At 35.5% G+C, this 128,839-nt stretch overlaps 3 protein-coding genes across 3 annotated transcripts; 2 read left to right on the top strand and 1 right to left on the bottom strand.

The window, feature by feature from the left end:
* Window positions 1-18,277: 18,277 nt before the first annotated feature.
* On the top strand, window positions 18,278-42,040 carry LOC145670429 (uncharacterized). Its single transcript, XM_081739098.1, has 4 exons — window positions 18,278-18,418; window positions 30,904-31,064; window positions 34,538-34,765; window positions 41,482-42,040. Exons 2-4 carry the CDS (start codon window positions 30,909-30,911, stop codon window positions 41,611-41,613), a joined length of 516 nt encoding a protein of 171 aa, XP_081595224.1. The 5' UTR covers window positions 18,278-18,418; window positions 30,904-30,908; the 3' UTR covers window positions 41,614-42,040.
* Window positions 41,641-106,052, top strand: LOC145670430 (heterochromatin-stabilizing protein CFDP1-like). The gene is made up of 3 exons (XM_081739099.1): window positions 41,641-41,780; window positions 96,407-96,712; window positions 101,700-106,052. The coding sequence occupies exons 2-3, from the start codon at window positions 96,519-96,521 to the stop codon at window positions 101,791-101,793; spliced, it is 288 nt and encodes a 95-aa protein (XP_081595225.1). The 5' UTR covers window positions 41,641-41,780; window positions 96,407-96,518; the 3' UTR covers window positions 101,794-106,052.
* On the bottom strand, window positions 49,730-88,995 carry LOC145670428 (uncharacterized). Its single transcript, XM_081739097.1, has 4 exons — window positions 88,818-88,995; window positions 85,973-86,172; window positions 77,656-77,808; window positions 49,730-52,996 (listed from the first exon to the last, which is right to left on the bottom strand). Exons 1-4 carry the CDS (start codon window positions 88,881-88,883, stop codon window positions 51,586-51,588), a joined length of 1,830 nt encoding a protein of 609 aa, XP_081595223.1. The 5' UTR covers window positions 88,884-88,995; the 3' UTR covers window positions 49,730-51,585.
* Window positions 106,053-128,839: the final 22,787 nt, after the last annotated feature.

Raw genomic sequence — 128,839 nt, 5'->3', positions numbered from 1 at the left:
ATTTTAAATCAGATTTTACGAGCAATATATTCAACGTCTTGCAGCATATATAAGTCAACTCTTGTAATATTCCTGAATTGCATATGAGCTTCTTAGCGTGCTGTTGTAGTTGCAACGTTAGTATCAACCGTCGGGAAATGTGTAGCAATCATTGTATACAAGAATTAATATATATTTCGTTCTCTGTCGTGAATTCCTATTGAGAATATGTAAAATTCTACCGTTGTGGTTTTCCTTAAGACTCGCCATTGGACAGGTGGGTCACAAAGTTCCCTTTGGAACCTGTACTCTTGTGCGCAAATGGTATTTGAATAACAATAACAGGTGAACATAAAATTTCAATGATCAGTTAGATTTAACATTATGTGTAATATGTTACACTACTTTCCGTTAATATTTGTGCTTTGAATTAGAATGAGAACACCATCCTACCTTTATACCGTTCTTGTCTTCAGTGCTGGTGGGAGTTACAGGTTAATGTACTATATTGTTGTTAAAAAGAAATGAAAACCGACTATTTGAATAGGCTTGCAATTTACGATTTCAGTCTCGTTTGAGGACGATATACACTTCGTTCCTATTTTATTTAAATTACCGAAACTGGTTACCGTTTTACCCCCGTGATGCGATATGGCAATGGGAAACAACGCCCAGAAAACCAACTGTAAATATCTACTCATTTGCCTTGTTCATTTACTAGTAATATCTAATTCCTTAACTAGTAAATGTACAAGATAACAAATGAAAAACATTATTTTTTATGTTGTTAGGAAAGTACGTAAACACAATTCACGAAAAACAATTAAAAATAATTCGGGTTAATAAGGGTTAATACGTAATGTAGTTTGAGGTCATTTTTTTAATCCCCTAAATTTTAGAGTCGATAGAAGGTTGGAAAACATCGTGCTAAATGGATAGTTTAGAGTTTAGCGTCCTTTCCAGCACCGAGGCTATATTAAACATGGGACTACAATTTAACGTGGAAGCTGATACACATGAACTCCACTGGAAATTGGAGAAATACATGTTACTTGTCAATTATTTGAGAAGAATGTTCAAACTTGCATTGTACTACTTGTATTTTAACTTTAAACTTTCTTAAAATCTAACTGATCATTGAAATTAATAAATGTTAACCAGAAGGAACACACTTTTGAGCTTAACAGTGTTCTAGATTTTTCGCTTTGTAAATTGATTAGTGTCTACCGTTTTGGTGTTGTTGATATCTTGCAGTGGAGCCAAATGAAGTGTGACTACTATGAAACATTATAATTTAATTCATGGGGCAAGTTTGTCTTGTACTCATCTACGCAGCCACGTGATGACAGCACTCTTTCGGAGTTTTCTTTTCTTTAACAACCCACGATTATGCTCTGGGGCAACAGGAGACTGATAATAAGATGGACGATCTCCATGCCGTAAACGTCGCCAACACCTAGTGACTCACTGGCGGGTAAATGTCGATCGTCGCTATAGCAACGCGTCGAAGGACTGCCACTAGTGTGCCACTGGCGGCAGGGCTTCGTTGAATCGAAGGAGATATCTAGAGTCGGAGTATTGAAGTTACCACCGCGTAGCAGCGAGGACTTAATTTTGGTCCATCGCTTCTTCGATTCGTCGCGGAGAATGGCGAAGGGACCAAGACGAACTATCGTCACTCATGTGCATGCGGTTATTGTTATATATTATTTTCCTGACGAATTGTTCCTAAAGTGAGCTACGGGAGTCAAGAATAACCCCTGCCTCTACACCATGCAGTAAAAAATCTTGAGTGTGTATAATTGTATGAATTTAGATGACAACTGTAGCCGATATGAGAGAACCATGAAATAAAGCAAATAGACGCGCGTCATTTTGTTATAAAATTACATGGCGAACGGATTTTATCTAATCTCAAACGGTTATCGTCGAATATATACGGTTACAGGAGCACTGTGATTAGCTAAATTAGAAATACCTCAACGATTTATGTCTCTACAAGCGACGTTTCCTCCATCACCTCCCTGGCCAAGTCGGAAGAGCACGCGCCTAGTCATTCAAAGGTTGGTGGTTCGCGCCTACCCTGGGGCACGTATTTTTTAAAGTGTTTTTTAAAAGACTCCCCTTAATGTAACAAATTACGCATATAGGCGATTTAACATATTTTTGGGGAGTAATTTTGTTGTTCATTGGCGTTTCCTCGCGTCTCTGCCACTGGTGGTATAATTTTCTAAACGGAAGTGGAGCTACAGCGGATCGTCGCTGCGGGGCCGCCAATTTTTGGCGAGATATCTCTAGTTGCCCATCGGTGGTCTTCCGACGCCTACGGCATGGAGATAATAGGAGGAAGCAAGTGTGTCCTGAGAAAACTCACTCATTCGGTGTGTCCACTACAAAACCTACTTGGCGGGAGGTGGAAATGAACCAGGGAGCTTGTGTGCCAGAGGTGAACACTCTACCACTGAACCTACGCGACATAATCGTTGGATGTGTTCTTAGATTAAAAGCAGATTGGTGGTAGGAATCGACCTTCTTAGTTTATTTTATTTTTTTTAATTATGCAATTTAACAGGCTTGATTTGGCCACACAGCGTACTAATACTTTAAAATATAGTGAAATGTATTTGTTAGTGACCTCAATATTTCAAGAGAATGTTTTACATCATTTAACTTAAACATTTATTACGAGTTACGTCCAATGCACAGCTACTTCCCCATCTTGCTACTAGATTTGTGCATATCGTGATCAGTAGCGGTTCTTGTCGGGGGCTTTCCGCCAGTTTTTTGAATGATAATGATTTCAGCTATAATTTATATATTTTTGAAAGTTTATAGTAAAGTCATGGCATACCTATTATAGTCTGGGCTCTGCCTGCACACCCAACCCGTTTTTATCTTCTAGATCCGTCAATGATTGTGATGAGTTCGGTTTTCGGTTACAGTAACTGTTCACCTTTCAAAAAAAGTTTCTGAACAACACCGCAGATGCAATATTTTGTAATTGCTGCTTGCAAGAAAAATCATAAGATATTTATGATATTTAGGATGCATTCTTTCTGCTATAAAAGCAAATTTAAAAATTATATACGAAATATGCTTTTCATATTTGTCAATTAATGTACATAACTACGTGTATACTGATACAAATTTAGATAAGAACTTGTCAGATTACATTTCCAGAAGGAATTTCTATATATTTTTTATTACAAACTATTACCCTTTCGCTCCTTTAGTTGCATTTGGGGAACAGCTTTTTCTGTTGATATATCTCGCGGAACTTAGATATTATCAAAGTGAACTCTTTAAAAGAAAGAAAAATCTGTTAACATAAAAAAAAGCTGGAAAGGAATGTCCAGTCCAGAGACAGTACAAGAAAAAAATAAACATATCTGATCTTTCTGCACTACATCTAACACTGAGATGCAAAGCAGACAAAAACAATCCGCCAGTTACTATGATAACCCATGATGTCACGTACGAAGACCGATGACAACGCCATCAACTCACGACGATACATGATCCCGTCCATTAAGAGTGTTGACTGGTTCTTTCGCTGTGCAAACGATTCAAACTGATTTCAATAGTGCATATAGGAAGTTGCTCGTCTGTATGTATTCTAGTCTGTGGACCTACCTATCAGTAGAATTATCGTTTCAGATTTCCATTAGTATTTACTGTTCACAATAGATGGCAGCATATTCGGCTCAGCAACATGTGGTAAAATGTATAAGTATACTTAAAGTGTACTAAACCATTTTTAAGTAATTTGTTTCAAGTAACACAATTTGTTAGAATGTATGCTTATAATACATATTCGTAAATGTATCTAAATGTGGTAGGAAGTATCACCAAAAACACAATTTAATAACTGAAACTAGCCAAGAAGTTAGTGTCGCTGCGCACGCCAGCCTTTACCGTTAGAATATTTCAGATATATAGCGAATACCTCTTCCAATATCATTATCATGGCAGATACTAATATCCATAGTCGGAGTACTCGAGAAAAAGATGAATTTCAGCAGTATATAACTGACCACTTTCAGCTCTATATTCATGTTCTTCCTAAAGCCCGTTATAGACGAACAAATATTCCATCATAGATTGCATCAAATATTTCATCAAAGTGGAATTTGAACATGTATGATACCAAGTTGTATACAACTTTTGCGTTGGTTACAACATTTGATACAACTGCTCTAAATTAGAACTTGTTCTATTTCTATCCAACATTGTATCAAAGAAAACAAACGAAAATCGCTATGCGGTGGCACTAAAATCGAGTATGTGGACACGGAAAGCAGTTGACATTCGTTTGATGCATACTAGCAGTAATCTGTTTTGTATAACTATAAAACTAAAGAATATTAGGGCTAAGTACCACAGGCGACTTCCCAAAATTAGCGTAGATTGAGAATATTCCATGATTTTTTTTTTAAAAAAAAGTAAATATTTTCTTGCACTTTTCTTGATTTAAATGATTTCTTAAGACGTTCTGGCATGTTATTAATTTGGCGCATGCTCAGATTATTGCGCACAGATTAACAATATGCCTGTATATGATGTGTCTGGAATGATCATGTGCTATCTTATTATAAGTAGTTATTTCTTCACGAAATTAATTTGTAATGCCTTAAAAATTGTTTCTCAGGGTAGGAGTTGCATTCATGAGTGCAGATTCACTTTACTAGGACTTCCTTTACGGGTCTTCACTTCAGCGAAGGTAAACTATCGTTAATTTATAGTTTTTCTGTAATATCTTCAAAACTAATAAAAATGTTCGAAAAGCAGAAACGTAGTGAACTAGACAATACAATTCTGCATGTGATACTTTTACTACAATTCGCCCATCTGCTTTTCGTATGCCGCTATTTACAGAACAAGCAAAATCTGTTAAATCCATCTACAGTTGCAAATCGAACGCAGATAGATGAGTTGTGATAACGGTATAACACGTAAAATCGTATTGTTTAATTCACTACGTTTCTGTTTAACTTTTTTAAAAAAAATAAGTAAATAAATAAATAAAGTAAAATGAATTGAATGAATTAATTGTTGTAATTGACTATTTGTGTTTTTGTACGATGTTCCCTTTCCTTGAGATTACATGCTATGTTGAATGTATCACTGACTAGTGACACCGAACCTACTGGGCCCGTATGGGCTCGTCATCAACAGTCACTGATACACTCACCAAGCCAATCATCTACGGAAAATAGAACTCAAATCTGGCCCGAAATATAAAGCTTCCAAACTCTCTTCCATCTTGACTCACAGTCCGATATCCAGGCCTGCAGTTCATCATCCACATCCCATCCGGAAATAGGTTGTGAACCACGACTACAGACACAGGACATCGACCTACGAGTGGAGCTGGCAATGAGCACAATGAAGATCTTAATGTTGTCTGTGAAAGCCCTATCTGAATCTTTTTTTTTTTAAAAAAAATCTTGAAACAGAATTTTGTAACTTAAAAAAAAAAGTCCAAACTGAGATTTTGATAGAAACTGATAAAATGAGAAATTTTCTACAGATTCGGTTGTTTTCAACTCGGTCACACTAAGGAAAGTCTCTTCCCTGAATTTCACAGCTATTTCATTTTCCCAGTAAACTTATTCTGTACGTACTGCTCTTTGCTTTGATCGTGCTTCGCATGCATACCAAAAACATCAACTCCATATTTCTATCACTTCTTAAAATTACAAGATAATTAGATTTTGTATTCGAAAAGAAAGATGTTTTCACGGCTAGTAAGTTTTATTCTTTAAAATATTCATGAATGTAGTGTTGGACAAAATATTCGATAACAGGAAAATCTTTACATTAAACTGACATACCCATCTAAGAAATATGATCGATTTCTATACCTTTCAGAGCCAAAACATTCTTTACTTTTGCACATATTCCCAAAATATTCATATTCTTTAATATTCATTTAATATTCTTGCCTTCCAGAACATTTACTTTGAATCGACACGCAAAAACAAATGAAAGGACACAATATAAATACAATACACTACTGAAAATAATACTTCACTGCCTACTGTTGTGGTTAGCTACTTTCACTTTTGTTTATATATTCTTTGGTGCTTAAACTTCTCTGTGCATAGAGATTGTGGCCGGCATAGAGGATTTACGCTCTTCGCGACCTCTCTTACAGCTCGGACCCACTAAACAATCTAGCACAGGTAAACATTCACTTACATATCGACATACTTAAACCTAAATCCCTATTCTAACTATACTAACTTAACCTAAACAAGCATATATATATATATATAAAAAAAATCACACATATATTTCATAAAGCACCATCCTTATTTTGTATTTATATTTTGTTTTGTTTCGCTACCACATTCATACCGAAGACGCAGTGGTTACTTGCATTAGTGTCGCTCTGAATATATTGAGTTTCTTAAAAAAAAAAGAAGAAAAGGTATTTACTAGTAATTATAAAAAACTGAAATTTCTAAACTTGATGGGTATCAGATTTAAAATATTACGAAGGTTTAGCCTATTGCCGAAAGTTTTCAGTTACCGGTACGCAAAATTCATGTACCCTTGCACTTAACTGTAGCCGTGAATCTGACACTTACTTACAAAAAATCAACGTTTAGAATCATTTTGTTTCAAAACCAAAGAAAACATGCCAAAATAAATAAACTTAATTTCGAGCAGTGTTACCGAAAATGAATACTTTCAAGATTTTCGGAGAATCTAAAAAATCTTTTCTTCACTGGGGGAAAATGTGTGTGTGGTACACACATTTTCTTGAGGTTACGACAATCGCTCTGTACTGAGATTCTAGCTTTCTTTTTCCCCCCCATCGAATGAAATCACGATGTCACATTGCCCGAATCTGTATGTGTGCGGCGTTGAGGGAAACTTTACGCACTTAACACTTCATGTTATGGATTTCACACGTACACCAGAAAATATAATCACACATATCTGTTTTCCCGAGACAAGGAAATTTTAAAGATGCCAAATACCTGGAGTGAGTTTCACTTTCACTGGTTCTTACTTACTTGAATCTGCTTCTTAAACAGCGAATGAACTGATATATTAAAAAAAAATTTCCTGACGAATTTCTCCACTTGAGTTTCCTGGGAGACTCTTAAATTGTGGTCCCAAAACAATTTCGGATACTAACTACCTTAGCACCGATCGGGAAAAAGCCATCGAGCATCACTTAACTTCTTCTTCCTCGATGCCTGCACAACGACTCAATGTTTATTCTCCGTCACCGTCTCCTCTGGCTTCTCCTATGTTCTCTGGCTGACCGAGAACGTAAAATTTGCCAAGGAGCTCATTCCGTAACACTAGACACCTTCCATGCTAGTATCCCTTATGCAAGACGAAATCACTTCACAGTTAGAATCTTACTGGTTTAATAATTTTGTTGAAAACACCAAACACAGCACGTTTATCTCTGCTGACAACTTCTAATACTCGCCAAAACGAAGAATTTATCACAGTTTAACGTAACCACAAATTATTCCACAATTTCTGCAGACGCTGAACACTGCACGTTTGTCTCCTGAAATGGCTGACGCCGTAAGACAAAGAATTACATGAAGATGATCCCTAATTGGAAGATAATCGTGACGTAACTATCGGATGATAGGCTTCTGTGTGAAGATCAAAGAAAACCGAAATCTCAGCCGCAGCTGTGATTGTGGATTATCCAATCAAATAATTTACTTCGAAACAAAGAGATGCACCAAGAAGAAATTATGGCTGACTTTCTTAATTTGGAATTTTGAAGAAGATTTTTCGAAATAAAATTTTTAGCTTTCTTGTGAAGATTCCCTATGCCGAAATATGAATAGAAATAAACTGAAAATCATTGAAAAAGCTGGAATATACACTTATTTGTCTAAAATAATGATATATTCTTGGATAAACACGTAAAATGTACAAAATATAATTATTAATCATGTAATCTTCATATAATATCCATTGAAACGATTTATTTTACTAAAATTACACAAAATCTTCGACCTACGGTTTTCCTACTATAAAATAAAAAGTTTCTCTTACATTCTAAATAAAATTTAAAATTTCCCTTCCAATATACAAGGTGCTCAAAAGCACCGGGCCATGTTACGTTATGCTGAGCATAAGGTAACATCCTCCGGGAGCTTCGGAGAAAAAAAAATCTGAACTTATGAGTTCTTCTTAAGTTGTTTTTTTTTCTGTTACTACAAAATTACTGGAGACTATACAAGACAAAACATCCTTTTTTTCCTCAATTCTAATTACAACTATACATTCTAATCAATCCTAACCTAACCTTAACCTATAAACTAAGTTTTCTCTTTTTTCTTTCATCCTTCTAATAATTCCTTTCTTTTCTCTTCGGAACAACGAAACAATTTCAGATTGTCAAAACTCTGAACTCCTATGTTTTCTCCCTTCAGAGTTTGCAATCTCGCTGAATTTCGAGTTAGAGATACCACTTTGTAAGGTCCGACGTAGGTATGCATAAACTTAGCGAATACCTTTTTTGGTATCGACGACACATGGTGAGTTTTCAGCATCACCAAAGAACCTTCTGTGACGATGTCTTGCGGTTTCCGCAGCTTTCTTTCTTTCTTCGGTTCTGCTGCCGGAATAGAAACTACAAATTTCTTGTCTTCCTTTACTTGCACCGTCTCTTTGGGCCAAATGAAGTTTTCTTTGAAGCTCTTGGATGCTGAATACGATAAGAAACGCTCCGCTGGAGTACATCCGAGAGCATCACACCAAGAGTGATTGCACAAATCTTGGGCTGCTTTTAGAAAATTACTCCATTTGGACTGATTCTCACTACAATTGAGAATCCTTCCAGATGGCATGTAGTTTTCTACAATCCCCGAATTTCGGAAGCTGCCAAAACATTGAATTTTGAATTTGGAGGGTTGGTATCAAAATTGAACGAGGTTGTTACCAAATTGGAATTTTGACTACTCGCTAACCGATCTTGTTCTTTCTGGGGAGTTGAGGAATCCACATCGCAGTCCACACTCTCCCCTAATGAGGGCTGCGGTATGCATTTCCCAAACTATTCCCGTTCGTTTCCGGTGGCTGAGCCATCGTAGGTACGAATGTCGTATATTGCGGAGGCCATCCAGTGGACATCGCCATGTTCACTCCTGGGGAAGAAGTGGACGTGGGAGCCGCCACTCCCCCTCCAGGAAGTAAATTCGGCGCGTATCCCGGATAGGCTTGCGATCCTGCTGAGGTCATCGCGTTTGGCGCGCATGTCTGAGATGTACCCCGCGGATACCCGTAACTCATCGCTGCTGGATAGTAGCGTTGGTTGTACCCATACGGAGCATTCCGATTTCCATTACCATCTCTTACCCAATTCGGTCTTCCTTGATTGGGCCAAGGTCTTCGAGACTGAAAGTTCCTTCTTCGACCCCTGCTTCCGGAAAATCGGTCATCTCCTTTGCCATTGGAATTTCCTTCCTTCCTCTTGCCTTCGTCTTCCTCCGTCTGAGACGAAGTATCTTTGGTGGTTTGTTTTCCTGACTTTTCGGTCTTTTTGACGACTTTCGCCTGACGCACCTGAAAGCGTCTAAACTTCTTGTCCGTGACCGGTTCACTAGGCTCTGGATGTCCCTCTATCTCGGCTATTTTGACCATAAGGTGTTGAATGTTTTTCGGCTCAACAGCCCTCAACAACTTGGCATCACCAGCTGGTAAACAATCCAAGGCTATCTCAATAAGTTCGGTTTCATCCGGGTGTTGTGCCACCGCATAATATTCCGCTACAATTTTCCATGCAAAGTCCGTCAATCGGTTGTACTTCGCTCGGTCATACTTCATTCCCTGAATGAACTTCTTTTGCAACCTTTCCATCCTGGCCGAAAAATAGTGTTCCCGGAACAGACGCACAAAATCCGCATAACTATTGATGTCTTGACACACAGTCTGAAACCACGTCTTGGCCCCAGCTGTTAAGCAACAAGGTACCAAGGTTAGACGTTCGTGTTCTGATGCCGAAATTACCTTAAAAGTTTGTTCCAAATTTTCTAAAAATGATCTCGCCAAACCGTATTCACCAGAAAATGTAGGTAAATGATTTAATTCAGAAAGTCTTAAATTTAGAGTTCGCTTACCAAAGCCTTCCTCGCTTTTACTGGGGTTCACGGGAGAATTGTGGCCAACGACGGGGCTCTTTGCACCCGAGTGATTTTGACCGAAAATAGAATAGTGTTGGTAATTTTGTCCAGAAGTTAAGTTGTCTGGCATTGATACCACCGCGTGACCACACATTCCCTCCTGAACTCCAGCGCACGAAGGAGTCATGTCTGCTGCATTACTAGAGGACACCACATGGTTCAACCAACAACTAGTATTGGAAGATCCTGACACCTGAGGTGGAACTAACAATGGATTCGACCTCCTGGACAACGCCTGACAACCTATTGTCTCAACACAGGATGTATGTGACTTGTTTAAGTTCAACGTACATGAAGATAATTCAAAGGGAAGGACATTTGTGCCGTGAATGTTGGTCGGCTGACAGACAGAGACAGTCACCGTGGGAATAGTACGAGTCTCCCCAACTGAAGAGACTGGTACATCCACTTGGAAGTCTGACTCGGTCCCGTCAGACTCGATTCCATCACCGACAACAAAGTCTCGCGCTCGTTTACGTCCACACCGTTTATCTTTTATTTGGTTTTGTTTCTCTTCCAACGTCTGAATCCTGGTTTCAAGTGCCTGACACGACCTTTGGGTACTTAGTTCGAGATGTGAGAACTCTTTAGTCAAGTCATCACATCGTCGATTCTGCGCCTCAACCGATAACCGGAGACCTTCCTCAACGGCATCTACCCGCGCGTCTATTTTAGTCTGATAGTTCCCAACAGAGGTATATAAATCGCGAACTTCCGACCTAACAGCCTCTACGTCTTCGTTTACACGAGCCACTTTCTCATTAATCGTTTGCAACAATTCACATTTGACATTGTCCAATTTCTGATTCACTGCCTGAAAGTTACTATTAATATCCTGGAATTTACGGTCAACCTGATTACTCATCGCCTGAAATTTATTGTCCACCTTTTCAAATTTTTCGTTTAACGTCAAAGTTAAAGTTTGACTAAATCGTTCCATCATGGCCGCAAAGTCCGTTAATTGCACACTTGAACCGGAAGCTACGTTTCCTCGACTTCCTTCCTCCTTGTCAGAATCGTTCGGGCTACCCCGCGTTACACGTTCATCTTCCTCACTCTCGGTTTCCGATGATTTCGGAAGTGGCAACACTGTCACCTGTTTCGCCAGGCAAGGCTTACATAGCCACGGCTCACTGCTCTTGTCTAATTCCTGTACTTGTTCCTCTGACAAACCATAACATTGGGCATGTACCCATCTAAAGCAACTGTCACAATAAACACTGAACCCTGCAATTTCATCACTACAGCATATATATTCGCTCGGATGACGAGATTCGTTACTCGATCTGCTACCCACAGACATTTTCACTTTCATTAAGTTTGTTTCCCACAACATCACGCACATACAGATACAGAAGTGACCATGATTCATTCAATGCAGCGATTGTCATAATGATCCCCATTACAAATACTCTGCTGTGATTGTTTGTTTTCCTTAGCGCTCGCGTAGGATTGAAACAACAGAAATCCTGGATAATGGGTCGCCATTTTTAACTTAAAAAAAATAAGTAAATAAATAAATAAAGTAAAATGAATTGAATGAATTAATTGTTGTAATTGACTATTTGTGTTTTTGTACGATGTTCCCTTTCCTTGAGATTACATGCTATGTTGAATGTATCACTGACTAGTGACACCGAACCTACTGGGCCCGTATGGGCTCGTCATCAACAGTCACTGATACACTCACCAAGCCAATCATCTACGGAAAATAGAACTCAAATCTGGCCCGAAATATAAAGCTTCCAAACTCTCTTCCATCTTGACTCACAGTCCGATATCCAGGCCTGCAGTTCATCATCCACATCCCATCCGGAAATAGGTTGTGAACCACGACTACAGACACAGGACATCAACCTACGAGTGGAGCTGGCAATGAGCACAATGAAGATCTTAATGTTGTCTGTGAAAGCCCTATCTGAATCTTTTTTTTTTTTTTTAAATCTTGAAACAGAATTTTGTAACTTAAAAAAAAAAGTCCAAACTGAGATTTTGATAGAAACTGATAAAATGAGAAATTTTCTACAGATTCGGTTGTTTTCAACTCGGTCACACTAAGGAAAGTCTCTTCCCTGAATTTCACAGCTATTTCATTTTCCCAGTAAACTTATTCTGTACGTACTGCTCTTTGCTTTGATCGTGCTTCGCATGCATACCAAAAACATCAACTCCATATTTCTATCACTTCTTAAAATTACAAGATAATTAGATTTTGTATTCGAAAAGAAAGATGTTTTCACGGCTAGTAAGTTTTATTCTTTAAAATATTCATGAATGTAGTGTTGGACAAAATATTCGATAACAGGAAAATCTTTACATTAAACTGACATACCCATCTAAGAAATATGATCGATTTCTATACCTTTCAGAGCCAAAACATTCTTTACTTTTGCACATATTCCCAAAATATTCATATTCTTTAATATTCATTTAATATTCTTGCCTTCCAGAACATTTACTTTGAATCGACACGCAAAAACAAATGAAAGGACACAATATAAATACAATACACTACTGAAAATAATACTTCACTGCCTACTGTTGTGGTTAGCTACTTTCACTTTTGTTTATATATTCTTTGGTGCTTAAACTTCTCTGTGCATAGAGATTGTGGCCGGCATAGAGGATTTACGCTCTTCGCGACCTCTCTTACAGCTCGGACCCACTAAACAATCTAGCACAGGTAAACATTCACTTACATATCGACATACTTAAACCTAAATCCCTATTCTAACTATACTAACTTAACCTAAACAAGCATATATATATATAAAAAAATCACACATATATTTCATAAAGCACCATCCTTATTTTGTATTTATATTTTGTTTTGTTTCGCTACCACATTCATACCGAAGACGCAGTGGTTACTTGCATTAGTGTCGCTCTGAATATATTGAGTTTCTTAAAAAAAGAAGAAAAGGTATTTACTAGTAATTATAAAAAAACTAAAATTTCTAAACTTGATGGGTATCAGATTTAAAATATTACGAAGGTTTAGCCTATTGCCGAAAGTTTTCAGTTACCGGTACGCAAAATTCATGTACCCTTGCACTTAACTGTAGCCGTGAATCTGACACTTACTTACAAAAAATCAACGTTTAGAATCATTTTGTTTCAAAACCAAAGAAAACATGCCAAAATAAATAAACTTAATTTCGAGCAGTGTTACCGAAAATGAATACTTTCAAGATTTTTGGGGAATCTAAAACATCTTTTCTTCACTGGGGGAAAATGTGTGTGTGGTACACACATTTTCTTGAGGTTACGACAATCGCTCTGTACTGAGATTCTAGCTTTCTTTTTCCCCCCATCGAATGAAATCACGATGTCACATTGCCCGAATCTGTATGTGTGCGGCGTTGAGGGAAACTTTACGCACTTAACACTTCATGTTATGGATTTCACACGTACACCAGAAAATATAATCACACATATCTGTTTTCTCGAGACAAGGAAATTTTAAAGATGCCAAATACCTGGAGTGAGTTTCACTTTCACTGGTTCTTACTTACTTGAATCTGCTTCTTAAACAGCGAATGAACTGATATATTAAAAAAAAATTTCCTGACGAATTTCTCCACTTGAGTTTCCTGGGAGACTCTTAAATTGTGGTCCCAAAACAATTTCGGATACTAACTACCTTAGCACCGATCGGGAAAAAGCCATCGAGCATCACTTAACTTCTTCTTCCTCGATGCCTGCACAACGACTCAATGTTTATTCTCCGTCACCGTCTCCTCTGGCTTCTCCTATGTTCTCTGGCTGACCGAGAACGTAAAATTTGCCAAGGAGCTCATTCCGTAACACTAGACACCTTCCATGCTAGTATCCCTTATGCAAGACGAAATCACTTCACAGTTAGAATCTTACTGGTTTAATAATTTTGTTGAAAACACCAAACACAGCACGTTTATCTCTGCTGACAACTTCTAATACTCGCCAAAACGAAGAATTTATCGCAGTTTAACGTAACCACAAATTATTCCACAATTTCTGCAGACGCTAAACACTGCACGTCTGTCTCCTGAAATGGCTGACGCCGTAAGACAAAGAATTACATGAAGATGATCCCTAATTGGAAGATAATCGTGACGTAACTATCGGATGATAGGCTTCTGTGTGAAGATCAAAGAAAACCGAAATCTCAGCCGCAGCTGTGATTGTGGATTATCCAATCAAATAATTTACTTCGAAACAAAGAGATGCACCAAGAAGAAATTATGGCTGACTTTCTTAATTTGGAATTTTGAAGAAGATTTTTCGAAATAAAATTTTTAGCTTTCTTGTGAAGATTCCCTATGCCGAAATATGAATAGAAATAAACTGAAAATCATTGAAAAAGCTGGAATTTACACTTATTTGTCTAAAATAATGATATATTCTTGGATAAACACGTAAAATGTACAAAATATAATTATTAATCATGTAATCTTCATATAATATCCATTGAAACGATTTATTTTACTAAAATTACACAAAATCTTCGACCTACGGTTTTCCTACTATAAAATAAAAAGTTTCTCTTACATTCTAAATAAAATTTAAAATTTCCCTTCCAATATACAAGGTGCTCAAAAGCACCGGGCCATGTTACGTTATGCTGAGCATAAGGTAACATCTGCTTTTCGGATATTTTTATTTCTTTTGAGGATATTACAGAAAAACTCTAAAATTAGCGGTAGTTTAATTACGCAGTAGTGTAGACCTTTAAGGTATAAATACGCATCGAACGAATATCATTTAAAAAGAGACTGCAGGAAAAGCAATTTACGATAGGTAGCCACTAAAGGCGAGGATGATATTTAACCGATTCAGGGCAGGAGCACAGGATGGGACCCACAAGTTAGCACAGGGTTTTGTTCGCAAGAGGCAGAGGCATCAATGACTGAAGGAGAGAGCCAGAATGAGGATAGTGCGAAAAACACTTGGTGTTGCATAAAATTAAAATAGGTTAGAGTGCGTATTATTTTCGCATTTCTAAATATAAATTAGTAGTTTTCTACACTGAAAAATTCCTCCGGAATTTAATATCCTACAGAACTCTCTTTAATATGTACTCTCTCATTTTAACTGTAAAACCTACCATTTGGTAACTCTTTAGTAATGGGGGGCCAACACTAACGAAGACAGAAAACAACGTGCCCTGCGAGACTCTAACCCGCCTTCACTCGCTAACGCTCGCTCCGCAAAACTGTGTGAATTAAATGGTATTAATCGAATGTCAATAGAAAATCGCAAAAAAGTCAATTAAAAACCTGACCCACCCCCCCAAAGCTAAACAATAGCCTAACATTTTTATGACGGACTATTTATTCTTAATCAGTGCCCCAAAGTTACAAAAGTCACTCGAAAATTAACTGAATTAGACGAAATTTAAGCATCGGACCAATACATAGAATATAGATTGTATTTATTGAACAAGAAAGGAACCATGAAAATAATATTTATTTGGGAATAGCAATAAAGGAGGGAAATGAGTCAGAAGTAACTGTGAATAGTCATTCCATTCATTTCTACAAACTTATTCATTATAGTTACACCAGCAGGTACCACCATAAAACTCACATATACGTTAATGTAACCTAACAAATGAATCAAGAAATATAAACAATTGAGCAATGATATTCACCTTTATATTTGATCGTTTATAATGGGTGCGAAAATTTTACCCAATTTATTTGACCAAATTACCGTCAAAGAAAAGTTTGATACAATATTTGATGGAAAAGTTTGACGATGTATAATCGGGTTAAGAACACCAGGCCTGTAAGCCAAACCACTCGAGATTTGTCATTACATCTCTGAATCTCATCAATAAATGCCAGCTCGAGGTGCTCGACTCTATTGGTAGTGATCATCATCCAGTGAAATTAACATTAACACATGAACTTCCAATTCGTCCTGTATTTGCGAGTCGCTCTGTCTTGAGATACGATAAGGCTCATTGGCCTGAATTCCGACAAGAAATTGAGTATACTCTTCATAGTGTAACACCACCTACCAATGACACTGACCTCGCTTCTTGTCTCAATACCATCACTACTACAATACAACAGTTCTCAGCATCACATTCCAATAGATCAAGTACATCCTTATAAGTCGAAATTGCCTCCAACCTACCTTGCATTTGTACAGCGGGGGACACTTCTAAATGGTACACCTTAGCCGTAAATCTCCATATGGCTGTACCATTTAGAAGTGTCCCCCGCTGTACAGAAAGCGCGACATCTTCGCGACTATTATCGAACGGGAAACCGTGAATCTTTCCAGCACCACTGTCAATGGCAACGAACATAAGTATCTGGATGCATATACACGTAGGAATTGGATTAAAACATGCAACAACTTATCTGAGGAAGCACATCCTTCTCAATATTGGAAGCGTTTCAATCAACTTGCTGGAAAGAACACCAAAACTACCTACCCTCTCATTGATTATGGCATACCTCTCTTTTCGGATCAAAATAAAGCGAACGCCTTTGCTACTCAGTTACAGACAGTATTTACTCCATCTGCCGCTCCCACACGTTCAATATATCTAGCATATCTGCTTTGCAACCTCCCACAGAGCATGTTTCTTTGTTTGTCAGTGATTGACTGTCGGTCACTGACATATGTAGTTCATGCTCCATTGTTCCATTCTGAGAAATTCAGTTACATAAAAGAAACATTTGCTTCCGAAAAAAATATACATATATTGTAGTTACTCACCCGAAATGTAACGCGAAAAACGTAACACAAACTAGGTACGTTACTTAAAAATTTGTAACGCGTTACCGTTAGTTACTTTGAAAAAAATGTAACGCGTTACTAGGTAACGTTACTTAAAAGTAACACGTTACAAGTAACGCGTTACTTGCGTTACGTTACTTCCCAAGACTGACTAAATTCAGCCCTTTTTGTCATTAATCGGCTCCTTGGTACCACGCTGGCATTTTCAGCCCCTTTTGTAAAACTGTTGGTACAATTCTATCCAATTCAGCACCATTTAACAAATATTTGTCAGATTTTCGAAAGTGTCAGTAAGACTTTTCCTACATCTCACGTTACTCACACTGTGTATTGGATTCTTAAAACATGCAGTTGAACACTCATTCTGTGGCGTTACACCACATAACGCTACGAAATGTGTGTGGAAATTTCGTTATTCGAACTATAACCGAAAACAAATGACTCTAGATGAGCGCATCCGCGCAGGACTATCTCAGGAGAGTAATGCTCCCGGAAGTAGAAACGAGAAACACAGTTCTGATTGGTTGGCGTTATCCACTTCTTGCGACGTTGCATTAAAATAGCAGAAATCAAACGCTTAATGCTGTCGGTCTTCGTGGTTGAGTGGGCTAGCGCTTTATGCTAGTAACAAAAGTCTCTTTTGGCGTGAGTTCAAACCCGGCCCGAGGAAAGTTTTTTTTTTTTTGCATTTTTTTCATTTTTATAACACTTATTAAATTAAAATAATACTCAAAAAAGTGATTTATTTACTTTTGTGCAGATAAGTAGTAGCAGTAGGGACGGGTTACAAGCCCCGCAAGCCCCTTGTACTCCATGATAAAGGGCTCGTTTTGTTCCCCTTGTACTCCATGATAAAGGGCTCGTTTTGTTCCCCTTGTACTCCATGATATAAATTTTGTGACCAACTTAAAACAACTGGCTAGAATAGCGCGTAAAACAGCTGGCTAGAGTAGCGCGCGGAAAAACGTACTTCCGGGAGTATTACTCTCCCGAGCGGGTCGTATCCGCGCCGCGCATGAAGGAGACGAGAAAGAAACAGTGTGGTAGAAAATTTTAGCTTGAAATCTTAAAGAGAGAAGCACATTCTTTCATATATGGCCATAAAATCGTTTCAGTTTGAAATGGAGGCGCGTTTGGACTTCTTACAATACATACTGAAGATGATAAATGTTTTCCCTTTTAATTTGCGGCCTCTGTTATACTTTCTACGTGCGAGAAAAGTTTCATCTACTTCCACGGTTGTTCGAGATTCTCCTATTTGTACGTTTTTAAAAAGAACACTTTCTTGATTTGGACTCTTGGAGGAGGGATAGAGAGTGTTCCACAACTTTACCTCTTTTAGTTTCGTGTTATAGAGCCATGTATTACACTGGTATAAAATAATGAATACTGCCCTTTTTCTTTGAATTTGGTACTATTTTTCAGCCCACCCAGAGCTAGGACTGTGGCAACACTGGCTAGAACTAAAGTATTAGTTGGCAACGCTGCAGGACTGTATATTTGGCGCGAATAATTATATGAAAATATTGAAAAAGGTAAGCAGTGAAAAGTAAACGAAATTAAGAGTAATTTATTAATAATCAGGAATATAAAGATCTCTTAAGAAGCGAAGTTATGTACACATATGCTTACAGATTACTAACATGTGAGGTGCTGTACGACAACTATAAATACACTGTCACTTAGTCTGGATTGAAGGTATCAAGGCCATAAAATATAAAATATACAATCCAAAGGGAAACATTTGATATTACTTCGGTATTGCCGAACCACGCGAAAATCGAAAAAAAAAAATCACCAAAAATATAGTTGTGACTCTTTCTCACTTGGTAATGATTATTATTCGAAATACAGTGTGGACGTATGGCATGAAAACTAGTGCATAAAACACGAACCAACTTCTGCTGAATACCCACTAAAAGGCACGAGTGCTATCTAACCGAGTAAGGGCAGGAGCGCAGCAGGGGGCCCAGAGTTGTAGCAAGGGGTTGCGTACGTAGCGAATAGGCGCGTTAGCGGTGGTGGGTATACGCATAAACGAGGATAGTGGAAAATGCATGGCTTATGTATTGCACAGCTTTGGAGGAGATACTAAATGACATCCAAAAAGTACCAAATTAGGTTAGGATCGATTATGTTTGGTTAGATACTTCTTTTCTATACTTTTAATTCGTTTCAACAGTTGCGATCTGGGTGGATTGATTTAAAAATGAAATCTTTAAGTTTTACGTCCCACAGACTGTGATGATGAGAGATGAGTGAAAATGGTGGAATGAAGAAAGTGGGAGGAAACGGGAGAACCCCGAGAAAACCCACGAGCACGGTGTTTGTCCACCACAAAGTTCACTTGGCGGGGATGGTGGATTGATTTAAATCACGATTTTAATCAAAATTTAAATCACTTGATATTTTAAAATAAAAATTTTTCATTTAAATCAAATTCCGAAATAAATTAATTTAAAGTGAAAATAAGTATAATATAGTTTCTGTTCTGTTTCGATTATGGAAGATAATCATAAGGGAATGAGGCTCAAATGAATGTAGAGTACAGTATGAAAACGAGTATCATGCAGAGGGTGATTAGGAAAAATCCCGTTTGGAACGGGTAAAGGTTGAATCCTGCTTTCTTCTCTTCGTAACATAGGGTTTTTAAATCGTTAACTATTCCAACGGGGAAATCACCATGGACATGTAAGACAAAAATTCTTTATGTCCACGTCTATTTGTGTGTTTCCAGATAATAGGGGCGTATTTAGAGGTGTTGATCCCCTCTCTGAGATAAGAAAAAATATTTTAAAACTTTAGGCGAAATTTATGTACTAAATACATAGAAGTTCCTCGGAATCGTAATACGGCAAATTTCGGATGCGTTAAAATATCGAATAATACTTTTGATAAAGTGGATACTTTCAAATATCTAGGCTATCAAATATCTAGGATCAATATTAACAGACGAAAACGATATTCACGAAGAAATTAAATGTCGAATAAAAGCAGGGAATTCATGTTATTATTCAGTTCAAAATCTCTTGTTGTTGCGAATTCTGTCGAGGAATTTGAAGCTTAGAATAATAAAAGATAATCATGCCTGTTTTTCTGTATGGTTGCGAAACATGGTCGCTTACTATGAATGACTGAAGTATTTGAGAACAAGATCCAAGACGAATATTCGGATCCAAGAGGAATGGGAAATCGCGGAAACTTCATAACGAGGAACTACGTAATTTATACCGTTTACCAAACATTGTTAGGGTCATCAAGTCTAGTAGACTCTGGTGGGCAGGTCATGTAGCCAGGATGGAAGAAAGTAGGAACTATTTCAAAGTCTTAACTGGAAGACCAGTCGGAAAACGACTATTAGGAAGACCTAGGCGCAGGTATGAGTACAATTAAGATGGATTTTGCAGAAAAATGTATACAAAGTAGAAACTGGATCCAGTTGGCTAAGGATAGAAGTCAGTGGATAGCTTTTGTGAATGCGGCATTGAACCTCCAGGTTCCTTAGGCCAGTGAGTTAATTTTAGGCGAAACTTATGTACTTTATATGTATTTCGTGCCACTAGCTAGTTCCAATTTTTTTTTTAAGAAAATTTGCCCCTGCCAAATATCAGTAACTCTGTGAAAAGAAAAGTGTCATGTTGATAAACGTTGCTATACTTTTTTTTAATGTTTAAGAAACATTGTTTGGGATTGAAATAGGTTAACAATTGGGATTAATTCAAAATTAAGCCCCAATACTTTCACTTCAATGGAGACTTGTATTATACGAGGAGAAAGATTTGATTTAAATCAAAAAAATCGATTTAAATAAAAAAACATCAACAAAAAAATATATATATATATATTTAAATTATTTTTTCTACCCTGGTTGCGATAATCTCTTGTCCTGTTTAGTGTCCATGCCTTTCACACAATTTCAACAACTGACACTGCTTATTTTTATGTAACTCGATAAAACTCAAACACGATATATCACAATCTTGTCATTTACGCACCATTTCCACACTGCCTTTCCCATAAATGATAACAAGTGTATCTCTCCGCCAAATAGTCCCTTCCGCCTCCATATATAGTAGCGCTTACAATCAAAATCAACTAACAAGTATTTTAACTTCAACTATTCCCCTACACCTGACTTTCACTCATTCTTTCTCACAAACCAAAATAAATTCTCTAAGTCATGTGGTAAATTTTCTAAAATTAGTCTGGCGATACATCAGTTAACTCGAACATTTCACAAGAAAGGTTTCTTTTTTCATAAGGCACACGCTGAAGGTAAAGACAAGTGTAGATCGCAGGGTTGGCTGGTTTAAACTAGATATATATATATTTTTTTTAATGGTTTAAACCAAAGAAACGAAAAATATTCGTAAAAGTGAAAGTGTTCGTAAAATCTTGATGAACACATTTGTGGGTTATCACGTTTCACTCTCGTATATTATTCCTATTATATCAAGACCTAAATTCCCCATTCATTACTCACAGATCATATTACAGAAGCAACATTTGTTTTTTATAAGTTTATGAATGTTTCATTTGTGATTTTTTTATAGTTTGCTATTATTATTATGCAATTGCAATCAAAGAAAAATTCTAAATATTGTTTCGTTATAATAATGTTTTCTATTGATAAATACATCGAAATGCCGTACTTTGTTTTAGGGACGGGGGTCATACAAACTCTAGAGAGGCATTTATTGAAGTCAGAAGTGTCTTTGATATCTATTTATGTATAAATGGGTCAGAGCCAAAGTGGACTCTCGTGATTCGTATCTTTATTTACTTTTCCTACTAATATGCAAATGAAGTCGTCGTATTTCTTTAACTCGGACTAATAAAAGTCGTAGTGAACTAACTTGGATTAAATTAGTTCTTCTGAACTGTGCAGACTTTGAAATTGTCTATATTAATTCTGTGTAATGGTTTCACTTGTGTAACTGTTTATCTTTTTGTCCTTCTGAAATGACTGTTAACAATTATATTAACAAGTATGAAAAGAACAGTACAACGTATTTTTATCAGGAGTCCTGCGTGAGTGAGTCGGCAGACGTATCGCATTTGTGGCCAATTAATCCCGGTTTCGAGTCCAAATGGATGGCAATTTCTCTCGGATGTAAGTTGAGGAGCGGTTTGGATTCCGCTTTAAGCTTATGTGACCCCTTCCAGTATAACCTGGTTGTTGTTGTATAATAACACCAAGGCGAAACAAAATTTCTGTCCATAGAGCTAATTATTTATTAAAAAAAAAAAAAAAAAAAAAAAAAAAAAAAACTGGTTTAAACAAACAAAAAAGATTTAAACAATAAAAACGGTTTTTGCCAACCCTGGTAGATCGTTAGTTGAACAACTGCACACTGAAAGCTTGGCCAATTGTAACTGATAATTGAAATAGTAGCACAGAGAACTCTGTGATAATACCCATAGCTTAATACTCTCCATTTGTTCCGGATAACAGTGAGTTTGTTATGAAAGCAATCCATTTTGGTAGCATCCTAGTAATAGTGAAGTCGCTAATAGCTCCCAGATTAAGAGTATATGACGGTACATTGATGTGGAAATAGTATCTTACTACCTTCTATATTAGCGCCTACCCACGAACTGGGTATGGGTTTAACACGAACATATGTTAAACAAATGATATATGATTAGTAGATGTGCTTGCATGAGGGATCGGGATGCTGTATTTCAAAAGTGAAAATACGGGACATTATGCATCCATCTTTTAAATGCGCAAAATGAAACGAGGAAGCTCCCATTCACTTCCTTGAACTGGTGTACTAAATATAGAAGCCTAAAGCAAAGTTTAAAGAAAAAAATGCCTGTTATGTCAGTTTATGTTTAAGAAGCCCCATCACGATGAAATTAAAATACCGCTATCTTTACAGTAATTATGTGATATCTTCAAATAAAAGATAATCGAAAGGTAGAACAAGAGCTCGCTAGACAACATTCTTTTGCATGAGGTACCGTTATCACGAGTCACGTAGTAGCTTTTCGTTTGCAGCCATGTAGAAACGCGAAAATAAATGCCGATTTCCTAAATGGCTGGAAATCGAAAGCAGATAAGTGAGTAGTCATAACGGTATCTCATTTAAAATAATATTGTCTAGCGACTTCTAGTTCCACTTTTCAATTATCTTTTATCTATTTGAAGATATCACAAAATTAGGAGCATTTTAATTTCGCAGTGATTAGACCTCTTAAACCCTTTGAACTGCTTCATCCATACACTGAAGAGAATTTGTAAAATATTGAGAAAGTAGTCTTCTTTTGTTCGCCGTAAAGAAGAACTCTTTATCGTCGTAAACTGGGACATTTGTGTGTCCCAGAATTTGTTTCCGGGACACAGATGCCTATTCAAGAAATTCTGGGACGTATAGCAACCCTAAAGAGGGGGATATGCTTGATGAGCCGGAGAGAGATGTGGCAGAGGAGTAGCATAGTATTAGGCGCAGTGGGGACCGCTATTCACAATCACTATGGGTAAAACATAAACCCTAAAAAATAGTCTTTTGCATTGTCTAATTCTCACTTTTACGAAATATATTTGCTTGAAAGGATTTGTTTCCTGACCCAGGGAAAGTGGGAGGGGGAGGTCGGAGATTGGAGGCAGGTATTACAGTATTAAATGTTAAGAACGCTATTTACGGGTACTAACCTAGGTACACGGACCCAACTACAGCTTTGTTTTCTTCTTGCGATAGCATTGTAATACTTGCAGGTATAATAATTAATATGGTTTCTCTATTGATGCACTCACATGTTTGGCATCTACATAAGCAAGTTCCTAAATATTGCCATTTCTTTGTGAATTAATATACTCTATCATTCTGCTCTCAGATTTTTGTAATTCCTGAGTTTCCTTTAAGCTTCCAAGCTTTCGACTCTCCTCTGGGGTCTTGGTCACTGAGATTAAAAACAGGAAGAAAAAGAATGGAAGAAACATCAGTGAATAAAAATGGGACGCTTTGTTTTCTTCTTGCGATAGCATTGTAATACTTGCAGGTATAATAATTAATATGGTTTCTCTATTGATGCACTCACATGTTTGGCATCTACATAAGCAAGTTCCTAAATATTGCCATTTCTTTGTGAATTAATATACTCTATCATTCTGCTCTCAGATTTTTGTAATTCCTGAGTTTCCTTTAAGCTTCCAAGCTTTCGACTCTCCTCTGGGGTCTTGGTCACTGAGATTAAAAACAGGAAGAAAAAGAATGGAAGAAACATCAGTGAATAAAAATGGGACGGTCTTATCAAGGGTAGGGAAGAACTATGTTGTACGGAAACACGTTGTCAAGTACGTCAGCGATCAACGGACGAAGATGATGGAAACTAAAATAACTGAAGAGCAAAAGGGTAAGGTTGAAAATATTAATTTACGATTAAAGTCGGAAGTTAACCCAAAAATTTGCCAGGTTGGAAGGTTGCTACTTTATCACGAGTAACAACTAAGTTTGTACAAAAAAGTTCAAAAGAAATTGACAAGAGGAGCAAGTAGGGAAAACAAATTTTAATAAACCGTTTGAATCGTGTATGTTGAAAGGATATTTTAGTTTGCATCATCTTCATCCGTTGATCGCTGACGTACTTGACAACATGTTTCCATATAACACAGCTTTTCCCTTGGTTAGTCCGTTTCATTTTTATTCCTTGATATTTCTGTTCTTTTTCTTCCTGCTTTTAACCTGCATGACCAAGACTCCAGGGGAGAGTTGAAAGCTTGGAAGCTTAAAAGGAAATTCAGGAATTACAGAAATCTGTAAGTAGATGGTAGTTAGAATTCCTGAGCGTGGTGGCTGCATAGTCTAATATATTCTAGCTTTAAAAAGGTGAACTCGTATTTTTCTTAATCTGCACCAAAGATTCTGTCGAAATGTAAAATTGGTCGTAATATTTGGTAAGTTGATAACGATTTTGTGTGCTTTCCTGTGATAAGCTGTTCATTTATACTGAAGAATGTCAGCCTATTTACAAGGGGAGACCAGAAGGTTTCTACTCTCACCATGAGCGAGATTATCTAGGAATCTGCAATTTGGTTCACGGACGCAACCTTCTCTACGTATCCACCTTATGTTGCCCTATATTTCTCGCATCGATGATTCAATCTGGTAATATCACCTGCATAAAAGTCCGAGGAGTTGGAGGCACATTAGTGATTCCTTTTCTTCCACATAATACTGTCCCTCAAAAGTTTCACTATATTTCGGGAGAGGGAGTAATCAGATGGATAGATCGATTCAATATGATTGAAGGAGCAAAGATTCGTAGCTACATTGGTGGAAAAAAAAAAAAAAAAAAAAATGAGGGTTACTACCGTTTGGTGTCTTGTTTCCTAGCAGCAACGCCTTTTGAGGGCAAATTTTGTCTCTTGATAGCATCCCTTGACGTTGGAGTAAGCCATTTTTTCTTTCTTTCTTTTTAGCTGCGGTGGCTCAGTAGTAGAACGTTCACCTCTGGTGCATGGTGTCCCTGGTTCGATCCCATTTCGTACCGAGTGAACTTTGTGGTGGACAATCACCGTGTGTGAGGATTTTCTCAGGGTTATCCTGTTTCCTCCCACTTTCTCCATTCCACCATTTCATTCATTTCTCATTATTACCACCTCCTTCAACGTAGTCGGCATATGCGTGGGACGTAAAAGTCAAAGATTTCATTTCATTTTTCCTTTTAAAAAAAGTTTAATATCTCACGTTTGTGATCCAAGGCAAAGGGGGATAGTGATAATAAGTAAGAAAGTGAAATGAAATTGAAGAACCATGAGAAAGCTCATACACATTGAATTTAGTCACCACAAACCCCACTTGGCGCGAGCTAGGATTTAACTAGAGACCCCACGCACCAGAAGTGAACGCTTTACACTGAGTCGCTATAACACCAAAATACGTTCCTATGATTGTAGACATTTTATTAGCAATGTAGATACACCTATATAGACTCAAAACACAGATAACTTGACCTTATTGAATGTTACACACTAATCTTTTCTCGATCTTTGGTTTGAGGATCAAATAAATACATCCAGCATTCATTCGTAGTCACTGATCTGTTTACAAATGCATCCTTGCCTTTGTGATATAGGTCCAAAATGCTTTGTGTACATTGCAAATGTTGGTGTTTTTGAAATTATGTGAACAGTCGTCAGTATGGAAGGAACCTGCCATGCTGCTACTATGTTCATATCAGGGTTGGCTGGTTTAAACCAGCTGGTTTTTTTCAAAAAAACCAACTGGTTTAAACCAAAAAACAAAAAATGTTCGTAAAAGTGTAAGTGTTTGTAAAATCTTGATGAACACACATTTGTGGGTTATCACGTTTCACTCCCGTATATTATTCGTATTATATTCAGACCTAAATTCCCCATTCATTACTCAAAAAGATTATACTACAAAAGCAACTTTTTTAAAAATAAGTTTATAAACGTTTATTTTGTGATTTTTTTTGTAGTTATTATTGTTATGTAATTGCAATCGAAGAAAAATTCTAAATATTGTTTCGTTTCAATGTTTACTATTGATAAAATACATCGAAAATGCCGTACTTTTTGTGTGTGTGTGGGGGGGGGGGGGTCATACAGACCTCACGAGAGGCATTTAGTGAAATAAGTATCTTTGGTATCTATTTATGTAAAATGAGTCTGAGCCAAAGTGGACTCAAATAATTCGTATCTTTATTCACTTTTCTTATTGATATGCAGATTAAGTCGGTGTATTTCTTTAATTTGGACCAGTAAAAGTCGTTATTAACTAACTTGAACTAAATTAGTTCTTCTGTACTCCGTAGTACTTTGAAATTGTTCATGTGTAATTCTGTGTAATGGTTTCAGTTGTGCAACTGTTTATCTTTTTGTCCTTCTGAAATGACTCTTGACAGAGATCAGTACAACGTTTTTTTTATCAGGATTCCTTCGTGAGTGAGTCGGCAGACGTATCGCATTTGTGGCCAATTAGTCCTGGTTCCGAGTTCAAATGGAGGACAATTTCTCTCGGATGTAACTCGAGAAGCGGTTTTTATTCTGCTTTAAGCTTATGTGACCCCTTCCAGCATAACTCGGTTGTCGTATAATAACATCAAGGCGAAACAAACTTATTTCTGTCCATATATGATATGAATATATAGAGCAAATTATTTAAACCATAAAAACCTGGTTTAAACAAAAAAAAAAACCTGGTTTAAACAAAAAAAAACGTGGTTTAAACCAAAAAAAAACCTGGTTTAAACCAAAAAACCGGTTTATTTGGTTTTTTTTAATAAAAACCATGGTTTTTGCCAACCCTGGTTCATATGCAGGATGACATGTAATCTTATGTGAATGGACCTCCTATTGTGTACCTCTTTAGATTATTAAAATTAATAGTTACACGTCTCTCTCATCTCCAGGCACTATTTGCTCAACTTTTGCTAGCACGCTTGGGTTTAGAACCGCTGAGGGACGACTTTCTCTTGGGTCATTGCGTATAGTTGTGGGACTACATTTGAATTCCCTTTTCCAGCGTTTCGCTCTGACATAAGTTTGGCATTCCTCACCGTACACGGCTGCCATCTCTTCATATATCGATTGTGCCGAGTTTACTTGAAGGTCTTGTTGGTATTCGATCTTGTCCAACATCCTGCCGCCGGCTAGTTTTTTTTTTCTCCCTATAACTGCTTGTGAGATCTCAACCCATCATTGTGCAAATTTTAAAGTTACTAGCTTATCTCTATCATGGTGAAGGTAAGGGCTTGCTTCCCCTCTTCTCGTTTAATACTCCCGTTAAGGTTTCCTTATGAATAATCATTTGCAATATTTCAAAGCCTAATCGGACTTGTTTTTCTAGCAGCTGACTGCGACGAATTTTATACTTTTTTATTTGTACATTTTATATTTGTTGAAAATCCTTACAATACATATACAGTATATATATTTCCTGTCAAACCTTCGAGAGAAAATCCTTATAAACTTAGGATAAAATTAACCTAAAGAAGTGTATTGAATATATTTACAAATTTGATGTTCCCAGCTGTCTAACTTCTTTCTCTCCCGTCTTTTTCCACTTATGTGGGGTCGACGTTTGTGATGAGTCTTTTCCATATAGCTCTGTCCGGGATTCTTTCTCTGTTAGACCTTTCTTCGCTGAAGTCAGTCTCAACCACGTCCATTCCCCTACCAATCCTCCTATCCTTTTCCATTCCATCATTCTTCGGATCACATAGTCCTTTGTTCTCATTAGATGGCTCTACCACGATGGTCGGAGCCAGAATTTTGTGATGGGGGATGCACCAATGACTACCAGTACATTTGATTTTTTGTTTTTTTCATTCCATTAAGCATCTGTGGTGTGAATGAGGAATTGCTCTGGAAATGCTCAGTGTCTGGTCTCGAGAATCGGACCCATGACTTTCCGAATGCAAAGCCAACGCTTTACCAATTGAACTACGGCCGCTTTGTATCAGTATAATGTTCAGTACATCGTTACCTTGCTGCTTTAAATCAGGAATTTCTTTAATCATGGATACTTGTGTCGTACAGAATCATTATGAAAGGGTGTTGATATTTTCACTGCTAGCTTCTCATTTTAGATGCACTTCCCCTCAATCCGGCCCTGTGTACCACTGCAGTCTTTTTTCTTGGATCTTAGATGTCTCTACAACCTTGACTGTTCCCTTTACTCCCTCATTCCTCACTGTCTTCTTGTTATTCCACACATCCAGCGTAACTTTCTCATTTCGGCAAGATTCGATTTTTTTTTTTCTGTTTCTTTGTTGGCCATACTTCTGCTCCGTATATTATTCCTGGCCTAATCACTGCTCTTATAAATCATCTCTTTATTCTTTACTGTAATTGTACGGTCGCACAGAACGCCAAATACTTTCTTCCATTTCCCATCCTCCTTGCATTCTATTTGTTATTTCCACGTTCAAATCACCATTTTTGGTAACAGATGAGCCTAAATGTTTAAAATTTTTCACTTTATTCAGTTGTTTTTCTTGTAGCCTTACTTCTTCATTTTCTTCTCAGTCGAAATCTAGATATTCTGTGTTCATTCTGCAAATTTTTAGTCCTCTAAACACAAATTACTATTTTCAGGTGAAAACACTATCCTTATTGTAGTATGGCCGTTTTATTAATGTTTTATAGTAATACCTATTTTAGACAGTAATTGCAGTAAGTAATCTTATAAATTTTTAAAAAGTATTAGTACCAATGTATTTTTTATAATTAGTATTAATTATAAGTTTTATCACATATAGATACAATGAGAAGAAGAAACTTAACTATACTGCTGCTTGGTAATTTGTTGGGTAACCGTACACTTCTGAAGTTTATCCCAAATAGATTTAGATTTAAGCTGTCTCTAATATTCCAGTGAGTATCGCGTATTGGAACATAGTTTCTAAAGGCTTTTTTTTAAAATTTTTTTTTTATTTTGTGTATATAGTAGTTGATTTCTTAATAAACAATATCAACAAAATGTTTAAAAGAGATAAATCAAGCTAGGAATTTTAGGTGCAAATTTCAAATTTAAACGCATATGAATAGTACCAAAAATAATATATATATAAATGAAGTGACTATGTTTGTGACTTTATACGTCTTGAACCACCCGACCGATCTCCATCAAATTTTCAATATATATGAGGTTCGGGCCTTAGATGTTTTTTATCATTTCACTTTGACGGTGCAACTTAGGGGAAGGGGAGATTTAAAAATGATCGAAAATGGATGATATTAGTGTCGAATCTATAGTTTTCGCGGTCGCTCAAACGAACAGTGTCACTTCCGATGCCGTTACATCCAAATTGAGCCATTTATGTCCAAAATGGAACGTATTCTCCCCGTGCGAAGAACGAGTATTCTGTTACATCGTATATGAGAACTGAAAATTGACTATAATATATTTAAAAATCTACCTAAAATAAGTCCCAGAACACACCGTTTTGTTTGTTTGTTTGTTTGTTTGTTGAGACTGCATCTCTGTTGACTTAAGCAAAGCTCCTGGCCATAAGGTTAGCATACGCGCGCCGGCTTCGATTGTCAGTCGAAGTTCATGTGGTTTGGGTTGCACGTTAAGTTGTAGATCCATATAATATAATCTTGATGCTAAACAGCATGCTAAAGTGCAAGTCAATCAACTCATCATGTCACTAAGTAAATACGTATTAGTATGTAAGAAACCACTCAACAATACCGATTGGCGATAACTATGATCTGTCAGTTTGATATTGCTACCTCCCTTTACTTTCCATTCAATGGCTTTTGCCTAACCGGACTGCACTGAAGCGAAGGTAGTGTGATCCCGCACACACTCAGTGTTCCTTGTTTAATTATTATAAGAATAAAATGCGAAAAAACAACTCATGCTGTAGAAAGATGAGAGAAGGTGTAGGCATTGATAAAAAGGTGCACAGTTAAGAGTGTTTTCTTTGGAAGAGAAGCTAATTTAGGCGTTTTAATAGCAAAAAGAAAAGAAAAATACAACACGTAAAATTTCTAGCTCTAGATGTAAGTGGAAGGTATCATATTACTATTATTAGGGCTTGAAAAATCCACTCGCCAGTGACGAGTACTTTTTTACATTTGGCGAGTAAATTATGATCAGTCAAAAACGTGAATTCAAGCAGATGTCACTTTTTTTTTTTTTATTTGTCAAAGACATGCCAATAAACAAAACAAAAAAATATATATTGACATGTTTACTGTGTCGCAAAGTTACTTTTGTTTACTTGTATAAACACTGTTACAGTAAAATGGTCTGGCTAGTAGATTTTTTGTCTGGCAAGTACTTGCAAGATTTTTCAAGCCCTGACTAATATGATTATCTGATTATGGTACTGTAACTAATTAATGGGTGATTTTCGTTCTGTGAATTTAATATAACCTATTAAGCTGAAAGCTGTCTTAAACGGAAATAAAATTGTGTACGATTTGGGTGAGCACAGGTTTCACTGTAAGTGAGTACTCATAAACAAGGACTCTACTTTTTTCTGTGTAAGATGATGATATAGATTTTCAAAAAATAATATAGATTTTACTTTATAGAGACCATGCCACGAAATATTGAAATTAAAGCCAAAGTACGAGATGTTTCAACGTTGTTACAGAAGGCGGAGAATCTAAGCCAATCCAGTGGACAAATCATTCCGCAAGAGGACACCTTTTTCCTTGTTCCCAATGGAAGATTAAAACTGAGAGAGTATCAGGTAATTTAAGAATTGTATTGAATCATGCTTTAATAACAATTATTGTCATATCACAGAGTGACTCAAAAGTGCTTATACATACCTTGTGCTTCTTTCAGTCATTATCTGAGTCTTAAGGCAAGTATGCACGCGTTATTTGACGGATGTTCTTAGAGAATTCTACAGCTGCTGACCTTTTAATCGCTTTCAAAGAGACACTTGCACGTTTGAAGTTAAAAAGATTATTCAAATTTTAGTGGATGGCCCCAGTGTAAACTTCATATCCTTCTGCATGGCTTCAAGTCAGATATCAAGACGTTGCCAAATGACTCTATATATGAAACTGTAGGTAACGTACTTTACAGGGAACATTTAAGCCTGCAATTGAGGTAACGATCTGGAGAATCGTTGAATTTCTAAGAGCTCTTTATAACTTATTTAAGGATGTTCTTCCAGCACGCCATGCCGAGTACACTCCTGTAGATCACATACAATTTTCCGGTGAAGTTTTGCTCTGTGTTGGCTCGAAAATAGTAGTTGCTCATTGACATGATTTATCCGAATAAGATGAAATGCTTAATCCTAAACTTAACAATTTTTAATGTGCTTGCTTCAGGAGTAGAACCCTTCCTTACTAAATTTCAGACGGACACTTCTCAGTCCATTTCTTTACAATACTTTATCAGATGTGATAAAAAAAAGTGATGATTTGGTGCAAAAGTTTGTGAAACCAGAAGCTTTTATTTATTCGAGTTCATGTATACGAATGTGTACGTAGAATAAAGAAAATCATCTTCCTGTGAAAGACGTTGAAAAATGAAGAAAATAATCTTTCTGTGAAAAAAGGTTGAAAAATGAAGAAAATCTTCCGTGAAAAACGTTGATATAGTTTTGTACACACACACTGCTTTTAGGAAATGCCAACCAATAACGAATTTGGACAATCTGGATTTTCGCCAAAATTGCAGGAAGTGTCTATAGAAATTTGTTCTTAAACTTCGAAGTCATCATCTTTAAATTAAAAATTGACTAAAGCTTTTTCTTGTTTGGATCTTATTATTTCTGCAGGATCTAAGTGTTGGAGTGCTTCGCATGAAGTCCCTTTTAGCTAAACTAATTGAAAATAATTGGTTAGATGGGAATAGGGCAGATAGACTTGTGTTTCAGTTTAAAAGTTTTGTTCGAATCCAAAGTGTAAAATAATTATGAGTTAGTATTCTAGAACTGGTCAGTATTTGGATGACTTTTGGCTAAGGAGTATGGATACTTCAGAGTAAAATTATTTAAGAGATGTAGTTAAAATGGTCTCGATTTTCTCCCATAAAAATTCAAATCTAGAAAGAGAACTGTCAATCAATACACAATGTGTAGCAGATAATTAAAAGAAGAAAAATGGCACTCAGACTTGTGTAAAATTCAGTAGTTTCTCCTGTTAACCTTGAGAAACTCTCTACAAGGAAGTCCATGATTCATTATGCACGAAGCAGTAGCGTAAACAGGAATTTATTTCGGGGAGGTGGGGTCCAAACTCAATATGAGGGTATTTTATATTAAAATTCCTAAAATAGGCTAGCTAAATATACACAAAAGTCGAAATTTCGGAAGGGGGGAGGGTCCGGACCCCCAGGACCTACCCCCTGCGTACGTCCCTGGCACGAAGTGCTCGTGGTCGTTTTGCAGAAGCAGCAAATCAACGATGAAGAGAAAGGAAAACAAAGGGGGGAGTGGGGAGAGAACCTGAAGACAGAAAAATAACGATCATTCTGAACGAGCTTGAAGCTCAGGAAACTAAAATAATGCACAATATTGAGGGTAAATAAAGCTTTGAGAAGTGAAATGAATTATATTATAGTATAGTATCTATGTTAGTATACCGCAGCCAATTTTATGTATATACATCCATTCTTTTTTCAATGAGTGTCTCACTGACTTTTTCCTTTCATATCGGACGAAACTTTTATCATGTGACAAGTTACAGATTCAAGTCAAGGGACGATGTTCAATTTCTTACTGTGTGCAGAAATTTTTTTATTAAGTAAGTGTTCTGTAATTTTAAAATAAAATAGTGTATTATATTATTTATTTTTCTAGTTGATTCAGGAAAAATACATTACTTATGTACTATCAGTGTCATGTTTTCTTGGTCCTGTTTGTCCATTAACTTGGGAAAATGTATGGTTAATTACATATCAGGGAAAATTTCAAAAAAAGTTCTGGAAAACTGGGAAAAATCAGGGAGTTCTTTCTGGTAATTTTTGTCGCCACCCTGTTCTCCATTTCATTCATTATCATCGCAGTCTTTCTTAGCCTCTGTGCATAATCTTAGGCCGCTAAACTAAGAATTTCACTTCATTCCTATTGAAAGATCATGTAACAAGTGACCGCTACTATTAAAGTCGTGTTGGGGAAGATATGTTGAGAAAGGAGGTGAAACATGTGAGCGTGAACAAAAGGGCCCTGAAGCAAAAGATTCTGAAATGGTGTTGGGTTCCTGTATATGAGGTACTGGGTTCAATTTCCGGTGGTTTGGATACCACTAATCGCAGGCGTACAGGGCTCCTCATCATGAGTTTCCTAGACAACTGTCGGGGTGCACCTACCCCATATTTGTTCATATTGGTTAACGATAGAATGAAAGAACAAAAGAGAGGGAGGATAAATTAAAAATATTTTGCTTTGTTTTACGATTTCTTTATTCAACATCCACCTTCGTTTGCTCTCTTGTAGTACATTCTGCTATTAAAAAGTCTCTACAGCACCCGATACTTGAGTCCTAGGTTCGATCTAGAGTTGGTCATCTTTATTGGTTTTCGTACAGGCGTTGTCTTATGTGCATACAAAGTTTATTATACATCCCAACTTACCGTTGAGGTTGTTTAGGTTCTTCAATACCTTGTTTAACACATTGGCTGCAATGTGCATCACCGAAGATTCACAGTGGCCTTATTTCGCAGAGCCATGTTCATTAGATGTAATTCACACGCTTTGTGTTGTATGAATCATCGGTGATGCACAAGAACGTAGGTCTAAATGATGAAGTATACTTTTACGGCCTCAGAAAGATGTTCGGTATCGTTAGTTTCCGGCTTCTGAAAATTTCTTTTTCCACAAAGTTTTTGATAATTTTGATATGTATTTTCCTCCAATAAAAAAGTCCTGACGGTTTATTTTAACCGATTTCGTTGTGGCAGTCAACGTGTTAACTTCCAAACATTGACATACCTTTTTTTCTCTTATGTTGGGTAGGGAGGGGTAAATTTAATCGTGCAGTAAAGAAAATAGCATTACTTTGAATAAAGGAGCAGATGTACTAAGCCTCACCCAGGTTCGCCTCGTTCCTTCTATTCAAATGATCAATTTTGTTTTGAGCCAGCTTACAATTATCATATCGTCTTAAATTTAGAAGAAGACAGGATATTGTGAAAGATTTACATAAAAGGAAAAAGGAAAACAACAGGTTTTATAATAAGAGTTTTTTTTTTTTTTAATTACAGGATGGAAATGGAGAGTTGATATTTTACGACCGCCCAGATGCCGAGGGACCAAAGACTAGTCATTATAAAAAATGCCAAACAGAACAGTCCAAGGATTTGAAAGCTGTCCTATCAGAAGCTTTAGGAGTGAAAGGTGTGGTCAAGAAGACCAGGAAATTGTACATGGTTGGTCAAACAAGAGTTCATGTTGATGACGTTGAGGGATTAGGAAATTTTATGGAATTGGAGGTAAGTGATTTTGAATAAAATTCAACAAAATTTGTACGAAGTTCTGCCCTCACCATGTGCAGCAGGTACAAAACGTATCCAAAACTGATTTTCCCCCACGCACGAAATTCTGCCAGTCATGTCTGGAGAAGTTTGCTATTTTTTTTTTTTTTTTTTTTTTTTTTTTTTTTTTTTTTTTTTTTTAATCTTGTAGATGTGTTTACAGATGAAGGCAGTTGACCTCAGTGGCGGCTCGTGACCCAACTAGATTTTCATATACACTCATTCTTGACTGTTTGGATTTGTAAAAGTTAAAAATCGATTGGCAGGGCTACCATATTGCGATACATTTTGGAAGACTATCACCATTTGAAAAGCAGAAGTGTAGTTTTTGTCCGGTAGTAGAGTATCATAATTAGCATCTTTTGTTCCTTTCGTATAGCATCTCGGTACAAGTCCAACATGCAATGCAATCATTTAGAGCATCATTTTTAGGTGTCCTTTTGAACTGAATAGCCTCCTTTTGTCAGTTGGTGTTTTGAGACTGAATCTAGTTCGGAGGTAAAATCTATAAGATCTCGAAAACCATCAGGATTAGAAGGGGTTTCGTTTCATTGTAGTCTCGAAGTCCTAACGCAACGACTTGTGAATGTAAGGAAGAGCAAATGTACTTACATTCACAGCAGATGCTCAAAATGACGTCCCCTGATTTCGGTACATACATGGCATCGCCGTAATAAGTTTTATTTAATTCTCTCGAAGATGTATAATTTCGTGCTAATGACATTACAGGCAGCGAGCATTAGTGCATGGAGGGTTTCTTCGCTCTGTACAGGTGTGTCGTAGACCAGAGATTTTACATAACCCCACAAGATGAAATCAATTGGGTTCAGATCAGGGGATTGTGCCGGACAATAAATAGGATCTCCCGTTCCGAAATCACTTATGCGGGAAGGAATAGTCAAGGCAGTGACGAGCAGCTACTCCAAAGTGTGCTGGGGCCCCGTCATGCTGAACCCACATACGTTGACGAACATCAAGAGGTACATCTCCTAATAATTCAGGGAGTGTTTCTTGCAAGAACAATGCGTACACTGGTGTATTTAAGCGAGGCGGTAAGATATATGGTCCTATAAGCTTGTTACGGACGATGCCTGCCCAGATATTTACCCCTAATCTCTGTTGATGTCCATGCACAATGGTACCATGGGGATTTTCGTCGGCCTACACATGACTATTCCGGCTATTGAATACACCCTCTCTCGTAAAACAGGCTACATCTGTGAAGAGTATCGCGGCATGATACTGCGGGTCGTGCAAACAGCGCTGCACTAACCATTCACTAAACAGCACACGGGGTGCGAAGTCTGTAGATTGCAGGTTTTGAACTTTCTGTGGATGATAGGGGTGTAGTTGTTGCTCACGGAGCACTCTCGAAACAGTACTGTGATGAATCCCCAGAGCATATCCTAATGCTGCAGTGGTTCTCGAAGGTTGTTCTGTCACATGAGCAAGAACCTCTTCTTCAAGGTCTGGAGTTCTGGTTGTTCATCTCCTTCCGCGGTCGTGATGTAATGGGCGCAAGTGTCCCGTTTCCCGTAAATGCCCAAAATAGCCTCGGAAACATGGAGTACTTTGGAGTACTTTGTGTTAACTGCACGACTGTTTCCATTAGCTAGTCCATACACAAAATCCATAACTGCAAGTTCTTCAAACGTGAACTCCATTTTACTCACGCACTAATCCCGCTACCGACCAAGAGCACAGACAGCGCACAGGTACAGATACTGAGAGATTACATACAGAATAGAAACACGCCTTCTTCACTTTAGTGAACGAAACACTTCGCCTGCCAAACGATGACGTCCATGACCTCCGATTATTTGTAACGTGAATTTTAGTTGATCTCAAAGAAAGAAAGAAAAAAAATGTAAATATATTTAAAGAGAAATCTTGTAGTATGTTTGTGACAGTAACTGCTCGCCTTGGTTATTTGCTTCGCGTTTTTAACGCTCGGGTGAGCGGTATGTTGGCCTTGACTAACTCTTCATTGATTGGCCTGCTATCTTCTGGCTGAGTTGTAGACCTCGTGTAGCGAGCATTTGCAAGCCAGTTGGATTGACAGATAAGACCTGGGAAGGCACGTATTTTTTGCTTCCCTTTAGAAATTGTTAAAAATGAGTTAAATTGAGAGAAAGTAAAAGTGGTTGAAGACAAGGATAGGAATATTCATTTTAATAGGAGGCTAAATATTTAGGCCAACGCTTACAAAATTTTAAATCTATTCTTTTTCTCCTATTAATAGTGAAATTCTTTTTTGTGCTTCAATAACTTGTTCGGATATGAATGTTTTGCGAACTCCATGCAGTAACTCACTCTGACTACGTTTGGTTCAGATTTAAAAGAGTAAAAGTTATTAGTAAAATTAATAAATTTATAGTAACATAGTTGCCTTTTGCTTATTTGTTAGATTTATTTTACATAGTTATTTCGGCTTACTACCAAAATAATCAATACGTGCAATTACTGCAAATTTGATATTTCTTTTTCTGTTCAACACTCAGAAATTTTGCTCCTAAATAGTAAGTTATTATGTTAACGTTTTCTATATTCTTTTTATTTGTGTGTTATTTGGTTTTATATCAAAAATTTAATTACATATATAGTTATAGTTGAATTGGCAGTTTAGAAAAAAAAGGAGAGAAAATAAAGGTTGCTCACATGTATTCATGGAGTTTTAATTTAACTGAACCGAGGTCCATGCACGCGGGTAAATTACGCTGCATATTGTAATACAGCGGGCGGGCGTACAGCTACAGAGACTCTTGTTGTTTCCTCTGTTGGTGTGCAGCAAACAAAGTAGGTAATGTACGATATTCAAGCAAGGACAGGTGTCGAGTGACGCGTTCAACAAGACGAAACGTGTTTTGTCGTGGGTTAGTAAATAGAGCTTTCAAGGAAAGATTTATGCAAGATTGTGTGTGGAGTATTGTACTTGCCACAGCGTCGCAAGAGAGGAATAAAACGCAACTTGATTCTATTGAAAGACAGGTCTGCTGATATTTACAATAATTAGTGAAATACAGAACTAGGAGACATCCGGAGACACCATACAACGCTGTCGTTGAACACGAAACCTTACATGATTTGGGATCGACTCCAGGATTCCTGGATTCAGATCTGAGTGCTTTACCACGCAACCACGATGCATCAAGGATGATATTAAAAGGCAGTGTTTTACATATCAACAATGTTCGAGCTGTGGGGTATAGAAGCTCTCTTATGGCTAGTGGTCACCAAGTCTAGTAGACCACTTATGATGATGATCAGAACTCACCTCCATTTGCACTATCGGTAGCTAGTGCAACCTATTTCGATACTAGCGCGCAACCATGTCTTTTCCAAACAAACGTCGGATATTTGCCTCCGGCACGAAGAGTATGTCCATATCCTGTAAACATACTCTTACGCCGCCACTGTTCCGCATCGATTTGTACCTGAATCGAATCTCCACGTCCAATAATGCACTATATCATTTGACCTGACCTTTCTCCGACAATTCGTTCTCTCGTTCTCGCTCGTTTGTATTCGTCAACCGCAGTTTGGGCGATCTATAGCTCAGGATTGCTACGTTTCCGAAATAGGGATCCGTCTCTCGAATAGCTTTCTCTCCTTTTCCATCATCCCGGTAAGTTTTATCCAATGTTTCCGATCTCAACCAGTGCTGTTATATGGGCCCCCTCTTACGCCGCCACTGTTCCTTATTGATTTGTACATGAATCTCCAGGTCAAATAATGCATTATTTCCTTTGATCCGACCTTTCTCCGACAATTCGTTCTCCAATTATATTTACTTTTGTTTTATTATTGTACATTTTCGGCGGGCTATAGCTCAGAACTGACGCACTTTCAGATAACAACTTCTTATCTTAAATTACTTCTTTTGTCATTCTACATCATCCCTTGAAGTTTGACCCATCATTAAAGGTACACTCTGTATATATATATATATATATATATATATATATATATATATATATATATATATATATATATATATATATATATCAATATTTCAAGTACGATATGAAGGATATTTTTATTTAAATAAGCTGATATGTACTCTATATGTAGTGTGAGAACTAACAAAAATTCGTACTCACCACTTTAATCTTTTTCGCGCCTACTTTATACACAGGAATACCTTGCATAAATGTAACGCGGTTTATATTATTACACATATTTACGAACTGGCATTAAATTTCTCAATTCAGATGTTCAAAAATAACTAAAGAAAAGTGGTAAATAGCACATCTGCATGTATAGTTGGCAATACTGTATAAGTCGAGTCTAGTATTGTGTTCTGAAATGACGATATTTGACACCAATGGAATACGGAGAGATGCGAAGAGGATCCCTTTAATATCTCGACAGGCTTCGCCTCCTAAGACTGGCTGTATAAGCGAACACTTTGAGGCAGAAGTTATCAGTTGTTAATTTGTCATATCTTACCTATCTCTTCAAGCTGCAACGGGCAGGAGATCCAATTATAGAGGAAAGAAGTTTTAGTGACTTAGTTATTTGTAATGTTGTGTAAAAACTGTATAAACATCTTCGATAATAATAATAATAATAAAAAAGGTGAGGGAAAACCTGTGTACGTTACTCTACCGAATATTACAATATTAACTAGAATTGACGTGAATTGAAAAACATACCGTGTCCACTTTTTTCCCCTTATTTTCAGGTTTTTTTTTTTTTTTTTTTTTTTTTTTTTTTTTTTTTTTTTTTTTTTTTTTTTTTTAATAATTCGTCGTCATCTATGGTTCAAGGGCTATTCACTTGCGTAATATTACACCCTAAGTCCAACTCAGAAACCTCTTTTTTAATATAGAATAATTTCTGCTGAATAGAATACGATCCCAAGTCAAAGAACTTGGGATGTTATTCAACTCTATTGTGGAGTTTAGGACATTTTTTGTACTCAAGCGAATCACATCACTACAATGGAAAACTGAATGTCTGAGAAAGATTTTATCCGGCTATAATAATATTTTATTTGACCTTAGTTGCAAACAATGAGAAACCAAAGTTACTCGCCTCCCAGACATTTATCTTTCAGTTTAACGTCCCACGATTATGCCGTTTATTCTAAGGGAGACTGATAATTGAGGCAAGAGAATGAAGATGTAAGAATTGGTGGAATGAGAATATGGGAGGAAACGGGAATATTCCGAGAAAACTCACGGACACGATGTTATTCACCACAAACTTATTTGGTCGGGGATCGAACCAGGGACCCCACGCAACACCAGAGGTAGACACTCTACCACTGAGCCACCGTGCCCCTTTCAGACATTTAATGACATTATTGGACCTTCTTGCCAGCCTTTGAAGTCGGTGCGTCAATACATTCTTTTAGCTGTTTGATTTCGGTACATTTTTATGTAAATCACAACAATATTATAACATAACACAGTGGCATTATTTCAGTTTTTTTTCGGGGGGGGGGGGGGTATAGACTTTCCGATATAAGTTGAGTTTTACATTTTTCATTAGTATATTAAAGTGTAACCACTCATTCACACTTTGAACATCTAACGGTACTTAACACAAAGATATTTCAAATTGAGAACTTGAATTGAAGATCATTCCAAGTGCACAGACATATACGTATATACATATATTTAACCTTGATGTATATGTGTTTCATGCAGTTGCAACTTTAAGGTTGGTTTAAAGGGACAAGTTTTGCCGATAGATGTCATTACAGAGTTTGTATATCTCTAATGTATTTTTTACCTTTCACGAAAATTCACGATATCTCTTACAAATTTCAACCTACAGACTTCGAATTTTTAGATAAGGAACTTCATAACCTATTGAAGGCAACAATCCGTGCCGATTTTTTATTTAGAATTTTCTTCATTGTTGAAATGTCTTCATTATTGAGATGGATATCCAAATCTTTAACAATGGAACTGTTTTAACAATTAAGAAAATTCTAAATGAAAAATCGGCACGGATTGTTGCCTTCGATAGGTTCTGAAGTTCCTTCTCTAAAAATTTGAAGTCTCCAGGTTGAAATTTGTAAGAGAAATTGTAAATTTTCGTAAAAGGTAAAAAAATACATGAGAGAGATACGAAGACCGTAGTGACATCTATCGGCAAAACTTGTCCCTTTACACCAACTTTAAGGAAGGACAACAAGGAACCACTAACAAGCACTTCCAAACAAAAGTTTTCAGTATTATAATGTTTATTTTTCTTCCTGAAAAAAATACTCCGGTGAACTTGGGACATTTTTTCAAATGAAGAATGCGGGCACGGTGCGGTGGATAGATGGATCACATTTGGTGCTAGGAGTTCCTGATTCGATCCCACGTTCTGTGAGTTTGTTGTAGATAACATCGTATACTTGCGTTTGTTTTCTCGGGGCTCTGCAGTTTTCTCCCACATTATCATTTCTTCAAATTCTTTTTTTTTTAAATCATGAATAAATTCAATTTAAACCTATTGTAAAAAAAAAAAAAAAAAAAAATGCTCGAACAACATAGTTTTACATAGTATAGGTATTTATTGAAACCAGTTTCTATATTTGTAACAGAAGAAGCCTAAGAGTTTGAAATGTAATGTCGGCGCTTAAAAAATTGAACGAAGTTCTAAGTACGAATTTTTGCTAACAACATTCCATTGCATCATTATATAGTTAAAATAATCATTGGTTTTGACTGTAGGTAATGCTTGCTGATGATCAGACTGCAGAGGAAGGAGAAGCTATTGCCCAAAAGTTAATGGAGGAGCTCGGTGTATTACAAGAAGACTTACTATCTGGAGCATACATGGATTTGATACTGAAGAAACAGTGATGATTATATTTTGAAACTAAAAGTTGTAAAGAGAAAGACAAAAATGCTTTTTAAAAATTTTTTTTATAATATAAAAATAAAAAAAGAAATATTTAGAACTAATTATAGAAATGAGAAGTCGTTAATTGTTGCTGCCTTTCTAGTTGTTAATTTCCTGTAAAATCCAGGTAAGAGATCTTTATGAGTGGTGTTTTTGAAAGTAGTAGCAGTAAACCTAGAATCAAAATGGCTTATTTTGAGGATCAGCTTTGTTTGCATGGATTGATTTGCAACAATTAAAAAAACGAGAACGGAAAGCAGTATTAAGAAGAAGTATTATTATTATCATTATCATAATCAGTGACTCATGAAGAAGGGATACTCCTTTTATTCTTACCCTACGTACTACTGTCGGCGTTCTGTATTAATAAAACAGTGCTTTCATTAACGCCTTGTCAGTCACTAGCTCAGAAAACTTCCTTGTTTGAAATTTCCTTGTATGTTTCTACAAATATGAGCTACAGCGATAGCAGATGTTGAGTTGAACTGAGTAAATGTCTGAAAATGATCTACTAAACTATATATAGTTTTTGCGACACTTCCAGCATTGAATTTTCGGATACCATGTATATTTCTTTTCGGGGTGATTGTTTTAAATCAGTCTGATTTAAATCACTCAATTTTTTAAATAAAAATCGTTGATTTAAATCGAATTCCGAAATAAATTAATTTAAAGTGAAAACAAGTAAAATCCCGATTCTGTTCTGTTATTTCGACTATGGAAGATAATAATCATAATACAGTCAAACTCAAATCAAACTCAAATGTATGTACAGCACAGTATGAAAGAGTATCATACAGAGGATGATTAGGGAAAATCCCATTTTGAACGGGTAACAAGGCAATCCTATTTTCTTCTCTTCGTAACATAGAGATTATATTGTAAATCGTTAACTATTTCAACGGGGAAATCACCATCGACATTTAAGACGAAAATTCTCTTGTGTGCGCGTCTGTTTGTTTTCAGATAATAGGGGCGTATTTAGAGGGGTCCGATATCCTCTCCGAAACTTTTTTTTTTTTTTTTTTTTTTTTAAGATTTTATAACTTTAGGCGAAATTTATATATTTTGTGCCGCAAGCTAGTTCCGATTTTTTAAAGATATGCCCCTGCCAAATATCAGTAACTTTTGTGAAAAAAAGTGTCATGTTGATAAATGTTACTGTACTTTTTCTTTAATGCTTAAGAAACAATTTTTGGGATTGAAATAGGTTAACGATTGGGGACTAATTCAAAATTCAGCCCCAATACGTAAATGACATAATTAACATTTAATACTAATTCCTAATGTTTTTTCTTCAGTTCGCGATTTGTATTATAAGAGGAGAAAGATTTGATTTAAATTTTAAAAAAATGAATTTAAATTTAAAAAAACCAACAAAAATGATGTTTGTTTTTTTAAATAATAGTTTTTTTCACCCTCATTTGTTTAAACCATTTGAAATGTGAACTGCGGGAGTTCTGCAATATGGCTTATATGTATAAACATTGAATGATATTATCACAGTGTTGCGAGCGGTAATAATATTTAGAAAAATGTAAGCAAAAGGCTAATACTTACCGCAGAAAATAAACCACTCCTTTAGGAAATACTTTCGGAAAACATTATCTCCATCTTAGCCGTAGTCACAATTCAGAAAGGATTTAAAACATGGGGAGAAATGTGGATGGGTAAAAATGGTTAAAAAGGATTTAAAATATACGAAGCGTAAATTTTCTTGTGGGACAAACAGATATTAAAGGTTACTCACTTGTCACTGTAAACTGTTTTTTATTACCTTTTATTACCAATCTTTTTGCTACTCATTTCCGTCGTCTAGAAGGTTAAAAAAATAATAAAAAACGGCGAAATTTATGTACTAAATACATAGAAGTTCCTCGGGATCGTAATACGGCAAATTTTGGATGCGTTAAAATATCGAATAATAGTTTTGATATAGTGGATTCTTTCAAATATCTAGGATCAATATTAACAGACGAAAACGATATTTACGAAGAAATTAAATGTCGACTAAAAGCAGGGAATTCGTGTTATTATTCAGTTCCAAATCTCTTGTCGTCACGAATTCTGTACAAGAATTTGAAGATTAAAATATATATGCCTGTTGTTCTCAGGGTGTCCAGCAAGCAAGCATAATCAAATTCCCTGACTTTCCGTGACAAAATTATAATTTTCCCTGACTTTGTCATTCTTTTTTTCTTAGTAATTCATGAAAAGTAACTTATATTTAAATCATGAAAATGAAATCTTTCAGGTTTACGTCCCACGGTTATGCCGATTAGGCTAAAGGGGACGGCGATGATGAGTGATGAATAAAATGATGAAAGTGGGAGGAAACGGGAGAACCCCGAGAAAACCCACGACCACGGTGTTTGTCCACCACAAAGTCCACACGGCGCGAGCTGGGATCGAACCAGGGAACCCAAGCACCGGCGGTGAACGCTCTACCAGTGAGCCACCGCGCCCCCAACTTATATTTAAAGTGAAGTGTAAATTTTTGCCATTGTTTATATGCATACAATATTCTACTAACGTACAACGAACCAATTCATTTACCTGTAATTTATGACTATTTTAGTGGCATTCCTTCACCCCTCACAGCCTGGGAAAGATTTTCCCCTGACCCTGCAAATTCCCTGACTGGTAGACACCCTGCTTCTGTATGGTTGCGAAACATGGTCGCTTACTATGAGGGAAGAACGTAGACTGAAAGTATTTGAGAACAAGATCCTGAGACGAATATTCAGACCCAAGAGGAGCGGGAATGGGGAAAACTTCATAACGAGGAACTACATAATTTATACGGTTGACCAAACATTGCTAGGGTCATCAAGTCTTGGAGACTCAGGTGGGCAGGTCATGTAGCCAGGATGGAAGAAAATAGGAACACTTTCAAATTCTTAACTGGAAGACCAATCGGAAAACGACCATTAGGAAGATGTAGGCGCAGATGGGATGACAATATTAAGATGAATCTCGCAGAAATAAGAATACAAAATAGAAAATGGATCCAGTTGGCTAAGGATAGAAGTCAGTGGAGAGTTTTCGTGAACGCGGCATTGAACCTCCGGGTTCCATAGGCCATAGAGTTAATTAGTTAATTTTAGGCGAAATTTATGTACTTTACATGCATTTCGTGCCGCTGGCTAGTTTCGATTTTTTAAAAATATACTCCTGCCAAATATCAGGAACTTTCGTGAAAAGAAAAGTGTCATGTTGATAAACGTTGCTGTACGTTTTTTCCTTAATGCTTAAGAAATATTGTTTCGGATTGAAATAGGCTAACGATTGAGCATTAATTCGAAATTAAACCAAAATACTTTCACTTAAATAGCATAATTGTCATTTAATATTAATTCCTAATGTTTTTTCTCCAGTTCGCGACTTGTATTATACGAGGAGAAAGATTTGATTTAAATAAAAAAAATCGATTTAAATCAAAAAAATCAACAAAAATGATTTTTATTTAAAAAATCATGATTTTTTCCACCCTGGTTACTATTAATATCTGTTTATGTCCGACAAGAAGATTTATTCTTCGCATATTTTAAATCCTTTTTAACTATTTTTATCCATCCACATTTCTTTCCATGTTTTAAATCCTTTTCGAACTGTGACTAGGCTGAAGATGGAGATAATGCTCTACGAAAGTACTTCCTAAAGGTGTGGTTAGTATTTTACGGTGAGATTAGCCTTTTGCTTACATTTTTCTATTGGATGATATTGTTGATGAAATATTCTGTGGATTACAATTTACTAGATCTCAAATTTTAGTGAGATAACCGATATGATTTATTCGTATGACCCTCGAATTTGATTTAATTTTTCACACAAAAGCTGCATCATAGATAGGCGTGAATATCAAGAAAATACGAAAAGTGATACAAGGAGAAATTGTTTGGGTATTATGTATAAGATTTTCCTGAATTTATACAAGGCAAAGTGATTCGTTGTTTAGGAGACAATACACAAATTATGGCTAAAATGAAGATCACCACTTTTGGGAATGTGTGTTGTTTGTTTCTATGTGGAGGATTTCGACTTGTGAAGTCTTCTTTAGGACACATTACACCTTAACTAGATTTTAAAAAATTGCTGAGAGTTTACAATTTCTATTTTGTCTTTCTTCTGTTGCACTAGATTATAATCCTAATTCCTGTTAAAACAGTAATGAGTGCTGTAACTAAACATTCCACTAAATATGAAAATGCACAATACTTACTGTGTGAGTTTTTAATAAGGTGCACATTATTATTATCCTTCAACTTCTTCTTGCCTTTGTTTCAGTGTTGCCAATTCCTATGTGATATCTGATATCTGCGTAGTATCGAAACTTGCTCAAAAAATACACAGAAATTCGAATTAATACATTTAGCAATTAATCTTATTACTGAGCTTAATAATGTAATCTCATTGTTTTATGAAGTGTTCTACTATCCTTGCTTAATTAAGGCTTTTTAATGATACACTAAAAGTGAAAAAGTGCATGACTGGACCGGGACTCGAACCTGGGATCTTCAGGGTAGCGTTCTGTTGCGTTATGCAAACCATGTGGTCAGAGTGACAGAACACTGACTTCAGAGTGAGAGAGTGTATGCTCTTCTGGGAGTTAATAATTAGATTGAGAACTAGTTACGTCTTGCAGGACATCTTCCTTTTCATGATCTGTGAAGTGTCTTTTTGTCGATAGAGTGCTTAAAGTAATCTCATGTAAATCTCAAAATATTTGAGGAGAAATGTTCGTAACATGCTATAAATGTCAACTAACTCTAGCTGCCACCTTTCTTCACGTTAACATCCTCGATTTGTAAGAATTTTTCTTGTGAGAGTTGTTATTACTAAACTCCATTTCTGTGGATATCTTTTTATGCACGGACATTTTATGGTATTTACATGTGCAAAATTGGAATTACGGAATTTTTTAAAGTTTTAGGGTAGAATTCCGTATTATACGAGGATGATTCAAATGTAAACATTAAGTGCTATAAAGTGCCGAAAAGTTGTATGATGGAATTGGTATTTGGTGGAGGTGTTCCGTGAGTTTCACAAAATGACCGAAAGGTGGCAGAGTGACCTACAGCACAGGAGACGGCAACAGCATTAGTACGAAGATGGCACCGCACACTGCGAAGATAGCAATATGCACCGTGTTAGAGCAGCGATCTGTGATATGTTTTTTGAGTAGTGAGGGTGTCAAACCTTTTGAAATTCATCACAGGATGACAGCGCAGTACGGTGATTCGTGTTTGTCCTTGCAGCAAATGTACAAGTGGTGTAGAAAGTTTAAAAACGGCGTAACGTCTGTGGAGATGCCCCATGACCGACTGGGTCAGGCTTACCACGTAGTAACGGACGAAAACAGTGCTTTAGTGGAAGAGCTTATAAAAGATAATAGGCGTATTACTTTGAAGGGAATAGCCACCATTTTGAACATGTAGTGTTGGTTCAACGCACAATATTGTCCATAACGTGCTGTAGTTCAATAAAAGTGTCTGCAAGATGGGTGCCTCGTCAGTTGACAGCTTAATTGAAAATCTGTTGCCGCCGATGTCTGTGAAGAAACGTTGCGTTGTTTCCACGTCAAACGTGATTTATTTCTGTAAAGTGATGAAACCTGGGTTCACTACCACTGATCAGAAACAAAAAGATCAAGCAAGGAATGGCGCCATAGTTCATCACCGAAAACAACAAAAAAATCCCGCGGGAAAAGACATGTTTCTCTTCTGGGATGCAAAGAGAGTCATTTTGGAACATTACATGGAGAGGTGGACAACAGTAACTAGTACTTCTTATTCATATCTGTTCACAAACCAACTTTGCCCGCAACTCGGAGTAAAAGACGAGGATTTCTGACTTCAAGTGTATTGTTACAGCATGACAATGCTCGACCGCATACTGCCCGTTTGACAGTTGAAACTATCCAGGACTTGAAATTGAATTCTCCCACACCCAGCTTATTTACCAGACCTCGCTCCTAGTGACTTTCATGTGTTTGGACCGCTCAGAGAAGCGTTGGGAGGCTCGCGACCGAAATGAAGAAGTGAAAACCGCGGTGCATAAGTGGCCATAGTCACGACCAAAATACTTTTTTAAACCCTGCATCCATACACTTCTGAAGTGTTGGAATACTTGCATTGAACGTCAGGGAGACTACGTTGAAAAATGATAGGCATGTTTTTCCTTAATTGTTATAATATTATATATACAGCAATTTTAAGGGTTTCATTGAATTCGCCCTCGTAAAATTCTATTGTTTATCTATGTTTCCTTTATCTAAGTTCAGTTTTGGATTTTTTCATTGTGGTGAAATAAGATTCGTCTTCACCTTAGATTATGTCTACTGTAAAATCTCTACGTCTTTGATTGAATACTTGGAGACATTTAAACGTTTTGATACTCCTTATACTGATTAATTGTTGTGTTTAGGATAAACAAATTTACTTGCAAGTTTAGTTGCGTTACAAATAAAAGATACTTCATAGATTAAGAAGACATTTAGCAAGATGTAACTAGTTAATGTTCAATCTTCTTTTCAGGAATTCGCCTATAGATGGTTGTAGAGCATTCAACCAAAATTATCGCAAAGGATAATTAATGTATTTTTCCCTTTATAATAGTCGTCTTTTTGCCAACATTTTGAAAAGAAAAATAATTCGGCGCATTATCTATGGGTAGTACTAATTCCGTAGCTATATAAATATTTTTATTCTCATATTGTGTATTGATGAGTCAAAAGTGTTATTCCTCGGAAACATTAACGACATCCTTGTACAAATTAGCAGTAATACCATGCAACACTACAATCGTATTTGTTAAGCTTACTATTGCTAACCGCAGAATAAATACAATCAATTATGGGTGGCGCTGACTTTATTAAATCCCCGTAACTTCTGTTTGTGCACTTAATGCAGACACTAACAATCTACGTTAACATTTTACAAAAGTTGTGGAAAATTTACAAAGGAGTTATACTTTAACTTTGTGATTACTTTTTCGCCCCACCTAGCCCTTTCCATTCTGTTCTGCACAATACAATATTCCACAGGAAATATTTGATGAGTCTTTTTGTTAAGATCTCTTGATTTTAGCTAAACAATGGGTTGCAACTTGAGTACCTTACAAGTGAAACATGGGATCAGTTATTTTTTCTACATGGACACGCCACTTCGGCCAATGTTACGTCCTGATATCGAATTCATGTCCATCTTTATCTATTTTTCGAGTACTGGAAATGTAGTGGATTTATTCGTTTTTTCCTACCTCTATTTTCACGAATTTATGGTACTGTTCTACAAACGTCCCTGTTTCTTTTATGAAATAAAGTTTTTCTTGCATGTGTAAAATGAAATGAAGTCTGATGTAATATCTCACAATTATGTCCTTCAGGCTACAGGAGACGAATTATGATTACGAAAATGATTATGTCTACCACAATTTCACAAAGTCTGGGATCGAACCAAGGATTCCTCGCACTAGAGGTAAGGGCTCTACCACCACTGTGCTCCCACCTACGTCATATATATAGCAAATGATTTGAAGTGTATCTGTTATCATCTGCATATGTTGTTGAATCTGTTGCTTTATTAATTTAAAAGCTAATAATTTTCTGTGCTTATGTCATCTTTATGTATATCATTCGTTAAGAATTTAATTTGGTTATGTATGTAGAATTGTAGCATAGTGCACCGTGTTTTTATTACATTTATATTCTTCAGAGAAAGATAATTCCATTGAGTTTTTATTATTATCGCTCAGAATACAACATATACTTAATTGTCATCTGTTTCTGGTGTTTCTGTACAAAACAGCAGTTTGTTCTGGAAGAAAAGGCATTGTTTTGTAAACTAATCTTGTCCTCAAAATTCCTTTGTTAATTTATACGAGGTGTGATCAAAAATATGGTGAATAATTTTATTAGAAACAAAGTAAGAAGCTTACATTGAATTTGATTTAATCTCCTTCAAAGTACTGTCCTTGGTTAGTAATGCACTTATCTCAACGTTTAATCCATGGCTGGAAGCATTAGGCTTCTTTTGGAAGGACGTTCAGCTTCTCTGTCATAACCCTCTAAATGTCAGGAATGATGTCGAAACATTTTCCTCTAAGTACGGTTTTAATTTTTAGGAAGAACCAGAAGTTGCACGGTGCTTATATCTGGAGAGCATAGCAAATGTGGACAGACAGGAATACTTTTTCGGCCAAAAACTCACGGATCAAAAGCAAGATGTGGCACGGCGCATTTTCGTGGTGAAGAAGGAAGCCATTTGCCCATTTAATCGGAGGTTAAAATGTTTTTCACAGACCCATACGAGATGCTTAGTTCTTCGGAAAGCTCTTGAATAGTCATTCGCCTGTTTGAACAAATCATTTGTGCCACTTTTTGCACGTTTTCATCTGTTTTTGACGTCGAAGGACGTCTCGATCGTTGCTTGTTTTCAACCGACTCCTTGCCGCTATTGAGTCGCTCATACTTGTAAACAGTCTTCAGTACTACCGCTTTATCGCCATACACTGATTTTGACATTTCGTGAGCTTTGGCACTTTTTGCAGTTTAGAACAGAACTTAATGTTGGCGCACGACAGACACTTTTAACTCGTCCTCACTCTTCTGTCTCTGAAATCAAATTAACATGGCGCAACTCGTTCAAACTCGAATTAACTATACCAAAGGTTTAGGGTACCGGACTTACTAGTTGAAATGGATACATCGTCAATAGATGGCACTGTGCAACTACATTCACCGTGGGGGCCGCGGTGGCTCAGTGGTAAAGCGTTCACCTCTGGTGCTTGGGGTCTCGGGTTCGATCCCCGCCCCCGCCAAGTGAACTTTGTGGTGGACAAACACCGTGTGCGTGGGTTTTCTCGGGGTTCTCCCGTTTCCTCCCACTTTCTTCATTCCACCATTTCATTCATTTCTCATAATCACCGTCTCCTTTAGCCTAACTGGCATAATCGTGGGACGTAAAACTCAAAGATTTCATTTCATTTTTACATTCACCGTATTTCTTTTATCACATTTTGTACTTGGTTCCAATACCACTGGCAAGGACGCGGTGGCTCAGTGGTAGAATATTTACCTATGGTGCGCGGAGTTCCTAGTTTGATCCCAGCTCGTGCCAAGTGTACATTGTGGTGGACAAACACCGTGTGCATGGGTTTTCTCGGGGTTCTCCTAGTCCCTCCTACTTCTTTCATTGCATCATTCATTCATTGTTCTCACCGCCGTCTTCCTTAGCTTCGAAGCATAAAGTAAATCAAAATATACGGCTGTTGTAAAGTATATCACATGATCAACTGCTTTAGTAAACACGAAAACTCTTCTTGTAAAACTCCAGTATTTATTATAGGTTTTGTGTGACTGCCTTCTTGATCCATGATCTGAAGATAGAAAATATTAAACATAACACAGTTAATGAAAAAAAATAATTAAAAATAAAAATCTCTTATATACAAAAAACAGATTTTATTACATACTGAATATCAAAAAAACTTTCAACAACAATCACGCACGGTGAAGATATTTATAGGAAAGATCTGTACAGACATATATATAGATGTATATATACACAATATTTATATATATATTCAACAAACAACCAAAAAGAAAGTAGTTCTTAACATTATACATTATATTTAATTATATTTAAACTTCACAATTCTCGCTCAAGACGTGCGCCCATTCTTTTTAATGCTATTATAGTGTTCACTGCTTTGATCCATCGCTTCTTGATCACATAGCGTTTCAGTTTCTTCTTGTTTAAACTTTGTCCTCGTTGACTTTTCAGCCATTGGTGCTGGAGGCTTTGAGTTGATGTCATTCGTTGGCTAAAGACAACAAAATTATACTGTTAGACAAACAGGGAGACAGTGACACGATAATGAGTAATTATTTTGATATTAAGTACAAAAAAGTTCGTTTTGGTCATTTGCTTTCAAATTCCAAGCTGCGAAAGGTTATGGTGAATGCTAGACTTTTTCTCCATACTGCTGTTAAATTCACTCTGAGAAGACTCAAAATGATTGGATAATGTTCTCATCGTTCTTTGACCCAACGACTGCATGGTTAACTCGACTTCTGACCATTCCTTGGAGAGTGTTTTGCGACAGTTATCCACTGAAGATACAGTTCTCGGAGTTGTGGTAGTGGTTGACGTAGATTCTTGTTCTTTTTCCCATTTATTGAGAAATCGTGTCAACATATCATTCGTAACACTATCTTTCAGAAAATTGAACTCTGAGGTTTGTTTGGGAGGTGAGTGCATGGGAGTGGAAGGTGCTGAATGACTTGAGGCAGAAGACAGACATCGAATGGGGCTTGTAGGTGGCGATTTGATCGGAGATTGGGGTTGAGTAGTGGTAGATGCCAAAGATGTTGTGCTGCCATCAAACTGCTCGGCACTGGATTGAAATATTGTCGGCAAGCGGTTTGTAAAGAACATAAAATTTCCAGTCCCTCCTCTGTTGAAAGGTGTATTGGGAACTTCTCTGTTTAAAGTAGAAAACTTGAATTTTGTGTTAGTTCTGGAGGAAGAGGATGCTCTTTCTTGCTTCTGAGCGTGTTCCTCAGTTGGTTTAGATTTGTCTGTAGCTTGATCTCGAAAAGCGACTGGAATTGTAAGTTTACTAGAATAAATAGGACTTGAAAACGGATAGGAACTGTAACTATTTTCGACCTTAGTCTCTAAAAAGGAGTGCTTTTCCGAAACTTTACTTCGAGTCGTGGTTGACGCAGTTGTAATATTTGTTGTTGTGTTAATAGTAGATGATGTAGTAGTTTCTGAAGACGAAGATAGCACTGTATTAGTGTCAGTATTATTATTAGCAGCATCATTATTTTGAGAAACCATTTGAAATAATTTGTCTGATAGTTTTCTAATTTCGTCTGCTAGGTTAACTCTTGCAAAGTCAGGTCGTTTGAGCAGATAAGAGCTATCAGATGCTCGGCGTCGTCCAAACTGAAAACCATCCATATGTTTGTTGGGAATCATAGTGTTCTTCTCGAAAGTATAGTGGAAATAACCATCCTGCGGAGAATGCGCCATCAAGTCATTGTCAATAATAGATTCTGGAGAGCTGGAAATGGAGCCACAGGGTGAGGGAGACATCCCGTGCAAGGAATGCTGTGAGGAAATGTGTTGGAGGTCTTCAGGAACGCAGAGACAGATGGACTGACAAGAGGTGTCGAAAACATAAGGACTGTTCGGGTGATCATTCCATCGTTCAACAAACACTCGCAGATTGTCTTTTGTTACATCCAGCTCTTCGATTTTGGGTACCGGAGGGGGTGGCGGTTTTCTTCTAAGCCACGGATGGGTCAGGCACTGAGATGCTGTCAATCTACGACTGAAATAGTAGACAAAGACCCATTGTTAGAAAGATACTTCACTACCTCGAAAAATATTAACATGCATTAAGATTTTAAAAAAATAGTCATGAAAATCATGCACTGAAGTATACATTATGTTAAAAACACACTTTTGAGGATGCATAATACAGTATTTCAAATGAAAGTATTATAAAATAGTAAGAAATATCAAAAAATCATCACACCAGAGAAAGTATCAGAGCAACATCTATTCAAGAAAAGCGATATAATGCACGCTTATGATGATAATCTAGTGTGCAGAACACACGAATGGTAAGTATAGCATATGTAGTATTCGCTGTGCTAAGTACATATCCTCTCCTTATATCTTTTGCAAAACACTTCAGAACAAGTGGACACTAATTTGACTTTCTTTTTTCATAGAGCTAATCTAGTTCTCTAGATATTGCCGATAATCGTACTCAAATTCTCAATAAGAGAGAAAACTATCGGCATCACTTGTGTAGTATTCACTTCAACTTTCAGTAGGATATAAATATCATGTTTCATATATTTCCTAGGAAATGCCCCATATTATGAAAGACGATAAGGTAAACTAAAAAGGTTCAAAAGAATAGAATACATAAGAGTATCAGATACAAATCTGAAAAATAAACTAGTATCGAAATGTTGATCATACTATATCTTCTCTCATATAAGTGATGGCTGCGAGAGAATGTGAATTAATCATATGAAATCCCCTTTTTTTCAACGATGGTTGGTATTGGTGGGTTATCAGTCGTTATGCAATCTATTCATGTACAAATTCAGTTTTGTTTCTAATAATGAAGAAGAATTAAAATGAAATTTGATTTTTAATAAAGAGTTTTCTTTACCTGTATATTTTCAAGTTGGAAATCACTTTACTTAGCATTTCCAATGTGTTAGCAATTTAATTCTGGCGGAGGGCTGCAGGTGGCTCAGTGATAGGACACTCACCTCTGATGTTTGGGGACCTCTTTTTGATCCCAGCTCGCGCCAAGTGAACTTTGTGGTGGACAAACACCGTGTGCGTGGGTTTTTTCGGGATTCTCCCGATTACTCCAACTTTCTTCATTCCATCATTTCATTCTTTAATCATCATCATCATCTCCTTTAGCCTAGCCGGCATAATCGTGGGACGTAAAACAAATATTTCATTTCATTTTTTAATTCTGATGGAAATCTTTCTTTTCGTTATGTTAAAGCTTAGCTCACGAATCTCTGCCGCGATTGACGCCAACGAAGAATTTCCTCCAAGACAGATACTATTGAAGTAACTTAAGTTACTTCAATGGTATCTATCTTGGAGGAAATTCTTCGTTGGTATCAATCGCGGCAGAGATTCGTGAGCTAAGCTATAACACATGCTTTCACAACTGATGAATCACGAAGTTTTAGAATTTAAATATACGTGTTCTGGACTTCATATCATCATTATCGGTATTCTGCCATTATTGGCAGGTCACTTGCCGCAACTGAAGATCTTTAGGTTGATCTAAACACTTTAATAGAAACAAATTACACAAATAATAATGAAAATCTTGTTGAAAATCATCTTGTTTCCGAACATGTTTGTTAGGAATGTAGATGGATTGCATCTGGTAACCCAACGACACTTTCACTTTATCAACTTGAAAAAGAAGAAATAGCATACAATTAATTCACATTCTATCTCGTAAACGTACATTTGCTGGCTAAAAATACAGGAGGTGAGTCAAAAGTGTAGTTTCGAGATTTGATCATGTATGATTATCCGATGTTTCCTATTTCTTTTGAACCTTAGTTTATTCTTCCATCATAGCCCGCTGGAGGTTGGAGGACATATTAAGTAAGTGATAATTACCAATCTCACTTATTAATTCGTTCTCTCCCAAGTTACTCTTAAAAGAATATATATATATATATATATATGTTTGTGTGTATGTATGTATGTATGTATGTATGTATGTTAGGTACACTTTTGCTAGTCACTGAAGTCGACCACATTTTTTTACAGTACTTCTGTTGGCCTTGTGAAACAACTTGACTTCTTTCTCTAATTAATGTAACACCCACGTAAGCTTCAGTTGTGCGATTGGCTGGAAAATATGCTCCAGTTTATATTGTAGAGAGTAAATAGTGGAATAACGGTCTGATAGGTTATATGTTCTTGGAAAGGAGAATTAAGAGAGAGAGAGAGAGAGAGAAACACTTTAAATGTATTCTTCAATAGATTAAAAAGGTTAGGTTTTATTAAAAAGTTATCTGTTGTGAGAGTCACGTAAATTGTTCAGTGGAGCCGAATATGTATTTTGAGCACTATTTATTGTTTTGATATTATTTAAAGTTTAAAAATTTAGAAGTGTTTGTTAATTTAGAAGATATTTAATAAAATGTTATAGAAGGTATTTTAGCTATCTGTTTAATTAGGTCTAATCACACAGCAATTTCATGGTGATTTCGTAGAAACTAATACAGATTGTTTCGTAATTCTTGATACACGTTTGGGAGGTAATTCTACTCAGGAAAAAAAAGTGACCCCAAAAAACCTGTACAAAGAGAAGTCAGCATGGAGTTATGGGATTCGCAGTATGATAACAAATGAAATCAGATCCCTAGCACAAAACCTACGATTATTGGAAGGCGTATGGAGAATTTTGGGTTCTAAATTTGATCTGATACCGAATTTAGGGCGTTGGAGATGCTAGGGAAGGAGTTTTAGGAGTAGAGAATCTCGAATACTCTCGGGAGATGCTACAAAATGAACATTCCATAGAAAATAGAGAATCTCGAATACTCCAGAGATGCTATGAAAGGAGTTTTCCCATATAAAATAAAGGATTTCTAATACTCTCGGAGATGCTACGAAAGTAGTTTTCAATAGAAAGAAGGAATCTGGAATAATATCCCCCCAGCAAAGAAATAACATGAAAAATTCCTTGTGCATCATTTGTTAATGTGAATTAGACAATTGCCTATTCAGATGTGACTTCATCTAGAATTTTAATAATTTTGTCCTATATGGTTTCAAAGTTCATGTTCTCTCATCTTGGAAAGCCCAAATACAGAAACGAAGCTAATTTCGATTTTCTTTCATATAGTTTTTTCATGAGTAGATTTACCTCTCAAATGCTGTAACAGGAATTGTGAAACCTCTTTTTTTGTGTATATATATATATATATATATATAATGTATATATGTATGTATGTATAGATATCACTATATTTAACAATTTTCTTTAAAAAAAAATACGAAATAAGGCAATAGATTTGTGGCCGACTTGTAATTATGATACAACTGTCTAGTTCCCATTAATGCCAAGTGACAGGATATTATGCTATGAATTATAAAGGTAACCAAGAAAGTTTTGTCGCTTTTTCACCCACCACTTTCGAACATCGATATGTCACCTAAGACGTACTTGGAAGATCAAAAATAGTTCCCATCAGCATCGACGACCTTCTGCCAACGTTCTGGAAAGCCATGGATTCCATCGTGGTAGAACTTCGTGGGCCGTGAAGCGAAGAAGGTATCAAGTGCATTTTGCACCTCTACTATGGATTTGAACTGGCGTCCTCTAAAGTGATTGTCCAAGGAATGGAACAGGTGATAATCGGACGGTGCAATGTCCGGGAAGTATAGCGGATGCAAGTGTTTCCATCCAAGGCGTAGAGGGGTGTCCCAGGTCATCCTAGTCACGTGGAGCTTAGCGTTGTCCTGTAACAGGAGGAACCCTTTGCAATTCAGAAGTGTTGGCTCCAGAGTTTTAAGTTTTTCTTGAACACGGCTCAACAGCTGACAGTACACAGTTGCATTGATGCTCTGACCAGCTGATAGAGTCTTGCCGCGAGCAGTCTACCAAACACACAGGAAGATGTTCGCCTGGTGCAGTGCTGGTTTCGGCTGTTTTGGAACCGGTTCATAGGATGCTAACCAATGATGACGGCACCGTGGAGCTTCGTACAGAACCCACTTCTCATCACATGTTAACACCCTGTCCAGAAATGGTTCCTTCCTCAGGCGAGACAGCAAAGATACACAGGTGTCTGATCGCGTTGCCTTCTGGCCCAGTGTCAAATCATGTGGGACCCATCGACCCAACTTGTAGTGCTTCCCAAGTTGATGGAGGTGCTACCGAATTTTTTCTCTACTCACACTGAATTGTAATCCCAGTTCCTCACATATTTGGCTATGTTCGCCTCAATTGCTGCCTGAAGATCTTCATTTTGTACATGTGTTGGTCGTCCGGCACATGGTGCGTCTTCGAGTGTTTCGTCACCGCCCTTAAGCTTGTTAAACCAACGCTGCACTGACCGCGTAGTCACGACACCCTCACCAAAGACCTGACATATTTTCTGCCCCGTGCAGCGGCATTTGACCCCAGTTTGAACTCGTACAGAATACAATACCTTATGGCGCTCTGTGGAGGTCCCATGTTCACTTTCCTTACGCAAGTTCACGGTGTAATTGAACTGCCACAACCAGGTAGTATGTTGGATATACCCACATCAACAACTGACTTTCGTCTTATCTCCTTTCGCATTCAACTCACGGTGTAACACAGACCTCCACAAAAAAGCGACAGAACTTTGTTGGTTACCTTTATAGTAGAAATTATTCTACTGTAGCTTTTATATAATAGTATTATATAAAATAGACCGATAATTGTAATGGATGTAATATTCTTTCTTTCTTTTCTTGATAAGGTACGAAATCCTGCTACCCGACATATTCTTGGGTTAAGTCTATCTACAAATTGAGTTTGCGTGTATATTTTGTTGGGTACTTCGTTTACTTTTTTTTAAAAATTACACTTGAAAAACGAAAGGACAAAACGTCTTCATTGAATTTTTCTAAGTTCGGTATATAAATTTTTCATGCGTTCGTTATAAATTCGGTATATTTGATTTTGATTTGAGTTTAGCGTCGCCTGACGTGGACCTACAGTTTAACATAGGATCTGAACAACATGAGCTCCCGCTGGGAATCGAATCTGGATCTCCTGCGCCAAAGACACATAGACTATCTACATAGCCATGAAAGAGCTTAATTCAGTGTATCGTAGAAGCACCAGTAAATATATCGATATCGGTCCAATAGAAATCAGCCACTATTAATTGAAAAAAGAAAGAAAATGTAGGTGTTAAAAATTAAGTGGCTACGATAAATGTAAATTACGATTTATGTAACATAAATTGGAAAACTAATGAGAAGAAACCATAAATAAAATCTGATGTAAAATTTAAAGAAAAATTCAAAATACCGATATAAATTTCCTGCAAAATGAAATAGAACTTTTCTGTTCTTGTTAATTGTGTGCCTTCTTTGCATTCTCCTTTTATTTTAAGCAATTCGTTAACAATTAAAGTTATCACGGACGTGTAAAACAACAAAAAACCTTTGTGAGTGGAATTTATTAATTTAATATTCAACATAGTGGAGGGTGGAGGTAAATCCCTCTGGTTTTTAATTAATTCATTTTTTTATGATTACAAAGTTAACTGACATAACTTTGTTTTAACAAGAATAGATTTTTTTTTTTTTTTTTTTTTTTTTTTTTTTTTACTAAATCAAAAATTTTCTACAATTAATAGGACAACGAAACAAAAGAGAAAAAAACTTCAGGAAGAAATATTATCAAAACAGGAATATTTAAGATGTGTGGGTTTTAAAACTTAATCCATTATAAGTGTATGTAATTATTTAAATTTTTGTACTTGATAAATTTTGGTTTCTGATCTGTAATCAGAAAATAGTTCGGAACAGCAATTTCCAAACGTTTCTTGCTTGCAGTGTAGTAATGGTCTAACGTAAAATGCTGCTGGACACTTACGCATCTTCAAGATAAAATGCATAAAAATCATTCCATGCCAATTCAACACACCACTCAACCCAACTCTCTCAAATTTCTTTCAGATTTTGTGGATTCAATGAATGTCCCTCATGAAAGATATAAAAGCTCAAATTCGCAGATGTACATTTTATTTGGGGGAAAGTTACAGGTCCTCAACATTTTTAAATCAATCTCATGAATTTTCAATACATTTCTCCGAACATAAATGACAATAATATTCTAAATGAGATACAGCCGTGAAAATGATATCATTGGAAAGCTAATGAGCAGAGCTTTAAACTGATATGCAACATGACCCGTTTCTAAGAAATTTCATGTTCAAGGTAACTTGACCTCTGACCTTGAATATTTCAAACCATCTCCCTCTTCAATATCTTTGAATAAAAAAATATTGCTCCAATATAATGGTACCAACATAGTAAATAATCAAGATGGCACACAAAAGCCATCACATCCAAACAATATTTTTCAACATGATCCTTTTCTGTGTTGAATTGACATGAAATGACTCATAAAGGGTATTAGAAAACGTTGCATGTTCCATGTGTAAGCATTTTTTCAATAAAAATAAATTGTCAATAATCTTTATATTTTAGAATATGCTGTACATTTAAAATATTATGCTAACTAATGAAAAACTTATCTATATACGTCTTGAAATCAGAGACTCATTTTTGCAACAATGTACTCAAGAAACTTTTGATTAATAAGTAATGTAACAACGTTTAATAAACACGCAAATGGTTTTGAATTTAAAATATCTTTTGCAGATTAGGTACCTAGATCTTTGCTTACTACAGTCTGGATTAAAATCTTCGGTCTATAAAGCAAGGCAATATTATTTGCTAGATTTTCGTAATCAGCCTGTGGTTTTAATTGAATTTTAAGTTTGGAGAAGGCAGTGGTATAACATCTTTCTCCAAAACCTTCGAATTAATTCCTCCCTAAGAATTCATTTTTATAGTGTAAAGTACCCTTCTGGTCACTCTAAATATATACTTTTCATAGTCTTCTGTCTAACAGTATTAAGCAATTTTCAATGATTAAGATCGACACCAAACGAAAGCTAAATTATATACACAAATTACAGAGGAATGAGAAGCAAATCACATCATGTAATGTAGCATATCCTTTTGTGGTGATGTATTTAGTAATAAATTTGTTACTTTTAGATAAAGGATTAACTATTTTCGCTGTTTTGCAAAATAAAGAAACAATAGTTCTGCGGCAACTATTCTTTTCCATTTGATGCGAAAATAACATACCTAAATATAAGCAGAAGAATGAGGATTATTTTAACAGCTGGATAAAGTTCTTACAAAATACTGAAAAATGAACATTGATATAACAATATTGTATATTATAGATGTGGAAATGAAGAACAAAAGACGGTGCATGTAAATGCAGATTGTATATGTACATGTATGTGTACGCATGTACGCTCTCCTTCCTATCGCCAACAATATTATTGACTCTACATATCAACATGGTGCCCACCTGCTTCTCAGGTTTTCCGTCTTTCATTTTATTATTTCCTGTTACTTCTTTCACTCCCTTTCTGATAATGTGTTTTAGGTAAAATCCTTTTTTGACCTTACTTCTTTCACTCCCTATCTGATGAAGTGTTTTAAGTAAACTCCTTTTTCCCTTACTTTTTTCATTCCCTATCTGATGGAGTGTTTCAGGTAAAGTCCTTTTTCCCGTACTTCTTTCACTTCCTACCTAATAATGTGTTTTAGGTAAAATCCTTTTTTCCCCTTACTTCTTTCGCTCCCTATCTGATGAAGGGTTTTAGGGAAACTCCTTTTTCCCCTTACTTCTTTCATTCTCTATCTGATGAAGGGTTTTAGGGAAACTCCTTTTTCCCTTTACTTCTTTCATTCTCTATCTGATGAAGGGTTTTAGGGAAACTCCTTTTTCCCCTTACTTCTTTCATTCTCTATCTGATGAAGGGTTTTAGGGAAACTCCTTTTTCCCCTTACTTCTTTCGCTCCCTATCTGATGAAGAGTTTTAGGGAAACTCTTTTTACCCTTACTTCTTTCAATCAAGTATTTAGATAAACTCCTTTTTCCTCTTACTTTTTTCACTCCCTATCTGATAAAGCGTTTTAGGGAAACTTTTTTTCCCCTTCTTCCACTCCCTGTCTTATGAAGTGTTTTAAGTAAACTCCTTTTTTCCCCCTTACTTCTTTCACTCCCTATCTGATGAAGCGTTTTAGGGAAACTTTTTCCCCTTACTTCTCTCTTTCCATGTCGGATGAAATTTTTTCTAAAGGTAGATTCCTTTTTTTTTCCCCTTCTTTCACTCCTTATCTGATAAAGCGTTTTATATGAATTGCTCATAGTGTATTTTTTTGTGGTGTTATATGTAAGATTTATAAACAAGCTATTGCGAGTTTAGCTCACAAGGCCGTAATTAGAGAAGGGGTTACAAGCTGATAATCCTTCCAAAGATTTTACAGACGTAGTTGAATGTGTTTTGATTCTTGTAATTGAGAGAACAAAGGCATAAATTTAAACATGGAACATCTGGCCCATCTTCATTTGCTGATGACATTATCTTCAAAAACAGCAACACAGATTTTCAAGGCGTGATAGAAGAGCTTAATTTGAAGAACAAAGTAATTGTAATACACAAAGAGTAAAAAATGTATGACTGGACCGCAGCCCGAACCCGGGATGTTTGGTGCGTTAACTACTCCAGAAGAGCCATACATTCTTCTACTCTTCGGTGTTCTTTCACTCAAACCACATGGCTTGTAGCAGAAGTTACCTATTGTATTTGACAATCCAGTGTCCCATGTTCAGAACACCGCTAATGGTTGTACTATTATGAGAGTGGAAGAGTATGTGGCTCTTCTGGGGGTGGACTGGGTAGCGTAGTGTTTAACGTATCGGCACGGTACGCCGAAGATCCCGAGTTCGAGTCATGTATTATTGAATTCGCACCTACTGTGAACTTAGTGTGTAAAAATAAGTTTCAGTAGTTATTTCCTCCTTTCATTAATAGCAAAGTAGTTCGCTTGGACCTAAGTAATGTTCAGCAACTTCGCAAGAAAAAGATTAAAGCTGAAAATACGGTATAAGAAGAAGTGAATACATACGTCTACTTGAGGCAGAAATTATCCATGGATACAGCATCAAGAAAAGAAATAACATTCGTGTTAAGTTAGATTGAACTGTACTCGGAAGGATGAGCTTTGTATTGAAAAGTAAATTGCCACCAAGAGTACAATTTTCAATGAATACATTCCATCTGGTTTGACATATGGATCGAAGACCTGAACACGAAGGAAATCACATATTCAGCATCTTTTGACTATACAATAAAACACGGAGAGATGTATGCTGAGAATCACCCCCAGAAGACAACATGGATCAGTTAGATAACAGGAAGGACGAGCATTGTTAAGAAAAGTTAAGTCATTGAAGTGACAGTGGGCCAGACATATTGCAAGAATCAATGCAGAGGACCGGTGGCAAAAGAGGACCCATTTAAATTTCGAAGGTTAACCTAATGATGTTACAATGCTAAAACCCTCTTTTCAGGTTTCATATTATTTCACATTTTTCCGCAATTTAGTTTTGTAGTCTTCTATATTTTTAAGGTAGTGACTAGAAAGCCATTTAATTTACCGTGAACATTGTATATTGAGACTGGAATAATAAACGGAAAGGATTTAACAGTATTCAGTAATCTTCAATTGAGAATGAATTAAATATTACTTTCTTTCTTGATAACAATAAGAATAAAACCAAACTAATAATAATAATAAACGTACAATTTTTGTGCAATATGAGCAAATAGTGACCTACTAGATGGAATATCTGTAGTCAAAAGAATGTTTTTTATTGCTGTAATTTCTACATGTCTTTTTGAACATGGAAAGAGAAAGGGGGAGGAAGGGCATCCTTCCTTGGTTACATTAGTGACAAGAAGAAATGATCAGTGGATAAAAGCGATGTGGGGCTGTGCCGATGTTCTACAAGATGTTCAGAAACAACAAACACTGTGAGAAATAAATCCTTACACGAAGACACACAAAAAAATATATAGACCAATGTGAGTGCACAAATGCATCATTTCAAAGTTCTAGGCCGCCAACTTTAATTTTTTATCATTTTTCGTTTCTAGATTTTCCTTATATGCTTCGAGGCTGAGCCTGTCGCCGCCCCTGTTCTACATCCACTAATGGTTCATTAATGGAATGTAGACTCAAAATTATCACTATGTTCTTTTATCGGACATTTCATTTTCGACTTATGATCTTTATTTTATCGTTCAATTTAATTTTTTGGCAGACTACAACTCTGAAAATACTCGTGTGAGGATTATTTCTCAAAGTTCGTTAGTGGTGGTTCAGAACACCCTCTATATAATACTGAGGTGGGATTCTATCCCTATTCTTTTTTAATTTGATGTTAAATCGTTCCGATGTTCATAATGTGTGATTATAGACGTTTATGTCTAATTGCGAACTCGAAACACATACTCAAGTACAGGGCCGAATTAACTCGTCTGGGGGCCCGGGGCTAGAAAAAAAAATGACCCCTGCTGACTTCGCCTAATACACATCTGTGAAAGTACAGTAAGAAAGTTACGGAATACACGTAGTTCTACGACATCAACCATATCATACATTAGATGATATTATACCTAATTGAACTTTCCCAATGCATAAAAATCAGACAAAGTTGTCATATTATATAAGTGTAATAAAAAAAAAAATAGTATCTCAAAAATGTCTTACGATTTTCATGCACTATATTCAATCTTCTTTATTAAAACTCAATTTTTGCTTGTTTATTAAGACGGTGGATGTAACAAACGAAGAAATTTGTTTCCTATTTGTAGACTGAAAATAAAATCCGTGCTACGTGCCAAAAATGGAAAAGTTGGGTTTAATGTCAAAATGTGGCCTATGCGCCTAACACTGTTCAGTGGACAACAGGTTATCTAGTATTCACTGTGGAAGTAGTTCAAATAATCCCCAGATGAAAGCACATGGATATATGTCCCATCAGTTCTGAAGTTAACTCAACATTTTCATTTTGGCACTTAGCCCAGATTTTATAGTCAGTATACATTTTTAGTCATATTTTATCTTATGATGATGATTGTATCTTGTATAATTCTTTTTAGGCAACTAGTTAAGATTTTGATCAGAGTGGACGCCTCCGTCCACCTGGAGACCCGGGGCCTACAGCCCTCTAAGCCCATCCCTTAATCCGGCCCTGCTCAAGTAAATTTGTAAAACTTGGAAGATATAGTACGACCTTGTCGTGACTGAATGTCAAATCATTTCACTTTTTGTTTCCAATTCATGCTGTGTAAATAGTATATACAAAATTAGAAATTAGTATAATATATGGCACGGTTAACTGGTTTCATTAAGCATGCAATTAATTGGATTCAAAAGCCGTGCATCATGAATTAAACCTATTAGAAGCATAGTTTTCATCGAATGCGTACAATTTTTAAAAAAATAAAACATTGATTTGAAATTAAATTACGTTGTTACTACGTGAGTTCAGGTTTCAAATTAGTTGTTAACAAATAAAGTACATTAAGAAACAAAATAATAACATAAAGTACTTACAAGCATATTAAGGTAAAAAAAATGAAATCTGTAAGTTTTACGTCCCACGGTTATGCCGGTTAGGCTAAAGGAGACGGTGATAATGAGAGATGAGTGAAATGGTGGAATGAAGAAAGTGGGAGGAAACGGGAGTACCCCGACAAAACCCACGAGCACGGTGTTTGTCCACCACAAAGTTCACTTGGCGGGGGCTGGGATCGAACCCGGGACCCCAAGCACCAGAGGTGAACGCTCTACCACTGAGCCACCGCGCCCCCCTATTAAGGTAAATTGTTAGCTGCTAAAACGTGCTATTTATTTAATGCCAATTATGTTAATTTTAATATACAGTGCAGAGCCTATACGTAACTAATAATTTCTAAGCTTTGTTAGACGATATCGCTTTCACATTCATTGTTTGAAAAAAATATATTAAAAAGGGTTTTGTTGTCATATCAATGGAAATACATGTGATTAGTTTACTTTCGACATTTGCCGTTAGCTGGCATTAGTTATGGCAGCTTCCAGTGAAGAAAGCTTTTTAGGTGTTGGAATTTCACAAAAAATAACTGCCATAGATGTTTGGCGAAAATTTCGGACTAAGTACGCTAAAAAGCCAAACAGGAGGAAAAGAATTCAAACTTGATGTGAACTTCGCAAATGGATTCATTTTGCATGCAAAAGAGGAAGTGGGTGTCCTGGTGCCAATATAGAGAACATAGAGCGATACATTAACAAGAGCCCGCAAAATCAATGTGTAAATCATCGCGTGAATTCCAAATACCGTAAATGACAGTTTAAAAAGTTTTGTCCATAAAGAAACTTTCTATGAAACTATACAGATTGTAGTTAGTGCACACGGTATATGAAGATTGCAAATGCTTCCATTTTTGTTGTCAGTTGCAACAATAGCCAGACTTCGTGAATCGCATACCTTTAGTGGCAAAGGAATATTTCACAGAAATGACATATTACCGCCAATTTTGTGCGTAGAAGTCCCAATAAGTTATTGAAACTATGCATGCTTCACAGAAGGTTTTCTGCGTACTGTCAAGTAAAAACACTTTACCGCCACAGCACTATGACTGGATATTCCTTTCTGGACGTTGCAGATACAGCTATGGCTAATAGCTCAGATGTAGGAACATCTGATTACTTTCATTTTATATTAATATAGTGTCCCATCTCACTTCCATAGACATATCATTTCAATTGTAAACAGGTGTTGATTCATTCTTGGATCAAATTTTCCAAACAGGGACAATTTTTTCAATATAGTACCTCCAAATTCGTTGGTTTGTGTGTTTTAGATTTGGGACAACATAAAAAGGTCATTTTTATAGTGTTCGTGAAGCGCTTGCTGTATGACGTAACACCTCACAGAAAGGATTCAAGAAATAGCATACGGATCACGAGAATGTGCTGGAAAGAGTATATCAAGAACTCTATTACATCTGCAGGGTCACATCAAATCATTGTGGTGCCCCCCCCCTTTTGTCTTATCTCTCCCTCCCCACACACAAAGTCCAAATAGTTTTCCTCTTCAATGTAACATTATGAAAGCGATATCTTGTTTAGAAGTGCTACAGAAATATATGTACCTACAAAATTATTTAAAGTATCCATTTAAGTACATTCATATTTCTTTAAAATTTAAAATTCTGGACAATTTATTTTTTAAGACAAAACGTAAAAGATACGCACTGAAGAAAGAGGAAAACCAACGCTGAAACGCCTACATGTAGCGTTGTTTTGGATGCTTTGGTAAGTACTTCTGAACTTTAGTTATTACTAGTCAAAAAGTATTTTTAAGTGCTTCAGCACGTTACTTATATCATAAAATCACTTTAAGTAAAATTAGGAAAGTGTAAATTCGAATTATTCATAACACGACCTACTGTACATATTTAAGTGTCAGTATAACTTTCTAAGACTGAAAATCGCATAAAGCCGCTGTTTATATTATTGTGTGTTCCTTATCTTTTTCTGGTCTGTGTCTAAACCATCTATATTGGTTTTAAAAACTCGAATGTTGATCGTTAGAGGAACTTAAAGCTCGTCACTATTTTTTTTTTTTTTTTTGTACCAATCGAATCCAGTCACGATCTTTGATACCATCTTTTTCTCATGGTTTTGAACTGGTAATCTGTAGTTAGTTATTATTTTTAATTTCTTGTATGTAAACAGAAGTTCCACAAGCAAATATGGCTACTGCACCAAAGTGTTAACTTCATATTACATCGCATCACATGCGTAACAAGGAGTCTAGCTTATTAATTTCCTCCCTCAAATGAGAATTCTATATTCTTTCTTTAAAAATGCCGACAAACTTTTTGAGTCTTAACTGTAATTGTCTTTTCCTTATGCCATTATGTCACATTTGATTTTTCTATATCACCAGCGCTTTTCAATCCGTATTTATTAGTTCTTTATATATATATATATATATATATATATATATATATATATATATATATATATATATATATATATATATATATATATATATATATACTGAAATTTGTTTTATATAGCAATATACTAAATAGATGCTTAAGAATATTATCACATCATTTGTGATTTTGACTCGTAGTTTAACTTTCATATCTTCCATCATAGAATGTTCTCGGAGTGTGCTAAAATCAATGATAAATAGCTTTTAATTGTTACAGTGAGCAGAGCCGGATTTAGGTCAAGTGAGGCTCTAAGCTTTTGAAGGTAATCGGGCCTTTTATATGTCCTGCTGTCCTTTGTCAAATGACATTTTAGAGAGCAGGAGGGGGTCCCATCACCTACATCATAGAAGCACACTGTTACTGCACTTAGATTTTACTTTCTTTATTTTATTTTATTTTGGAGATTTACGTCCAGTTTTTTGCCTTTAAATTTTTTGTGTCCCCAAGAGAGTGGGGCCCTAAGCTATAACTTGTTTAGCTTATACGTAAGTCCGGCACTGATAGTAAGTGCGATATAGAATTAATAAGGCAAAAGAGTTCAAATGTAATTTCTAGTATGAGTATGTGTAGTTTGAAACTAACGTAAAGCTGTATATCCACGTCTTATATAGTCTTGGTGCCGGCAATGAACGTTAGACGCAAGGAAACAAAAACACAAGTTAATGAAGAAGAAAATGTGGAACTTAGATCTGATGTAGGAAATTTAAGCCTTACTTAAAATCTGGATTAGAATAATAACCACCCTAAATGTTGAGACACCTTATTTTATGTATTGTACAAACTTATTAAAAAAAAATAGACCCCTCAATCAGGACTGTGGCATGATCTTGTAATCCAAGATTCTGAAGAATTTGTTGTAGATGAAGTGATCTTTCATGTATGATCTGTGTAGAGGCTGTACACAACTCAGGTTGTGGCGTAGATCGGTGTCCTCATAAATAGTTGAATTCAGTTCTTCTAATCTGTGCGTTTGATAAGGACGTAGAGTCAAGCATAAATTGAAAATAGTCCTTCCTCCACTTTTCATTGATTACGAGGGTTGCACTGAAAGTTTCAGGAATCACGTACTGGGAACAATGCAATCTATTAGATTTTGTTGTAGTTATAAATGTTCATCTTTGTTCAGTCTAAATGCAAAATCGTATGTAACTCGGAATCTTTGTCGTTGCAGGACATCAGTTTGAAGTAAGGTGGTTGTGATCAAACATAGACCTGACGAGAGAGCACTTCCGTGTCATGGTTTATTACGATTTTCGAAAGAGTGTGTTTGTCGGGTGACTGCTACTTTTCCTGATGAAGCCACATCCCAGATGACAATTTACAGGTGGTTTTTATTAATTCAGATGTGGTCGGGTCAGCATGAGTGATGAGGATCGTGCAGGTCGTCCATCGATAGCCATCTGTTCGTGAATTAATTAACACTGATCGACATGTGACTTATCGCGAAATTCAGGGAGCCTTAGGCATTGGCGTAAACCAAATACAAACAATATTGCATGATCATATAGGTGTGAAAAAACTCGGCGCTCGTTGGATCCCACACAATTTAACTCAAGCACAAAAAGACGCCTGTGTAAAGTGGTGTGAAGCTATGACGAAACGGTTCAAGTTTGTTTCATCTACTTTGATGTTTAACATCGCAACAAATGATGAAATGTGGATTTATGCATACGAAGCGGAAACAAAACGACAATCTACTGTGTGAGTTTTCCGCGATGAACCCAAACCAATCAAAGTTGTTCGTGCGCAGAGTGTCTCCAAACAAATGACTGCATAATTTTTTCGTAAATCAGGTCATATTGCAACTGTCCTATTGGAGAATCGTAGAACAGTCAATGCAGAATGGTGTCTACCAGAAGTACTGAATGTGAGCAGACAGTCCAACTCCAACCCTCGAATCATTCTACATCACGACAATGCCAGCTCGCACACAGCAGTGCCACAATTGATTTTCTGGACCAGGAAAACGTTGAAATGATGACACATCCGGCTTATTCTCCTGATTTAGCCCCTAGTGATTTATTTTTTTTTCCCCAACAATCAAGAACATGTTGCGTGAGAAGCGCTTTTGCACTCCAGAAGAGGCCATCGAGGCATACAAACTGCATGTTTCATAGGTACCAAATTCAGAGTGGCATAACTATTTCAAGGTATGGTTCTATCGCATGAAACAATGTATTGCTGCACAGGGGGAGTACTTTCAAAAGCAATAAAAAGAAATTTGTACTTTGATGTTCTTGCGTTCTATCATTTCCCCGAAACTTTCAGTGGAACCCTCGTACAAGTTAAACATATTACCTGATTAAGTATTTCATTTTGTCAAGGAGATGCTTAAGTAGAAGTATGTAGTTCAAATGTTACTCAGATGTTCGATCAGTTATCAAAAGAAGAATAACACATGTCTGTAGTTGTGCGTCTTAATTCCAATCTATGTAGCGAAACTTTATTTTTAAAATATTTTAACTTTTCAAAGTTAAATAATTACTTTAGTATTTTGATTATACCTAATACTAATACATATCGCATGCACAATTATACCTAATTAATAACAAACACCAGAAACAAGACAAATCTAGTAGCTTCTAGAGTAGTTGTAGTTCTGTAATTGCTGAAGTCTATCCGTTTCTTAGGATTCGCTTTCTCATTAAGCACAGTCAGGCAATCATCAATTTGAGAAAAAGTCACTATCTTCACTAATCAAGCATCCTAATTTATAACATATCCAACTATTGCTTATCACTACGTATTCTTTTGATGTCATCGTCAAACATTAATGCTTTGGCAACACTAGAAAATGCACGTTTCTACATGTTATAATACTAAACAGACATAGATATCAAAAATCATGCACCTTATAGGCTACATTGATGGGCCTTTGTCATACTTAGCATTTTGTTTCCTGTCTTCAACTATGACGTAAGAAGTTCTATTTTTTTTTTCATTTCTATCAATATAAACCTCTTTTTTTAAAATCATATTTATGGGCTAAAATTATAGTCGACATTGCCTACACAAAATTCGAAGTAATAATCCATGACTATTATTTTACATACTAAAGTTAGTTGTCTTTTTATTATACAGCAATGATCCTGAATTTACGCGAGTGAGCATACATTGTGATCAGTTCGATTCAGTCAGCAAGAATAAACTTATTTTACACATATTAATGTACACGTCATATATATATATTCATATGTTCGGTAATGCAATCGCCTGGATCTTTTGCAAGGAGTAAGGAAAGTTCAGATATGTCTTTGTCAACTCCCTGAGAAACCAAAATAATAAAAATTAACCCTACCTATCTATATTGTAATGTCCCGTATGATTATATGCTTCTGTTTACAAACAGCCTACATATGCTCCATTTAGAAACAACAACCAGGTGCATCTTACTACGGAGTACTATAGCTGCAGAAGACGGAGATACAGAAACGTCACATGACGACGAGGGAAAGGAGCGAGCACCTATGCAAGTGAGAGGCTTCCATTTACAGACACCAGTCTCGGCTGGTCAAATTTCTTTTCTTGGCTTGCAGTGGAGCTATCGATTCCTTTTCCTCCTGGCTTGCCATGGAGCCTTGTGGGAAACTTTAGCTCTCTTTCTGCTTGCAGTGGAGCTATCGATTCCTTTTCCTCCTGGCTTGCCATGGAGCCTTGTGGGAAACTTTAGCTCTCTTTCTGCTTGCAGTGGAGCTATCGATTCCTTTTCCTCCTGGCTTGCCATGGAGCCTTGTGGGAAACTTTAGCTCTCTTTCTGCTTGCAGTGGAGCTATCGATTCCTTTTCCTCCTGGCTTGCCATGGAGCCTTGTGGGAAACTTTAGCTCTCTTTCTGCTTGCAGTGGAGCTATCGATTCCTTTTCCTCCTGGCTTGCCATGGAGCCTTGTGGGAAACTTTAGCTCTCTTTCTGCTTGCAGTGGAGCTATCGATTCTTTTTCCTCCTGGCTTGCCATGGAGCCTTGTGGGAAACTTTAGCTCTCTTTCTGCTTGTAGTGGAGCAGCGGGAGATTCCTAATCACAACCCCGGCCTAGCTTGCAGTGGAGCTTTGTCGGGACCCTAAACCCTCTCTGCTTGCAGTGGAGCAGTGAGTGTTCTACACCTCCTCACGTAGCTTGCTTAGTGAGGAATCCTTCCTGAGACCATCAGGTCGAGGAGACACCTACTTAAACCAGAAATAGTAGAGAATTTGTATCTATTTATATTATAATAGAATTTTCCAATCCCGGACTATAATTTGCTTTACCTATACTCTACCACAAGCAGGATTTTACATTATCTCCAAAGAAGTTTTATGTTCAGTATTTCAGCTACATTCGACAACCTTGTTCATGAAGTTTCGCAGAATGTGGGGAGTAAAATAGGATTTTTTAAAATAATGGTAGTACTGTCGGAAAAGAAATGTTTAATAGAGTATGATAGATAAACATAATTGTCTAATATTAAATGCTGCGAAGGAGGTACACAATTTTGTAATAGTATGCTATATACACAGTTTTCAAGTATATGACTTCTAGATAGCAATTCTATCAAGCTGAAGAAATGATGGTTTTCTCCTTGTCATAAATATTCAATGAATAATCATAGTTGCTGGTCTTTTTAATTTTACTTAAACTTTTTTTTTTGGAGGTTTCCTTACTCAACTTTCCAGAAACAAATAGAACATGTAGCTTTAGTTCGGACAGGAATCTTTGCCTATTTTTCGGTCAAATATGCAAAAGTAAAAACCATTCTACAGATTATCGCATAAAGAGATACTTAAAAAATCGAAACAAATGAAATAAAATGAAATGCATTTATGACCTGTAGTCTTAAAAAGACGGGTGTTTAGGGTTATGAAAGGAATTGATATTCATAGAATAATAATAAATGGGAGGAAACGGGAGAACTCTAAAACTTAAGCTGCCGTGCTCGCTAGGAAGTTGCCTTGTTTTATAGTTGGTATGAAGTTTCGATAACTACATTTGTTTCCCGGTGTATATTATGATGCAGTCTGTCTCAATGGACTATCTTTCTTAAGAAGTCAACTACCCCTCATCACGACCGGGTTTTTATGAAACGGAATTAATAGTTCCATAGGAGGGTTGTATTTGAACCCTTTTTATGCTGATCATTTTTCCTCTCGACCAAGACCAGAGATTTTTGTCAGCAAATATCACTTTCACTCTCTATAAGATGGTTACTACAAATACATGTTTTGTGAGATACTTAAAGTGATAGTATCCAAGTAATGATGATAATCCGAACTTATGGGATAAATGGGTGAATCCTGGGAAATCATAAAGATATTGATGTCCTGTTGAGTTTGTGGAAGAGGCATGCGTTCAACCTTCCGATGCTATGCAAAATCTCAAGACAATCACAAAACCTGCTTTTAGCAGGGGAGTTTGGGGCGAACTGAAGCGGATCAACGAGAAAAAAAGAAGAAAAAAAACGTCTTGGAAATAAAATTAACTGCGATGACCATCTATTTTTCATGTAATGACTCTTTTATTTTTTCATTTTATGTATTGTGTTAGTTGTGTCAGGATTTGTGGACTATGCTGTGAGTTTGTGAAAACTTTAAAAACAGGTGTCTAGACACTTTTTTTTTTCTTTATGTATTGATGTTAGTTGTAGTTTCAATCTGATTTTTTAAAATGTATTAGTTGTTCCTCCAAACCATCGACTAACTTGTAAATTGCCTGCACGCTAGCGACATATGTTAATTTGGCTATGAACTATTAGAATTAGCGTAACTGACAGGTGTCCTGGTTTTATAAGGAATTAGGAATATATAAATCTTTTCGTCTAGATGTTTATGCAACCTGTAACTCTTAAATGTTTTGAGGTTTGCATATTAGCATTACCGTCAAAGTGAACCCTCTCCTTTGATTCAATTCACTCTTCAATCTATATACTGTTACGCCTAACAAATAGTATCCTGGTGCTGATTATGAAGCCTCCAGGTCTGTCTGTCTCTGAATTTAATGCTCCCTCTAAGGCTTGACGACTCCACTGAACTAGTTGTACGTAATTATTCTTTTTCAATAGTTTATATTGGAATAATTTTCGACAAATCAAATTAAACCAGTATCCATATACCTAGGTACTGTTGAAGTAATTTTTTACATTGAGATTTTTTTATTATTTTTTGCTCGTCTAATTGGTAAAATTATGGTTTTAAAAAAGTAATGTAATTCTTAGGATATTTCTGGTCAAATACACTGCTTGATTCTACAAAATACGAATGCAGTTATTTGTCTTCGACAAACTAATATTACAGGTAAAGTGTGGTGCCTTTGAAAACAGAAACAGGAATACATCGATATAAATTCGTATTTACATATATGAACTTGTAAATATATTAGTGTCAATAAATGTATATAAAAACAATCTCTTTTTAGGTTAAAACAAATCACATGCATATGTTATCTCAGAGTCTCACAAATAATTATTTTTTTTTTACAAAAAATATTTTTAGAACTATTTTTCCAAATAATACTTAAACATTTTTAAAATTATGTAAAGTAGTTTTCTTTTCTAGTGGTCACAGCAATTTCGTAAATAACTAAAAATTATAAGCATATTTTTATAAAAAGATTAATACCAACACTAAAAATTAGTCTGTTTTAAATATTGGTTCACTAAAGAAATAAATCGATCAATTCAACAATATTACAAGATACAAGTTGTCGTATATTAAGTATCAATCGCAACATATAATCTCGATTTTTCAACAACGAGGTAGATATACACTATCAGACTTAAGCTGCTTCAAATTAAGAAAAGTTATATTAAGAAATAGGTTTATTTAAGTTGTGTTTCAATCAAGTTTATAATCAATTTTTGTCACATGTTTTCTCATAAAATAGTTGATTTGTCTTATAAATGTTTTATTATTTTTTTTACGATAGCAATATTTAAGAAAACAGTTAATATTATAATTTTGAATCAAATCTAATTATGTTGAGTTAATACTCGAATAAATAAAAATTAATAACAAAATTGTGTAGAACAAGTTAACTTCATAACTGAGAAAAGCGAGTAAGTCCATCTTCCAGCATCTTTGGAAGTAGCATGAAAAATATCACGTAATTGACAAAACTTAAATAGTTTACAAACTTTTCAATCCAAAGTGTTCATAAATTCTGGTTCATTTCAAATAATAAATAAATAAATAAATAAATTTTCCATTTGGGAAAGGGAAAGGAACTTAAAATGCTAACCGCATTACCTCGTTGTATTACTAAACTAATCCGCTGAAATAAAAATTGTGCACTTCTCGGATCTCCCGTCTTGAGATTTAATTTCGATCCAATTTCCTTTAGGAATTCCCTAGCTTCCTGGCTAAAAACTCCCATAGTTTCAGTAGCAAAGGCAATGAACACATAATGATCTTTTAGTTCGGATTATTTTGTGTGATTTCGCGTACAGGCTGTCTTAGCAGCATTTCCTGCCTCTTTGTAAGTTGAAGCTAAATCAAAAGGTGCATACACCTTGTGACGTCTCATACCACTCGTTGCAGCATTTTGCAATGGGTTAATATCACTCCAGCTGGTCGTTTTCCATCATCTCGAAACTGCAGGTGGTTCTAAAATTTTTGGGATGTCAATATTGGCAAGGGCCCGTTTAATTATATTATTTAGCTCCCCTTGACGAGAAATTCGACCTTCACTCTTAGATCAGCTTGTGCATGTAAGCCTTTTTCATCAACCTGTTCTTGACATGTACATTTGAAACTGTGATAGATATTTAAACCGAGACATAGGGCAAAAGTTATACAAGTACATCAATTAATTAATTTATGTTAATCGACATTTTCGTTCGTTTTACTCTGAATAGCTACTCTGAACAATTATCGCGAAAAGTTAATATTCTGTATCGGTGGATTATACTTATTAATGATAATAATTATGTGACTGTAACATACCAAGTGGGTGACAGAGATACTGTACAATAGCAAGTTAGTTAATTAATTTTATGTTTCGTCTATTTTCTTTATACGCTATTGAAAAGCCGTTCGAGGCTTGAGAGCTACGTTTCTCTAATGTGTCCAATGTTCATTTTATAAAAATAAGAATGTGCTTAATCTACGCCACCGGTTTATATAAAAATGAAAGTGACTATGTTTGTGACTGAATAACTCTTGAACCACGAGACCGATTTCGATCAAATTTTCAACATATCGAGTAGATGAGGTTCCGGCCTGGGATTTTTTTTTTCCTACTTTGACTGTGCAACTTAGGTTAGGGGAAGATATTTAAAAATGATCGAAAATGACCTATGTTTATCGAATCCATAGTCTTCGGGGTCGCTGAGATGAACAGTGACACTTTCGATGCTGTTCAAATTCAGCCCCGCAACTTGGGGTGAGGGAGATTTATAAAAGTGATCGAAAATCACCGATATTAGTGTCGAATCCATAGTTTTCGGGGTCGCTTAGATGAACAGTGACAATCACGATGCCGTTTAAATGCAAATTCACTCCTTCATATCCACGTATTCTCCCCATACGAAGAATGGGTATTCTGCTAGTCAATGATAATGAAAAGAAACAAAACGAATATTGTACGCCTGCAACTGTCGTTTTATTCGGAAGTTTCAGTGTATTGATATTTCTCCCTTTTATATCTCACCTACATACGTTCTGAATCATTCGATTTCTCAATATATTATTACAATTCAATATCCGTTCATCACAAATTACAATTTTCATTTGTTCTATCATAACACCATGAACTCATCAATAACTAACTTATAATATTTTAACAATCTGTTTTTCTTCCTGTTCTGTCAATCAACCTATATGACATATTTAGCAAGTATTTGCCAATCCTACTTAACTTTCCATCCCAACAAATATGTTTCATATTCTGATCAATTGTGTACCTTTTGTCCATGCTAGGACTCCTTTTTGCTATCGGTAAATTTAAACTATAGTAAATTGCAACAAAGGTATGAACGCTAAGTTCCTTTCTATCGTAATTTTTTTTTAAGTACGAGAGACTGAGAGACTTTTAAAAAATTAATGAATGCTGTTTAAAGAAATTATTCAACTATATAATTTATTTTGTAAAAAAAGATTGACGTGGAGACCATGACTTCCTTGAAGTAGGGTCTGAAATTATCACAGTCGAAGTGAAGGATACTGGAATGTTATATACTTGAACGTCTATAATTATTTAATCATGTGAAATTAAGGATATAATAAACTCTAGTTGTTTTCTGTGTCTTTCCATACCACTAATATATAACATATATGTGTTAATTATCGAAGAATTACTGTAATTAATTGCAAACTTTTGACAATGGTATTACTTTATTTACTTCCAGTACCTTGTTAAAGGGATTTTATTCCAAAATTATTGTGGGGGAATCTCTCGTCCCCCACGATTTCGCACTTGCCTTTAAGACGGTATAAATCTTTTTTAAAGTGGTTCACATTTTGAAGTATTTGTAGAAAGAATGTAGATGAATATTCTTATTTTCTGACGACAATAGATACACATGAGAGTAATTATTTTGATGCAGGTGGTGAGAATCGTATTAGTTTGTAGTTAAAGATGCTGAATTAATGGAAACCATATTGTTGCGACCTGAATGGCGTGTGCATATAGCAATATTGAATTCCTTGTATGAAGTAATTCATTATTGACATCTTTCTTTTTCTTTTATTTTATTAACTTATTTATGTGGACTTTTATACTAATTAGGTATACAGCAAGGTCCCTAAAACTCAGCACTCGATAACCGTCAGTCCGGATAACTCGTTCACACTCTGGCAGGGTAACAACAGGTCGTCACACATTTCTTTTTTAAAAAAGTACCTAGTTTTTGCAAAGTCAGCTAGTTAATTTTCATTATAGACAGCTTTATGTTTTCATAAAGTATTTTTTCTGAGGTCTGTCTTATCAGGTAAATTACTGTACAGTGTGTATTCATTAATTTTCAATTTTCATGTATAATACAGATTCTATGCTTTCATAAAGTACGTACTTTTCATTTGTTTAAGGATAATTGAGCAGTTTATTCTCTATTGTATTCTCAAGCAACCAATACATACAAGCACAATACTGTATTTTCTGAGGAAACACTGGTACTTATTCTTTTTTAACTCCGTTCCCGATAATCTGACATTTTCAAAAATTCGGCCACCCTTCGGTCTACATTAGGCCGAGTTTTCGGTACTCTACTGTATCGAATTACAGTGAAATGATTCAATGTGCTTAACGGTCTGTATGTTTATCAAATGAAAAAGATGATAGGTTAAAATCAAGGATCAAACAGCTATGAAAGAATCTAGTGAAACGCGTATCAGAAGTTACTATATATGATTATATATCTACAATGTGGACCATTTATCTTGAATGCCCTTGTAACTTCTAAATTAATAGCTAGGAAACGCTAAAATCGCAAATATCGATAGCGAAACATTATTTTACACACTCCGCAATACCACAAAATTAACAATGTTGCCAGTCCAATATAAAGTTGTGTTTTTTCAAATGTTACTACGTGATGTTATTACAAATTTCAATTATATATATTATAAACCTTCTCTTAAGTGACTTGTGCTCTTTAATAGATCTATAATTATTTTGGTTAAATAGTCAGCGTCAAGATTTAAATAGTCTCTTTATTTAGATGCTTCATGCTTCATTAACTTATCAATCAAGTTTATTTCCTGTTTTACGTAGTAATTTTACCTCTTTCACATAACCCTTGTTGTTAAAATGTTTGGATATCTCATTTTATTCATTTTTATTATGTAAAGGTATGACTGAGGGAAGGGAACATGCATACTTACTCTTTGTCTTTAAGTAATAGCTTTCGAATGAAATCTTTGGCATCTTCAGATATTTCATTGAAAGCTTCGTCGTCAAAGTCATATTTGGCAATAGTGACGTTGGCCATCGTTTCCACGTCTGTTTCACCCATGAATGGTGACAACCCTGACAGTCTGGAATATCAGAGATAAATATGGATATTACAAACAAATTTATAAAGAGTAGAAAGTAATTACTGAAAATAATGCATTTTTTCAAATCTATAATGTGTCTACCCTATTTCAAACTCTGACAGGAACATTCATACAGGGTGTTTCAAAACAACAACAACGTTTGGGAGGTGATTCCTGACACCAAGATAAGTCGAAAAGTATAGACCAACCTGGGTGCACAAATGCTTCCTTTCGGTGTTATAGGCAGGGGCGGGTCCAGGGGGGGAGATCGGGGCGATTGCCCCCCAGAAGAAAAAACTTTTTTATTTTATATATAAATAAAATATATAGTTTATTTTTTGAGGCTCTTAAAAGTAGCTCTAAGTAGCAGTATTACAACCCACCGCCCCCCCAGAAGTCTGTCATGGATCCGCCCCTGGTTATAGGTTGCCGAAAACATGAGAAAATTAACGTTAAAAGTCCATAGCTCAAATACTATGGGACCTACCATAGTAGGGTGAAGACCACTTAGGAACTAGTATGTGCCCTATCCAAATATTCATGTTTCAGAATCCTGCAGTACTTCCGCAACAATTTTTATAGAGGTAGTTGGTGAGTACTTCAAATTATATGCCCGTAGCCTAACTCCCTCTATAAAAAGTGTTGCATGAGTACCTTAGGATTCTGAAACGGATTTTTGGATAGGACACGTACTAGTTCCTAAGTGAAGTCTTGACCCGACTACGTAAGTCCCATAGTTTTGAAACTATGGACCTTTAAATTAAAGTTCATGTTTTCGGTAGCCTATAAGTCCGAAAGCAAGTGCTTATGCACCAAGGTTGGTCTATACTTTTTGTCTTATCTTGGTGTCAGGAATCACCTCCCAAACGTTGTCGGTGTTGTTTTGAAACACCCTGTATATGTAGTTCTAAATAAATTCTGCTAACGACAGTAAAGATGATGACAGGTTAGACTTTTAAATTTCGTCCGGTAGATGTCACCCGCTGGAGGATGTTTGCTGCCATCGGCGCAATGAGTGATTTCTAGCGTTCTAATTATACACCTTTGTTTCAATAATAGAAAATCAGATATTAAGAGTGAGAGCATTAAACAGGATGTCTATTAATACTCTTTAAATACTGGAAATTTGTATCGATACTGGAAATACTGAAAATATGCTGGAAGTTTTGTGTAATATTGGAAAAATGTAAAAAAATTTCTTTGAGATCCTTCAAGATGGCAGTCCCATTATTTGGGTGTAGATGGTGATAGGGCTAATTGGCCAACCACTGAAAAACTAGTTAGTTCGAGAAAGAAAACGGATAGTGTTTATAATATAATTTTTTAATTATTTTGACCAACACACACACACACACACACACACACGCACGCACGTGTTCGCAGAATAAAGTAAATGTTGATTACGATAAGTTCTGAGAGAAATAACGTCTAGAAAACACATACTTTTCTATTTTTTCGATTTTAACCGTCTAGTTTCTATAATTTTTTTGTATTAGAATATTGAAGAAGGCTTCGCTTTTTCAACACATTTTACAGCTATTAAACATCACAGCATACACTCATACTTGGCACTCACTTTTTTTTTTTTTTTTAGTTGACCGTGGAATACTGGAAATTTTTCTAGCAGGAAACTGGAAACATCCAATTCATCTCTAGTAGACACAAGTCACCATTACCCGTGAAGATGACCCGATTAACGAGCTTTGCCGAGATAATCACTCTGTTTGTCTATTCAAAAAAAAAAAAATTAAGAATCCGTGTGGAGTAACGGACAGACAACAGTGGAATTTAAAAATAATAATTAAATGGATAAAAGTCCTCATAATAATTAAATGTAAAAAAGTCAACCAGGGCCTGTATTTAAAAAGGTACCATTCCGCATTCGCCTAGTGGAACGGAAAAAAACTGGAAATCTGGGAGCCCAGTCACCAGATTCTAATCGTACTTTCCTGACTGCGAAGCGAGAACGCTATTTGGTGTAGTGATTTTATTTATGTTTAAAGTTTGAAAGTATCGAAAGTTGCCACGATCGTTTTAGGTTAAAACACTTTCTGCTACCAAAACTCTTTTGGAAATCCATCACTTCTTATTACAAATGTGAACAAAGAATTAAAGGAAATCTCGAGTTCTTACATTTCACTGAAAAAGAAACTATCTCGATCAAGATTTCGTAAGTTTTCTGTTGTGAGAATGCTATATTTCTAGAATATCTTAAAGCCTAAAATCTTGGTGCTTGTCGCGCCAACACGGCAGTAGCTTTAAATCTGATACGAAAAATTCAGTACAACTTGCATACAATATATATTTGGCTTTCACACAAAGGATTTCAGCTTCGTATCTTTTTCTCTCGACTAATTCCAAAAGGCTTCTTTGTTTATCTAGTAACTTTGTTTTCACAAGCTTCAAATTCGTTTTTCTTCAATTTATATATAGCTTACCATGATGTTATACAATCTCTTTCTGCAAACCGTTCTACTTTTATTACCATTTTGTGCTTTACTAAAAGCAAAAGAATATTTTTGATACCTGCACTTTCTAATTTCAAGTTTATTAATAATAATAATAATAATAATAATAGTAATAAGTATTCTGCCTTTTGACAGGTCCTCGGGACTGATGAGGGTTTTATTTTTCTTCTTAATTTTCAGTTTGTCCGTGGAAATGTTTCTTCCATATTTCTCAATTTTCAGCTTCTTCTTTTAACTCCCAATATTTTCTTCTGTTTTTCAAATCATCGGTCGCTTGTGTTCTTCTTCCTATTTCTCGCTTTCCTTTCATCCTTCATTCTACGGCGGTATGAAGAAGACAGTTTCTTCGTAAGATGTGTCAAATCCAATTGGCCTTTCTACGAAGGATGCTGGCTAGAAGCGTTCTCTTCTCTCCTATCCGTTTTAAAACATCTTCGTTTGTTACTCTTTCTGTTCATTTTATCTTCTCCATCTTCCTTCAACATCACATTTCAAAGCTCTCTAAATATTTCTCTAACTTTCGTAATGTCCATATCTCTGAACCATACAGTCCAATGCTCCATACATAGCACCTGACCAATTTCTTCCTTAGTCCAATATATTTGATATGATCGACCTCTTCAAGTTCTCTTTGTTCTGCTCTGGCCCGTAAGGACGCATTTCGAGGATTTTATCATGACTTCCGAGCTACAAATACTTAATTCAATCCTGATCTTTACTGGTGAAATTATCCCAATGTGAAAGAATATGATTACGTCATACTTCCTTCTTTCCATTTTCCATGTGACTCTTACCTAGTCATGGCTTAACCCCAGATTACTACCGTGTCTTTTATGCCACTATTACTACCAATTCGTAAATTTAACTAGCACGAAATGATAACATACACAACCTTCCCTTATGCCGTTACAGGGCCAACTAACCAGTGGAAGCAGTGCTGGCGGCAGAAATGATGCGGTTGTAGGGAGAGAAGTAAGCCATCACATAGCTGGACGTAAATTTTGTGCGGCGTAGTACCAGGGTTAAAAGTACAATGTAATGTTTCTTTAACATTCAGTGGTGACTTCAGAGTTTTACAAGGGGGAAGTCACATTGGAAGTGACTTCGCAACTGGCTTTCTTCCCCTCCTCTCCTTTATCCACAACAGGTTTTCGAGCCTCCAATGATTATTCTCTTTGAAGACTTTCTTGGATGGCATTTCCATTGCACAATCATGTATCTGTCTTACACGCAAAATAATTGAACTTAAGAGCCTGACATACTAAAAATAATACAAAATTTACCATTTTTCTTTCGTTTGTTTCTCATAAGTGAAAGGAGATAATGAAATGCAACTTACCACAATCATAGATAATGTTATTCTACAACAGAAAATATTAACGTGAAAATTTTTCAGTGTTGCCATCCATAGAAATTACAGTGTTGCCAGAATAACATTTCCCCCAAAATCTAAGTTAAGGCAGCGACTAGAGGAACGAACTCAACTGGAATTGATTACGTATCATATTGTTTTGGTATCCTGTGAACTACTTTTTAAATAACATTATTATTTAATTTTAATAACTGTAAGTTAAAACTATTTTGTTTATTACAAACTAAATACAACTATTATTTAAAATGTAGTCCACAGGATACCAAAACAACATGATACGTAATCAAATGCAGTTGAATTTGTTCCTCTAGTCGCTGCCTTAACTTAGATATTGGGGGAAATGTTATTCTGGCAACAATGTAGTTTTTATGGATGACAACACTGAAAATTCTTCAGGTTCATATTTTCTGTTGTAGAATAGCATTATCTATGATTATGGTAAGTTGTATTTCATTATCTCCTATCAGTTATGAAAAACAAACAAAAGAAAAATGGTAAATTTTATATTGTTTTTAGTATGTCAGGCTGTTAATTTTAAATAAATACTTTATTCAGCCCAAAGAACTCAAACTATTCAAGAATGGAAAACAGTTTTTGATATTGGCAACACTACTCGACCTATTTCTTCAATTTCTAAATTCATTCTGTAAAAATCACTCGGTTACATACGCAGTAACATACACACTTATTGGCAGTGTAATTTGAAACGAATACAAAAATTAAGTAATGGTGAAAAACTAACTAGCTTCATTTCTCATATATTTATAATATTTATTAACTTCTAAAATATGTACACGATAATATTTTCTTGATGCACTGAAATTCGAGTATACATTTGATTTTGATCTCGTCTGAAGCAAATGAGCAATTCAATTGACCACTCATTTTAGCAGCAAGACCTAGACCTATTGTTTAACGTAGAACCGAAATGACGTGACCGGAAATGGGACCCTGGGGTGTCCCATACCGAAAACATATTTGTTAACCATATAATCATGGGATGCAACTTAGGGGACGGGAGAGGAAGGGAAGATATATATGTATATAAAAATTAATAAAACTTAATAACTCTTGAACTACCCGACCGATCTCTATTAAATTTGCCACATAGATGAAGTTCGGGCCTGGGATGTTTTTTTAATCATTTCACTTTGGTGGTGCAACTTAGGGGAAGGGGAGATATTTAAAAATGATCGAAAATGACTGATAATAGTGTCGAATCCATAGTTTTCGGGGTCGCTGAGACGAACAGTGATACTTCCGATGCCGTTTAAATTCAAATTCATCCCTTTATGTCCAAAATGAAACATATTCTCCCGTTGCGAACAATGGGTATTTTGCTAGTATAATATATAGGGAATTTTTCATCATGGCATTAGAAACAGTTTCCAGCATATAGATAGATCAACTACTGGAGCAGAAATTCTGAAAATGAAAAAAAAAAAATGATAATACCATGTTTTTCTACCTTGTTAGATTTAATTCATAAAGTCGCTACCTTGTTGCTTGCGTGTACAAATGTACATATATTTTGCTATCCTGGTATATATATATATATATATATATATATATATATATATATATATATATATATATATATATATATATATATATATATATATATCATGTGCGTTCTATAAACTCATTTGATCTTAACCAAACATGTCTGGAGATAGATCCTGACTTGCTTAATATGCATGCCAAACATTTTCCGGTGCAATCTTTCGGTTCCTGAGCTATGGGCGCTTAAAGTTGGAGTTGAAATTTTCAGGAGAAGATACACGGAACAAACCTGTTAAACGTTACATAGATGGAATGTGTATTAACCAAAGGCTTGCTAAAATCAATAAGCGCGATATTTTCCTGCAACCGGATAACATCAAGAGTCGAAAGGATTTCTTCGGTATGTTTCTTCTCGCGATTGATGATGATTGTCTGGTCACATGAACATTATTTGCTACATCGTATAAGGACCATGAAATTTTATATGTGGCACGCACTATATCAACTGTTTTTTGTTGTAATATTAACCGAATAGCTTATCAAATTAACTTAATTAGAAAATTTCTGTCGCATCAAACTAATACCTCTTCTGTGATTTTTTTCATATATATCACTTACCAGTAAAATCTTACCACACAACACATAAGATAGTACATTATGAGCTCTTTCGCTAAATGTTTCACCAGATAGGAAAGGGGAGACGGGGAAAATTTCGCATGGAAGTAAACTGTGAGTTCTTTCGCTAAACGTTTCATCCGATAGGAGAGGGAAGAAATAGAAAAATTTAACATACAGGTAAACTATGAGCTCTTTCGCCAAACGTTTAATCAGATAGGGAAGGGAGATAAGGCAAAAATTTCACATAGAAGTAAACTGCGAGCTCTTTCGCAAAATGGTTCATCAGATAAGAAAGGGAAGAAGTAGCAAAAATTTCATATAGAAATAAACTTTGAACTCTTTCCCTGAATATTTCATTAGATCGGAAAAATATATGAAAAATTTTACTCCATGTATTCGGAAAGGGATGCACGGTGGCTCAGTGGTAGAGCATTTACTTTCGGTTCATGGGGTCGCTGGTTTGATCTTTGGCTAAATAACTTTGGTAGACAACATAGTGTCCGTGGTTTTTTTTTTGAGATCTCCCATTCCCTCCCATATTATCATTCCACCATCCTTCATTTGCCTTAATCATCCATCTCCCTTAGCCTAAAAAGCATAATCGTAGGACGTTAAATGGCAGAAAAGATATTTGGAGTATGAAAAACTACATATCCTTTCATTGTAGGCAATCAACATTTTTTTGCAAGTGTGCAGGTTGCATAGTATAGGGAATATTAAAGATTTTAAACAGAATATGGATAGCCACCGTTAACGTTACCATTACTCGTGAAAATGTGAACATATTCACTGTTAACGAACCCGCTCGACATAAACGCTCTATCTGTCTATTGCAGACAACAGAATTCGAAAAGTTCGATTTCGTTTAGAAGTTATCGTGTGGAGTAAAGAATGAACGAACTAACGATACAATCTTATAAGACCCATTGCGTGGTCCTAATAGTAGAAAAGGAGTTATTTTAGAAGATAAGATTTTTTATTTAAAAAGTTAAAAATAATTGAAGAGAGTAAAATTAATAGTAAGAAATAAAATAAATTTTCGATTGTAGAAGATGTAAAAGGTAAGAAAATTTGTAGAAGAAACATTTTTAAATGCTTCTAAAGAAAAAAAAATTATTATTGAGAAACGGGGTGAATGTATCAAGGTGGAATAGTTATGTAGGTGGAGTTAAGATTAGGGAAGTAGTTCGCTGGTAGATAAATTCCTATCTCTTCCTTAGCGGGTGGAATAATTTTGAGGATATTTGTGCGGAAAGTATGGAAAAATATAGTGTATTTTGATTGGTTGTAAATTCTGGGATAGGTAAAAGGAAAACTTGAGCGCCGCAGATTTATCAGTGATAATTGAGAGGTATTACCAATGAAGTATACAGAGTTATTACAAATGAGTGACATGATTTTATAAATTCATTGTAGTTCTATTACTGGACATATTGTCACAAAACTGAGCAGATCTATTGAAAAACTTAAAAAGTTTTTTAGTGACGTATTACAAGTGCCTCCTAGCAATTCTACAAATATCAAGTCGATAATCAAGTTCCCCCAAGCAGTATGCCCCTATCAATCCGTTTGGAAAGCACTGTTGAGGCGAGCTCTCAATTTTGTTAGGTTCGTTGGTAGAAGAGGGGTGAACACTGTATCTTTCACATAACCCCACATAAAAAATAGCATAAAGTTAGGTCCGGAGAGCGTGGAGGCCATGACAGGAATTGTTGGTCATCATCCCTACCACGACCGATCCACCGGTTTTTCAATCTCCTCTTTAGGAATTGACGAACATCGAGATGGAAGTGGGTTAAACTGCATACCATTGCCGAATGGACTTGGCATTTGATGGATCTTTGTTCAACTTTGTTCGGAAGTGTCGTTGCACTGTTACGACAGACTAATGTGAAACTCGAGCACAACATAAGCTTTCTCTGTACCTGTCGCCATCTTAAATAAATGCTCACTTTTTCATTCTTGTTGCAGAAATCAGAAACGAACCTGCAACACAAAAACAGAAAAAAAACTTGAGTTTTTCAATACATCTCCAAAGTTTTGACATTATGTCAAACAATAAAACTACAGTGAATTTATGAAATCGGGTCAATCATTTGTAACAATCTAGTATTTAGAAATATATATACCGTTTACATTTGATTTATGTTGAGTTTTTAATCCATAAACAATTTTGTTTACAAATAAAAAAAATACTACTTACAAAACATAACATATAACTCCCACTGACCACATATCTGTTCCATACCCAATTTGGTCAAAATTAACTACTTCAGGAGCCACAAATTCTGGAGTTCCAAACAAAACTTGAAGCTTCTTTTTTGGGTCAAACTTCCTGGCTAATCCGAAGTCAATTATTTTTATCCTGTTCCCAGTTTTTGTCAGACATAAAATGTTTTCAGGCTGAAAAAAGCAAGACAAAAAAAGTTGGAAAGTTGTTCGTTATAGACTAGATGAGATTTAATACCTGTATGCTTCTTGTATTTTCATGTGATAAAAATAAATTTAGGTTGATAGAACGGACTATAAAAGAGTTGTCCATGGCAAATAATACTCTGACCTGCTGGATACGTTAAACGCTTACGGTTTTGAATTATTTTAGTAAAAATAAGATACGCAATACTTACATTATGTTGAATGTTTAGTTACGTGATATTGAATATATAGCATTTTCAAAAAATTACTGGAACTTCGAAAAATTCAAGTTTCATTTAGTGCATTATGCTACTTATTAAATTTTATTTAGTACGTGTCTGCTTCATATTAAATTTTATTTAGTACCTGTATGCTACTTATTAAATTTTATTTATTGCTTGTATGCTACTTATTAAATTTTATTTATTGCTTGTATGTTACTTATTACATTTTATTTAGTGCCTGTATGCTACTTATTAAATTTTATTTATTGCCCGTATGCTACTTATTAAATTTTATTTATTGCTTGTATGTTACTTATTAAATTTTATTTAGTGCCTGTATGCTACTTATTAAATTTTATTTATTGCCTGTATGCTACTTATTAACTTTTATTTATTGCCAGTATGCTACTTATTAAATTTTATTTAGCTTGTATGCTACTTATTAGTTTTTGTTTAATGATGTATGCTATATATTAAATTTTATTTAACGTTTGTTTTATATTTAGCAATTGTTTAATCTCAATACGGGAAAATTTCATATGTAATGTTCATATACGCATAAGAAGAACTGGATATATATCGAGTCTTGAGAGCACAAATGTCATATGTCCAATTTTTCTCAACATTGTCAGCTATTTCGATAGCTTGATACGTGTTATGTCAAGTGCACAAATACCATATGTCCATTGTAAATAGCTCCTTGATAATACACAGTGAACAGTTGTCCCAAAGCTCAAACTCTCAGCTTTGCAAGGGCACACTTATCACTTAGAAACAGTCTCCTGAAAAATTTAGAAAACTGGACATATGACATTTGTTCTCTCAGGACTCGATATATTATTCTCATTGTTTACTGTTTCACCGCTCATTGTCTTCATAGTTATCAAGCATCAAAACGAGTAATTTCCAAATTACATGTACAGCCAATGGTTCAATTAGTTCTTTGAAGCCGTTGTCCCTTCTTGAGCGCCAACTTTACATTGGATAAGACGACTTATGCCATTTTGTCGCACTTTGGAACGGACAAAATGACAAACAAACGTATCTATCATCTTCCCCCTTTGACTAAATCCCGGATTTGGTCAAAAGGAAAAGAAACTAGACACTTTGTCATTTTGTTCACTCTATGTATAAAATTCACCCAGTTAACAAAGAAAATTTGTACTACACTGAAAAATTTGCCACAATCAATGGATATGTTTGCAATAAAATTTTCAAGACGAACATAAAAGTTTGCAGCGTATATGTTATTGAACCATATGACAAATCCTAACTAAATCTAACTAGCACAACTATGAAATACATCGTTAAAAAGAAAAAAATGCGGTCTCTTGTAGTAGGATATCTCGCCTCTTTAAATATCGTTGCAAGAGTAGCACTGTATTAGCATAACCAAATCTTAATGAAAGAGTATTTGGGGTAATAATTTACAATTACAAGATATGCTAGAAGTGTCATCTCTTTTCATGTAGATACAATGTTGCTAGTTTCATTGCGTTTTCACATAACCATTAAAATGGAATATATATGTAGATCAATATGGTGTGTTTATTGTGAAGTGTAATTATGATACCTCCGAATCAAGAGCTTCGATGCTTGTGGTGGTCCTGATCGAAAGACAATTCTTATGTTAATAGAAAAGCTGGAAACAACATTCATGTTGATATATTAAGGTATGTACACTTATGTCCAAAATGATTGTCGCATATCTATAACTGTCTTCTTGTAAGAATATAATCTGATAATGATTTTGCAGGGTGCTTTTAGTACTGACACTATGTGTATAATCGGGAAATGTATATTTGTGGTAAGTTTTATAGGAAAAGAATTATAAATACGAAAATTAGAATGAGTAAAGCAAAATGTTGCTAAATGGACAAGGAAGTTTTATTTTCGTTTTATTGTTCTTATTTGCTGCTCTTTTGACATGAAATTTTCCAGATACATGTGTTTTCCGATTATACACATACTAACATTATAAGAAATACCGGGTGAATTCGTTATCAAAATATATTCCTACAATAACATATTTATAGACATGCGACAATAATTTTGGACATGAGTGTACCTGGTTAACAGGCAAGATTGTGTCTCCAGGAAAGATTAGGGAACTTCTAACCATGTTGTAACTATTTCTTTCTTTTTTCAGAGATTTCCTTTCATTAACACTGCTTATGTTAATATTGTTATTAGGATCACTCAAGTGGAACTTATCGTATTGTTAGTACTTCTGTTATTTCACACGATAAATCTTGAACTTAAGTGAATTCTTGTTCAGATGGTGGCCAACATAGGTTTCATTGTGTATCTTACTCCTTCCATTACACACTCAATAAACTATTTATGCGCCATGAAAGTATTGAAAGTTATAAAAGATTTTTAAAAGTAATAATAATAAAAAAACGTTACCTTCATGTCTAAATGCAGAATATTTTGTTTATGGATGAACTCAACACCTTCACATATCTGTCTCATGAAAATTGTACACGCTTTCTCAGTTAACACAAAGTCATCATCAATCACCCGCTCAAATAATTCTCCACCTTCAATCCTGGAATCAAAAAAATATATATATTTATAAATAACAATCGAGAAGTCAAAATAATCACAGAAATTGTTATTGTATAAGATGTTTACGAAATCGTATAAATCAACGCTTCATTGTATATCTGTTATGTTAGTTAATTGATTTTCTCAATTGTTTTCTTACATCAATGGAAGATTTCAAATATAAATATCATCATCCTATTATCAACTAAGATCTGTATTTTTAGTCAGAGTTATTTTTTTAATTACAGTATTCTATTGTCGTTTTTTTTTAAATTGTGCATGCTTTCAGTGGCATCTAAAAAATTGGGGAGGATATATTATCAAAAAAACCAAAAAAAGGTTTGAAACTTCTTTTTTAATAGGCTTCAAGAAAAGATTGTTATGCTTTTGTTTGTTTGAAAATATACTTTCCCGGTGGTCTCATATAAATTTCTTTAGGATCTGACAGTAATCTTTAGGACTAAACTATGAAACACCTCAACAGATGCTGAGTTAATTACAGCAAAGTAACCTGTTTGTAGGCAACCATACATTCTTTAGTGTGTTTATGGTTACATAACGGCACAGGAATTGTGCTGCAAAGTTTCGAAACACTTTCATAGTACATTATGGAAACATTTTAACCAGGTGGGTTACGTGTGTGAAGTCGGTTAAGATGGAAAAAAAAAATGTTTTATAATGATTCGAGAGAAAGAAATATGAGCTAGAGTAATAAGAGTAATTTTTTCATCAGTCTAGAAGATATTATTGTGAGATTTCAATAAACAACCTGTGTTACAGTTTCGGCAAAGTATTACTGCCTTCGTCGGGTACATTATCTGATCTTAATCCTCCAAAACAAATATTAAGGCAAAGATATATTGCTTTGGTCATATTATATTTTATGTAAGTTATACGTAGTTCCAAAGCTGGAATGGTCAGTAATCACAGTGCAGTTACCATAATAATGGAAGCAAATACTGCAACACGACGACATACTTATTCTGAGTTAGTAACATTGAATATGCGTGCACTGTGACTGACTTAATCTTGTGTTGGTTAATTGTGGGTAGTACGTAAAGAGTTGCACTGAGAGCTCGTGTGCACAAAGGACAGACGCTTCTAGTCCAGAATTGGATTCTTCGACTTCTAAAAAAGGTAAACTGTAATTGCACAGTTAGTTAAAAAGCAAGTACATCCAAAACTGCCAATGTGTTAGATGTATCGACAATAAAGCTCAAGAAGATTATGGCATATCCAACTCTTGGCAAGATAATATCAGGAAAATTTACCCTACTTAATACTTTTGAAAGAAAATTCACACCCAAAACTCACTGATTGTGAATAAAGTGATACTATGGCTAAAGTTTGCGCATTAATGAACAGCAATTCGTTTGTAATTAATATGTAATTAATAAGTAAACTGGTGACTAAAGATATCCCTAATTTTAGAGTGCAATGATTGAGTGTTTAAAAACGTGAACACTCTATGTCGAAACATTTTAGTGTGAAGAGATTTTATTACATTTCTGTCTCCCTTATTTTCACTTATGATTTCGCACTCTAATACTTTATTTATTTAGGACATAGTCTGGAACTGGGTACAGTATATTGAAACTTAGACATCACTTTATCAAATTTTTGCACAATTTTACTCAGACAAAAGGTACAATGTTCGAAAAGCCTAGATGATTCTTGGCAGCGTGACAGACAGTCTAGCTGAAGGTCAGAAATAGCCTTATTCATACGTCTTGCTACGGATGGTCACTCATGGAGGTTTCCCTCGCGCCAATCAAGTTTAAAATGTTCTGGTTCTTGAAGTGTGCATCGCAACATGTAATTGCTAATTCTAGTCACTACAACTTAAGTTAAAGATAGTATATTTTACAATCAGCAAAACTCTATTATTCTTTTTCTTTTTTAAAATTGAATTTATCAGAGAGAACTATTTGTTAAAATGTGCAGAGAATTTATTAAGTATTTTTATGTCTGATTAAGAAGGTTCAAACCTAGTTAATATCTAAATATCCTACGCTTTCCATTTGCTTCTTTTTATGTTTTGTGTGTGTTATCCTTGCGGGAGAACATTCTACCTCAAAATGCTGCTGTCTCTATTTGTAAGTAGGTTATATCTTAATTGTCCTCGACAAAATTTTAGATATGCTAAGCTTTCCCTTCGCTTCTTTATTAATTGTGAGCTATTGAATACTTGTAAAATTGTATTAAATGAATTAATATTTGTTGTGAAGGACCTTCATATAGTACTGAAATGTGATTTCTTTTGGTTCTAAGTTTAACTAGTCTCTTCAGCAGAGTCTACGTCTGTTGTGTGCAACAGCCGGACACCGGGCCAGTCCCGGCCTGCTGAACCCTTTCATCCGGTTCGCCTGATACATTATTGAAAATATATTTCTTTCGTAATCTTAAACTGAATCGAAAATATTTCCAGCATAAAATATTTCCAACTTGGAACATACAGTGTACCCGATAATAAATAAATAGATATCTTCTGCTTTTCTTTAGTAAATAAATATTTTGGTTGCTGTTATAATAGCTTTTGTGTTCGGTAATGTTAGTGTTCTCCATTATACATTATACATTAAATTGTACATTGTCTCGTACGGTCCTCGACGCCAGTAAGACCACTGTGATTGGCCCGCCGCCTGTTCTAGGGTTACTATATAATGTTCTGAAATGTCAAAATGCTGAGACACTTCCACCTGGCTGACTCATTATGTAAACATTAACTTTCGAGACAAGACTGCTAAGTTTCATCTTTTTGTTTAAATTATACGGTTATCATATCAAAATTATAGAATGCCGGAATTCTTCTTCTTCTTCTTCTTCTTCTTATTATTATTATTATTATTATTATTATTATTATTAATAATAATAATAATAATAATAATAATAATAATAATAATAATAATAATAATAATAATAATAATAATAATAATAATAATAATAATAATAATATAATTTTTGAAACAACTACGACGATGTTAAAGTTGTATTAGTTACAGAAACGTAATGATACTTAACCGCATATCTCACTTTTGACAGACGAAATGGTATTATGTTCTTGCAACAAGTATTTATAAAATTGAATTTGGATTAGAATTTAGCGTCCCTTTTAGCACTGAGGCTATATGAGACGTGAACCTTCAAGTTAACGTGGGATCGAAACACGAGCTCTCACCGGGAATCGAACCCGTCTCTCGCGCGCCAAAATACAAGTATTTGGAAAAGTCTTCTTAAGCCATGTATTTTAAATTACTATAATTATTCCCTTCGCAATATTAATACGGGATTTTTCATTTGTTCATTGACACCTATTAGAGGAAAAAGAAACTTTCTGTCGTTGCGTTACTGCTTGGAATCGCAAAAATAAAATAGATAAATTTTAAGAAATTTACTGAATTTTTTAATTGTATTGTTACTTTCGAAAAATTCGCACTACTGACCATCAAAGAGTTAAATTTTGATTTACAGCAGGAAGTTTTGATCAAATAGATACCAGACCTAGAGCAGGACCACAGTATGAGTCAACTCATAAATGTAGTTACTATGCTCAGTCACTTACATCACGCAAACGGTTTAAGAATTTAAATAATTTCTTGTAAATTTTAAACACAAAATGCAAAACAAAATTATATTTGATCTGACTAAATGCCGGACAATTCAAAAATAATTTAAATGTTTGCCGGACATGGTGGGAAATGATAAGAAACAGGATATTAGCGGACGTATGACAACCTTATTTAATATCACAATATTACGATAAATGACTTTGACTATATTACTATAAATGACTTTAAATATGACGATAATACTATAAATAACTTTAAATACGACAATATTACTATAAACGACTTTAAATATGACAATATTACTATAAATGATTATAAATATGGCAATATTACTAGGTATAAATGTCTAAATATGACAATAGTATTATAAATCACTTTATATATGATAATATTACCATAAATTACTTTAAATACGACAATATTTATATAAACGACTTTAAATATGATAATATTACTATAAATGACTTTAGATATAACAATATTACCATAAATGATTAGAAATATGACAATATTACTATAAATGACTTTAAATATGACAATATTACTATAAATGACCTTAAATATAACAATATTACTATAAATGACTTTAAATATGACAATATTACTATAAATGAGCTTAAATATGACAATATTACCATGAATGATCATAAATATGGCAATATTACTATAAATGACTTTAAATATAACAATATTACAATGAATGATCATAAATATGGCAATATTACTACGTATAAATGACTAAATATGGCAATATTACTACGTATAAATGACTAAATATGGCAATATTACTATAAAAGTCTTTAAATATGATATGTTCACAAGACATTAACATACCAAAACTCGGTAGAAAATGGAAGCATAGATACGAAGGGAATGGGGGGGGGGGAGGCCGAGCTACAAAAAAAAGATTGACATAAGGCAGACAATCTATACCTTTCTCATTGTACGCTATATCAATATGATAGACCACATTAGAAGACTATACATTTAACCGTAGAAACTGCGGACAAATCTGGGAATTTCGGAAAATATATGGAGACGGAAATTTTTACTCTCAAAATGTTCATATATCCGTATAAATGCTGGTGTATGGTAACCCACGTTACAGAATTTGTGGTATGAAGCATAATAATGTAATTATACTTTCGGTATCACAAAAATTGTCTTGACTAGAAAGAATGGTCTGATCAGTCCTGCCAAATAATAATAATAAAAAAGGAAGCGTAAATGTTGTAGGGTTACAGGATACGTGCACGAAACAGAATTACTCTTAGGTTGCTACAATCCGTAACTGATTATTCTTTCTGAAGGCCAGCAGCAGCGTTTGACACGGAAGGAAAAAAAAGGACACGTGTGTGGCAGGCGTCCAACAGAAGACGCCAACAAAACAGTCTACATACTTTCCTTTCTGTCTTCTTCTGAGATGAAGTGGCAGGGAAAAAAAAAGAGAGAGAGAGAGAAGAAAGTAATTATCGTTTGCGACGAGTAAATGATACTGAGAGAGAGGGAAGGAACCCACAAAACCTACGCACAAGAAAGAGCCTGAGGAAGTGAGTGGGCAATTACAGGCGTGGGACAGCATTCTCACTTGGACTGAAAATATTAGTTGCAATGTCGCTTTGATTTCTGGCACGATGTCCAAGTCTTTCAATATATTTTTGCAGCTTGAGCCCACCAAAGTTATGTTGCCAGGTTTACGTTATAGGACACACTCGTCGCTAATTGTTGAAGTTACGTAAAATATTTGATGTTTTTCTTCAATGGTACGCAAGATTACAAGGAAGTATCTGGCCACACAGCGTTTATAGGGGAAGTTAAACATAATAAGCCTACCAATACGAATATATTTAAGTAAATAATATAGTTTCATAACGCAGTATTTAATTAGAGATGGGAACGTGTCTTCCATCAAAATAATGCAATGAGCGCTACCTTTTTCTTAAGAAAACAACTGCTACGATATCGTTTCCCCAATTTTTCTGACTCACTTTGAATACCTACTGGTTTAGATACAGAATACTATTTACGATAATACACAGTAAAGTTGATCAAGAGTTTTTTTTTTCTCGCTTAATTGAAACGTCCTGCTTCCTCGTGGCTGGCGGATTAGACTCGAAGAAAAACAACTACTTATATTAGAAATAGAAGACTCAAGGGCAGCATATTCGAGAAGTAAAGCCCAACAAGGAGCATTTGCTCGGCCTGCGTCCTCAGAATTCTCATATCCCTAATATATCTGTAATCTTAAGGGATTTCGAGATATGGCCATAAGAATTCAAAACCCCACTCTTTTTCCTTACCTTCTAAGGGGAACATAAAAAAACAAAAAAGAAAAAAAACGCTGAAACAACTCTTCAATTAACATTTCTATTCTTAAGGGATTTCGAGATATGATCATGTTATTTTAACAATTCTAACCCCTCACTTTTTCTTCCTTTGTTAATTTAAATCGTACAAAATTTGTTCTATGTTAGACAAAAATGGACAAAATTCTGAGCTAGTTAAAATTCAATTTGAAGATGTCGCACTACAACTGAATGGACTCTGTTTCAGGAAGTAACTTCCAGAAGATTTTTCTTTCGTTATTTTTATCCTGCCGCAAGACCACACAATTTCAAATCCACACGCACACAACGGTAGCAACTTTAACTTCCGAGATGGGTGACGTGGAAATTTTGTTCTCGGTGATTTGACACCGTCTTACATAAAAAAAAAAAAAAAAAAGGTAACAATCATGCATCATTGCCGGGAGGATGAATCCCCCACCCCTTTCTTATTCTCCTTTTACGTGACCTTGGAAGATACTCGAAGCCGATAACAATGAACCATTTCAAGGTTTTGAGTCTACTTATATTAGAAACTTGGAATTCCATTTATGACTAAAGTTATTGCACATTAAAAAATATCAATTTGGTCGTTTCTTTAAATATGCATTTATATGCAATAACGACATAAACATGCACTAACCTCCGAAATATGCAAATATATGCACTATAAAACTCTACTATTTTACCCCAAAAGAGCTGAAACGAATTTCTGTTTAAAGAGCATATCAATATCACATCAGGGAAGAAACATGCATATATGCAAAAATCCGAAGTCTAGTCATAATGTAAAACTTGACGAGAGTGTACTTAAGGATCAGTTGCATTAGGTGTTGTGGTTATCGTACAGCAGCAATTTTGTGGTTTACATAAATATTCGATTTTCTAGAAAACTACGCATAAAGATTTAGTCTTCCATGTCATTTTGTTCAGCTGAATGAGATTTATTGATTAGTCTCATCTTCGATTTGTGGCCCCATGTAGCGTAGTCGCCAACGTTCTCGTTTGTGGTGCGAGCGGTCCCGGATTCGATTCCCGGTGAGGTCTCCCGGTCGAAAAAGTGTAAAAGCTTTTTTAGGCCAGCCATCCTGAGTGAGTTTTTCCTGCGTTCTCCCCATTCAAACCAGGCAAATGCCAGGATGGTACCTAACACACAGGTCTCAGGTCGTTTCCTTCGTTCCCTTTCCTCCGACAGTATGATCACCGAGGGACATCATTCCTCATACGTGACGGGCTAACATGGCTATAGGTGGCGAAATCCCAGAAATCTAATTCCTAATTCTTCATCTTCGATTTATTTTATATATTAAACAGAAATAACAATGCAGAATTAATTAATATCTGACAATGTCGGCAAACCGTGAATAGCAACCCACTTTGAAAATAGGTGAAGGCATATAGTTAAGTATAAATAAAGAGTGCTGTCCTGTACCGGGACATATGTAGTATAGAAAAATTTCGTTCTTCAGTATAATGTTATACATTTATACGATCTGTAACAATTTGCAGCTCATTGTTACATTATCCAATTACATTTTTGTATTGCTTTTCGTAGAGTGACGAAGGAAGTAGATGCAAATTCAGAAGAAGCAAAAGCAGCCACTCTCCAGCCATTAAATGAGAAGCAGCCTGTGGGTCGAGGCGAAAGTGGAAGAGATTCTCCAGGAATGTTAGGGCGAGGAGCAGCTCTTGGTCCTGGGAGGGGCAGAGGAAGAGGTGGAGGCCTAAGCAGTGTTTTAGGCCAGCTGGGGAAGAAGAATAAGTTGAGTACGTTGGAAAAATCAAAGCTGGACTGGGATAAATTTAAGAAAGACGAGGGAATTGAAGATGAAATCCAGACATTCAACAAAGGAAGAGATGGGTATGTTGGTCTTTATTTCTGTTCTTTGCATAAAACGTGGATTTTTCTTTCTTTCGGCATAGTTCAAGAAAATATTACTTCAAAATCTGTTCGTATACGTATAAGAAATTGGAGGATTATTCATAAAGATGTTACCGTATCATTTTATACTACATGAAAGTAGCACCACCTTAAAACATTTAAATTTACTAATGGTACGAGTAGTTATTGCGTAATAAGACTTTGCCTTTTCAACCAACCATATGACTCGAGCTCCATAGTGTCTACAAAGTCCTACCTGGAGGTCTGGTAGCTAGCGTGTATACTTTTGGTACACGAAATACCGAATTCGATTTCCAGTGGGATGACATTGAATACATTACAGTGATTTGAATTCCACTTTAAACTGTAGGTCCACGTCTTATATAGCCTCAGTGCTGAAAAGGAACTCGATACTTAAACAAGCAAAACATATAGGACAGTATTCAGAGAAAATTTGTTAATCAAGCGCTAGTCACCCAATTAGTGTCTTATTAGCGTTGTACTAAGGACTTTGTACTTTTTGCTATTCAGAGTCTGCTTGGAGTTCAGCTACTAAGTTGGTTTGAGCATGATTATCTAATACAATCCCAATACCTCGAGTGAGGAAAATAAATGGGGCAACTACGGAAATCTAGGTGTGCATGCATAGTGTGTAAAAATGAAAGTATATGAAATACGAAATTCAAAATGTTTTCTTTGTGGTTTGACATCACAACAACTTATAAATAGTTACGAAATTGAATTATAATTAATGTATTCATTCCTGAGGGATGTATTTACAGGGGAATAAGTAGAAATCAATTAATATTAGTGACAATGGAAAGATTATGTTGTAATTATAAGGGAAGATAATTTATCGATCAGTTGTGTGTATACCTCAGAAAACTGGAAATTTTCTACTCATCTCTCACTGTTTACGTAAAAAAACAGTTCTGCTATTGTAATGTCATAACAAGAGCTTAGCGAAGGACCCAAGTGCGTGCAGTTACTAGTGAGTGAAGAATACTTACGTTTGATTATAATCGTAAAGTCTCCCTATAAATGTTTCAGAGATAAATGCATGTTAGCTCCTACACTACCTCTCCAAAGTTTTCGAACATCCAGGAATTTTTTCTGGGTATTTATTGTGAACCTATTTATTTTTGGCACGGCAACTTTTCCGCTATATGTTAGAGGTATTCCTACTTGAAGTGTAAAGAGAAAAACTTATTTTCTTTGTTAAAAAAAGAAAAAAAAGAAAAATATACGAGTCGCCGTTTTATTCCTAAAATAAGTTTTTTCATTCAAACGCGAAAAAATGTCTGTAAAAACAAATAGAAACCAGTATAATGCTTAGAATGTGTTTGAGGTTAGTTTCTAATGTAGAATTAAGAGAAAACAGCAACGAAATTGAACATATGTCCCCTATATTTCGTGTAATCAATTTAAGGAATAAGCAGCAGTGTCACGTTTACACCATTTGAAGGACTTTGGTTTGAATGGAATGATATTATCTCAGTTAATATTGAAACTGGAAGTGGGAGTAAATTTTTACCACTTACGATTTTAGTAAAAAGATTAGAATGAAGACGGGGTGTATTCTTGGAACGTTTAATTGATTGCAAAATACTGCTTCTTGCTATTACTGATCATCGTCAAAACCAGAACTTGTCAGTTTCAGCCACTTCCAGTTGAATAAGGGACTAAGGAAAGATATGATACCTATTCTTAGAATGCTAATTGAGAGAAATTGTCCTCCTCCTGGATTTGAACCCGAGACCCCTTGACTATAAAAGCGACGAGTCTAAAGTTTCATCCACGGAGGACATCTGATAGAAATTCATTCTACTAATCTTGCATACTACTTAAGAGTCTCTTCAGAAGGGCAGACAGATACACAACTGCACAAATTAAATCATTGTACAGAGTTATACACATTATAAAAATAAATGGACAATTTCAAAAGGCTACAGAGTACAGAAGATCCAATTTAGTCCAAGTTAGTTCAATGAGTCTGAGATACAGCAACATAATTTCTATATTAGTAAAAGAAATGAATAAAGATGCGAATCATTTGAGTTCACACTATCTCTGAACTATTCATATACATATGCAGAAAATACTTTTGATTTCAATAAATCACTTACGTTTATGTTTCCTAGGTTTGTAATAAATGAGAAAAGATGTAGATATTTGAGATATGTGGAAACGTTACTATAAAGTTCACACGATTTGTGGCATTTTCGCTTTTATATTTATTTTTTGGTTTAAACTTTTTTTTTTTTTAATTACCTGGTTTAAACCACCTTGGTTTAGATCAGTCATCCCTGCATAGTAGTCATATTTCTATAAAACAAGACATTTTTGTTTCTTTATAAAATATCTTTCATACAGGTATCAGCACCTAAAGCCAAAAAACGATATCTTTACCTTAGAGCAGCGTTTCCCAACCGGTGTGTCGCGAGGAAATTAAAATTATTTATTATATAGCAACCAAATTGCAAGACAGGAAAAATGTGTATTTGTTTTTCACATTACTATGGACCTCTACCTCAATGGAAAAAATATTGTACATACATTACTACTACATGGTATCTACTGATACGGAAATACTGGAATTTAATTTTGATACTGGAAATACTGAAAATATACTGGAATTTTGATCCACATACTGGAAAAATTATGAAATATACAAATATCATTCTTTATAATCTAATCTGCATTTTTTTTTTCCCTCCGAAAGTCTAGGGTAATAACAAATGAAAATGAAATGAAATCTTTGAGTTTTACGTCCCATGGTTATGCCGGTTAGGCTAAAGGAGACGGTGATGATGAGTAATGAATGAAATGGTGGAATGAAGAAAGTGGGAGGAAACGGGAGAACCCACGCACACGGTGTTTGTCCACCACAAAGTTCACTTGGCGGGGGGTGGGATCGAACCCGGGACCCCTAGCACCAGAGGTGAACGCTCTACCACTGAGCCACCGCGGCCCATCCAGGGTAATAACAGTCTTGCATTATAACTAGAATAAAATAATACACAACTTAATAATACATTTATATAATACAAATAATGCTCTTAGCTCACTGTATCAGGCCTTCGAGCAGGATATCTACAGGCCATGAAAGTCATGAATTGAGGTTGTCGGTCAAAGGAAAGTAGTGAAATTGAGCTTCAGATCATGAAAAAAGTGATTTTATAGAACAACAATACTTATGTAATACAGTACCGTTACTAAAATAATAAATTGTGATTTTTCCCTAATGATCTGGCGTTAAGAGGTGACGCCATCTCTCGTGGGGTGCAGATCGTCACTAAATTCCCCCGTTCTACTAATGTTTTCAGTTTCCCTTTTTTTTTTTCCTCTCTCTCTCTCTCTTTCAATACCTCACGTATAATAACAGTGGATAAATTATATTTGTGCAATACTTCAAGTACAGTATACAGGTTGCAAACTAGTCAGTACAAGTATGCCCAATGGTGGAAAACTGAGGGTCAGTTTTAATGCTTGATATACATGTGGCACATTGCTTGTGTAAAGATTTCAGCACTTTCATAAGCAGCTACATATAAGTAATCATTTCTGTTTCAAAGGAATGAAGGCTAACTATATTTATTAAAAATAAAATATTCATTTAATTGTAAAACAATTACAAATCTGTAATCAGTAAGAGTGTGATTATACCAAAAGAACTTTTTAAAAAATCATTGTATTAGGTAAAGGAATTTGGATGATAGTTATACTGAATATACTGGAAATACACTGGAATTTTCAAATTAAAACTCAGTAGACACCCTGTACTACATAGATTGTATTTCGAAAACAGAATTTTATTAATTTTAAAAAATTGTGACGTATATTAACCATGTTAATAAATTATAAGTTTTGCTTCTTTATTGTTACAGATTATTTCGTAACCTGAAATTTTAAAATCTCATTCTATCCTTTCGACAAAACAAACACGCATACAAATTACCTCCATCTGCTTTAAAAGTACAAGAGATTTGTTTTGTTCGTTCGTTATTTAGTGATCTTCCTTAGTGAAAGGTTGGATACGGTCTTCGAAAAAGAAAATGTATTTTTAAAAACCTGAGTCCTATATTTCATTGGAATTGTTTTCTATTTTTGAATTAGAATGAAAAATAAGCATGATCGAGCTTTCGAAAAAATAACACCGGTGATTGAGCTTTTTCTTCTCTGTGGAAAGAAGGTCAGTAATCACAGAAAAAAAATTACAACGGTATTTTCTATTTACAAATAGTAATAATAATATCTGTGAGTGTGTCGCGAGAATTCAAGTTACACCCGTAGTGTGCCGCAAGTTGAAAAAGATTGGGAAACGCTGCCTTAGAGGGTACTTTATCTTCATAATTATAGCAGCAATTACTGATAGCACTGCAAAGAATTTAGATTTCCGTTCCTTTTCCGCATAATTTCTTGCGTTTTCGAGATTGAAGGAACCTTCATAGTGCATTTTGACCTCATTTCGTTTAATATTAGTATTAAAATTGCATAGTACCTTGTGATATTTACATTTAATATTACGTAATTCTCGTTCGCGATATTGTGCAGGAACTAGAGGATCCAGTTTAGAACCTACTTCGACCCACGTCCCACTCTGTATAGTATTCTTGTGTAAAGAGTTTATTTCATGATATTTTAGTTTTACTTCAGTTCCTACTGATGGGTGATGCATGTTCAGCGCATCAACCCACAATACGTTACTTTTGACTTTCTTAATCCCTAGTTCGTCACTTGATTCAAGTTACTTCCCTAGTTATCCATACACGATGTCATATCAACTTCAAAAAGATTTGAACGCCCACCGGGAATCGAACGCAGTGCCTAACTCAGTGATGACAAACGTATTGATCATTAGTCAATGAAGATCATATATTATTGTCGTGTGAATAGCACGAAAAAGTAATTGTGGTTAAAATTTGAAATTATACTAACTGAAGCACCCTGGTGTTTGTATTTGCAGGTATTTGGAACGGCAGGACTTTCTTCAAAGGACTGATGTACGACAGTTTGAGATAGAAAGGGAACTTCGTACGTCACGAAGAAGTAATAGATGAACCTTCTCAGTAGAAAGGTGGTGCATAATTTTCCTGAAGATAGACAAACTTGATTGCGTTCGATGTAACATAAGTAGCTTGACAACTGTACTCCACATCCTTGCTTCAGGTCAAAATTCTTCTGTTGTGGACTAGTGTCTTTATGTTACAACATTCAGCAGTAATCAATAATACGAAACATGGTTAGATAGAATATTCTTCAACACTTCTAACATTGTGAGCAGCGTAAGATGGGATAGAAACAAAGGTTATTCAGTTCAAGGACTGCAGAACACAGATACAAATATACATATGTACAAATAAAATTGAATCTTTTTCAATAACATCATTAACATTTTTCTTTAAAATGCAATGAGTGACATCATATTATCTTCAGTATAGCATTGCTATAATCATATCTTTGAGGAACGTGTAAATAAACAAACTGAATGTAAAATCGAAAAGTGTTGGTTTTCTGTCCACAGTTTATTTTATTTAACTTCTTCGATTGAAAATCATCTTAGAGCTTTCTTCTTCAAAGCTCAACTGTTAATATGAACATCATAACTGTTCCCAAATTATAATTTTAAAATTTATTGACATGAGCAATCATAATATTATTTCAACAAAAATTTGAAAAGAAATAACAGAACAGATAGTACTCTAAAAATGGGAGCAGTAAATTCTTTTGAAATATCAGAATTGTGTAAAATAAGTTATGGATGGAAAACCGAAAGTGTTAATATATTGAAATCTCAAACATCGTAAGTATTTTCGTGAAATTGCTGTTTATTCTACACTGTTTGTCCAAGACTCGTGATCAGCTGGGTTAACGAAGTTATGAGTACCTAGGAATTCCGTTTAAACGTTAGCTGTAGTCAGTTAGCAGTAATGAGGTTGCATTAAAATAATCATGATAATTTCTCAATGAGATGTATTTGAGATAGATGTAAGTTCTTATTGAAAACTGTCTCTAAGTTCTACTTAAATTTATTATGAGTTCTATTTTTAAAATATAAGATTGCTTCAAATGAAACATTGACCGAAACTTCCAAGCACAGTAATGTTTTGTATTATAAATATAAATGTTAATGATAATTGTTCTTCTGTTGTCCACACGCCTCCAGATTGAAGTTGGTCAAGAAATAGCTTCCTTCAGCGGTATGACAGCAGCCTAGGACCAGATGAAGTCGTAGATGATAAAACGGGGCTTATGTCAAAGTGTATCACATGCAAATTGTTGTAGTGATGTGTTGGAGATTTATTTCATTAGTTCACATCAAGAGCATTACAACTCGCACATTATTATGTCAGTACAGTCATCTGTTTATTGGTAGCCAGAAGCAACTCATGAATTTTATGATATGTAGGGTGTAAATAAAATACAGCGACGGCAGAAATGTTTCCCTGTCAGTTAGATACTCCAGTTTACTTAAAATATATTAAGTCGACGTTGAGATAGGCGATATCATTCGAAAAATTTCTAAAAAGAAAAACAAAATTCTCTTCGTGAAGCATTGGAACAAAGATGATTCCTCACCATAAATAGTAGAGTGGGGTTCCCCAGGTGATGTGTCGCTAAATACTGGATTTAGGATAAAAGTACCCTTCCTAAGAGAGAATGCGTATCATTTGCTGTGCAGCCGTATTTTACATCCACATTTAGCTCCACAGATGTAAGTTCGTCAGTAATGTGGAGAATGAAATGAACGAAACTATTCCTTTTCAACATTTTTTCACGAGTACCCTTCCCATAACCCTCATATAATATAATGGGAAACAGCTTCTAGTGACGCCATGATCTCAAATATGGAAATATCAGTAATGTCAATACAGTCAATGTTTTATTTGAAGGAATTGTATAAAGGTCTTGTCAACCCGATCATATTCTGTGGGGAATATTCAAGGTATCATTACATTTTTTATGTAAAAAATTGACATTTTGACGCATAATCCTATATTCCTGGGTGGAATATTTCCTCTCAAAATAGAATTCAGTAATAAATATATGAGGAAACTACGAACTGCTTAGTGCCTTGAGCATATTGACTGACGTGTGACAATGGTTTAAATGTTGATGGTTGATTTGAGTACTTTTATTTCCTCAGTTAATCCTATTCAGTTCCAGGACAAAATTACGACAATGTGAGAATAATATTGTACATTCAAACTCGATAAGATTGTTTTGTATTTCTATACTATTGAGAACCTTGGACGCAACAATAGTCAACTATCCCAATCAAGAGTGCAGCTCTTCAACTTCAAATATATATATATGTCACTATAGACTTCCGAGTGAAGTTATTTTATCTTCCATTCTAGTGTTTCCCAACCTGGAAGCTTTCGATTCTTGGGTATCTGTGAGAGTGACCTTCGTAATGATAAATGTTTCTCCACTCAGTTAATCTAATGATAGTAAGCGTTATAATGGTGGTAGTAAACGTATAATGGTCCTCTAATGTTATATATACGTCCCATTTCACTAATTGCTATTCTTCTTGCAAGAACATACTGCTATTGGTGCGCAACAATATTTCATCATGTTTAGTTGCCAGCAAAAACGCATACATGCCCCTATATGTTGCCAGTAATTGTGGGACGAATCGATCAATTAAGAATACATTTTTCAAAACAAATACTCTGATTTATTCATTCCTAGTTATTGGTAGAAAAAACGTGTGATATACATTTGTGCATTGCCCGTATATAAAATTCAAACTCAAGATGGCATGAAACACACTCAAGCTTATGCCCCTCCAGGTTTAAATGTTCGCTTTGTATTGGACATAACTTTCAATCTGCATTGCATAGAAGTTACCGATAGGCAAAACAGATTGGGAAACACGCATACAAAATACATGTATGCATATGATTATGAATGATTCATCGGGTTTGAAAGAGTTATACAGTATTTAAGTATTAAAACATCTATAACACATACAATGAGGAATGATACTTGAAGATATACAGAAACGTTCCAAGTTTCATACATGCTATTGCAAATGTTCAATGTGGCTTCCTTTTGTCACACCACATACATCTGTGGGGCACTGTGGCTCAGTGTAGAGTGCTTACTTCTGGGTCCCTGGTTTCATCTCCGGCCAAGAAAACTCGTAGTGGGCATCGTATCAGTGGTTTTTTTCGGAGTACTCCCGTTTTCTTCCACTTCCTCATTCCATCACATTCATTTGCCTTAATCATTGTCTCCCTTACTCGAAAGACCGTAAACGTGGGACGTTAACCTGAAAGATTTCATTTATGACATACATCTACGCGGTAGTCTAGTTCGCGCCACACGCGTCCCAGTGTTTCATCAGAAACATTTGGACGTTATATGATTTTACCTTTTACACAAGCAGCCAGTGTCTTTACCTGTCTACAGAATGCATGCTGTACAGTAGCAACGGAAAAATCACTTCTCATGTTACAAAATACAGGATGCTCTCTGTTGCATAGACGCCATTTTTTAAACGGCTTGTGTGCTACCTGTGTCACTATAAGTCAAGATTATGAATATGAGAAATTAAACTTTTACATTTGTTCTTTAGTTTCACCATTAGCACAAACGTATGGTATTAATAGTTTTCAACATCTTTTACTATAAAACCCAATGTACCTTTATAATCACCCCGTCATTTTCAATGTAACTGAAGCCATTTTCATACCTTTATGTACTAGTGAAAAAGAGAAAGAAATTATATGAATGAAAACCGAACATCCATTCACCCACGATTTGTTACACATATATATATGCGTACATATTTTTAAGAAGCTCTGTAATCTGCTCGTAATAATTAGTTTATCGTAATAATGATCAAAGTGTTCCTTACAGTGAGTAACAGAATTATTTGTAGAAGTCTTTAGAAAGAAAATTGTTCCCAAACTGGTCACGTAGTTTTCTATTTAATTTTTATATTGTTTTCATTTAGTTATTCTTACAGTAAAATCACGAGTTCAGTCACGCAAGTATCAGTTCTTTTTGTCTGCGTACTTGAATTTCTATTTGTTCAGTATTAGTCATTGGCAATGACAGGGAATTCTTTACTTTTGTATGTAGTTTTTAAGTATGAGTGTATTTAAATATATTTTAGATACATTGTCGTATAGAAAAAGCTCCTGGTGTATCAGGTGGCATGTATACCTCATATTTGTAATATCTTGATAATAACTTTTTTGTCTTTGAAATGGTTCACATGAATAAAACTGTGTTACTTGTAATTACAAAAGACTGCTCTGAATGTAATGCTTTTAAAAAGTATATAAATTCACTCTTCATCTAATGCTTTGCACGTCATTGATCCATGGCAAAATTTGTACGAGTATTCATCTCTGTATACCACTAGTTTTCTTAACAGACCAAAATCAGCCTACGTGAATACATGGGTGAATAAAAGGTACGGACCATCGCACTAAACTTTCTCTCCCCCATTTATAAAATTAACTCATATGGTGAATTTACTCCTGAGACATTTATTTATGAAATAAAAATAAAATAACAAAAGGCATTTTGGAAAAGAAAATATTCTGAAGAAAATTTATCCCCAAGAGTAAACTTTCCTTCACCGTGTTTTCAATGAGAAATAATTTGATTATATTACAGGGTACTCAATTAAATGTTGAGTTGCGAAATGTGAACAAAATCACGTGAACTGTTTTTGAAAAATTATTTGGAAAGTATTTACCTCCAAGAGTAAACTAGGCCTTGTAGATTTAACGTGTATTTAGCATAATCGAGCGGGATTCGCAAAAATTTCCGTTAATGATAGGTTTCCGGTTAACGAAAATACGCAGACCTATGCAGGAAAAAAAAAAAAAAAAAAACATATAATGGACATACTGACTAGTGGAATACAGTAAGATGATGTACTGTTTTAGTCAGTTTACAGTATTTATTTCTACTGCGAATTAATACATGCAAAACTTACAATAAACAGAAAAAATACTGTACATACGTTAATTTAATTTTTTCAATAGTCAAAGAAGGTTTTCTGTACGTATTGTTGCTTGTCTGCTAAACTTTACAGAAGGACGTTAGTTTGAAAAACCACACTAAGCATATCAGTGTCATTTGAACGTAAGGCAAATGTTACAGTTCCTTTAAACTTTTGACGGAATTTTGATAAGTCTTTAGCGTATACTCTTCTTCAGTGCCTTATTTCTCTTCTTCCTCCACATCCTCTTCTCCTTTCAGACTTCCCATATAATTCTCATTTAAAAGCATGTATATCTATCGTATATGCTTAGGTTTGCACATCACTGTCTGTTTTAATAAAAATATATTTAACTTCTCATAGGACGTCTAAAAACTTCCTAAATGCTACAATGAAATTTGAAATTTTCCGTTAGGAGGCTTATTTTGATTTGTGTTGTCCGCGTAATACTATTGCAGATTAATGAAGGGAATTTAACAAGATTTTCGCAGTAAATTTATAGGAGCGTGAAATATTTCCGTTTAGTAAAGGGTCCACTGAGCCAGCTTCTACTGTATTAAAAAAAAAATGAGTGGAATCATTTTAAGAAAATTGTCCAAGAAGAAAGAAAGAAAAAGAAAATTACAAAAGTAAACTAACGATCATAATTTTTTTTCATAATATATTATTTACGTCACGTTATAAGGTGGTTCAGGGTTCTCACATTCTGGAAAATCAGCGAAATCACGTATTTTGCGTAAAATGTCATGGAAAGTCAGGGAACGTAAATGTGTAAGACAATTCATGAAGTATAAACTATGTTTCTTCAAAACAGTCAAAGCAGAATATGAACCATTTAAAAGGAAATTCCAAAGTCTTGAGTGATTTGTTTGTTTCTTGTACTCAGAACTTCTCTCTCTCTCTCAAGGAATTTAATGAGTCTTGTGTCAAACAAAGCATTATCAAACTTTGCTGACAGTGCAGTGAAACTTCTTGCTTTGGATTTGACGATTTGACTTCAAATGAAAATTTACTAGAAATGAGAAAGGTGAACGTTGGTTTTTAAGGCAGAAAAACTACTGAAAAAATCAGATAAACTAGCTTTGAGGCTTGACTGTCGAAACTTTTTGCTGGTCACAATCAAGAAGATTGTGGAAAGGAGCCCTCTGAAATACAAACTGGTACGTCCTCTGTCAACTTTGGATCCCTGGCTACAAAAGAACAATCCAGAACTTGCTCAGACTAGGATGAAACGCATCCTACAAACTCTGCATGAGCATAACAGAATATCTGATTCTGTAGCTGAGAAAGCAGTGTCAGTTTGTCTTTCTGTACTGAAATCCAGGGGTCTGTTAGTTGACTTCAGAGAATACGAAGAGATGATTTGCAGCATCAGGTTAGATGACTTCTTTGCAAAGGTAATCTCCAAGAAACAGGAATATTCTGATTTGTAGCATTTAAAAATCTGTTTAATTTTATTCCACGGCAATGCCTCGGTGGAGGGCGGGTTCACAGTCAATAAGACATTTATTGTAGAAAACCAAATCAAAGATTCTCTAGTAGCACAGAGGCGGGTGCATGGTGCAATTATGCACTATGGAGATGTGGAGTCTATTCTTGATCGAAGAATGCTTCTCTTAGTTCGTTCAGCTCGGAGACGCTATGATGAATACCTTAAACAGAAACGAATCCAAAGTGCAGAGGGAAGTAAAATGAAAGGTGAAAGGAGAAAACTAAGTGCTGAAGTTAAGAAATTGGAAGAAGAAAGAAAAAATGGAAATTATGTTACAAACAAGAACAAGATGCTCTCATAGAACAAATTCGTGAACTGAAAGCAAAACAAAATTCTGATTAAAATGTAAATGTGAGAATTAACACGTCTCAGAATTGCTAATATTAGGCTCGGGAGAGTTGGCAATATGTTCTTGATTTGCAATGTCAAGGTATGAGTTGCTGGATCATCCATATATTATTGTAAACTTACATATTAAATTTTGTGTAAATAACAGTTACTCAGTGAACATAACAAATATGTAAAAGGTAATTAAAAGTGTGTGTGTTGGATGGCTATGGGGATGAAGAAGGCCGTTAAAAAGTGTATGATAGAATTTACCCCATATCTTCCCATTTATATTCAAGAATTTATGTCAGGGAAATCGATTTTCACTTGTTTGTGGGAACCCTGTTGTTAATGAAATATTTATTCATGAAATATGAACAAAATTACTTGTCATTTTGGAGAAAATTGTTCGGAAATAACTTATCAACTCTCCATTTTTCCCAGGAAAATAACTTACGCGTATACCTATTGCAGGATTGTTAATGAAATATTGATTTTTGAATTATAAGCAAAGTCGTTAGTCTTTTATAAGAAAATCTGATTTTTTTTATTATTATTATTATTCTCACTCTCCTTTAAATTACTGTTATTTTTGCAGGTAAAAAGAAAATTTCCTAAGCATAATTCATGGGTCAGATTCATAAATTGTTAGTTAAACGTTATGTATGATACGAGTAGAAAATTACAAAACTTTTGATACACTAATAGACCAGAGCGTCTACTGATACTGGAAATACTTGAATTATACTGGAATTTAATTTTGATACTGGAAATATACTGGAATTGTAATCCACGTACTGAAAAAAACATGAAACGGGTAATTTACCAACAGTACTTTTTTATAATAATTGTTGTAATAGTGTTAGAAACAATTTTGTATTCATTGAGATTGTAAATTTTTCCAAAGCAAGAGTTGTATACATTTTGTAATTAGACATTTAAAACAATAGGTGGAGTGGAGGGCTGTGAGGGAAGTTGGGAGGCCCTTTAAAAATGTTAAAAAATTATTTGTTTTTCAAAAAAATCAAGGTTAACTAAATTTATTAAAAATAAAATATTCTTTTGATGATAAAACAATTACAAACATGAAATCATCAAGAGTGCGATTATTCCTAAAGGACTTTAAAAAATCATTGTATTAGATACTGGAATTTTGCTGATAGTTATATTGAATATACTGGAATTTTTAACATGAAACTCAGTAGACACCCTGTAGACACGCACGAAGAAAAGAAGAATAATATACTCCTTCGACTTAATTCAAAAATTTTGTACAATACCAACTCCTTTTTCATTACTTCGATTATCTGTGCATATCTCTGGCTGTATTAACAATCCAGTCATTTTTGTATGCTTTATAACCAACGCCATACTTGTATTAGTCTATTGAATCTCATGAGATAACTAGACACCGGATGTTTAGGCAGTAACATAGGCACTAAATGTAACTCGAAATAGTGAAGATAAACACTCAATACAATTAAAAATAAATCCAAGTTATAGATAATGTTCAAAGAATATAGAAACATATCTGTTTGTAAAGAATACAGAAACATGCCTGTTTGTTAATATCTTATTTTATTGTATATTGTAATAATTTGTGTAGGTAGAGAATGATAGTCCGGGATTCTAGCCCTTCTTCTATTTATTTTACAAAAATACAAAATAGTCTTTGCGTCTACGAAGTTTGATGTATCATCCGTATGACCAGAAATAAAGGAAGTGATGTTTTGTACGGGAACCCCTTCGCTCATTGCAGCCAACGAAATGTCTTGTAGCGACTTCAGATTATGGTTCTTAGGCAACCTCCAGTGATTTTAGGAAAGAGAGAGCCTCTTCGTCGAATGCGACCTCCAGAGCTTATTAAGGGTTAGCGATCAGTGTCAACTGATGCCTCCTTTGCATCCACTTTTATAGGCCCTCTTCAGGTGGCTCGTCCTCTTTCGGTTGCCATCGTGTTGATCTTCGTGTCTTCCTGATGTGTGTGTGTCGTCCTCTTGTTTATAAACAGTAGCATGTGTCGTCTGTAAATATGTGCTCATGCTGTATAATGTGGGGATTTTTACAATATATAAAAACGAAGCTTGACATGTATTCCATGTATATTTAGTAAATACATTCTGTACAGCACTTTATCACTACACATAACAGTCCAAATTTTATACACTTATCAGTACACACGACAGTCCAAAGTTTTACAGCACTTGATCAGCATACATAGCAGTCCAAAGTTTTACGTCATCTTATCACTAGAAACAACACTTATACATATTTCTCGGAGAAGGCAGTGTCCTTTCCTGGAATACTAAATTATATATTTTTCTCCAATAAAGTCTTATTTTGAAGAAAATGCACAGAATAGGCAATGTTAGGCACTAAAGCAATTATTTAGGCAGGAATAGGTGAAATAGGCAAAATAAAATTGGCTTAAAAGCATGAACCTATACCCCCCCTCCCTTATAAACTTTGAAACGTTATTTTTGATCATATCTTTAATATTAAAGAATAGGCATATTACCTAACATCCGGCCTCTAGCGATAACAGAAGTCAAGTAGTCCTAGATGTGGCCAGTACTTAAATGTATTACAGACGGGAAAACGAGATGGCTTTGGCAGTGTTACTTTCATCCACCGTCATAATGGTGGAACTCGCGCCTTGCTGACTACTTATCCCCTAATTTAAAGGCTCTGCACATTCCGTTTTCTTCTCTTTGTTACATCAGGTCTGGACTATGTATTCTGAATTCTCGAAATAAGTAAATAATAATTAAAAAAAAAAAAAAAAAAACAGCTACAAGGAACTTATATAGAGTTTGTTCCAGGGAATGCTGAAAACAATCAACCTCATAAACATAATAGGTATTAATGCAACTATATATCTTATCAGAAGAGCAGGAAGGATTAGAACAGTGGATTCGAACGTTGTAGGTGTCATCAGGCTCGTGCTGGCCCACCGGGATGTGTCCCGGTGCGCCCTCCGAATCATTACATTATAAATAAAGGCACAAGTTTTCATAATAAATTCTTACAGTTGTTATTGTAAAGAACCCGTGATAAGTACAGTGCGCTCTTTACATAAGGCGCCCTTGCGAAACCACATCAAAGATAAACGGGTTTAGTTATTCTTCTGAATAGCACAGTTCTATACAATGAATACATAGTGTTACAGTTAGTAAAAAGAACATGGACGGTCAGTGCGCCTTTTGCGTCAGGCGCCCATGCGAAACCACATCAAAGATAAACGGTTTTATTTATTCTTCTGTATAGCACAGTACTGTATAATAAACACATACAGCTACTGTTGATAAAGAACCCATGAAGGGTAGACCCTACAGTACGCCCTGCGAAACATCACATTATAGATAAGTGGTTTTAGTTTTCTTCTGTATACCAGTTATGTACAGTAAATTCATATAGTGGCTGTTGGTAAAGAACCTGTGAAGATACAGTGCGCTCTTATAAAAGTCGGCCTGCGAAATATCACATTATTATTTTTTAAATTCTTCCATATACCAGTTTTCTATTATACATTCACACAGTTGCTATTGGCAGAGAACAGGTAAAGAGTACAATCACTTTTCCAAAGGTATATATAAAGACAGTAAAGCAATTAACATGTAGGTCTATTTTGTAACATAGGAGTTTTTCGTGCTGTTACTCATTTATGGCTTAAAAAAATAAAATAAAAATTCAGAAGCTAAGCGCAATCGACATAGCGCAGTTTAAACCATTCAAGATTTTTTAAAGCTATTTATTTACAAATTTCAATGTTCCTGTGTGTTTTAGAGCAGTGTTCGAATTAACAGTGCCTATTGTATTTCTAAAATATAGCTATATTGATTTAGTAGCGATATATTTAGCTTCATTCTGTTTGTCCAAAAAATTTATTACAAGAACTGAAAGGTGTTTCTCTAGTAAAGACATTTTCATAGTTTAGTTATTTACGTTACTAAACAAATTTGGTGGTTTTTATACTACATAAAATGGCGCCCATGTAACTTAATTAATATAACCAACTTCAGGAAGTGATTCCTGACACCGAGATAAAACGAAAAGTATACACCAACCTGGCTGTAAAACCCCTCCTTTCAGCGCCTTAATCACCCGAAAATTTGTCGGAAAAATGCATATATAACAGCCATAACTCAAGAACAATACGTCGGATCGAAGTGGGGTGAAAAAGAATGTCCATTATTTTTAGTCGTAGATTCCATTAGTGTACAATCGGATATTGTGCAATGGCGCCGCAAGGGTGACTCCCAAAGAAACTGAAGTATTCCTTAGAGTATTTTATCAAACAGTGAATGAGGGAAATGAACAACAATCAAGTACAAGATTTCAACAATCAAAAATAATAGTACATCGTTCAAATTAGAAGAACACTTAAAATTTGAAAATGAAATGAAATCTTTGAGTTTTACGTCCCACGTTTATGCCGGTTAGGCTAAAGGAGACGATGATGATGAGTAATGAATGAAATGGTGGAATGATGAAAGTGGGAGGAAACGGGAGAATCCCGAGGAAACCCACGCACACGGTGTTTGTCCACCACAAAGTTCACTTGGCGGGGACTGGGATCGAACCCGGGACCCCAAGCACCAGAGGTGAACACACTACTCAGGTGTTCACCACTGAGCCACCGCAAAGAGAGATACACATGTGTGATTGATCTATTTTGTCTCAGTACGGAATAAACTCTCGGAAGAAGAATTTAAATGAAACGAAATCTTTAACGTATCACAGTTATATCTTCTAGGTTAAAGGTGACGGATGATAAATGAACGGCTTCATGTACAAGCTACGAGTGTGTGAAAATGGAAAAAAAAAACTTTGATCCAGATTAAGTTTAAAACTACTGTGCATAGGGGAGTCAGGCGCCATGTAAAGGAACATAACGTGTAGTATCCAGAAATGCAAAGGTCATACATGATGAGTGAGTGTACAAGGGATTCTCCATATGGCACAGGGATTCTCAAATATTGCGTGAATACATATTGGGCAAAAGTAAGCTGCATTAAAGGGTTTTCTCCTCGTAATATGTAATTCCGTGGAATATAACACTTCTGTGCTCAGAAGCAACAAAAGTAGACGAAACACGAGATGTTGTACACGTTACACAGCGATACAAAGAAATGCGCTGGGACAGTATACTTGATTTATCCGTTTGATGAATCTTCTTTCAGGGGGAGTTGGCAAACCGCTCCCTACCCATGAACTACGAAAAACTACATTACTATTGTGAATATACCAAAATAGCGTCCAATGTAGTCCATTTATATTTTGATTGTCACTGCTGGAGAAATTTTCTAAAAGAAAGCTCGTTGGAATTAGTCCAAAAAATAGGGGGAAACCTTTTTTTCGACGTTTTAATGTACCTTGGAGCTGAATGGAATATCTACACGGATCAACGAGAATGTGGCACTTTTGCGTGTACGTAGCTCATAGTACTTTCACTTAAGGCATGATGTTTTGGTCGCACACTATGGAATTATCGTCCCTTGTGTGCCAATTGCGAGTGGCTTGCAGAAGGCTGTTTTGCAGTTTTGTTGTGGAATAGCTTTAATTAGCGTAGTTATGTTGTTGTAGGCATCTACGCAACTTTTGAGTGATATACATAGTTCGATGCATCGGTGTTACGTGTGAAATTGCTGTATAACAGGATAGAAAGCGGTGGGTTCAACGTAGAGGGTTGCGTCCAGGTATTCATGGTTGTGTAAAAGTGTAGACATAGGAGTTTAAATAAAATTGATTTTGTTAATTTGTAAATGGCTGCGCAATGACAGATTACCCTGTCCACGAACTGGCAGATATGCACCTCCTTTATGGAGAGGCAAGGGAAAATAGCCCAGAGGCGAGGCTTTTATATCGTGCCCGTCGCCCTCTAAGGAGAGTAACTTTCCCTGTATTTTTCCACTCTTCCATATTTGCCTTCGACAGATAGGATGTCTTCAATTTCCCCTACGTGAAATCGGAGGAAATCGCTAAATATGAACACTTAAATTTGAAAACAGCATACTGGGAATGATCAGAAACCGTTCTGAAACTAGTAGCAGCCATGTGTAGGACGTAAAAATCCACATGCAACTTTAGTGAACGATCAGCAGCAGAGATTTACTGTGAGCGTGTGGTGCGATATGGTGGATAATTTTGTGGTAGGATCTTATTTATTACCGGCCCGCATGTGTGGAAGTACGTATCTTTTATTTTTATGTAATGTTCTCCCAAAATTATTAGAGCATGTGCCCTTGAACATAAGACAGCAGATGTGATCCCAGCATGGCAGTGCATCCGCACATTTTGACAGGAATATGCAGACCTACCTAAATGAAACATTCTAGATCGTTGGATTGCGAAAGAGGGACATGTGTTATGACCACCTCGTTCACAATACCTCACGCCCCTTTTTTTTTTTTTTTTTTTTTTTTTTTTTTTTTTTTTTTTAAAGGGTATGAAACTCCTTTTGTATGCAACACCAGCCACAACAGTCGAAGAACTTGTTGCTCGAGTTAATATAGCTGCGACAGTCATCTCCGAAATTCCAGGTGTGTTTGATCGGACGCGGAAAAAAATGCTTTGCCGATCTCATCTTTGCAATGTGGTTTAACGGTCGACAATATCAGACTGTGAGTTGTTATTCTTCACAGCTGTCTCGTGTACAAATACTGCATTGCACAAATACTGTACAAGATATCTGAGTATTTCAGTTATCCAACTCTGTACGAAACAGAATAAATCGGTAGTTTGAAACTGTATTTCTTTGTACCATTGTACAACACGTGCAACAACTTGTGTTTCATCGAGTTTTATTGCTTCTATGCTCGAATTATTATCTTCCACTGAATTATGTATTACGTGGAGGAAATCTTTTCATACAGCTTACTTTCCCCCAAATTGTATTCACATAATTTGTGGGAATCAGTTATGTGATGAATCCTTTGTACTCTCGTTCATCATACATGATCTTTGCCACCTGGCTGTCTTATGCACAGTAGTTTTAAATCTAATCTGGATCAAAGTTATTTTTATCATTTTCACACACTCTTAACTTGGACAGGAGACAGTACATTTATGATCCGTTACCATTAGCCTAGAAGATATAACTGTGATATGTTAAAGATTTCGTTTCATTTAAATTCTTCTTCCGAGAGTTTATTCTGTACTGAAACAAAATACATCAATCACACATATCTATCTCTCCTTCTTTCGAATTCTAAGTATTCTTCTAACTTGAACTATGTACTATTACATTTGATTGTTGAAATCTTGTACTTGATTGTTGTTCATTTCCCTCATTCAACGTTTGATAAAATACCCAAAGGAATACTACAGTGTCTTTGGGAGTCACCCTTGCACCACCACTGCACTAGATCCTACTGTACCCTAATGGAATCTACGACTAAAAATAATGGGCATTCCTTTTGCCCGATTTCTATCCGACATTTTGTTGTCGAGATGGCTGTTGTACATTTTTTCGAAAATGTTTGGGTGGTCATAGCTCCAAGGCATTTCTACACCGAGGTTGGCCTACATTTTTCGTTTTATCTCGGGAACAGGAATCACCTCCCTGTTTACTACATTAATTAAGTTACACCATATTTTATATATTTATATATATACGCACGCATTCACGTTTGTGTGGCGCCCTTTTGGTAGACTTGTCCACCGCCCTCGTTAGTGTCCCAGCACGGGCCTGGGTGTCATCCGATAAACCTCTTTATGGCCAACTCACAGCTATTCTCCGTTCCACCGCGTTCGATTTCATTCCAAAGTTAGATGGAGGTTGGTCTTATTTTCCATATATCTTCCCAACTAAGGTGATTTTAGCAACACCAACTTCTGAACAATATGTCGCGAGGAATACGTCGTTCTTTGGTGTAAAACCAGTTCAAAATAAATTGGATTTTAGCATTTCATAGATATTATTGGTAGCAATATGTTAGTAAAACAGGTTAATCAATTTTAATCATAAATGATAATATGCTAAACATTTCGTGTTAAGAAATTCCGCGAGTTTCTCATGAGTTAGTTCCATTTTTGAGGTAACATCGTTGCTTACCGTAATTTTCATAACTGACTAAATTTATCAATGTAGTATATCAAAAGTAAAAATAGTTACTAGTTTTCGATATTAATATTCGTGAATAATTTTTGCACCTTGATCTGAAGTGTTAAATATCAGTTTATTTCGGAACTGGTTTCAGTTTGCCTTGTACACCGAATAGTGACGCATTCGTTGCGATATATTGTCACAAGTTGACGTTACCAAAGGAAGAAATAAGGCAAATCAGAAGATTTGATATAACTTTCGAGTGAAATCGAACAGGGAAAATCGAGAAAAATTGTGAGTAGGCCATAAAGAGTTGTAACGAATGACACCGTCCTAATTCTCCCTATCCCTCCTAATTAGACAAGCACCTGAAATCTTAACTAAATTAAACTATAATGAATAAAAGTTCTGTAAAACATATTTTAGAAGGAGTAAATACATCCGTATTACTATTATGTGATTCACTCATAGGATAAATCAAATAATAATTGATTTCGTATATATAGTAAGTAAATATAGTAAGACTGTTAGCAACCCTAAACTATTTTTGGCTGTAATTAAATCTCGAGATACCAGCAACAGTTCATGACGAGAATATTGAAGCTAATGATGGTCAAAGACCCGAACCTTTTTAATAACTGCTTCTGTAAAACATTTACCGCCCTTCCCCCTACAACCCATCTTCCCCCTCTCCGCCCTATCTGTACTAACACCTTATCAGGCCTCTCTACCACCCCGGGTGAGGTTTTGGTTCTCTTGCAGTTGCTTTCTCCACATAGATCTCTTGGACCCGACAACATTGGCTCTCTCTATCTTAAAACTGCTTCAGCTATTTCAGTTCCTCTATCCATCCTATTCAATACGTGCTTCAGAGGAGGATATTAGCCCACCAGCTGGAAACTAGCTCACGTGACCCCAATATACAAATCAGGACTTAAAGATCAAGTATCCTCCTATAGGCCAATATCTCTTCTTTCTGTAATTTCTATTAGCTGCGAAAAAATAATCAAAGACGGCTTTTCAAATTCACGTCGCCTTACATTCATACTTCTCAGCACGGCTTTCTACCGAAAAGCTCAAGTCTCACAAACTTAAGTACTCTTCTTTCCTAATACTCAATTAGATGTTATTTATTTTGATCTCTCCAAGGCCTTTGATTCTGTCAGTCACATTCTACTCTACAAATTTTTCAATAGGTTTAATGTACATGGTAAATTTCTCTCTTTAATCACCAGCTATCTGAAGGACCGTAAACAGAAAGTTGTTCTTTCAGGGGTGACTTCTAACTCCCAACCTATGATCTCGGGGGTGCCTAGGGAAGCGTACTAGAGCCCCTGCTATTTGCCTTTTATATGGACAATCTCTACTCTCACTTATCAGCTAATTAGTGGCCTTTTACTTTTTGCTGACGATTGCAGATTATATAGAGAAATATGTTTCCATGAAAATTGCCCTACAGGAAGACATAAATTATCTTGTAGACTGCTGTGGAATGTGACAATTGAAACTTAACAGTAAGAAATGTGACAGTATTACAACTACACTGAAAAAGTCTCCTGTTCCCTCCAAATACCATATTAACGATTCCCCTATAACACATACCGCTCGTCATAATGATCTTGGTGTCATCTTTGATTCAAAACTCTCGTTCTCTGACCACATCCTCTTCTCAATAGTTAAGAAATCAATGCGTATGCTGAGACTTACCGATTCACTAAACTACGCACTGTAGCATCATTAGCAACATTCTATAAAACTCGAATAGCACCCAAGATCGAATACTGCTCTCCCATATGGACCATGGCCGCACCTACACATCTCTCTAGACTTGAGTCTGTTCTCAATTTCTTTATTGCAATAGTACGTTTTCGTGTTCCCGCACTTCGAATATTACCTAAAGAGGAAATTTTGCTATATCTTAATATCCAGACGCCAGGAGTACGCAGAAATAACTCTTGATCTGAAGTTTCTTCATATGATAGTTCATGGGGACCTAAGATCAGAAACCCTAATTCAACAACTATCCTTACGTGTCCCTTCCCGCATAACCCGAAATACCCACCTATTTCATCTTGCACGCCCTAGGTTGACAATTATACAGAGGTCTGTTTTTCACCGAGTACCCAATTATTATAATAATCTAACTAGTGAGGTGGACATGTTTTCGAGCTACCCGGTGTTTGAAAGAGCAATAAAACGCATGCTGGCCAAATAATATTACTTGTGCACTCTTTGTTGATATTATTGATGTTACTGTTCTTGTTATTTATTTTTATTGTTTGGTACTTTTTCTTTTATTTTCTTTTTTCCTGCTTGTTAACATTTCCCTGTGTAAAACAGCACAATTATGCTGTATCTGGGAATTTGTTCAATAAATAAATAAATAAATAGACTAACAATATAATTACTTAAATATTAAGTATATCAAAGTAAAAACTTTTAACTGCATTAGATTGACAAAGAACGAAAATACTTTTTAGCGCCATAAATTAGTTTTACTTATTCCAGATGCATGGGAATCCCCTGATTCGATCCCCGGCTAGGTAAGTTTGTGGTGGAGAACATCGTGTCCATGGTTTTTCTCGGGGTACCCCCCGTTTCCTCCCATGTTCTCATTCCACCAATTCTTCCATCATCAATCACTTGCCTTGATCATCCGCCTTCCTTAGCCTAAAGGGCATAACCGTGGGATGTTAACTGATTTTTTTTTTTTTTTTTTTCGAAACTACGCACCAGAATTTGCCCGTTACACCATCTCATTTCTTGCACTTGGGTGTCATTAATCGATCGATGCGTCTTACCTTTGGGCAGTATTAAAAAAAAAAATAATAAGTTAGGATGGAAAAGGCTGTTTTAGCTTCTCAATTAATCCTGTAAGTTAAAAACCTTTAATTTTGTTGTTATAAAGGAAACAAATAGACGAGGAGTTCATATACCAGGAGGTTTCCCTCCGTGCAGGGGCGATCGGGGCAATCGCTTCCCCCGCAGAAGAGGAAACTTTCTTATTTTATATATATAAATAAAACCCATCCCAAAGTTTGGAGCCCTTAAAAGTAGCAGTATGACAACCCGCCGCCCCTGCCCCTGCCTCCGTGCAGGTGTTTTATTCAAATTCAATATGTAAATGTTTTCTAGCATTTTTTGTATGTTTGTGTAAAAGAAAATAGAAAGATGAATATCACTTTTTTTTTCTTTTATTACCGAAAGATACAAGCTATTTAAGTTGATGACAGTTATCCTTCTTCACTAATTTAAATACCTTGGTGTTAATTAATGTTTCTAAAATTCACAAAATCATAACATACACTCTAATTTTAAAGTTACGAAACAGTACAATCAATTGCCTTTTGAGCGTCATAATGAAGAGTCTGATGAGTGTATAGTTCGGAATGAGTTTTGCCTTAATAGATTGGGTGGTTACTGGTAGAGGACTGCACAGGCTCGGACCGATCCCGCGCACTTAAGCCCGACTCGACCCGTGGGCCAGACTCGGGCCCACAAGGTATATCACTTCGGGCTCGGGCCGTAAATTTTTAAATATACAACCATATATTACGGGCCTAACTTTATAAATGTACTGTACAAGGATATTTATTAGAATGTTCTTTCTGGAGAACTTTTAAAGCACAACTGCAAAATTAAACCTCTAATTGCTGTAAATGAAAACACAATTTTGAGTTAATTATTTCTGTAATTTGGGCGTATTTCGGGCTCATTTGGTTATTACACGAGCTCGGGACTAAAGGCTAAAACATATTTCGGACTCGGGTCGGGCCTGACATAGATTCACGAGTCGGGCCGGATCCGGGCTAAAAATTCCGGCCCGTGAAGACCTCTAATTACTATACACCATCAATTTTTAGATTTTCAATATGTATATAGATTGTGATTCACAAAATCCGTAAAAGACCTTAACGCACAGAAATCTTTGAAACAAAAAATGTTAATACCAAAGTGCATCCGCGAAATCATTTGGGTGATGTTTTTGAAAGTAGGGAAGTCTCGGGAATTCCTCTACCGGGGGCAACTTCAAAATTTAAATGAAAACGGGCTGATTTTGCCCCCATTAAAACAATCGCTAAACATTGAACAACTTTGAGAGGAAACATCTCTCACCATTTGGCAGCTACTCGAGCTCATTAATAGGTCAATGCGATGGTTTCCGCGTGCTGCAACTGAAAACAAATAGCAAATAATTGTTTGAAACTAAAGCGAAGTACAAAAGTGCATAGGCGGAAACTAACGGTGCAGTTTTTGTTTTAAAGATTTTTGAGCACTGGGAGCTGCGCTAAGGCCCTATTACAGATTTAGTGAATCACCCTGTGTATATAGTCATTTTTCTCAATTTCTCGAAAACAACAACACATGAAGTTTTATACCGACCTAGGTCAATATCATTTTGTTCAGCCCAACGCGATCTATCAATTAATATCTGTCTTCTCTTTGGACATTTTTCGTTAAATACTAATATGGTAGAATTGATACTATTATAACACATACCTTGTTGTCTACCACGTTAAGTCGAAGCAGGATTTCTATAATGAACATTGCTACATCCAATTTTTTCACCACGCCTGAATGATACGTAGTCCACTAACCAATTAATTCTCCCTTGTGTTTATTTTCGGACACTAGCTGCATTAGCTTAATATAGAAGGAGTCCTTTTAGTTCAGTCATTAAATTGTTTTAACATAACCATACGAATACCGATAAATAATTGCAACCTCGTAGATAGATTACGAATTCTTTCTTCACTGACAACTTATTTTTCAGCTACTAGTATTGTCAAAGTTATACTTCTATCTGCAACACCACAGTGGAACAGACACCTTTAGAACGACCAAAACTTTAAGAAATAATTACGTTCTTCTGAAATGTTGGATTTCCTATACTTGAAGATGATAACATTAAGTTTCATTTTATCGTAATTTGTAAGAAATTATGGACATGATCCTGTGAAGTTAAGACTGTTGATATATAATGAATTAGTTACGAGAAAATAGTGAAAACATAATTTCAACACTCAATCAGAACACAAGTGCACTGAAAAAGTACACTGCGAGTGTTTTCGTTAAACGCTTCATCAAATAAGGGAGAAAACAAAAGAACTGAGAAGCGTCAATAAGGATGGATGGGTGAGTGGGTGCCATGTTGGAATGAACTGATGTGATAGTTTAACTTTATCTGATTTGCGTCCTGACGTTACACCGAAATCATGAAGGACGTAACCTACTATACTCTCCAGATTGTCATCCATTGAAGTTGAAAGTTTTCCCGTAAGAGATTAGTATTTCACTTGTTCCTGGCCGCACTAAATAAATAAATAAATAAAAGCTTGTGCCATCTGAACACTTATACCTTGTATAGAAATGTTCTGCATAAGCCATTTGTAACTCTTCATAAGTTACAGTAGCGAATTCGTTAATTTTTACCCAAAATATGATGGCAGAACATTGCTCAAACGTTTGCCAGTCCATTTTCGTAACGCAGCTCAGAAACACAGCTTCACCTCAGACACTCTTAACAATCGTGTAGCATCTGAAATAGGTCCAAACTTGTACTAAGTCAACGGCAAAGGTTAACTGCCGTATGAAGGTAGAGGGTGGAAGCAGCAGAGTTATTGGTTGATTCATGCACAGTATTGGTACTGTCATTACTTTTCTAACATATCTCGTATCTCGAGTTGGATTACAGGACTACGCCACCATTACCAGTGATAGTGTTATCAGAATATAAGCAGATTGAGTTTGGTGGAAAAATATAAAGCTAATGACAGGGATAGGTCCGTAGGAGTGCAGCAGAGCAAAAGAAATGATAAATTATGCTACATTTATATGTTTGTAGCCAATTCCTTTCGAGAATACATTATCGCTAGGGTGTTGATAAGGTTGGTATTCTTGTCAGGCAAGCAGTAGGAGAGCTACGTGTAGCGAATTGAGGGCTGGCAAGTTCAAAGGCGTGTAAAGTCGCGATGATGTGTACTTGGTTATGGATTAATAATAAGAAAAAAAATCATTTGACATCATCTATTATTTTCCACAAACTCACTCCAACATCTGTATAAGTAAATGTTATGTTTATATGTTCGTCTCTAACAATCTATTCCCTTTGTGAGTCGTCCGTCCTTCACTTGTCTCTGCAAGATATACTGAGGAAATAGGAAGGAGGATAGGATGTGTCTTCCCATCTCCTTCCAAAGGACACCAAAAAGTCTGTGGAAACGATTTTTAAGGTGCTTACGTAGAAGGTGTAATTAAATTATGCTATTGCAATGGGTTGTGCCTTCTGTGATTGGTGGAGGGGAATTGAGGTGTGGAGGCCTTTCGGGAGCTTTCTATAAATGATTTGAACGGGACGGGGAAGCCTTTCGGGTTGAGATGAGGTGGGAAAGGTTTCCTATATTTTTTGTAAGGAATGGAGGTTGGAAAGGTATTCGGTGCGGAAGTAGTTTTTTTTGTTTTTTTTTTTTTTTCTTGTTCGACTGAATTGTTTCCTTATACGATTAAAAGGATTGGTTGTTCTATATCCCTGACGAGGGAATGTTGAGGTCATTCATGAGAGACGATGTACTGGAACAGATGCGTTCCAGGAATGACCCAGGCATAGGCTAACGAACATTTGATGTAAGCGTGAGAACTTGGAAGACCAGATGTGTTTTGTAGGTTTGATGTATACGTCAGTCTCGAGACGTCCATTGTTAAGCGTGCCATTCATATCCAAATGAGCTGTTCTATGGTTGGAGGAGAACCATACAAATTTCATTAGAAATTGTTGTTAAGAACTATAGAATTTTTTCCAGTGTTAGCGGTATGTCCACATTAGGATGATATCGTCTATGAATCGAAACCAAATGAAAGGTTTAAATGATCAGCGGAGCATTGTTAAGTTATGCTCCTCTCATAGAAGCCCATTTGCAACATTAAAAAAACATCCCTTTCACCTTCCTCTCAGCATCTCCTTTTCTCCTATAAGTCATTTCTTATACATGTGTCTGGGGACCCGAGGTTGATTCCCGGCAGGAGCTTACATCGTTCGGATCCCACATTAACCTGCAGGTCCACATCACATATAGCTTTGCTGCTGAAAGAGACGTTAAACTCAAAAGATCGTACTATATCCATAATTTTGAAACGAATCGTTGACTCATATTTCCGAATACCATCCAAGCATACCGTAATATATACCTGCCGAACGCACAGCGATCTCGGCGCTGTTCTGACCTTACCATCATCTGATGATTTACAGATAAGGGTCCCACCACTCCGGTAATCAGTGATTTATTCAGAATTTTGCAACCTTATATTAAGGTCCTATACTATTATCGTCTTTTTTTTATTATTATTATTATTATTATTATTATTATTATTATTATTATTATTATTATTATTATTATTATTATTATTATTATTATTATTATTATTATTATTATAATAACAAACTTCAAAATTCGTTGATACAACGAACGATTGCATTGAATTTCCTACCTCAGCCACAGCAAATTAGCGTCGACTTTCTCATGCTTCGTGTGACGTCGAGATGAAATCATTGGCAATCGATTGATCAAACGTTGTTGTGACGATCACAGCCGTGTAAAGGTTGATTTCCATTCAATCTTGCGTTGTATGCTTTGCTTGAAAATTTATCATGTCGAAAGTAAGTTGTTTTATTCTATTGGCACTTAAAAACAAGACTTTTAAAAACCAAAATAGCAAGATTTTTAATGGTGTCTTCCCGTTCCGCCTAAAGGCCCTCCAGCACTTTGTAGAAAATATTCTAAATGATCTTAATTTAGGCAGAACGGGAATTTCATTCTGCCTAATCTTTCGAGACGAGAAATTCTGTCCTGGGAGGGATTTCTTCAGGAGAATTTTACTTTAGTAACTGTAACATTCTGTGAGAAGAATAGCTATTTCTTTAAGTTTTATCATAAATTTTAGATGTTATTCTACTGGTTCTTCTCGGAAAAATGACTAGATACAGTTCTGTTATTAACAGTGTTATTCACATCTATTTCAGTAAAAATGAATGTGATTTTGAAAAAAAAATAATAATAAGCTACCTGCAGAGAAATGGAAAATTGATTGACTCAGTTGCAAGAAAGTCGTTTGACATTGTAGCTGAAACGAAGATAAAACAAACTTACTTCTGTCTAGTATCAAGTCACTTTACAAAAAAAAAAAAAAAAAAAAAAAAAAAAAAAAAAAAATATTCAGTTTACCAGTAGTTTACCTCCAACATGCTAAGGCTCGTAGTCAGGGGCGGCTTTAGGATTTTAATTTTGGGTGGGCCCGCTCCATCACTTAAGGATACATATGCACATTTGATTTATTAATGACAATAGGAAATTACTTTTACAGTAGTGGTGATGCTGTTTATTAAATAATTATTTACCATTAATATCAAAAGTGGAAAATATATTTACTATTTAATGTATCTTTTAGTGGTTATATATTTTTCGAATTTTTAGGTAGGTGTTAGTATGTTGAAAATTTCATGGGTAACTGTTCCTTCTAAATATTACTTATGCAGTTTCATTTACTTATATCAGTAGCTTATTTTTTAAGCCTAACGACATCTAAACTTTATCCTATATATAAATAATGAGCGCCAGTAATTTAACACCAATTAGCTAATACTAGATATGCACTTTAATATAATTTTGCATTCCACATAAACTGATATAAATTTTAACATATGTATAAAATTTAGATATAAGAGCCAACACATTTTATAACTGTAAAAGCATCAAAAACTACAATATAAACAAGCACATTATATATCCTTCTTTTTCTTCTTTTAACGACAATTTTACATTGCAATGATCTGGTAAGTATTATTTCAATTAACACGTCTTTCCAATCTCCCAACAGTAGAACAGTAGGCCCGTGCCTACCCGGCCTACCTGCTAAAACCAGCACTGCTCGCAGTACGTAAAAGGTGCCACAGTTCACATCCTCAAGACATGTTTGGTCATATATTAAGCAAACAATACAAAAGTTGATTTTAGTTTAGCGTCCCTTTCAGCAGCGAGACTATATGAGACGTGGACCTACTGATTAACGTGGAATCCGAATCACATGAGCTCCCGCCGGGAATCGAACCCGGGTCTCCCACGCCAAAGGCGCGTACGCTAACCGCTTAGTCACGAGGGAGCTCAACAATGCAAAAGGATACGTAAGACTGCTCTCATCCCCGACTATCTGACCTTCTGATTTTATTGGAAGTACAAAAAAGCATAGAAGTATTTCAACATTGATATTGACATTTTGTATTGCTGCTATTTACACTGACAATATAAATATGAAAATAGAAGTATATGTGGGGCAAGAACATGGTAACCCCCAATTTTGTAATTGCTGCGTTTTGCAGCAACCGATAGAGAGCAACGCATACTTCTTTGTTTAACCTTGTTGGTTTAATCCTTCATGTATAGTCTTATGTGGAAAAATCAGCTTTCCGACTTTGAAAATGAATTGTGCAGCAGAAAACCTCTAATTTCTTAAAATAGTAAAATTGTGGGTTACCATGTTCTTGTTGTAGACTTCATATATACTATTGCATATAGCATAGGATTACGTATATAAGACAAATCAGGTGATAAGGTGATGCCGAAAAAGTTGTGATGTAGATAAGCTCTAACTGAAATGGATCCCAAGAAGAACCACAGGAATCAGCTCAAGACGACGAAGATACGCGTTACATAATTTGTGGGGAATCAAGAAGATTGGATACAATGTTATCGTTGCAGTGGATGGGCTCATGAAAACTACCAATTTAGAGCGTTGTCCATATCTTTACATGAGATAACTGTGAATCATTGGCTTAGAAACGCATAGCTCTATGTTTTATTATCTTAACTGTAGGAAGTATAGGGTCCGATGCTGCACGACAAAATTTTAGAAATGCTTTAATTTTGCCTGTTTTCGATTTCCTTACTCGGCTGTGCAAATGAACATTTTCCATATGGAAATAGCATGTATTGTTCGAATGCATCAGTGTTAAAAGTGGAAAAAGTAATTCCTCTCCATAAAAAGGGCAGTATGCATGATGTAAGAAATTATCGCCCAGTCTCCATTCTTTTCACGTTTTCAAAAATTTTTGACTATGTGATGAAGTCACGACTCTGCAATTTTTTGAAGTCATGTAACTTATTACCACCATCACAACATGGCTTCCAAATTAAGAAAACTATTTAAACAGCTTTGTTTTGATTACATGTCCAATATAGCTCTTGAATTTAAGAAAACAGTAAGTATGTTGTTGGCCTATTCATCGACTTATCCAAAGCTTTTGATACAATTGATCATGCTATTCTTTTAAGCAAGTTGTATGCTTATGGTATTAGAGGAGTAGCTCACAACTTGTTTCTCTCTTATTTATCCCGTAGAAAACAAGCAGCACAAATATCAAAATTAGCTGCAGATCGGTTTCAAAAAACTTGTTTGTCTTTATCAGCTGTAATCAGAGGTGTTCCTCAAGGTTCCATTTTGGGTCTTATTCTCTTCCTGCTATATATAAATGACTTGTTAGAATATATGTATCCAGCAAAATGTATTCTATATGTTGATGGCATCAGTATGATATCAGGAAAATCAATAGAAGAAGTTGAGAGGAAATCTGACATTTTTACGGACAAATTAGTAAAGTGGTTAACAGAGACTAGGTTAATTATAAATCATGATAAATTGATTCTCTTACATTTTCATTTTCCAGGAAAACCTCGTATATCACCTAGAATAAAAATATCTTCTTACTCCAATATTCTTGCATGAGAAAGCTTTTAGGTGTCATCATAAGTGACGATCTTTCATGGTCTGCTCATATCTCCACTTTAAACAAGAAACTAAGTAGCGTGTGTTTTGCCTTATACAAACTACAAGATACTGTGTTAAGAGAAGCACTTCTTAGCTTTTAATACGCCAAGTTTAATTCATTAATTAACTTCGGCATAGTACACTGGGGATCTGCTGAAAATAGTTTAAGCACTTTCCGATTGCAAAACAAAGCGATTAGAATAATTTTTGGATTACCCACAAAATCGACATGTAAAAAGGTTTCCACAGAAGCAAAAAGTTTCACACTCCCCAGCTTATACATCTATAAATCTATTATTTTTACTGTAAAAAACAAGCATCTTTTTAGCTTCAACAAAAATGTTCATAGTCATAATACAAGACAAGGTAGTGACATATTTGTGATGCATCAAAAATATGCTAATATAAGCAAAACTGTGTACATGAATTGTGTCAGATTGTATAACAAACTTCCTCTGTACTTGAAAAATATGACCAATGTTTCCATTCTTGGTAAGACGTTATATAATCTACTCGCTGAAAAGTGCTGAAAAGACAGATACTTACTCGTGAGTATATGCCTGGTGTGGTACAAACAGTTACCTAATTACGATGTGAATTGTCATGTTTTTATACTTAATATATCGTATTATGTGCTTTTGTATTTTAGAAAGATGCATGATGTATACCTTTGGTACTTGACAATATTATATGTATTTTTCTTTCTGACAACTGTAATGCTTACATGGGAATTTTTCGTGCTTGTAAGCTGATGAAGCAAGTAAATAAATGAAATGAAATGGAAACATTGGATTGTACTAATGCATGACAGGTATCTTTTCGAACGCACTATATAACACTAAGATGTGGAATATTGCGACCCTGAAGCAAAGTCATTGTCAACTTTACTGAGAATTAATTATACTATATGCATACGGACGTAAATTGAACACCGGTTTGATGTACAGCGCACAAGAAATGATACAGATAGCTTCAAAGTAATATTGGACCCATGCTTAAGTAGTTACAATACATATTACCAATAAGCATCCCATAATGCCGCAAACAGCAACAAACTATTTCAACGAACTACCGTCATCTTCGTCAGTGTAGATTGGAAACAAAATATTAACATTTCACCTTATGCAATTATCTCTAATTCATATTCATATATGGCAAAAAAAAAAAAAAATAAATAAATAAATAAATAAAATCGAATGCACGAGCTCTTGAACACTATATATATATAGATGAAATTGTTACATTTTGAACTCCGTGTACTGAAGAAAATAAATGATCGTGTGATCAAATTTACACTTGTTCAAAAAATAGTCATATAAGAAGGAAACAACAGTTACAAAATTCTACTACTTGTTTCTATTCAGTGTTATCTATATGCAGATAAGTCGGATGTGTTTCAGTGATTTTTGTTTGAGTTGTAGCCAACTTCATTACGTGAAGTGTTCAGTAGTTTAA

The sequence above is a fragment of the Thermobia domestica genome, chromosome 14 (assembly GCF_964235325.1).
Source record: "Thermobia domestica chromosome 14, izTheDome1.hap1.1, whole genome shotgun sequence".
NCBI lineage: Eukaryota > Metazoa > Arthropoda > Insecta > Zygentoma > Lepismatidae > Thermobia > Thermobia domestica.
This window is presented reverse-complemented; position numbering and strand designations above follow the sequence as displayed.

Coding starts and splice junctions, on each gene's coding strand:
- LOC145670429 (XM_081739098.1), top strand. CDS start 30,909: ATGCCACGAAATATTGAAATTAAAGCCAAAGTACGAGATGTTTCAACG. Junction 31,065..34,537: donor TAAAACTGAGAGAGTATCAG/GTAATTTAAGAA, acceptor TTTTAATTACAG/GATGGAAATGGAGAGTTGAT. Junction 34,766..41,481: donor GAAATTTTATGGAATTGGAG/GTAAGTGATTTT, acceptor TTTTGACTGTAG/GTAATGCTTGCTGATGATCA.
- LOC145670428 (XM_081739097.1), bottom strand. CDS start 88,883: ATGAGACAGATATGTGAAGGTGTTGAGTTCATCCATAAACAAAATATT. Junction 77,809..85,972: donor GGAGTTATATGTTATGTTTT/GTAAGTAGTATT, acceptor CTGATATTCCAG/ACTGTCAGGGTTGTCACCAT. Junction 52,997..77,655: donor CTATTACTTAAAGACAAAGA/GTAAGTATGCAT, acceptor CTACTATTTCAG/TCGTAGATTGACAGCATCTC.
- LOC145670430 (XM_081739099.1), top strand. CDS start 96,519: ATGTTAGGGCGAGGAGCAGCTCTTGGTCCTGGGAGGGGCAGAGGAAGA. Junction 96,713..101,699: donor TTCAACAAAGGAAGAGATGG/GTATGTTGGTCT, acceptor TTGTATTTGCAG/GTATTTGGAACGGCAGGACT.